Raw genomic sequence first — 134,709 nt, forward strand, 5'->3', positions numbered from 1 at the left:
AACCTACTTCATCAAGGCCGATATCAGCAGTTGATAGCTTACTTTTAATAAAATAGTTCTTTAACACAAATACCAGCTCAAAACTGATTTATCAAAGGAAACCTACTTCATCAAGGCCGATATCAGCAGTTGATAGCTTACTTTTAATAAAATAGTTCTTTAACACAAATACCAGCTCAAAACTGATTTATCAAAGGAAACCTACTTCATCAAGGCCGATATCAGCAGTTGATAGCTTACTTTTAATAAAATAGTTCTTTAACACAAATACCAGCTCAAAACTGATTTATCAAAGGAAACCTACTTCATCAAGGCCGATATCAGCAGTTGATAGCTTACTTTTAATAAAATAGTTCTTTAACACAAATACCAGCTCAAAACTGATTTATCAAAGGAAACCTACTTCATCAAGGCCGATATCAGCAGTTGATAGCTTACTTTTAATAAAATACTTCTTTAACACAAATACCAGCTCAAAACTGATTTATCAAAGGAAACCTATTTTAATCAAGGCCGATATCAGCAGTTGATAGCTTACTTTTAATAAAATAGTTCTTTAACACAAATATCAGCTTAAATAAATTATCAAGGGAACTTTTTTTATTATGTTTTTATTAGAGAAAGCAAAATAATAATAATAATAATAATAATAATCATCACAGAGAATCGCAACAATAGCTCGAAATATATAAAAGGAAACCTACATCATCATCAAGGCTGATATCAGCAGTAGATAGCTTACACATATAATAAAATGTTTTTTTAACACCAATATCAGCTTAACTAATTTGTCAAAGGAAACCTACTTCATCAAGGCCGATATCAGCAGTAGATAGCTTACTTATAATCAAATAGTTCTTTCACAATATTCTACTGCAACAACAGTTATTGATGTTGAAGATTTTATTCTTATGAACATGGACGAGGGAAAGGTAACTGGTGCCATATTTCTTGACCTTAAGAAAGCCTTTGACACTGTCAATCACAGTCTTCTTCTTAATAAGCTCAAGAAGTTTGGCATCAGGGACAATGAACTCAACTGGTTCAAATCGTATCTCATAAGTAGAATGCAGTCAGTAAAAGTAGGCAGTTCTTTATCAGATTTAAAACCAATTAACATTGGAATTCCACAAGGGTCTATATTAGGTCCTTTATTATTTTTTATTTTTGTACATGATCTGCCTGATTGTGTTATATGTAAAACAGTAATGTATGCTGATGATACTTCATTGCTTGTTAGCTCATCAGATCCTTTATGTCTTCAAAACAGTCTAAATTTTAACATGTGTAAAATTGCCAGCTGGTTTAAAAAGAACCACCTCACTTTGAATATCAGCAAAACTAAATTGATGCTTTTGGTACCCCTCAAAATCTTAGTAAGTACCAAAATATTTCTTTAATTTATGAGGGTGTGACTATTGAGAGAGTTGACAACTTCAAATATCTTGGAATTATTTTTGATAGTCACATGACTTGGTCACATCATATAGATTTAATTGCTTCCAACGTCTCTAAACGTTGTGGTGTTATTCGTCGCGTGAAATATTATCTTCCAAATTATATTCTCAAAAAACTTGCTGATTCTCTTGTCATGCCACATTTTGATTATTGCAGTCATGTTTGGTCCAACTGTTCACTTACTCTGTCAAGTAAGTTACAAATTCTCTTGAACAACCTTGCTAGAATTATTCTTTCTGCTGATATCAGAACTAATATTGATTCAATGATGTCTTCTCTCAAGTGGCTTAAACTAGATAAAAGGTGGAATAATCATATTCTTATTATGTTATTTAAATGCCTTACTGGCAGAGCTCCTGATTATCTTTGTTCCAAATTTTCATTTACCAAATCCACTCATGATCATGTCACAAGAGGTACTTCCTCCAATTCACTTGTTGTTCCTCAATTTAACAATAACTCTGGTAAGAGATTGTTTCAGGCGAGAGCAGCAAATCTGTGGAATAGTTCTGTTGATGTTGACACTCGCACTAATTATATTTCCTTGAGCTTAAGTGAATTTAAATCAAGAGCTCTCACAATCCACACTGTTCATTGATTTTCATATTTTTCATGATTCTTGTAATTTTTTATAATATGGTATTGCATATTTTTCTTGTAATACTTGTGTAATAAATGTATTTAAGTGAATTACACCTGTACATGTATGTCACAGGGCCTCCAAGAATAGCAGTGCTTTTACACTGAAGGAGCTACCCTGTATAAAGAAAGTTGAAATAAATAAATAAAACACAAATATCAGCTCAAAACTGATTTATCAAAGGAAACCTACTTCATCAAGGCCGATATCAGCAGTTGATAGCTTACTTTTAATAAAATAGGACTTTAACACAAATATCAGTTTAACTGATTCATCAGAGGAAACCTACTTCATCAAGGCCGATGTCAGCAGTAGATAGCTTACTTATAATCAAATAGTTCTTTAACATAAATATCAGCTTAACTAAATTAACAAAAGAAACCTACTTCATCAAGGCCGATATCAGCAGTAGATAGCTTACTTATAATAAAATAGTTCTTTAACACAAATATCAGCTTAATTAATTTATCAAAGGGAACCTACTTCATCAAGGCCGATATCAGCAGTAGATAGCTTAAAATAGTTCTTTAACATAAATATCAGCTTAACTAAATTAACAAAGGAAACCTACTTCATCAAGGCTGATATCAGCAGTAGATAGCTTACACATATAATAAAATGTTTTTTTAACACCAATATCAGCTTAACTAATTTGTCAAAGGAAACCTACTTCATCAAGGCCGATATCAGCAGTAGATAGCTTACTTATAATAAAACAGTTCTTTAACACAAATATCAACGTAACCAAATTATCAAATTAAACCTACTTCATCAAGGCCAATATCAGCAGTAGATAGCTTACTTATTAATAAAATAGTTAACACAAATATCAGCTTAACTAAAATATCTAAGGAACCTACTTCATCAAGGCCGATATCAGCAGTTGATAGCTTACTTTTAATAAAATAGTTCTTTAACACAAATATCAGCTTAAATAAACTATCAAGAGAAAGCAAAATAATAATAATAATAATCACAGAGAATCACAACAATAGCTGCAAAAATATATAAAAGGAAACCTACATCATCAAGGCCGATATCAGCAGTAGATAGCTTACACATATAATAAAATGGTTTTTGTCTCGCCTGAACTTTGTTCAGGATGGGACTTAGTAATCACTATTTCTGTCTGTCCGTGCGTGTGGGGGTGTGTGTGTGCGTTTGTAAATGCCTCCAACTGTGTGTGTGGGTATGGGGGTGTGGATGTATGTGTGTCCGTCCGGAGCTGTATCTGGGGAACCGTAAGACTTACGGCGACGCTACTTGGTGGGAGGAAGGGTATCCAAGTTTGCTCCGTAACCGTATGTTTTCGGTGAAAAATATGCAAATTAACATAGCTAATTTGCAGTGTTGGAGGACTCGGGACTCGGACTCGAGTCCGGACTCGAGTCCTTTTTTCAAGGACTCGGACTCGGACTTGGACTCGGTAGCTAAGGACTTGGACGGACTCGGACTCGGACCCCAAGGACTCGGGGACTCGGCTCCGAGTCCTCCTCGAGTCCGGCAAAATAGGGTCTTTTAGGTCTTTTATTTTTTGTTCATTGTAAACTTCCACTTGATCAATGATCACATCACATGATTAATTTAAGTAATTTTGCATGCAAATAAATTCAGTTTGTAAATAAATGTACAACCAAAAAGCAAGATTGCTTTCAGTTATAGGCCTATCTTTAATCAAATGGATTTTAATCATGATCTTTTGTTTTAACATGACTGCTTTGTTAGATGCAAATCTAGAATGTACATGAATAATAAGGCACTCAAGTTAAATTTTGGTACGGGTGTCCGGCCCCAAACTTTGGGAACTAAGAACTGATTTGGGGGCAAAATAGGGGCTTGATGAACTGACATTTCAACATGTTTGTGGAGGTCTGTGAACTAAAATTGGGCGAAATTATATGGAGCTAACAAATTAAAAATGTTTCCAAATTTGAGCTGAAGATCTACAATTTTCAGAGTGTTAGGCGTAATGAACTGGAGCATGATGCAAATGTGGATCTTAAGGAACTGCAGGAGAGTCTGGAAAAGGGACTCTTGACCGCCGCACATACCCGTACCACCTTTACACGGGGGATGGGTCCCCCTGATCGATGGCAAAATTTAAAAAAGTAGTAAAAATGGCTTGTGCCCCCCCCATCAGACCTGGTCCCCCCATATGATGACCCACGCTACACCACTGCCTTTACCTGTTAGTGATCCCCCATCCCCGAAATAATACTGCATAGGCATACAGCCAGATCCAACACCCCTTCGTTTGGCACCTGAAGTTTGGCAGTGACGTCATATTGCATCTTTTGCCTCTTTAAAACACAAGCCAAAAAGTTAACTGCGAGTCTGTGATACTCTGTTTCCAAGGTATGGTATGCTACCAAAGGGGCTGAGCAAAAATTATGAGCATGGGGGGAAGGTAAAATTGGGGGTAAGAATTTTTCTGGCCTATCGAAAGGGAGGGTGGAACCAATTTTTGGCAAACCGAGAGGTGGAACAAACAATTTTTGGCACATATGGGGCACCTTTAAAAGAAAACGCTCTAAAACGCTTATAGAAAACAGTACGTTTACATATGCAAATTTTCCTGCTCACTGCGCTCGCATTATATATCTAAACCATTTAAGATTTGTAAATTGGGATCCCAAAAAATGGCATGGGCAAAGGGGGGTGCAAAGATTTATGGCAGGCTGGGGGAGCAATTTTTGGCAGGCCGTGAGGGGATAAGCATTTTTTTTTGCAATTTCACCACCTCCCCAGGCTCCGCATAATTATTGCACAGCCCCAAAACAATTCTAGGCATGCTAGGTGGGACAAGCAAAATATGTATTTACAAGAAAATAATATAGAACTAAAACTCTGGTTAAGTATAAGCCTACGTTGATAAAGTATTGGTGAAAACCTCGTGGCTTGAATTTGATACATAAGGACTCGGACTCGGACTCGAACATTGAGGACTCGGACTCGGACATCAGAAATTGGCAGGGACTCGGACTCGGACTTGGACTCGGATGACGAGGACTCGACTACAACACTGCTAATTTGCATAATTTATGCGCAAATCAGCGCAAATTGACAGCGGAGTTTGTGGACAGACTATCTCAAGATCCGTCGTAACGAAACCTGGTGGCAGCTATGATACACATCTGCTGATCACCTGATTAGTTTTTCGGCGAAAAGTATGCGCATTTAGTTGTTAATTTGCATAATTTATGCGGAACGATTCTACAAATATGGTTGGAAATCTGAAGAAATCCGTCTTGTGGAGCTGTATCTGGGGGATTCGTAAGATCCCTAACTAAGCCCTATGATGATGAAACGTGGTAGGGGGTAGTATGACCAGAGGATCTCAACCCGATTCGATTTTCAGCGCAAAACATGGTAATTAAGTACCTAATTTGCATAATTTATGCATAAAATGCAAAAACCTATTTTCTCGGAGACTATGGGTCGCACGTTCTTCAAACTTGGTGGGTGGGTGCATCTTCACCCCAGACAGAACAAGTTTGTATTGGTTAGTGCGTCAAGGTCACCCAAGGTCATCCAGGGGTCATCTGAGGTCAAATGACTAAAAACTGTCGTATGGGCACGAAACTTGGTGGGTACGGTCAACATAATGTGGTAGGGGTAGTATGACCAGAGGATGCACACTAGTACCCCCCCCCCATGTGGCCCCTCCCACACACTCAAAGTTGAGGGGGGGTCAAAATTTAATGAAATATTGTTTTTATATTGCGCATTACATATATCAATTTCGGTCATGTAGGCCAAGTCATTAGGCCAAAAAAAGACTTTGAAGAATGTCTCTCATGTACAAAAGTATAGGAAACTGAACATTTAAAACCACCTTTTTAGGGTGAAGGAAGCATTTTTTCAAAAAAATGTCTAAAACATGTTTTTATGTCAAAAATAGTCTATCATACAATGTAGTCTTCATGCACACTAGCCCCCCCCCGCCATGTGGCCCCTCCCACACACTCGAAGTTGGGGGGGGGGGGGCAAAAATTTAATGAAATATTTTTTTTATATTGCGCATTATATATATCAATTTCGGTCATGTAGGCCAAGTTATTAGGCCAAAAAAATACTTTGAAGAATGTCTCTCATGTACAAAAGGATAGGAAACTGAACATTTAAAACCACCTTTTTAGGGTGAAGGAAGCATTTTTCAAAAAATTTCTAAAACGGGTTTTTATGTCAAAAATGTCTCTGTTGGGGTGCTACATCGAGTGAAATGTTCGGAAAATTATTTCGGGGTCATCTGAGGTCACCCAGGGGTCATCTGAGGTCAAATTACTCAAAACTGTCGTATGGGCATGAAACTTGGTGGGTACAATCAACATTTAGAGTCAAATGTTCGGAAGATTATTTCGGGGTCATCCGAGGTCACCCAAGGGTCATCTAAGGTCAAATTACTAAAACTGTCGTATGGGCATGAAACTTGGTGGGTACAGTCAACATTTAGAGTAAAATGTTCGGAAGATTATTTCAGGGTCATCCGAGGTCACCCAGGGGTCATCTGAGGTCAAATTACTAAAACTGTCGTATGGGCATGAAACTTGGTGGGTACAGTCAACATTTAGAGTCAAATGTTCGGAAGATTATTTCAGGGTCATCCGAGGTCACCCAGGGGTCATCTAAGGTCAAATTACTAAAAACTGTCGTATGGGCATGAAACTTGGTGGGTACAGTCAACATTTAGAGTAAAATGTTCGGAAGATTATTTCGGGGTCATCCGAGGTCACCCAGGGGTCAAATTACTAAAAACTGTCGTACGGGCATGAAACTTGGTGGGTACAGTCAACATTTAGAGTCAAATGTTCGGAAGATTATTTCGGGGTCATCCGAGGTCACCCAGGGGTCATCTGAGGTCAAATTACTAAAAACCGTCGTATGGGCATGATACTTGGTGGGTACAGTCAACATTTGGAGTAAAATTTTCGGAAGGTTATTTCAGGTTCATCCGAGGTCACCCAAGGGTCATCTGAGGTCAAATTACTAAAACTGTCATATGGGCATGAAACTTGGTGGGTACAGTCAACATTTAGAGTCAAAGTTTCGGAAGGTAATTTCAGGGTCATCCAAGGTCACACAGGGGTCATCTGAGGTCACATTACTAAAAACTGTCATATGGGCATGAAACTTGGTGGGTACAGTCAACATTTAGAGTCAAAGTTTCGGAAGGTAATTTAGGGGTCATCCAAGGTCACCCAGGGGTCATCTGAGGTCAAATTACTAAAAACCCGTATGGGCATGACACTTAGTGGTTACAGTCAACATTAAGAGTCAAATTTTGGAAGGGCACTTCAGGGGTCACCCAGGGGTCATCTGAGGTCAAATTACTAAAACTGTCGTATGGGCATGAAACTTGGTGGGTACAGTCAACATTTAGAGCCAAATTTTTGGAAGGTCATTTTGGGTCATCCAAGGTCACCCAGGGGTCATCTGAGGTCAAATTACTAAAACTGTCATATGGGCATGAAACTTGGTGGGTACAGTCAACATTTAGAGCCAAATTTTTGCAAAGTCATTTCAGGGTCATCCAAGGTCACACAGGGGTCATCTGAGGTCACATTACTAAAAACTGTCATATGGGCATGAAACTTGGTGGGTACAGTCAACATTTAGAGTCAAAGTTTCGGAAGGTAATTTAGGGGTCATCCAAGGTCACCCAGGGGTCATCTGAGGTCAAATTACTAAAAACTGTCGTATGGGCATGACACTTAGTGGTTACAGTCAACATTAAGAGTCAAATTTTGGAAGGGCACTTCAGGGTCACCCAGGGTCATCTGAGGTCAAATTACTAAAAACTGTCGTATGGGCATGAAACTTGGTGGGTACAGTCAACATTTAGAGCCAAATTTTTGGAAGGTCATTTTTGGGTCATCCAAGGTCACCCAGGGGTCATCTGAGGTCAAATTACTTGAAACTGTTATATGGGCATGAAACTTGGTGGGTACAGTCAACATTTAGAGTCATGTTTTTTGGAAAGTCATTTCGGGGTCATCCAAGGTCATCCATGGGCATGACACCTGGTGGTTACAGTCAACATTTGGAGTAAAATTTTCGGAAGGTTATTTCGGGTTCATCCGAGGTCACCCAAAAGGGTCATCTGAGGTCAAATTACTAAAACTGTCATATGGGCATGAAACTTGGTGGGTACAGTCAACATTTAGAGTCAAAGTTTCGGAAGGTAATTTCAGGGTCATCCAAGGTCACACAGGGTCATCTGAGGTCACATTACTAAAACTGTCATATGGGCATGAAACTTGGTGGGTACAGTCAACATTTAGAGTCAAAGTTTCGGAAGGTAATTTAGGGGTCATCCAAGGTCACCCAGGGGTCATCTGAGGTCAAATTACTAAAAACGGTCGTATGGGCATGACACTTAGTGGTTACAGTCAACATTAAGAGTCAAATTTTGGAAGGGCACTTCAGGGGTCACCCAGGGGTCATCTGAGGTCAAATTACTAAAACTGTCGTATGGGCATGAAACTTGGTGGGTACAGTCAACATTTAGAGCCAAATTTTTGGAAGGTCATTTTTGGGTCATCCAAGGTCACCCAGGGGTCATCTGAGGTCAAATTACTTGAAACTGTTATATGGGCATGAAACTTGGTGGGTACAGTCAACATTTAGAGTCATGTTTTTTGGAAAGTCATTTCAGGGTCATCCAAGGTCATCCATGGGCATAACACCTGGTGGTTACAGTCAACATTTAAAGTCAAATTTTTGGAAGGTCATTTCAGGGACATCTGAGGTCACCCATGGGTCATCTGTGGTCAAATATCTAAAAACTGTCACAGGGGCATGAACATGGGTACAGTCATCATTTAGAGCCAAATTTTTGGACAGTCATTGCAAGGTCATCTGAGGTCACTCAGAGGTCATCTGAAGTCAAATGACTAAAAACTGTTGTATGGGCATGACATTCCAATATCTGTGATGACATGTACAGTCAACATTTAGAGCCCAATTTTTGGAAGGTCATTTTGGGGTCAGTAGGGGTCATCTGAGGTCAAATTAGTAAACATTGTCGGATGGGCATGAGACTTGGTGGGTACAGTCACCATCAGCCAGGTAATTGTGCCCAGCCGAGACCCACCAAAATTTAGGGATCAAAGGTCAAATTCCAATATTGGTCCAATCAAGCTCAAATTGAACAGGCAATCGACATGGGTTGTTGCAGGTTCATTTACTTCTACCAAAAGTAATTGTAAAAGCAGGCGATCGCGAAAGCAGGCGAGACTCGTGGTTCGAGAACCGCCTTGTTAACATAAATATCAGCTTAACTAATTTGTCAAAGGAAACCTACTTCATCAAGGTCGATATCAGCAGTAGATAGCTTACTTTTAAGAGAATAGTTCTTTAACACAAATGTCAGCTTAACTAAATTATCAAAGGAAACCTACTTCATTCAGGCCGATGTCAGCAGTAGATAGCTTACTTATTAATAAAATAGTTAACACAAATATCAGCTTAATAATTTATCAAAGGGAACCTACTTCATCAAGGCCGATGTCAGCAGTAGATAGCTTACTTATTATAAAATAGTTCTTTAACACAAATATCAGCTTAATTAATTTATCAAAGGGAACCCACTTCATCAAGGCCGATATCAGCAGTAGATAGCTTATAATAAAATAGTTCTTTAACATAAATATCAGCTTAACTAAATTAACAAAGGAAACCTACTTCATCAAGGCCGATATCAGCAGTAGATAGCTTACTTATAATCAAATAGTTCTTTAACACAAATATCAGCTCAAAACTTATTTATTAAAGGAAACCTACTTCATCAAGGCCGATATCAGCAGTTGATAGCTTACTTTTAATAAAATAGTTCTTTAACACAAATATCAGTTTAACTGATTCATCAAAGGAAACCTACTTCATCAAGGCCGATGTCAGCAGTAGATAGCTTACTTATAATCAAATAGTTCTTTAACATAAATATCAGCTTAACTAAATTAACAAAAGAAACCTACTTCATCAAGGCCGATATCAGCAGTAGATAGCTTACTTATAATAAAATAGTTCTTTAACACAAATATCAGCTTAATTAATTTATCAAAGGGAACCTACTTCATCAAGGCCGATATCAGCAGTAGATAGCTTAAAATAGTTCTTTAATATAAATATCAGCTTAACTAAATTAACAAAGGAAACCTACTTCATCAAGGCCGATATCAGCAGTAGATAGCTTACTTATAAACAAATAGTTCTTTAACACAAATATCAGCTCAAAACTGATTTATCAAAGGAAACCTACTTCATCAAGGCCGATATCAGCAGTTGATAGCTTACTTTTAATAAAATAGTTCTTTAACACAAATATCAGTTCAACTGATTCATCAGAGGAAACCTACTTCATCAAGGCCGATGTCAGCAGTAGATAGCTTACTTATAATCAAATAGTTCTTTAACATAAATATCAGCTTAACTAAATTAACAAAAGACACCTACTTCATCAAGGCCGATATCAGCAGTAGATAGCTTACTTATAATAAAATAGTTCTTTAACACAAATATCAGCTTAATCAATTTATCAAAGGGAACCTACAGACTTGACATTTAATATGGAATACTTTTTCGCCAAATTCCAAGACTGGTCTGGTAGAGGTCTGCATAAGCGGCACGGGCTAAATATTAATTGGGGTGTGTCGGAAGATGGTGTTAAATAATTGTTTGACAGAAAATGTGCTTTCCATTGGTTGACATTATGGCGCTCATAATGTAGAGAATTAGCCTAAAATGGCGGATATAAGGAGACTGAATTTTATCTTTGTTGGGGTAAAATTTCGGAATTTGAGCAACATTATTCTGATATTATCAAATTTATTGAGGTTTGAGGCGATTTTACTGAACCTAAATACCAATAAGTGTTCGTCAGAACTGAAATGCACCTGTCATTTACCAGTTTTGAACGTGGGAGGAGCCTTACAAAATATGGCTCTTAAAAGTGGTACGCACTCACAAAGTTTGAATGGTCCCCTGGGGCCAGATGTTATAAACGTACTGTACACAAAGAAACAGTGTGAGTTCATTGGACAACCCGGAATCCGCACAGTTGTTTTTTACCGTAAATTTATAACATTTGACCCCAGGGGACCATTTAAACTTTCTGAGTACGTACAGCTTTTAAGAGCCCTATTTTTAAGCTCCTCCCTGTTCAAAAACTTGGTACGCTGTAAGTGTATTTCAGTTGTGTTGAAAGCCAGTTGCTGACAAAGTTTAAGAAAATATCACCTCAAACTCCTATAAATTTGATAATAACAGAACCATGTTACATAAAGTCCGAAATTGTGTCCCCCACAAAGCTAAAATTCAGACTCCCTAAATCCGCCATTTTAGGCAAATTCGCTAAATTATGAGCACCGTAATGTTAACATATGGAAAGCACACTTTCTATCAAACAATTATTTTACACCATCTCCCGACACACCCCAATTAATATTTAGCCCGTGCGGTCTATGCAGACTCCGTCCAGACCAGTCTTGGAATTTTGCGAAAAAATATTCCATATTAAATGTCAAGTCTGTACTTCCATCAAGGCCGATGTCAGCAGTAGATAGCTTACTTATAATCAAATAGTTCTTTAACACAAATATCAGTTTAACTGATTCATCAGAGGAAACCTACTTCATCAAGCCCGATATCAGCAGTAGATAGCCTAGTTATAATAAAATAGTTCTTTAACACAGATATCAGCTTAATTAATTTATCAAAGGGAACCTACTTCATCAAGGCCGATATCAGCAGTAGATATAGCTTACTTATAATCAAATAGTTCTTTAACACAAATATCAGCTCAAAACTGATTTATCAAAGGAAACCTACTTCATCAAGGCCGATATCAGCAGTTGATAGCTTCGCCCTTTTCGCTTCTGCTTTAGACACCGGCAGTTCCGACCATGGTTCCGACACTTACTGTTTAAAGCAACAAGTTATACAATAACAGTGAACACGAATGGCTTCAATCGGGCCTTAATTTCACAATTTTTGGCTTGTGACTTTTTCTAACCTAAATTTTACATGTACCCCAGGCCAACACAATAGTGCCAATATGGTCCACCAAATGCGCCGTGTTACTATTCATGAGCTTTATGCGTTACATTTGAATGTTTTTACTGGTTAGGCCTATATATGAGTTTCTTATACCTAAATCCAGTTTATGCCAGTTTAAACCAGGCAAAACAAGTTAAGGCCTTTACCAGTTTTTGCCACTTTGCCAGCAAAAATCAAAATCCTGGGGACACAGTGGAGGATTTAAAAGAGTCAGAATGTGAAATGGCTGCGAAGCTGCTCCTGTGTGCGCGACGCAGGGGGTGTCTGAGAGGTGATGTGCTCCCTGGGAAGTGAGAAACCTTTCCAAAATTAAAGTAGGCCTACAGTTGAATGTTATTAATGAATGATTCAACACATTTTATGTCTCAATCAAGTCCTTAAAATGAAAATGTTTTGAATTTGATGATACATTTTAGTTAAATGCACCTTTGAGCAAAAACCCATGCCTTTAATTTCAAAATTTATGTTATAATTACAAAATAATTACACTCAGGAAATTAATTTTGTTACTTTGTTTTGAGATGAAAAAAGTGAATCAAGTAGGCCTATCACTTTTTTCAGTTTTTGTGGTAAAAACTGTTTTTGCTAAGTGGAAAAAACCGCAGTTAGAACCATGATTTTTCACGTTGGGCAAACCCTGGTGTCCCCCACACTTTTTGAATGCATAAACTATTGACACCCCCTACTGTAGTAGACCATTTTAATTTATCATCCCTCTCACCATGGAAAATCAACCAATGACCTGTTCTGATCCAACATCTAGGCCTAGCTATCCTTTTTTCTCTGGGCAGGGCAGTCACTGGGGATGTGTTGTGTTTTATGCATGGAATGGTATGAATTGTTTTATCAAAAAGGGAATGCAGAGCAGTCTACCAGCCGACGTTTCTGTTAAATAGGCCTATATTCCCCATCTAGCACGAGTTGCTTGCTGCTGTATTTTAGCGGTCTTTGACCAAGGGGGTTTTACTGGCCCCCTTTTTTTTATCATTGCAGTGGGGTATTTTTAAAATTGAACATTTTGAGATTGTTGAGTCTAATTCTTACCTCTGGGAGGAAATACCCAGGGCCTAATGTAAATTTGAATCAAATTAGGCCTAGGCTTACTTTTTGTTTGTTTTTTAATCAGCAAAGATCATTAGAATGCAAAAACAAATGATAGAGAAAGAAAAATTATTACAAAGCATATCAATAGGCCTATGACAAATGAAATCCAGCCACAAAGACAGTGCCGAGATAACCCATTAGGCTAAAGTCTGCAGAAAAGGCAAGCTTATTTCCGATGGGGTCCCAAGAAAAGATGAAACAAAGAACAAAAGAGAAACAAAAAAAAAAGCCTAAGTAAAATATCGCCCAGTTTACGTGACGAGTTTACGCAAGTCACGTATAGGCATAGAAATGCAAACCAAACGTATGCATTTCACCAAAGCGTGTACATGCCCTCGGTTTCTTGTGTAGGTATGGCCTATGGGCGTATAAAACCTCGAAAAAAATTTAGAGGATAAATATCAAACGAGTAACACTTACGTTTCGTACTGCCAATCTTCTACATTGTCCAGTCTATGAATCCCCTTAATCAAAATGTTCTTGATAGAGCAACGTTCAACATAATTTCAGACCAGAAGATGCTAAAACACGAAGCACTTTTTACAAAGCAGCCGGTTTGTGAATTGCAAAGTTTGTGAAATTGTTTCGACCGCATCACTTCGTACCGTCTGCACGAAATGTTAACCTGCACAGGAATACTTTTCAAGAAACCAACAAAAATGTAAGTAAAAGATCTTTTTCAATTTGTTGCAACAGTTATAGAATGGGTAAGAATAACTTTTAATTCAGCCCTAACAATTTTATTTATTTTAAGGTTTAGTCGATGCACTTTTTTTTTTTTTTTCAATAACACGAATATAAAGTTTCACTTTGGTGCGCCGGTAGATAATGATATGCAGCATAGCGCAGGTGCATTATGCACCTGTACCTGCCAATCAGCTGATCAATGTTTGCATACCGGGTGTAGGGTTACGTTTTGGATTAAAGTTAAAGATTTGGCCGGCGATTTGGTTTAGAATTTCGGGTGAATTATGATGAATTTATGCAGGAGCTATTTTGCCAATCACATGATTAACGGCTAGGCCTATAGGCCTACTTGTAATAAATAGTTGGAGGCCTATTCACTTGGAATTTCTTAAATTCACTAATTTTATGAAGTTGCTGAAAAACAAAACAAAACAAAAACAAAAAAATCAATGTCACAATTAAATATGTTAGAATAAATCTGTTGAACAAAAATTAGAGGAATAAAACGAGTCAGAACTACCGTAGTTGAAGTTGATAAATTGGCCTAAGTAGGCTTAGGTTATAAATAAACGAACGAATGAAAAAAAGAATGAACAGGCAAATCAATCAATCGATCAATCGATCGATCAATCGATCGATCAATCAATCGATCGATCAATCAATCGATCAATCAATCGATCAATCGATTATATATAAAAGACAATAGTTCAGGTCACCAGCTGATGTAGAGTCCCTGCAAAGCATTAAACAAGAAGTTAAATAAATCTGCTTTGGAAAGAGTTCAACGCCAGGCTGCGAGATTCTGCAAGAGGGATTACACCAGAGAACCTGGGTCTATGACCAAGATTTTGCAAGAACTCAACTGGAATACATTGGAAGAAAGAAGAACAGGGAAACGGCTTTTTCAAGATAGTCAACATTACAAGCTCATCAATGTTCAGATGGATGATACCAAGATATGGAATAGTTTGCCCGCATCCATCTGTTGTCAATTCAGCAAGTTTAGGGATATTCAAGAATAATGTTATGGAGCATAAATCACAAGAAATAGGAGTCAAAATTAATTTGCGTCCTCCAATGCGAGTGAAAGGTTGGTTTAGATGTAGCAGCTCACCGTTACCGACGAAACCACATTGAGATTGCGACTTGATTAATTCATCTGTGAGGTCAAATTTGGTCCAAAATGCTCATTTTGGCTCAAAATCCCTCCAAACGGGTTTTTGGCCCACTTCTTTTTCATTTAGCGTAACAAAAACATTATTGGGCCAAGTTTTTTTTTTTTTATTATTATTTTTTTTAAACAAGATAAAAATATATAGGAACAGTATTTTTAATTTTTTTGAATCTTGACCAACTTCTACCAAAAATGGTCAAAATATGCTCAATTTAAAAAGAAGCCTGACTTTCGCCCAAAATTTCAAAAATTTTTGATGAAGTTGGTCAAAATTCAAAAATAAAAAAAAAACAGTTCCTAGATATTTTTATCTACTTTTTAAAAATTAATTTTTAAAAAATGGCCCAATAATTTTTTTGTTACGTTGAACGAAAAAGAAGTGGCCAAAAATCGTTTTTTGAAGATTTTGGGCCAAAATGAGGAAAGTGGAATAAATGCACACAGAGCACGCAAAAATTGGATTTTTAAACGTTAAAATGGACAAATATGAGGTTAAAAACCCACATACAGGCACCAACATGGGGAGGGGGATGATTGTATGGACCATCTACCCTAGCAACTTGTGCGGGAGGGGGATTTACCCCCCCAATCTATGGGGATGCTAGGTATGTCATGGCGGGATATCATCTCTTTGTTGTTTTTGCAATTTTCAATGATGGAGACCACAATGGTGGCATAGCCAGGACTTTTTCAGAGTGGGGGCAAGGCTAATTTCCAGGGGAAAAACTGACGAAAATGGTCAAAAATGGGATAAAAATTACAAAGATGGCCTCCCACAGGGGGGGGTAAGACTTCTTACAGGGGGCATCTATGCCACTGGACCACAATGCAATTGATGTGTACCGATGTATTAGCTTACTAATTGTGCCAAGTATCACATTTACGCTGAAAATGTTCTCGTTTTTTTACATGGCTGAATAAAGGGACAATATTTGTATGATACATTGCACGCAAGTTTGAAGAAATCTGTACCCTAAACCAATAGGGTTACTCCTCCCCCTTTAAAAATCCTTTTCTTTAAATACTTTTGTACTTTGATAAGTATCACAATAACAAAAAACACAAAAATTAAAAGTCAAGTTCTAAACATTTTTGGTGGTATGGTACAGAATCGCAGCAAGAGTCATTAGATTGGGGTACCGGGCCTGATTAAGGGGGCACCAGTTGCTTTTTGGCAATTTTCAGTGATATTTTCAAAATGTTCACGTTGATTAGAGGTACATAACCCCAGTACCCATATGATGCTACTAACACCACTCTTATGTTTTAAAGGCCTTGATCTCATGACATTCCGGGGGGAGGGGGGCAAAATCAACAAATCGCTGCAAAAAGTGAAACTTTTTCTAATTTTAGTTACAAGTTGGGGGATGAAAATATGGGGGTAGGGAGGAATGTCTCCTTGCCCCACCCCGTAAAGCTGCCACAGGAAAAGGCATAGTAGTGTCTTTGCCATTCTGAATTATGTACTTTTATACTTTAGACCAACAATTTAGCAGTTATGAGGCCCGAAAGTTTCCATAATTCCAGGGTTTAAGGCCAACCTTAAAATGGGACAAAAAATTGACAATGGGGACGAAAATTTGGCTTTGCTCCCTCATACTAAAAAAACCTGGCTACGCTACTGCTAGAATTGCATGCATCCTTGGGATGGTTGGATGATCAGTGGCGTAGATTTCTTTTTAACATGGGGGGGTTCTTGATGTATAAGTGAATCCAGCACCTTTTGGTGACAAAAGAAGGTTTTGGTAATTTTGGCATATTGAAGCTAAACTGGTGAAAGATGGTACAAATGTGGAATAAATGCATACAGAGAACGCAAAAATTGGGTGTTTTCAATGTTAAAATGGACAAATATGAGGTTAAAAACCCACATACAGGCACCAACATGGGGAGGGGGATGATTGCATGAGCCATGGACCATCTACCCTAGCAACTTGTTCGGGAGGGGGATTTACCCCCCCCCCCCAAATCTATGGGGATGCTAGGTATGTCATGGCAGGATATCTTCTCTTTGTTGTTTTTGCCATTTTCAATGATGGAGACCACATGGGAGGGGGAAGGACATTTCCAGGGGGAAAAACTTTGACGAAAATGGTCAAAAATGGGATAAAAATTACAAAGATGGTGTACCAATGTATTAGCTTACTAATTGTGCGGAGTATCAAATGTACGCTGAAAATGTTCTCGTTTTTTTACATGGCTGAATAAAGGGACATTTTGTACGATACATTGCACGCAAGTTTGAAGAAATCTGTACCCTAAACCAATAGGGTTACTCCTCCCCCTTTAAAAATCCTTTTCTTTAAATACTTTTGTACTTTGATAAGTATCACAATATCAAAAAACACAAAAATTAAAAGTCAAGTTCTAAACATTTTTGGTGGTATGGTACAGAATCGCAGCAAGAGTCATTAGATTGGGGTACCGGGCCTGATTAAGGGGGCACCAGTTGCTTTTTGGCAATTTTCAGTGATATTTTCAAAATGTTCACTTTGATTGGAGGTACATAACCCCAGTACCCATACGATGCTACTAACACCACTCTTATGTTTTAAAGGCCTTGATCTCATGACATTCCGGGGAGGGGGGGGGGGGCAAAATCAACAAATTTGCTGCAAAAGTGAAACTTTTTGTAATTTTTGTTACAAGTTGGGGGATGAAAATATGGGGGGAGGGAGGAATGTCCCCTTGCCCCACCCCGTAGAGCCACCACAGGAAAAGGCATAGTGTTGAATCCAAAGAACAAACAAGATGACACAGCTGTAAACATCGGGAATGTTAACATTTATTCATTCATTCAGCAATCAGCATGTCACCAACAATTATTTATAAACAAACAATTTACACAAAAAATAAAAAGGAAGAAAGAAAAACATGAATAATTACATGATAAATACTTTACATATTTTTAAGGCATATTGAAGGAATGCTATTAGTCTTTCAAAGTACATAAAGGCATACCTTTGTTATTGGATGAACAGTATAATCTTTTTTCTTTTTTTCAAGTCATAACACTATCACTCTGAATTGTCATATTATATGGCTAGTAATAATATGTCAAAGTGTACTGCTGCTTATGTCACACACATTGGGGTGTTGGAGGGTGTGTTTGTGCGTACGTGTTTGCCGGCAAACGAGGACACACACAAGATTTTTCACCCTAAACTGTGGACTTACTTCCAACCGAGGACAGTCCTCAGTCTAAAACTGCTGCAAAAGACCTTAAATGCATGCTAAATGCATTATAGTGATATTTGCCTTAAACCGAGGACCATACATGTAAAAACTGCAGTTGATGGATAAAATTCCGTTTCGTATTATACACACAAAAAATCCGCCATTTTAGTCCATGGTTAGGCGATGAAAACATGATACACACATCCTCGGTTAGATAGCAATACACACTGTCCTCGGTTGGTGGCAAACACACAGGGGTGTGTGGGGGTGGGGGTGTGTTTGTGTGGGGGTGGGGTGTTTGTATGTGGGCATGTTGGGTGTGTGTGGGGTGTGTGTGTTTGTAAACACCAGCAAATGAGGACACACATTAATAATCTATATATGTGTAACAGCAGATATAAAGGAACCACAGGTGTCCACAGTTCCTGGACGTGTTACTAATCGAAAATGGTATAAAAACACGTTGTAAACAGCAGGTGTCTGCACTTGGATTATTAAAAACGTTAAAAAGTCTATGGTGAGCCAAATAAAACTCGAATGTATGTGTCCTCTGTTCAATAGTGGAAATTCCAAGCGGTGTTTTGATGTCCACATTTGCTGCTGTTTACAAATAGGGGTGTTGGGGTGTGTGTGTGTGTGGCGGAGGGTAGTTGTTCAAACTTAAACATGAGGATAAGAGTATGCAACCCCTCTGGATTGTGAGTCTGACTTAAGTTTTAAAATGTGTATGACATTTTTAGTTATATATTGTGCTTTTTAAGAAAGCATTTCCAAATTGCTAAAACACAAAAACAGACAATGCATTGTTCTTTTGACTTGTTTGACTTTTTGACATATTAACATTATTTTTCCCCTTCATTCAAACAATTTCAGTTTCTCAAAACTTCTACAGAAGTCAATATAGTGAGATGTATGATAGAACTAGTATTATCTGTAAAAATATTATAAATAAATTAATGTGGCAAAACTTAATTTTCCCAATCACACCTCCGGCATAAAATGTTACATTTTCAATTTTATGCTGTAAACTTGAAATAATTGTATAATCCCTACTACAGGTTCAAATATGTGACCCATTCTGACAAAACCAGGAACAAGTTGCATTTTTGACATTTCATGATTTGAATAAAAATGTAAGCACTGAGACAATAAGATTGTGCTATGATACTAAAATTATATACATAGCATCAATACTTTTTAAGACATGGATAATTTTGCCGGGTAATTTTGAAAATGATACTTTGATATTTTTACAAAATTGCTAGTCTGAGTAATTTGCTAATTAGTTTCCTGCCTTACTCAGGATTTAATAGGGATTATCATAGTTAAACTGTCAACTATTGATTAAATAAACCTCTTTTTAATAAGTACTTTCAAAGATTTGAAAGTCCACTCAGTCCCAAGGTCAAATACCATGAAATTAAGAATTCCAAAATTTAATTTTTTTATGGGAATGTCATCTTTAAAGGCCCATAACTCAAAAACATGCCTGGCGATTTGTTCCGGGTTTTGTTGGAGCTGGTCACATATTTGGCTCCCACATCAAAGTGAAGTATCTGCTATGTTATTAACTTGCAGATACAACATTTTGCCTTTGTGAGCAGACGACATATTGTAAAGCCCCTTTTTTTGTCATGGAGCAATAGTATGCTTATCCCATTGGTACTCAGCATATTTAGATCCAACCATTTTTTAAAAAAGTTACTCAATGTTTTCATTAAAAATCAAATCTTTCTATAGTGGGAATTTCAATTGAATGAACACAGCTTTCAACAACTGTACTTGATCCAACCACGATCGTATACCGCATATTTTGAACTACAATGCGAGCGCACAACCTTGGATACAATTCTAACCAATCACATGTGCGCTGGCATGTTTGCATTCACTTCCACGTTACGCACACACAGTCGCCATACATCGCGCAGTGTACGCAAAAAATTGTCACGCTATGTCAGGCTGTGTTAATTCATTCGAAATTTCCTGTATAGGTATTTGAATTTAACATTTAAAAATGTTGCACAGAATGTGCGATCACTCAAAGTAATCACAATAGATATCTACATATTGTCGGGATTTCAGCGTAGTGTTGAATACCAAATGGTTATAAACGGTCTCTATATAACCTGTAGAATTGACAACATCGCCCTCAGTCGTCACCATAGTACAGAGGGGTGCGGACACAGGCAGACATTTATAGTTGTCATTAGCTTATTATGAATGATATTTCACAATCCTGTTTCAACATACATGTTTCAATTCATTTCATAATTATATTAAAAGTCAATATAGATTTTAACAAAATTCAAAGTCACCCCATATAAAGTAGAAAAACGATCTCTTCAATATGCATTTGAACAAGGTAACATAGTGTTTTGATATACACTGTAAGGTCCCTTATTCCAGACCAGCTGATTATAGGCATATAGAATGCCCACTAAATAGTCCTTTTAAAACAAAAAACACAAGTGAAAACATAATAAAATGTTAATGACGGTGAATTACTACAGAAACCAATTACAGTGTAAGGACTGAAACAACTCACCCCTACCAGAGGGGGGAGGTACCTAAACTACTATCATATTTATAATTGTGATCCAGCACAATAAAGTATGCAAACATTGACATTGTAAAATATGCTTTCTAATCATTTGGTTTTTAAAAAAATTCTCAGCCCCATCTTTGTGTACAAAAACAAAACAAGTACAATGAATCAGCCAGGTTAGTGGTGGAAGATTGATAGGATTGGTAGCAAGACTGATTAGGCTATTCCATTTAAAATCCACACTACCCCTGTAGAAGATTTTGGAAATATCTTCCACAGGAGGAGTATGAATATCAAATGGAATGAACACATTAGTAGCTCCGTTTGTAACTCACCCTCCCTCAGTGGAAGATTCAGATTGAATCTTTCTCAGAGGGTGTATGAAATTCAAATGGAGCTGCCTGATGTGTTCATTCCATTTGAAATTAATACTCCCCCTGTGGAAGATATTTCCAAAATCTTCCACAGGGGGAGTGTAGATTTTAAATGGATTAGCCCATTTAAAGCACACAAAAGGTATATTAGTGGGTTCTAATTAAGCCATTTCCCCATTTTTCCTCATTTTTACTAACAATGTAGTTGATTTCAACTGTAAGAAAATACGCTCTGTGAAAACCACTTTTACATCAATTTCATAATATAAACACTCTTTATTTAATGAGTTTACTTGAAAGAGAAAATTTTGAACAAAAATGCTACATTCAGGTTTTATTTATGGCCATTTGTTTTTTGTTCAAAAATAAAAATTCTGGAATTTCAACGATTTTGTTGCTGTAAGCATACCAACCAGGGAGAGGGGGCTCTGGGCCAAAGTAGACAAAAATATGTGACCTTTGACCTTTGGTATATTGATTTCTCAGAAAAAAGAAAAAAACCCTAATTTTGACATTTATTTGTCAAGTAGAAGATATAAAATTTGAAAACCTGTTTTAATACTGCTGAATGTAACCTTTTTGTTCTGTAAGTGGATTTTCTCTGGGAAGTAACCATAACAAACATATCAACCTCAACTGAAGTTTGGAAGATCATTTTCTCACACAAGTTTCATACAAATGATATATTATTTTCGATTAAACTAAAAGCATATAATGTAGTGTGATGGCATCATGGTAAATTATATGTATTTCAACATTATAATAATGGGCTGATCCACCTGAAATTCATACACCCTCTTATGGAAGACATGGCCGTAATCTCCCATTTGGAAATCTACACCCCCTGTATGGGAGATTAAGGCCATGTCTTCCATAGGGGTAATATGCATTTCAACTGGTATAGTCCAACGAATACATTTCTTTGATATCTCTATTACATTAATTTTATGAATATTCATAGCTGTTTATAATTGCATTTAAAATATGTTTGAATTATTTGGTCCTTAGTGCTACTTAAATCAATAGAATCCTTGGTCCAGTATGATCAATCTATAAGAGTACAATATTTTGTGACATAGATTATTAAAAGAACCAATTATGGACCATACATTTACAAAGTGCCGCCCCATCCAATTGAAATCTATACAGCCCCTATCAAGCCTTAAAATAAGCGGACTGGAACCAGGAATTATTTGTTTTTGAAAGTTCCTCTTGGCTCACTGGGATTTTGCAAAACCAGGAGCAATTTCCGAAAAAACAGGAGCAATTTTCAAAAGGTAAATCCTTTCCTGCATATGCAATACAGCATACCAGCACTATACCAGCTCCATCAAGTGTAAAACTGGCACCAGGAGCAATTTGTTTAAGAACATTGCTCCTGGTTCATGTGAAAGACAGCCAGGAGCAATTTGTGGCTTTACGAGGGCAAATTTGCTCCCAGGACCCAGCGCCTGCCAGTGCCCCAGGGCGCCTGCTTATTTCAAGGCTTACCCCCTATGGAAGACATGACCATAATCTTCCACACAGGGAGTGGGGAATTTCAAATGGAGTTACCTGAATATTTGAAATCTACACCCCTGTGTGGGAGATTAAGGTCATGTCTTTCACAGGGGGTGTATGGATGTGAACTAGAATGTTCTGCTTGGATTGAGTTTGACTGTAATGAGAGAGCACTGCCATCTTACACAGTGGGTGTGTGGATTTCAAACAGAATAGCCAAAAACAAATAGCCAGCAACATGAGAGCACTAATACATTGCCCAATTCCCGGGCCCAATTATTCCTATCAAGAATTCAACAAGGTGATTCATTTACTTAACAGCCTCATAAATTATGCAAATTATGAGTGAAAATACTCCAAAGATTCATTATACATATCATTATGATTTTTGGCAGAATGCCAAACAACAGTTAATACCATAATACCTATATAACGCATAAGAGATAGGCAATTCACCAAGCATGAGTATTGATCAAGGCAAAAACACGTGTTCACTGTGAACAAAATTGGTAATGTCGCCCTCTGTTGATGGGATAAAACAAACAAGACGGTTTATACCTTGATTGTATTGGGCAATATGCAGGAATCATAATGATATTTCAGTTCACATTTTATCCTCTTTCATGGCACACACAGGCATTAATCTCGACATACTGTACAAGCAATCACTTTTGCATTTGAAATGGGATTTTGCAAACAAAAAAATTTTATTTTTGACTTGCATGCACCTTTCAAGTTAAAATGCTAATTACTTGAAAAAAGAAAGATGTTTGGTTATTATAGAAATGAACAAAGTGAATACAGGGTTGCCAAAAGATTTCAGCCCGAATCGCGGGTCAAATAATCGAAAAGTCGCCCAATTGGGCTACCAAATTGCGGGTTTGGCAACCCTGAGTGAATATCAATCGGCAAAAGTAACAGCTCATACAGTATTATAATTAAAACAAAAGAATACAATAATCCATTGTATTGTCGCTGTTCTGTCAAAACCTCTTAACTACAATAGCTGCTAGGTGTTAAATAAGTACAATATTTGTTACAATATTTCTTATATTGTAGCTTCAAGAACCATGGTCAATCCAACACAACAAATAACCTTACAGTTAGAACATTGCAGGCACAACTTCTTTTCTTGATTTTTGTTTACTTGTAACAAAATTTTAATGGTAGTACTGACTAGATTTCTGGTTTCAGTTTCAATCCTCAAGTACTCATGCTTCTACTAGCAAACCAAGCCCCAAACATAAGAAATCAGGTATTTTCCCCCGGTGGGGGGTTCTCAAGTTTGGTTTTGGTAGGGACGTGCCGCTGAGAATTTGAAAGTGGACCCATAAATATACCAATTTTTCAAGAAATTTGGACCCATTGATATACCAAAAGTTAAAATTTTTGGCCGAATTTAACCCAAATTGTCTTAGTTTTTGAAAATTTTCCCAAAATTTTGGGAAAATTTTGGGAAAATTTTGGCTAGATTAAGGAAAAATTGGGCTATTTTCCGAAAAAATTGAGAAAATTTTGAAAAAAAGGACCCATTTATATACCAAAATAGGCTTTGAAAAAGGGGTCATTGATATACCTAAAGGCTGAAAATGCTACCCATATTTGCGGCACGTCCCACATCATTTGTACTGAGTACCCCCCGGATTTTTCCCTGCATTTCTTTACCTTTCGTTACAACTCAATTCATCCCAACAAAAGTATAAACTTGTATATTATACTAAAGTTAATATTCATTTCCAAACTTATTCATCATACAAAACTGGAAATTTCATGCTGAAACTATGTCAGGAGGGCATATGGGTGGGATATGGGGCTGGCACATGATCAACCAAAATAGCCCACCCCCATCACCACCAAATCAAATGGGCTAATTTTGCTTGCATGACTTGTTATGACTGGCTATACCACTATACTCTTAAAAAAGGTTCAAAAGGTTCTTGAGCTATCATGTATGTTGAACCTTAAATGGTTCTATGCAGAACCAATAACAGGTTCTACAAAGGCCAGAAAAAACATTTTAGACTTCTGTCACTTTTCAAGAACCCATTTCTCTTAACGGTTCTACATCATAAATAGGACAGCTTACAGTCAAGTGCAAATTTCCCTGGGACACTTGTTCATATTTTGCCCCCTCTGTTCAATAAAACCGGTCATATGAAGTTCACCATATGATATTTTATTTGTATAGTTTCCAACCTATTTGAATCCTCCCTCCCCACCAACCAATGTTGGAGCAAAAATATAGGCCATTTAAAAAATGAGGCGTTTGGTATACAACATTGAATAAGGGGTGCGGGGAGGGTCATTGAACTATAAAGTGTCCCAGCAAATTTGCACTTGATTGTAGACCCTTTTTTAAAAGGAGTGATTACCAGACCTGCCACCTACCGAAGTCAAAAAGAGGGACATTGAGACCAGAACCTTGTACATGTACACAAACGAGGTACTGATAAATTCAATGACTTGAGGTGTGCAATACTTTCAGAATTCAGAGAAGGTTTTGCTGGTCTGAATTTATCACAATAGACTTAAAGAGAATGCTATAGCAAATTTTAAAGTGACATTTTCATCATTTTCTGCTGTTCTTACATTTAAATTTGCCATCACTGAAATTTTAAGAAAGCAGGACTGTCCCTCTTTTTCACTTTGGTAAACTCCAAATGAGGAACAGTCCCTCAAAATGAGGGACAGTTGGCAGGTCTGGATTACTGTTTATAGTACTCCAATTGTGAAAGACTTTCATTCCCCACATAATTTAATTAGCCCATGACAATATTTCTTTTCTTCAAATTGATAGACATGCGGCATAACCTTTTATAGAGAACATAATGAATCCTGGTTATCAAGCCAAAAAATTGTTGTGTTGCCCTAAATCGACCGACCATAAGTCCTGAAAAATCAGGGTCACAATTTTTTTTTGAATGATGATTTTTTACAGATTTGTTCAAGAAATCAATGTTTTTCACTTAAAATTAATATCTTATTGAAAGACTAGTCTTAAATTGAGTATATAACATGTCTAACAACTATCCAGAAGTCAAAATTGACAAATGTCCCCTAATTGAAGAAGCATTATTTAATATTTGAGGGGATTTTTAAAAACTGAAGGTTTCTTATTTTTCCCACTTGAGGGCAACACAACAATATTTTTTTTTTTTTTTTTTGGGCCTTATGAAGCACTTTATTTGAAAAAATCATTGTCAGTAGCAATCAAAGCACCAAAAATGAAATATCTTGATACAAAACTACTCCCTCGTGAGTTGGAGCCCTTCTGCATCAAAATGTCTACTTGTCAAAACAAGCGCATAACATCGCTGTAATGACAAAACCTTGTATCTCTCCAGGGGTCGCATTTAAGGAGTTTGCACGTCCAGGGACTCCTTATTTTTTGATTTTGGTCATTTTGGACTCCTTAAATCACAAGTTGAAAGTGACCAAAGGGTCCGATAAAAACTGTATGGACTCCGTAGTTTTATGATGCACGGAGGCGTAAATCAGTATAAGAATCGTCGATCAAAAGTAAAAAAATAAAAAGATCAGTAAATTTCCCAAATCACCATACGCCAACGACACTAATAATTTCACTGGAATATTTGAAAAGTTCCAAAGTTTAGAATTTCGGACAGGTCGACTCCTTAAATTCTCATTGGACCCCTTAAATGTTGGTTTTGCATGTACCAAAGGGTCCATAAAAATTAAATGGGACCCGTTGATTTTTTGTGCTCGCGCTACCCCTGTATCTCTCTCGTATCACTCTTTTTGGTGAAATTGAGATTTTGTACTGATTTTGTAGCAAGCAAATCAGGTTTTACACTGGCAAAACCTTGTTTGTCTATCTGCAACAATAAATCCACAGTCAACTTATTTTCACAATTTAAGTGACAAAACCTCGTATCTAATATAATAGATAAGATATAATACGTAGTTATGAGGTTTTGTCATTACACATTTCAGCCAGTATCGAAAGGAATGTTATTCGTATTGTGCAAATACCTTTTATCTCCAAACATCAAAACCATGAAACTCCATTTTTGTGTCTTTCTTTTAATTTGGAGTTATTATAGCAAAGCGCATATAAAACACCATTTCTTGATAAAGAAAGGCAGTCATTATGGCACGCCACACCGGACAAAAAACGGCGAGACTTAAAAAATGACGTCCAGTTTAAAAAATGACGCCGAGAATGAAAAAAATGACGTCGAGAATGAAATGATAACGTCGAGTTTTAAAATACGACGTTGAGCTCAAAACGATGACGTTGAGTTTGTAAAACCAACGTCGAGTTTGTAACGCCGAGTTTCTTCGGCGTCCAGATTTTTTTTCGCGTCCAGATTTTTTTCCGCGTCGAGAAGCGCCCTCTATAGTTTCTGATTGGCCATGTTGACATGGTCCAAATAGCTAGTCATTTTCAATATCTGCAATGGCGGAAATAAAAGAATATGGTGAGTGTGGCAAATCTTATGAGTGAGATTCAGAGGACAGACATTGATTCCGAGGTTAATTCCGTGGAAAGACTAGGAAGAATATGGTAGAAGAGCATTTGTGTAATTAAGTTACGACCTTTCTAGCTGTATACTTGCCATAGTCAGTTCAATGGAATGACTCTTATGTTGTGTGAAATTTAAATAACCAGCATAACATGATATACAAGGTGTACCAGAAATACCCTGGTGAATGAATTTGGACATAAGTCAAGAAATAGGCATCGGAAAAAAAATGTAAAAAGCGGCGTTTAGCTCATTGTATTGTGCATCATATTATTATAATATTATTATGTACATAAATTAAATTTGATTCGGTTGACTGTTTGTGAAGAAATGAGCGATTAGGGCCTACATAATCATGATAATGCCCGCATCAATGCAATTTCCGCGGGGAAGTGACGCGTATGTAGGGCCATTAAGACTTTTTATATTTATCACCAAATGCCCCTTACTGTGAAAGTGTCAGCCCTACACCTATATCCATTTCATATTGAAGTGCCCCCCCCCCCGCTTTTTCATACTGCTCACCCCTTCCTTATAAAGATTGTGTATCTTATTAAATTTAGTCCTCTTATAATCCAACGGTGTTATGTTAATCCTGCTTTAAGCAGTCGCGTGGAAGCATTAACATCTAGGGGGGCGCTAGTAGGGGACGAGCATTCGGTTTCGCTGATGTGACTTTTTGTGCGCATTTAAAATATTTCAATTTTGGACTATTTTAGCCCTAGATGAGCGTGCGTTTTGCTATTTGATGGGTCATCAGCACACCTTAAGCGCGCATAATTGTGTAATTTTACCCATTTGGGCCCAAAAAGGTGCTAAAAGGAAGATGCACATGGGAATTATTACTCTGTTTCTTCTATTATAATTTTTAGGGGGACGTGTTCAATGTGTTCTAGCCAATTTACAGTGTAATTGTTGATACTGTGCAATGATTTGTTTAAAACTTTTGCATTCATTATTCAGGACAATATTTAAAGTAACATTTTGTCCGAAAACTTTGATTTCTGCAACAAACTTATTGAACAGATTAAACTTATTAACAGATTATTTAAAGAACGAAAAGAATTTTACCAAAATATAAAGCCCGGCCATTGACATGTACTTTGTTTGAATTTTTGATATTGGCAACCTTAATGATAATAATAAGTTTATATTCATTATGAGCGATAATGAGAATGATGCCATCACTGATCTTGCTAATTTCATTCATTCTGCTTAAAAAAAGCGTTCTTTAAACATGTTAAATAATGATAGTTAATTTCTCATGTTCATAATAATATGTTGTATTCTCTATGTTCGATCCTGTATTTTCATTTAATGTCTAGTTTGACTTATACCTGCTTTGTTTGGGTGATTGTCTATAAAATGCTGATTCTGATTGAACTTTCTTTCAAACTTGAAATGAAGTGATTGATTCATGCGTTATGTAATCGCTAATTTATTCGCAATCATTCAACCGATTCAAGTAAAATCATCGTATTATAATGGGCTATACGCTGTTTTTTAAATATTTGGATTCTGATGCCTATTTCTCAACTTAGGTCCAGTTGTTTAAGGGACACCCTGTACACTCCCCAGAGCCAATTGGTCAAACATGAATTATCACTCAAATTATTGTAACAGGTAGGCCTATAAATGTCATGTTTTGTCTTATGTTGCCTCCATACCCAATGTGTCTTTGTTAACCCATTTTGACCCTACCTGCTACCCATACCTAACATTACATCACTGACCTTGCCCATTTCCTGTCCTATCCTTGCAATTTGACCTGATAACCATGGTAACCCACCCCATACTATGTGCTTTTTCATGTGCTAGGCAGTTCTGCACTGACCTCCACCAAGTCAAGACCATGCTGGATTCAACCATAGATAAGGAGACACTATCACTATCATGGACTTAAACAAACACGCATAGCACTTACCTACAATGAAACATGAACAATATACTGCCAATAATCACAGCTCAAGTACTATCTTTATCATTGTTGTTTCTTTCAAATATGAATAATATTAGTAAATAATCAATAAATTGCATGGTTTATAATAATTACTAGTATTGAGATATAATATATACAGAAAGACTATAGAGCGCGCTTCTCGGCGCGAAAAAATCTGGACGCGAAAAAAATCTGGGCGCGAAAAAAACTCGGCCCGTGACAAACTCGGCGTTGGTTTTACAATCTCAACGTCATCGTTTTGAACTCAACGTTGTATTTTAAAACTCGACGTTACTATTTCATTCTCGACGTTATCATTTCATTCTCGACGTTGTTTTTTATTCTCGACGTTAATTTTTTTTATTCTCGGCGTCATTTTTTAAACTGGACGTCATTTTTTAAGTCTCGCCGTTTTTTGTCTTGTCTCGCGTGCCATAAGTCATTGGTGCTAAAATTTAAAGACAGCAACGTTTTATTGCCCTCCTGAACAGTTCACTTTTTTAAGATACAAGGTTTTGTCATTACAGCGATGATAAGGTCTAGCATCTTGTTATTATTTAGATGCCATGTATCATCATGTTCACCTGGTCTTGCATAAAAGAATTGGTTGAACAGGTGGTATTTTGCAGGATGAGACTTGCAATGGTAGGCCTTGGGTAGGTCTTGGAGTCTGTAGTCATGTGGCATCAGGGGTGATCCATCTAAGACTTGGTTATCTTTGTGTATCCAAGATGGCAGCCTCACAGAGTCCAACAGGATGTCACCAAAACTGCAATGCTCCTAGCGTGATATGTTAATATCAAACTATAGTAAAATATTCATTTGAATAAACACAGCTGCCAACAGCTGTACATGATCTGACTACGACCTTATTTCAAAATACAACATGACGCATGACTTTGCTACTTAATGAAAATACACCCAATCACGAGTGAGTTGGGTTCAGTTCGGTGTTATACGCATTATGCAACACACAGGCGTTCATCACACAGTGTATATGGACAATCATCATGCTGTTGGCATCTATGTTCATTCAAATGAGATTTCTACTATAGCCCATGTTATGACAAATTTAATTTTAATTTACTTAAAAGTATGTTACATACTAGTACATGGAAGCTGTCATTGAGCATACCATTTAGTCTGCAGTAAGAAGGCATCCATAAAAAGCTGAATCATGATTCCATAAATTCTATATTTTGTTCAAATTTAAGTGGCCCTAAATTAATTTGTTCTTATTACTGCAAGTATCAATTAAGTTCAATTTTATGCTTGTGTAAATTCACAAAAGTAGCTAAAAGTGTACGCCAGTCACACATTACACAAAGTATATTAAGTAAATGAAGAATTGAACTTTTGTTCACAACACATAAAGTTTCTCACCTGAATTTTTTGGTTGTTAAGACTACAACCTTCTTCAGCAGAATGATCCAGTTCGTTGATTGATTTGACGACTCTTGACTTGTGACGACAGAACTTATTGCGGACTCTTGCTAAATTGTAGCACCCTGTCCTTATTCAAAGAAGGCTGACTGGCTAAGATATCTCAGCACATACACATAGAGTCTCCAAGACACCACATGGACCTAGAGCAAGTGCAGATCCTCTACAGAGAACCACAGTACGGTATTTCGAAAGAGGCATCAAAGAGGCCATTAACATCTGGGTTAACCAACCCCGGGAACCAACCTTCTTTGAATAAGGATAAGGGGGAGCGATAAAATTTAGCAAAAGTCTACGATTCAGTTCTGACGTCACAAGTCTAGAGTCGTTAAATTAATCAACAAACTCGATCATTCTACTAAAGAAGGTTATAGTCGTAACAAATGCTCAAACAAAAGTTAAATTCTTCATTTATTTGATTACCAACACAGATGATCTTTCATGATAACATATATTCAGTGTATATTAATCCAAGATGTTATGATTCTTGCTACTTACACAATATCCAGACCAATGTGACAAAAAGAGTCTAGATTTAAAGGTCTTTCTTTTATAGTACAGTTAATAATGCCCATCTTGCCCACTAGTAATGGCATTGCCTAGGCAAGAGTAAAGTCCACATTTGAAGTCTTTCTGCATTCCATACAAGAGAAGCTTCCACCTGAGCCGCATAAAAAAGACACAATGTAATATATACAAGTGACATGTTGTCCATAGTTTTTAGTCTTCCTGCAATGGGCTATTCAAGTTGAAATCCATACCTATGGAAGACACACCCTTAATCTTCCACACACGGAGTGCAGTGGCGTAGCGTCATAGGGGCATGTGCCCCCCCATTAATCTGAAATTTAAAAAAATCCCATAGGAAAATTGCCGAAAAATGGCTTGTGCCCCCCAATCAGACCCGGTGCCCCCAATCATGGCCGGAGTCCCCCCCCACTGTGATGACCCATGCTACGCCACTGACGGAGTGTATAAATTTCAAATGGGGTTACCATTTGATATCTACACCCTTTGTGTGGAAGATCAAGGTCATGTATAAGAGGTGTATGGTTTTCAACTGGAATAGCCCAACTCACATTATCTGTCTGGTCCACTAAGAATAACACAAGGTAATAAATAGACATGATTGACACATTATATCCATATGTATCCTACATAGAAGCATCTACTAGGTCCATGACGAATGGTAATAGACAAATTGTCTCAAATTTGATGTCTGTCTGTATATCACAGTCCATATGGTCCAATAAAAATGACCAACATAATTGACATGAGTGACTCATTATGTGGGCAGTTCCACTATTTCTGTATTCCACATTGGAAGGGTGTCCATCTGGTCCACAAAAAAGATACAAACATAACTGACACATTTTGTCTCTGGTCATCAAGTCTCTGGACATTGTTCAAGGAACCATTATCCATCTGGTTCACGTGAAATAAGTTTACAGACATGACTGACATATCGTGTCCACAGTTTGTAGTTTTCCTGCATTTTACATTGAAATAGCATCCAACTGGTCTAATACACTGAAGAAACGTCCATCTGGTCTACTAAATATGACACTTAAGCACCAAAATAGGTGTTTTTTATTTCTCTGACACATTCTCCTGTGCTTATTTGGTCCACCAACAATGACACATGGTAATAAATATGACTAACAGATTGCGTCCATGGTTAAGTCTTTCTGCATTCTACATTGAAGTATAAGCGTCCACTTAGTCCACCAAAAATGACACAATTAAAACATTTTTAAACATAGGTGACACATATGTGTCCGCAGTATCAATTCTCTCTGCATTATTCATTGTAGATTATTCAATCTAGTCCACAAAAAAGTACAGTACACAAAGTAATAGACATCAGTGACACAATGAGTCAAAAGTTTTTGCAGTTCTACATGGAAGTAGTGTCAATTCGGTCCACTAAAAATGACACAAGAAATAGACATATGAGTGACACACTGCAACCATAGTTTAAAGTCTTTCTGTAATCAACATAGAAGTAGCGTCATTCTGGTCTAGTAAATATGACACAATTAAGCTAACACGTAACGACACACTTTGTCCACAGTTAACGCGTCTATCTGTATTCTACATAGAAGTAGCGTCATTCTGGTCCAGCAAAAATGACACAATTAAGATATCAGACTAAAGTTACACATTTTGTTCACAGTATAAAGTCTTTATGTATTCTACATTAAAGCAGTATCTACCTGGTCCACCAAATATGACACAAGGTAATAGACACAAGTGACACATTGTGTCCAGTCCACAGCTTAAAGTCTTTCTGTTCTATGTGTTCTACCAAAAATAACACCGTAGGTAATCGACGTAAGTGACACATTGTGTCCACAGTATGATGTCTTTCTGTAGTTTGTTACCAATTTATTGTCCATCATCAAAAATGACACCGTAGGTAATCGACACATTGTGTCCATAGTTTGATGTCTTTCTGTAGTTTGTCACCAATGTAGTGTCAACTGACCCACCAAAAATGACACAAGGTAATAGAAACAAGTGACACATTGTGTCCACAGTTTGAAGTCTTTCTGAAGTTCGTCACCAATGTGGTATCCATCCGGTCCACTAGAATTGACACAAGGTAATACTATAGATATGAATGACACTTTGTCCACAGTATGAAGTCTTTCTGAAGTTCATCACCGATGTGGTATCCATCTGGCCCACTAGAATTAACACAAGGTAATAGACATGCGTCCATGGTGATACATGTGTCCACAGTTTGAAGTCTTTCTGTAGTTCGTCACCAACGTAGTGTCCATCTAGTCCACCAAAAATGACACAAGGTAATATAAATAAGTGACCCATTGTGTCCACAGTATGATGTCTTTCTGTAGTTCGTCACCAACGTAGTGTCCTTCCATATGACACAAGGTAATAGACATTTTGTGTCCACAGTTTGAAGTCTTTCTCTAGTTCGTCACCAACGTAGTGTCCATCCACATGACACAAGGTAATAGACATTTTGTGTCCACAGTTTGAAGTCTTTCTCCAGTTTGTCACCGATGTGGTGTCCACTTGAAATGACATGTAATGTTGAGTCGGATATGCCACAGTACAGTTACACTTGAGTGTCCTTCTGCATTGGTATAGTGTCCATTTGGTCAAGTATAAAAGACACTGTATGTCTCCTGATAAGTTCTAAATGACTTTCCAGCATTTTGTTTTTCTCTTTCATACTTGTTACTTCTGATTTCAACTTCTGATTTTCGGATGCTAACATATCTCGATCCTGAACAGAAATAAGATAAAGAAACAAAAATACAATAAACGAGTTAGACAATTGGCCAACACCATGAAACGTTTTTATATGTTTTCTGCAATAATGATCAATAATTTGATTGGAATAGGATGACAAACATTTACAATTTGCAGTGGATTTTGATTGATACCGTCTGTCCGTATAACTTCAACCCTATCCCCCGATGTCAAAAAGAAATATACGTCACTGTCTACTTGTTTATTTGAGTGGCAATATTTTGCATCATCAGGCCAGCAGCTGATCACCTAGCCACTCTTAACTGAAGTCTAGTTGATCAAATTAAAGCCAAAAATTTACTTCATTAAGACTGCTTGTCTTATTTAAGGACCTAGTACTGTATGTTTCAAGTGCCTTGTCCTTTGCTGGATTTTAATTAGGCCTAATACTTGTTAGGCCATCTTCATTAAATCCTGTGTCTCAAAGCTTGTGAGAAATTGAAAACCTAATGCGGAATGCGGTGTTTTTTACTGTATTTTTTTTTATTTTAATTTTTTTTATGTGTCAGTACAGGATTTCGGACAAGCATTTTTTGTGCAAAAAATATCCAATGTTGCAAATATTGGAATAGCAGACAAAAAAGTCACTGCTACAAACTATTATTCTTCTCTTTTATTATTTTCGTGTCCAAAGTTTGTGAAAAAATCAAAAACTTGAAATCAAATCCGAATTTTGAGTTTTATTTTCGCCTTTTTGTTTTAAAAAAATAAAAAGAGTTAAAAAAATGAATTTCTTGATTTTCATAGAGGACTATGCGCACGATTTTATTAACACGCACGGCAGCTTTGAGACACAGGATTTAATTAAGATGGCCTTGCATGTGACTAAACATGAGGCTGTTGCACTCTTGGAACCAACTGGAGACATCTCTTTGTGATTAGAATACTGTAAAGCATGAAATGTTCGTGTGCATTAAAAATTTCATGAATTTCGTATGTGCAGTTGATCCGCAAAATTTTTTTGAGTGCAAATAGTTTTTCTTCCTACTATTAGGCCTTAAAGGCAATGTAAAAATTTTCAAAATGTCATGTGGCAGGAACATGGGTTCTTTCAAAAACGTGAAATTTAATAGCGTGAAAATATTATGCTTTACAGTATTTCAAATAAACTCATGTACATTTTAATGAATGTAAGAGGTTGTTGATTTCAAATATATTTACAAAGAGTTCAGCAATTTAAGTTGTACAATCCAATATTTGAGATATGATGATTTTGACCTTTTGATAACAATTAAAGATCCATGTCAGTGCAAAAATTATGTATGTCAATAACAACCATATAATTTGGACCAAAATAATTAGGAAATTCACAGATTTTCACCGGTGGGGTCACTCAAGTTGAGTTACTGACCGCATGGTCGTTACCAATATCGCGGAAAAAGGGTCAATTTGAGGGGATGTCCATGGACAAAATTGTCTGTGAAAATTGGTAAATCAGGGGGAAAAACCTGTCCTCAAAATGGTTAAAAAGGGTCGCAAATTTGGTTGACTTTTACCACATGCACATAGAAAAGGTTAAAAGGTACTCACTCATTGATAGTCACAAAGGCATGTACTTTAATGATTCTGTGACACCCTATTATGTTGTCCCATTTAAAGATGTTATGGAAAAAAATTAGTGAATGTGTGTTGAAGCATTATCCTTGAAATGTAAAATAGGGGCAAGTTTGCAAATGTGTCCTTGGAATTGTATAAATAGGGGTATTTCAAGGCACCATTTTGTTCCTGTTTTGGGGTAAAAAAGGGTGTAAATTTTCATGAAATGTCCTTGTACGTAATTAAATGCGAAAGGGGGTATTTCAAACTTTTGGTAACGGTCATAGCCCAGTAGTAAGGTGGCAGCACCAGAATGTGTATTTTGTGGGGGTGGAAAGATGCCAAAAAAATTAATGTGAAATTTTACTAAATTTTTCACAATTTCAATGATTTTTTTTTTCAACTTGAGGTCAGGGCAGGGCCGTAGCAAGCGGGATGGCCGGGGATGCCATGGCTGCCCCACTTTTTGAGAAATTTGTTATGTTTTTCTTTGTATCTTTATTTCAATATGGGCATAGATTTGTAATTTGGCCGCCCCATATTTGTGATGGCCGCTGCACATTTTTCGACCTTGCTACGGCCCTGGGTCAGGGCAGGGGCAAAAGCCCAAGTTTGTGACTGCGACTGTTTTTAGGAGGAGAAGAAGAAGAAGTATATAAACTTACGTCTCTTAACCTTACCCTTTGAGCTAACATCAACCTGTTTTTAAGTTTCTCCGCCTGGCCTCCTACAGCCTGTCCACATCCAGCTGCTGCCAGCTCTGAATTACTTCGAAACACACTGGAATCACTCTCACAACAGCTGCTGCGATCACCAAAACTACTTGAGCTTTCGTTGCTAAGTTCACTAAGCCGGCGCCCACTGGCGCAGATGATACCCCATTGTCATCACTGATGCTCTCTTTGTCGGACCCAGGTGGTGAGCTAGTGCTGGACGTTGTTTGTGTGGACTGTTGTTTTCTGCGTGCTTTCTGACGCATAGATATCCTTCGTTTGTCCTCCCATGTTACATTTAATGATGAGAAGCCTGAGGCTGTTATATATACAAAAAACAATGAACGATGAGGCTAATTAGTGGGTTAGGTTGGGGGTATTCATTAGTACTGTCACAGACAATTATTATTTCTTGTGAATCTAACTGGGGATTGATGATATTAGAAAAGTAACGACACTGAAACACAAAATATAAAAAATAAAAAGTACAGTAAGTCAGTCAGAATATCTTACCAGAAGGTGTCAAAATACACAGAAATAAATTCTGCTTCCAACGCATTTTACAGATTTGTAATACAATCGCCCATTTTTGAATAATGTCCATTTAAGGGATCTGGAATGAGCGTTTTGAGCGTTTCGACAGTATTTTTGTGGGACATGAGAGCACATCAGACATATCGAATTGCATTCTGAATACGAAGAATGTCTTTCTGATATCAAATAATTTTCATTTTTGAAATTCACGATATAATACAAATTTTATGACAAATTATTCAAATATGATATTTTTCACATTTTTGATATATAACAGTCCTCGAAGTAAATTTTATAAATCTAATGATATATTCTTAAAGTGTATGTAGCTGGGAAGAAAAGCCGACGATCAATTGAAAATTTTGACCTTTCATATTGAAGATATGGATTTTTTTCCCAAAACGACCTAATTTTTTTTTGGTGTTTTGGGAAAAAAAATCCATATCTTCAATAAAAAGTCAAAATTTTCAATTGATCGTCGGGTTTTTCAGCCCACTTACATACACTTTAAGTATAAATCATCAGATTTATAAAGTTTACTTCGAAATACTGTTAAATATAAAAAAAAATCAATTTTTAATGATTTGCCATAAAATGTGTATTATATTGCGAATTTCAAAAAATCAAAATTATTTGTTATCAGAAGGACATTCTTTGTATTCAGAATGCAATTCGATATGTTATGTGCTCTAATGTCCCACAATAAATACTGTCCAAACGTTCATACCCCACCCCTTAAGGGGTTAGTTACTTTTTTTGAGATGTTTACATTGAAAGTGCTGAAACTTGAATGTTCAATTTTGAGTGCTTTGCTGCGAGTGATATTTAGTGTCTATGGCAAGTGGAAAATCGCTCACTAGAAATAGAGTTTGGTTGAGCGGTGGAGAGGGAGAGCGATTGCTCGCCTCAAACGGCAAGACCTGCGGATTAAGACTTCTCCAGCTGTACTTTGTTTATTTATGTTGTGAAATTGACCGCTGAGCTTACCTGAACTAGAAGATGCAGTACCATTTGTTTGTTCCGTAGGTGTCTCATTGAATCCCTGATGACTATGTGTCTGACCATTCATACTCATACTGCCTTGACTACTAACAGAACCTCTCACACTATCCATTGTATTTCTTCTTTGTACCACACTACGTGTCTTCTTCCGACACTCCACTACCACTCTATCCTTACAATGTTTGTGCGCATTGATGCCGCATTGTTTACATTTGACTCCCTGTTTGATCAGTCCCCATAATAGTCCTGTACAATGCACACAAAATGTGGGGCTGAAATAGGTGTGGACGCTGAAACTGTGCTTGAAGCCGGTGCTAAGAGCTTGACTGTGTGCTCTTACAAAGTATGTCTTCATTTCCGCTTTGCTGATCAATCCATCACTGAAAATTTAACAAACAAATTATAAAAAGTGGGTAATGGTGAATCCACGGACGAGGACACAAACACATCAAGGATCAATAAATGATACAAGAGGATACCTTGAATAAGAACAACAGGAAAGAAAAAAAGCAAGGTACACCAACTTGATGTGGGGAAACAAGTAAAATGCAGACTAGACAGTATGCAGGGGGACAAAAACAGCAAATGTAGGCAGAAGAAGTAGGCAAAGTTCGATAGCCAAAAATTACCAGTTCCAAGGCCCACAGAAGTAAGTGCTGAACCTGCAAAAACAACAAGGATCAATGGTAATACAAAACTGCACTAGAACAAGTGATGAAAATCATTGTGCATATAAACAGACACGCTAAACCAAACATCCAGAGTAGGCACAAAACAGGCAAAGTTCAATGGCCAAAAATTGCCAATTCCAGAGCCCACAAAAGTGTCAGGAAAACAGTACACTGGAAGTGATGAAAATCACTGTGTACATAGCAGTCAAACACTAAACAGACAAAAAAAATGACGTTTCGAGCAGATAAACTGCTCTTCTTCAGGGACAGACAACAAAATATAAAGCAAACAACAAGAACTACATGCTGTAGTTTAAAAACAAATTCAAGTCAAAAATTGAAGGCAAGTTCAAATTGAAATAAGTAGCAAACAAAGACAGCAAACTCAAGAGCAAAATAAGTAGTGTCTTCACTCATTGAGAGCAAATTCACTACAAATTATACATCTTATGTGAATATATATTCAACATCAGCAAGATCCTCCAAAAGCAGTTCAAATGATTGACATCCCAGCGAACACAAAATGTTTTTGTAACATATTCCATTTGAAATCCATACACCCTATGGAAGACATGACCTTAATCTTCCACACAGGGGTGTAGATTTCAAATGGAGTCCTAATTCAGGTAGCCCCATTTTGAATTTACACTCCCTGTGTGGAATTGAAGATTAAGGTCATGTCTTCCATAGGGGGCATACAATGTAAGAGATAGAAGACTATAAAGACTGTATAATAGAAAATAAATAGAGAGGAGAGGAATGAGAGGAGAGGAGAACACAGGACAGGAGAGAAGAATGAGAAGAGTATAATAGAGAGCAGAGATGATAAAAAGGGATAAAATGGACATAAAAGTATTAAAAAGGAAAGAATATACAAGAGAGAAGAAAAACAAGCAAATAAAATATGGCATAATCATTAGTTAATCATTACATGACAATGAGCTGATGATACCTGGAAATTTTGAATGAATAGTAAAAAAAAATTGAAGTATGTGAAACTAACCTGTCAGCATCTAAGACACAGAAAGAATCCATGAATGGGAAGTTGCTAGCTATACCCTGGAATTCATTATATGTAATGTAACCATCCTTGTCTGTATCATAGTTCTTGAATACAGCCTGTAAACGAAAGAATATATGACAACAAGTTGAGAATAAAGATATAATTTAAATATATACCCATAGCTCACACCTTTTGTGAGAGGGGGTGCGTCGGCATTGAATAACACAATTCAAATACTCATAGCTGACACATGTCCTGTGCTAGTACCTGTGTCAGCATTGAATGACACATTTCAAATACTCATAGCTGACACATAATTATTATACAAATATGAAGGATCTGGTGGAATCTATTGATCCCCAATGTGAACTAGAGACTGTGTGATTGTATGATAATACTTGTGCCCGTATTGGGGTACTCCTTCATGTAATTATACACAAAATTAGGGTTAGGGTTAGTTTAGGGTTAGGATTAGGGTTAGGATTAGGATTAGGGTTAGGGTTAGGATTAGGGTTAGGGTTAGGATTAGCTTACATGTACACGAAATAATTACATGAAGGATCGACCCAGTATTGAATAACACAGTTGATATACTCATCTATCACATACAGCTGACACATAGTATCCGGATTGAACTTTGATGCTTAATTTGTGTTAGTATCTATATCTTTATTGAATGACACAATACTTACCTCTACCATAGCTGACACATGTTTTGTAATAGTATCTGTGTCGGGATTGACTGACACACCTTGTGCCCATTCAGCAAATACAGCTGGCTTGGTGGGTGTTGGGGGCTGGAAGGAAAACAACAAAACAAATGTGATATTAGTTTCAAAATGTTAAACTAACAGAGTTTGTAACTCACTCAATGGTTGAAAATTGCATTGGGGACAATTTGTTTCAGTAGTAAGATAATATTCATATTCTTGGGGGAAACTAACCTAGTACCTACTGACAATATTTACACTAAGCAGCTACAATCCAGGAAAAAAATAGTTGGCACACTTGCACTGAACAATGGAAATGTGTGCCCTATCAAAATTGGAGAGGCGAGTGAAACATGCATGTGAAGTACAGACAGACTCCCCCTATCTCACCCTTCCCCACTCCCCATCTTTCAATGTTGGAGGGTCTCACGGACCTGTTGATAACATGGCTTGGTCCAACATTGAATTGGGGGAGCGGGGGAAGAGATATACCAAAAGACAGGCAAAGTGTGCCAACCTTTTTTTCCTGGATTGTAGCTAGCTCTTTTAGGTATGATGATGACAGCTGATGACCAAGTGAGGTCTTGACACAATGTTGGGATAAATTCAAACAGACTGCATTCTATGGTAAATGAACCCTATTGGACTGACACACATTGGAACCAAAAATGTACCTGCAGCATTGATATCAGCCTTCAACCATGTAGCACCTGTTGTATATTGTTGCCACAATGTATTACAAACATTAACAGAAAGCAAACAAGCATGCAGTTAAAATCAAAATTTGCTGGGCATATGGTGAAATAATGCAGAGGTAGTCTATATTCGTCATCATAGCGAATACGTCATACCTTAGTGTAAATACCAGCTTATGTTTGGTTTGCACACCTGTTATCAACCCAGTGACATTGTGTTGTGATAATTTTGATTGTGGTTCTGAACACAGAGAGCATGAATGAGTTGACCTGGCAATGGTTGATTTAGCTGTCACACTACGACGGTAAATACTCTAGTCTAAACCGTTTGGATGAATGATACCTGTATACTATCCATTAGGTTTCATGGACCAGAAATAAATGCTAGAATGTACTTACTGTACTGCTTGAATTTCTTGGTTCTCTGGCTAATGAAAGCTCGTAAATTTCATCTTCCGTGTATTGCAGGTCCAGAGATGCCTAGAGTATCAAAGACAATGGTAATAAAAGAGTTTTTGTTATAGTTAATGCTCTGCATGCTAGCCATAGGCTTCAACATAAAAAGTCCAAGTTTTCAGGTATTTTATCAAAATATCAAAAGTTATTTTAAGAACCACTGAACCAATAGTAGGCTTGTTTGTACTCATTTTAATGCATTTTTCATGCTGCTTCCAAATATGGTCATTAAAATTTTGAAACTTGTCGTCTGCAGTCGACACCCGCGTGAAGAGAATTAAACTCTGGCTGCCAAAGAGTTTTTGTTATAGTTAAACTCTGGCTGCCTTAAATGCCCATTCAGAGATTTGCTCATCCTGAGTATCGTAAAAAATCTTTTTGTACTTTCTCTGGGATCACTGAATGGGCTTTTTTCTAATTACACCTTATGTACATTTGATTTGTTATGCTATGCAGAGATGCCTACTGGATGTGATCTTTGCCATATTATGGTCTAGTGAGATCACTTTAAATCCTTGAAGGGGTCCAGAGGTGGTCCCCCGGACATGATCCCAACTCCTGAGGCATGGGGTCCACAAGGTGGTCCCCCGGACACGAACCCAACTCCTGAGGCATGGGGTCCAAAGGTGATTAACTCATGGCATATCTAAAAAAGACTTGCAATATATGGAACATTTTCAAATTTATGCTGATGAATTCTGCTTTGTTTTATAGTACCTGCAAATCTTGGTTATTGAAAATAAACCCATGTTAATAAAATCTTTACTGCAATATGCATATCTACCATGTAGTGAATTTCACCAACTAAACATTAATGATGAATGGGAAAAATGAAATACAAAAAAAAACTAAAAAAAACCCCATTAATGATGAATTGTCTAGACTCATTAAAATTATTAATTAGTCTGGGAAAATTTCTGCATCTGTAACACTAGGATCCACAACATGCTCATCTATCAGGACACAGTTCTTTAACTCCTATTCATATGTACATTCATTGAATGACCTTTTGAAAATTTGGGTACAAAAACTCATACTCTGCAACTTGAGGTCAAATTTTGCACTATGGTTGTTTTATTGAGGTTATTGAACTATGCCATTGTGGATGAGGCCATTGTGATCCATAGTGTAACATGACTTGATCTGGTACAATTAATTGAGTTATAATTAAAGCAGCACTTTAATTATTGTACTGGTTAGCATATGGGTTCCGAGTTGCACTATGTGTTGACGATAACTCAACAGATTGTAGCAGACTATAATAAATCACTACGCTTTTTTTTATCTTCCACTGAGAAAGGGCGAGTTTCAAATGGAGCTCTCAATGTTTTCATTTCATTTGAAATTCATATACTCCCCTTGTGGAAGATAGTTCCAAAATCTTCAACAGGGTAGTGTGGATTTTAAATGGAATAGCCCAATTTTGCCATCTGGTTCTAGTGAATTCCACTACAACATGACAATGCAAATTTCAAACCTACATCAAAATGAAATAAAGAGTAAAAAAATTGTTTCAAGATTAATTATATACAATCCTGTGACAAAATACATTTAATTTAAATTATTTAATTTAAAAGGGCATTTCGTGATCCACAGCCTCATCTCCCCACTTTTCTCAAAAAAGGTTGAGATTTTTATACCACTGGAAACCTCTGGCTACATAATGTTTATGTACCAAATATTTTTTGCAGATTAATTCATTTAGCAAAAATATCGTCAAATTTGAATTTCGTTCTGGTATACCAGATAATTGATCATATAAAAATATTAATTTTATTGTTTTAATAACCTCAAGGCCAATTATTCAAACCTCACAACAGATTTGTGGCAAATTACATTATGCATTATTTTTCGATGTTAAATTTCTTTGTATTTTTTTAATTTTTTTTTATTATGGAAATAAAGATTCATAAAGATTCATTGTGAAAAAGGAAAAAAAAGAGAGCTTTTCCAGATCTCAAATATTTGACAGCATATTTGAATCAAGTGCTTAAGACTGAGAAACAAAAAGGTATTGGGCTATTCCATTTAAAATCCACACTACCCCTGTGGAAGATTTTGAAAATATCTTCACAGAGGGAGTATGAATTTCAAATGGAATTAACACACCATTAGCAGCTCCATTTGAAACTCACCTTCCCTCATTGCAAGATTCATATTGAATCTTTCTCAGAGGGTGTATAAAATTCAAATGGAGCTGCCTAATGTGTTCATTCCATTTGATATTCATACTCCATCTGTGAAAGATATTTCAAAATATTTCCACAGGGGGAATGTGGGTTTTAAATGGAATGGCACATTGGTAAGTCTCTTTCATGCATCTATCGCTTCATGGCTTTGGGTCTGATTGCAACAAAGCTTCAAAAACAAACTTTTGGTACATTGTATCTACCCTGAGCTGAAGTCCACTGGCTTCAATTGCTGGCTTCATATACCTACCCTGAGCATATTGACCAAGTCCATATTGGCTTCAATTGCTGGCTTCATATTCTGCAGCTGCATTAACTCTTGGAATGTCACAGATAATTGAGCCATCTTCCTCAAGTTGATAGCACCTTCGTCTACTGTGTCTGATAACGCTGTATTCAACAGGATCAAATCCTTCAGATGCACACCTGCAAGGAGCAAAAGTTGACAACAAATATGTACAAATTAATTGAAAAACAGTGTGATGAACCTACAGTACTTGTATCTTTAGCTTTAACCTGCATACACACATGCCCTGTTGCTAACAAGCACACCCCACCCACTCACCCACACAACACACACCCACACCACTCACCCCCACATACAAGTGCACCCCTACACACACAGCCATTCATCATGGTATAAATCCAGGATGACAAAAGTATTAACAAAAGAAACACTTTTACAAATTTAATCCTGAGTTCAAACATTAAATATTTTTCTGAAGAGCTGTAATTATAATTTAGAATCTGTCTGTTTGGGAAACTCCCTATCTACAATGATGGGCAGACAGCTGACATTACAGGGCCTAGATTTTGTGCACGATTCAATGAAAGAAATTGAATCTCGCAAAAAATATTACGAGAATCATTAAGAGAATCAATTCAGTTAGTCTCACTACTGGGCTATTCCATTTAAAATCCACACTACCCCTGTGGAAGATTTTAGAAATATCTGAGAGAGTATGAATTTCGAATGGAATGAACACAATTAGCAGCTCCACTTGAAACTCACTCTTCCTCAGAGGATGTATGAAATTCAAAAGGAGCTGCCTAATGTGCTCATTCCATTTAAAATTCATACTCCCCCTATAGCAGATATTTCCAAAATCTTCCACAGGGGTGGTGTGGATTTTTAATGAAATAGCCCAATACGAGGAGGCCTATGTCCTATAATTACACACAGTACATTTGAACTGGGAAGTCTAACAATAAAACTATTATTTCCAAACTTATTTTCACCCCAGAGAAAATGTGGGTCACAATGATAAATCGATAAAATGGTATTAGCATTTAATTCATAGTAGCGTTGAAACTTAATTAAGCTGTGAGACATGCAGGTACATATTTGCATATATGCATATATAGATGAGTCAATTTAAGTACCAATGTTTTTGCTTGCTAGTGACTCTAAACACCTTTCTGAAAACACATCCAAAATGGGCAAAAAAGGACAAGGGAAAAATGTTAATTTGCATATGGCCGCTAATGCAGGCAATTTGATAGTCTCGGTCCCAGCCGATTTGTGCTCCTTCGTCACTAAACAAACCGTCTGGCGACAACCTCATAGTACGTCTTTTCTGATTGGCTGAACATCAACGCCATAAATACTGGCGTTAAATTTTGCTGTCAAGCAATGCTGGGCTTCTCGCATGCAGTGGTTGATGGACAGCTATCTTGGTTACATAAATCCACACAATGTATTGAGTGCAGCGCTGCAAATCAGCGTACATGAAAGCGATATCGGATGATCGGCGCCTCAGTGGCTGCTATTAGCTAGCGTACATTTTTCATTTGCGGTATCTACAAAGACTACAAATAGTGTCACTTACACAAGTCACGTCCTATAGCCAATTGAAAACAGTTTTATTTGGAAATCCATTAACCAATCAGTGATTGTCATTTCAGGGTTGTCGCCAGACGGTTTGTTTAGTGACGGAGGAACACAAACCGGCTGGGACCGAGACAAGCAATTTGAGACCACTTTGAGCGCAATCAGAGCATTTTTTATTTTTTTTTACCTTTGTACATAATTTTACCTTTATGCTACTTTTTCTGAATCCTAATAATGAGAGGAATACAATTAGATGATTTTCATTCATATTCCCCCAATTTCAAAATTTGAGGCCTGCATTGGTGGCCATTTTGGAAATATGCAAATTAACATTTTTCCCCTGTGCCCTTTTTGGATGTTGTTCAGGAGGGTGTTTAGAGTCACTAGCAAGCAAAAACATTGGTGTTCCATTTTTGTCTAGCTCATATGTAAATTAACTCATCTAATAAATTCTATTTACTTTGAACGAGGAATATGTTTTGTTAGCACTGTAGATTCGTCTTTTCATTATGAGTAAAACTCCATCTTCTTCACAGGAAAATTGCTGAATCAACAAACGTTATTGAGATTTTTTGATTGCTTTCTTAGCAGACTAAACAACTTCATTTTTATATTGTATATTATTAAAAAAACATAGCAAAACATTTCAGAAGGTCAATTCCATTCTCTAAAGCTTTAATAACTACACCTAAGCATGATAAAAATATTTTTATAAAATAAATCAAAAATCTAATCAGAGTAAGTCAGTAATTTGGTATTTCTAAAACTTTTACCACGGACCAACAAAATCAGTAAATATTTCTGAAGTTGATAAATTGGGAAAATACCCTTAACTAATTTTCATTTCAGAAATACTGACAATAATATAAAGAAAACTGAACAGATACATCTATCTTGGAGATTCTGTTCCTTAACCGAGGCGCCCTATTTAGCATTAGCTTTTGATATTTAGTTATTTTCCACCCGGGTGAGAAATCAGTAAAATAATGAAATATCCAAAGCTAACATTAAATAGGGTGCCTCCGCCTAATGCACAGAATTCCTTATGTCTTGGCATAAAGACTAAAGATTGCTATCGGTTGACATGAAAATGCATAGCATCGCCTAGCTTATTTAGCATAGGGGGTAGTTACTACATTAGTAAATATTCCAATTTACTTTTAACCCTCAATACACCAGTCTTCCAAAAAAAAAAATCCTTTAAAAATGGAATGGGGCGCCCAATGGGAGCTTTGATGTGATGTGCTGAAATCCGGAGGGGGGGGGCACTCCCACTTTGGAGGTAACGCATATGTAGGGCTATTAAGACCCCCCTTTTCACCATTGCTGTCACCCAAAGACCCCAGACCCCTTTACCAGCACATGCTAAAAAAAACACCAAAAGTTGCCAAAGAATAATAGAGAGAGACGCTTACCTCTGTATTGTGTGATATCACAAGTAGTCCAACATGAGCGTTATAAAAAGACACAAAAGAGAAAGATAACAATGAAAAGTATGCATGTAAATATGATTAGGCTTACTCGTATATCATCTTAAAGGAAGGTGCATTGGGCTATTCTATTTAAAATCCACATACCCCTGTGGAAGATTTAGCTGAAGCCTTCCACAGAGGGAGTATGAGTTTTGAATAGAGTAGACAATTGGGTAACTTCCATTTGAAATACTCACTCCAGTTGTGGAAGATATAAGTAAAGCCATAATAGTACAGGGGGAGTATGGGTTTCAAAATGATTAATCATGACCAATTACATTTGAAAAACATGCTCCCCTGTGGAAGATATTTCCAAAATCTTCCACAGGGGTAGTGTGGATTTCAACTGGAATAGCCCATTTACAGATCAATACATTTATTCCATTAAGAATATGGGGCCCATGAGTATAGCCACAAATTATTTTGAAGAAGGACTGATTTTGAAGAAAGCAGGCCTTTAGCAACAAAAAATGATGTTCCTTTTTTGGCAATTATGTCAACTTAAAAATAAATCAACAAATTTGTTCTCAAACTAGCAAAGCCTCACACATTTTGATAAAGTAAGAAAATTTATCACACATTCACACAACAGACCAGTACTTTGGCTTGCAGAATGAACTTAGTTGGGTGGAGGATTACTTTCTAACACCATTTGGAAAGAGATCCTTGTTTTTCGCATTCTGAGATCAGATTTTCATATTATTGGCATTATCAGCCCATGACTGCCTTTGGAAAGGTTTGTACTTTGCAGAGGAAATACAACTCCTATGGAAGACATGACCTTAATCTTTCACACAGGGAGTGTGAATTTCAAATGGGGTTCCCTGAATGGGCGTATGTCACTACCAAACTTCAGGTGACCCAAAGAATAGTAATTTTTATATGGTCGTAGGTACACATGCAGATACGGCAGTTCACAAGCCAAAGCAGTTTAAGTGGACATGATATTTTATTGGTTCAAAAATATGAATGCACTTGAAATGAAAAGTGAAAGCTACAACAAAGCTGCACTTTCGAGGTGTTGTGTAAAAAACACATTAAAGAATTTCTTAGAATTGAGTTAAAATAGCATTTGGTTGTCATGGTGCTATTTTATGCTTTGTGTACACAAACAGTGATGCCAACGCCGCGCCTTAGGCGCACAATTGGGCTACTTGGCGATCACTTGCCGCTACTCAAAAAAGCATGCCGCTACTTGTCTAAAATTGGGCTACTTTTGCCAGTCTCAGGCAGCGGCAGTAATTTGATGTATTTTCCTTTCAATTTAGCCGATTTATAAAGGTTTTGAGTCTTTGAAGCGCCAAATTGAAATTACAATGGATTTTGTGACCATTTATTGATCGGTCAGTAACTTCCCAGTAAGTACCGGAAGTTTTAAAGTCAAGTGTTTTTCCGCCCAATTGGGTGTTTTATGCGTTCTAAATTGGGTAAATCCGCCCAAATATCCGGTATTAGGCGCTTTTTGAAGCTTACAAAATTGGGCTACTTGAGACTCCTTTACCGCGGCCTGGCGAATCAATGCGCCGCGCCTTGACGCTGAAAAGTTTTGGCAACACTGTACACAAAGTGATTTATAGCCCTGGTTTCTAGGAGCTTAACAAGCTCATTTAACAGACAATGAACAATATTTACTGTAAATACACAGAAATGTTTAAAAAACCACTCTCAGCAATATATAGTGCAAGCATGGTGCAAGTTCATGCAAAAATTAATATCAATCACAAATGTCAAACCTAAGTGCTTTACATACTTTGTCAATCAAGACAATAGTTATATAGCTGGGTGTGTTAGCATTGAATAGTATATACAACTATTGACTGCTATGAGGGGCATGGTTAAAATTATAGGCATTAGGTGATCTCAAAACCAGGCTATGACCTGAGGTACAGCCCAGAGTCATAGCATGATTTTGAGATAACTGCGGGCCTATAATTTTACCCATGTCCCGAATATAAAGCAGTTAATATTTGTTTTATATACCGAATAAATGTACATGGATGCTGCGATTGCGCATGTGCGTAGACGCACACTGGTCAATAGTTTGTTTCCATGACCGGGCATAGTTCATTTTGAGGGCATAGCAAATTTAATGACTGCACTTTTAACCAATCAGATGACAGGAATCAATACATGAGGTATATAATGTGTAGTATGTCTGTTTCAAAAACAGATGGACATGCTACCATGTTCAAGTGGCAGTAGGACTGCTCAAAGCCAATGCTTTGCCATCCTTAAAATCAGCGGCGGATCAGGGGCATAGGGGTGAGCTCCTGGTGAACTTGTACTATGCAAAATCAGCATATTTCAGCAAGTTTAGCCTCCTAGTAATTAATGTGAACATTATTTGAATCTGTGTGCTGTGAAACTGAGCTATATACACCCGATTTGCTGCCATCCACCTAAATGTATATTGAGTACTAGTTTATTCTGGGGATGGCAACAGCTAGATCACCTACACTGGGGGTTTGGCAATAATTAATGTACAGAGAGCAGCCTGGTACAATCATTTCCAAGGCACACAGTGCAGTATAAACGATTTAATATATTGTTGCGGTACCAATAATGGGATTAAAACAATGAAATGTGCACTTACAGAATAGGGATCTTGAAACCTCTTGCCTCTTGAAGTGCTTTTCTGTAGTTACTGAAATTGCTCCCTGAAGACAGTAACTCTGTCATGTCCATAATGGTCTGAAACAAGTGAGCAAAAGTAATACAATCATAAACTAATTAAGACAGTGGCAAGTCACAGTGTTGAGATAGACAGATATTGAGATGGAGAGAGAGAGAGAGAGAGAGAGAGAGAGGGAGAGAGATAGTGAAAGACAGACAGAGACAAAGGTATTTACAGAGAAACAAATAAACACAAAATAACATCAGATAAAAGCAGTTTTATATTGAAATATGATTAAAGGGATCCCTGCCTAAGTCTAACCTGCATAGTTAGACCAGGTCTATCTGTAGACTTAGTCCAACTTGTTTTGTGCATACGGACTTTGCTCTGAATAGCCCTGTATATAGTCATAATATATATAAGTCTTCTACCATACTGAATTGTAATGCATGGGTACCAATGTATATTACCTTCAGTAGTTATTTGGAAAAGTCTGAAATCAAATGATAATTTGTGTCTGTAAGCTTGAGAATTACAAAGGAGTGTGTGTAGTGTTTAGGGCACAGTAGGCTAATCCATGTAAAATCCAAACTACCCCTGTGCAGTGGAAGATTTTGGAAATATCTTCCCCAGGTGGAGTATTAATTTCAAATTGAATGAACATCAAAGGCACCTCTATTTGAATTTCATACACCCTCTGAGAAAGATTCAACCTGAATCCTCCACAGAGAAGGGTGAGTTTCAGATGGAACATGTGTTCATTCTATTTGAAATTCATACAGGGGTAGTGTGGATTTTAAATGGAATAGCTGATTTTTAGTCAGAATTTGATACTAAGTATGCACTTAATATTGAGGAATAATGGGAATATGGTGAAATAATATGAAGTAGTCCATGAGAGACATATAAACATGACATAATCCGGAATAATCTCTTTGGTCCAGCCACTAGACTTACCTTCTGTGTATCTGATGAAACATGGGAAAGTGTGTGTCGGAGTCTAGCCAGTGAACTGTGACTTAATCCTCCAATCACGGCCATCAAGGTGTTGTAATTATGCAAACGTTTTAACCTCTGTAACAGTAACACAAACAAATAATTATAAACTTAAAGGGGCATTTCATGATCCACAGCCTCATCCCCCCCACTTTTCCCAAAAAAAGTTGAGATTTTTACACCACTGGATACCTCTGACTACATAATGTTTATGTACCAAATATTTCTTGCAGATTAATTAGTTTAGCAAAAATATCGCCAAATTTGAATTTCGTTCTGGTGCACCAGAGCGAAATTACAACTACATTGTCTATGGAGCAGTGTAATACACATAATCATGCATAACTTCATAAGCAAAAATCGGAATCAACTGAAATTTTGGAAATAAGCTTTTTTTCGTGGATATCTACTGAAAAATGTCATAAAAAGAGGATGCTAGGATCACGAAATCCTCCTTTAATATCAATATTATAAACTAAATAATTCTAAACTTAATATTAAGTGACCTTGCACAAAAAGTCAAACAAAAGCAATATCTTAAAGACACTTAACCTAAATTACCAAATAAAGGTGAAAAATTATGTTTATTATATATAATTCCCGTCCATCATGCCACTGTTTATCCATTTCCTCTACAGGGAGGATAGCAATTTATTTCTTGCATTTACGGACCTTGCTACTATGGGTTACTTGTGGGGAGAAGATAAGTTTAAGTGACCGCTTATATGTTCGAATTGCAACCAGCCTAATCACAAAGCTCCCTTGGCCAAGTGGTTAAGGCACATGTCTTGTAAACCTGAGGTCATGGGTTCGATTCCCAGGCAGGATCACTTTTTCTACTTGTCTCCTTTATTATTTGCGACGGCGAGCCTGGTGAAAAATTATGTTTATTATAAAGGTGGACAAGTAGCCCACACAGGAAAGACCTGGCTACTACACTCCAAATTTGCCTCATTTCTCGGTGTGTTCCTGTTTTTCAAAGAAGCAATACTAAAAAATAAAAAAAATGTAGATATTTATATAGCGCTTTATGCCGTAAACAGCCTCAAAGCGCTTTACATTTATTCCGCCGTTATTAGAATATGTCGGAACCATGTTTGCAGCCTACAAGTGGCGCAGGGTTCATCAGTACAACGACTGTGACTACCCCTAACAGCTTCCCATTGGACCTGGGTGGGGTGAGGCAAGCGAGGCAAAGCGCCTTGACCAAGGGCGCAACACGGTGGTGGGACGGGGAATCGAACCCACGCACGTCGAGCAAGCTCTCAGATTATGAGTCCAAGGCCGTAACCACTGAGCCACCGTGCCCTCATACTAGGCAACATATTAGCCAGTTTAGCCTGCCTAAAATTTACCACTTAGATAATCTCTTTAGACAGAATTGTGCTCGTTTTCAAAAATGCATTGTCTTCATACTTAGCAATATGCAATTAAAGATGTAATAAAGTAACAAAATGCACTTTAAATTTTTGAAAGTTTTGCGAAATGCTAATGAATTTCACACACATTAAAACTGCATTGATTGATTTGATTTGCAAAGTAGATAATGGTGTCTCTAACGGACAAGGTACAAAACACACCAAGGATCTTTTGTCTACTATCCCTGTGGTTTTGGATTTTTACTAATGCAGTGTCAGTGTACACCACCATGGTTTCTTGTCTTTGTCTTGTTCCTCACACCAAGTTGGTATACCTGGCTCGAATTCTTCTGATTTGACTTGATTATGCAAAAGTGACAAAACAAATCAAATAGATTCAATTTACTTCATTTAAAAAGAGCATTGAAAAACACTGAGCTGATAAAAACCTGGATAAGTCAAGAAAGTCCTGTTCCAGGCAGCTTATTCCCAATGAGGGCAAAAGGTTTGCAAAAATAATTTTTGAAGGTAAAAATGGGATGGAAACCAATGGTGCCCTTCCAGTTGGAATCCATACACCCTCTATGGAGGACATGACCTCAAGCTCCCACAAAGGGAGTGTACACTTCAACTAGAGTCACCAATTCAGGTAATCCCATTTGAAATTCATACTCACTGTGTGAAAGATTAAGGTCATGCCTTCCATAAGGGATATAATGGAAATCAACTGGAATAGCACATTACCTTTGCAACTTCCACAAACTTTGTGATAACTTCTGCTCGTTGCTTTGGTGTGTGTCTGCTGAGTACCATGCACTGAATCCAGAGTGACAGGCCGTTAAAAAGACCGATTGAACGCTCCAATTTTAAGTTGTCTTTCAACTGACCTGAACGTGCATAATTCTTAAAATCGGAAAACTAAAAGAAAAGACAGATTTTTTTACATGGTCAAATTATGGTTTTTGATATTACTGATAATTTGTAAAGGCAGTGAATAGATGCACATTTTTTACTATTTAGTCCTATTTTGCTGAGATTTGTTCTTACCTTATAGCATGTGCGGTATAAACTATGGCTGTACCAGTGAAATTTATAACCCACATTGCAACATTATGTATCCCAATAAATAGATATAACTACAATTTGTCAGGTCAGTGCAAGGAAATTGTAAGTGAAATTTTGGGCAAAATTGAGTAATTAATGGATTATGAAAATATTAATCAAGGGTGTCACTAATCATTGATGTCACTACCGACATGGGGGAAATGCCCCCAGTCAGAACTCTTGCCCCCTGTTGTCTCCCCCCAGTAAAAACCCAAAATTACGAAAATTTCCACTTTTTACTGCAATTTTGTGCAAAATTTATTGATTTTGTCCCCCTGAAATTCACTTTGCCCCCTCAATGCCCCCCCCCCGACAAAAAATTCCTGGCGCCACCACTGACTACCGACCCAAAAACAAATGTTTTCAAGAAAAATTGTGTATTTAAACTTTTAATTGGTGCATTTATGGGTCATTTTAAATCATCTTGCTATTTCACAAAGCACCGTTGTTGCACTGGCATATTCCGTATGGTTCCTTTAATTAAGATAAAATCCTTTCAGGTACAATCATGTTTAATGTAATATTTGTTGCAAAACAGCGCTAAATTCCTGTTTTGGGCTGTTTTTTGCTCAAAAGGGCAAATCCTGTTTAGGGTATGTTTTGAAAATCTCTGGTCATGCATGTGTACACAATGAAACTTGAGTGCTCCCCGGATTATAAGTATCAAGATCTGGATTTACGATTATATTGAGGATCACAATCACTGCATGTGTCTCTAGGAATTTCCCTCACTACTTACATTGAGTCTTCTGAATATCTTGTACTCCAGGAATGTGAGATGATCAGCTAACTCTTTAGGCTCTAGATGGTTGAAGACTAAGGAAACTTTACGATTGGTTCTCATGGTTGGGTTACGTACTGAGACGACCCGCATCCAGTCGTAAGACGGCCTGGCAAGTAGAAAACAAAGATACAAACACAAAATAAGACTAAATAGGTACACATACACATTGTGTTTAAACCTCCCCCTTTTTCGTTAAAGAAAACACAAAATGTACGAAACAATACACTCTGTAAAGAAAATACAATATTAAATTCTGACTTAACATGCTTACCTTACTCAAAATCAAAATGCTATAATTAGGATGCTTTCTGCCCAACACAATAGGACAAAACAAGCACTTTTCATTTTGCAATTGAAAAAGTATACATGTTCTTGGATTTTGCAACAAAAAAAAGAAGTTTTCTACAAGCATACGTATCCAATACTGTTGAGAGAGACATGACTGGCCATTACCATATTTCGTCAAATAGTCGCCCCCCCTCAAACAAACGCCCCCCACCACTTTTTTCAACCAAGATGTTTCAAAATGCCGATATTTCCATGCTATCTTGTGTAGTAAGCTTACCAAGTTGCGCACAGGGTCCACCCACCTTGACTATACTACTGAACTGCATGGCTGATTCCAATGTGACGGGCTGTTCCATTTAAAATCCATACACCACCTCATATCCCACACAGGGGGTGTAGGTTTCAAATGGAATCACCCATACTGGATTTGAAATTCACACTCCCTGTTTGGAAGATTAAGGTCATGTCTTCCATAGGGGGTGTATGGATTTCAACTGGAATAACCCATTTTGGAGCAGAGCGACACTGAATGGGCGACTCCATTTGAAATCTACACTCCTTGTTTGGAAGATTAAGGTCATGTCTTGTAGAGGGGGTGTATGGATTTCAACTGGAATAACCCATTTTGGAGCAGAATGGGTGACTCCATTTGAAATTCACACTCCCTGTTTGGAAGATTAAGGTCATGTCTTCCATAGGGGGTGTATGGATTTCAACTGGAATGACCCATTGACGAGTAGAAACAAATTAAAAGAAGGTAGGTGGGCGTTACAAGGATTCAAATGCCTCCAGCAAGCCGGTTTAACTCTCCAACCGGTGAAAGAGCTCTTGTCCGTGAGCGAGTCAGGGACTTAATGAAGGCTAAATCAAATGTCAGCTATATGTATTTTGTATAACAAACAGCAGGATTATGACTTTGAATAGTGTTTCATTGCGATAATATTTCGTTGTTTTTTTGTGTAAAAATAAAGTAACCATGTCAAATATGCAAGGGCGTCAATCCGAAGTTGATTGTGGGGGAACATAACATTTGTGAGATATGATCCGGAAGTGGGTACCTCATCACGCTTGCGCAACGTAGGGGGGGGGGGGTGTCTGAAGGGGATATGCCCTCCTCAGTCATTGGAAAATTTTACAAAATGAGCCGCCAAATGAAGGCATTTGGTGGACACTTTTTACACTATTATTGTGTAAATTCTAGTTGGAAAAACTTTGTCAGGAGGAGGGATAAAGATAAAAAATTGGGCAGGGAGCTTTTTATATTCAGGCTCGATTTTGCTGGGATGCGCGCGAAAATTTTGATACTATTTGAAGTTAAAGTTGATACACATTGAGGTCATTTCCCGCGAAGCATGCAAAAAATTGATATTTAACACTACAAGCTCAGCAGGGAGTTTGCAAGGCTAGAATATGTACAAAATAGGCTGATTTTCCAGGCAAAGCAGTGGTTTTAATAGTGAGCTTTAGTGAGCTCTGGTTGGGTTAGGTTTAATCCATGGGTTCAGATGACAAGTTTCAAATTTTCTTTAAAAATTAAGAAAACTAGGCGGTTACCCGTATTTGGCGGTTCTCGGCTGTCGCGATTACCTGGCTGATGGTGACTGTACTCACCAACTTTTATGCCCATAGGACAGTTTTTACTAATTTGACCTCAGATGACCCCTTGTGACCTCGAAATGATCTTCCAAAATTTGGCTATAAATGTTGACTGTACCCACCACGTTTCATGCCCAAACGGCAGTTTTTAGTAATCTGACCCTGCATGACCGCAAAAAGACCGTCCAAAAATTTGCCTCTAAAAGTTGACTTTACCCACCAACTTTCATGCCCATATGACATTTTTTACTAATTTGACCTCAGATGACTCCTGGATGACCCCGGATGATCCCAAAATGACCGTCCAAAAATTTGACTCTAAAAGTTGACTGTACCCACCAAGTTTCATGCCCATACGATAGTTTTTACTAATTTGACCTGAGATGACCCCTGGATGACCTTGGGTGATCTTGGCCCACTAACTGAAACAAACTTGTTCTGCCTGAGGTCCAGATGCACCCATCCACCAAGTTTGAAGAACGTGCGACCCCCAGCCACCCAGAAAATAGGCGGAAAACAGTTTTTACTAATTTGACCTCAGATGACCCCTGGGTGACCTTGACCCACTAATCAATACAAACTTGTTCTGTCCTAGGTCAAGATGCACCTACCCACCAAGTTTCATGCCCATATGACAGTTTTTACTAATTTTACCCCTAGATGACCTCTGGTGACCTTGACCCACTAACCAATACAAACTTGTTCTGTCCCGGGTCAAGATGCACCCATCCGTCAAGTTTGAGGAACGTGCGACCCCCAGTCTCCGAGAAAAACAGTTTTTACTAATTTGACCCCTGGATGACCTTGGGTGACCTTGACCCACTAACCAATATAAACTCGTTCTTCCTCATACCAAGCGGCACCCACCCACCAAGTTTGAGGAACGGGCGACCCCCAGTCTCCGAGAAAAGAGGCGGACAGACAGACAAACAGACAAACAGACGGACAGATGTACAGATTCTGGTGAATTATAGTAAGATGTCAGAAACATACATTTTCATGTCCATATTTGGAATCAATATGAAAAATGTATTAAAATGAGTACAAACAAGCCTAGTATTGGTTGTGGGTCTTGCGATAGCTCTTGATATTTTGAGAAAATAATCTCAAAACTTAAGACTTTTTATGTTGAAGCCTATGACTAGCAGTAGCACACAGAGCATTAAGTGGCAAACAATCTATGCATGGCAATTATACCTGCATGTGTGTGTGGTCATGTAACAATATTTCATTAGCAAATTTGTAATACAATTTCCAAATGAGATAAATGAGTTAATTCATGTGTAAAAGATAAGTATATTGGTTGGGTTTCAGTTCCAAGAAAAATGGATATATCCAGGGGCGGATCCAGGAATTTTCAATAGAGGGGGCGCTGAGCCACAGCCACCGCTGCGGCTCGGCGTCCACACAAAGTCAGACGCCACCCTGCAAAAATACACATAGTCAGACGCCGATCTGCCAATAATAGAGGGGGCGCGCGCCGGGTGCTCCCCCTCTAAATCCGCCCCTGATATCAACGAGAAAGCTACTTATAAGTTGCTGGAAAATTTCATGCAGTAAATCTCTGATTTATATTGTCTGCCTCCTGTGTGGGAATTAGATAATCCACATGGGGTCTGAGGTTCGAATCCCGGGAGTACCAAGTGACTTCTTTGTTCATCTTCTCTCCTTTTTTGTTTCTTCTTTCCCTTCCGATAGTAGAAAAACCATGGGCATGGTTAGGGTTAAAGTGATACTTGGAGAATAACCTTTTTCCTTTATCAAATTTGGTATATGTGACGTGATCAATGGGAATGAGTCACATGTCAACCCCGGTCGAAAATGAGTTTTACATACATTTCTAAAGAGGACATTTAGAGCTTTCTGAAACTGAAAACCCCATGTTGATACGACTTTTCTTTGCAAAGTTACATCAATTTATCAATCGCTGAAAACAATATAAAACAAAAGAATTTTAACACTTTCTTTGCCAATATCTCAAAATCAATATTAGCGACATCCGACTCATTTCCCTTGATGATGTCACATATGGCTATGTAATTTTTTTCCAAATTTCCCCCTAATGTGAGTGTGCATCATTGTAGGCAAACATCTGAAAAATTGTGTATCATTGTACAGGCAAAATTCCAAACATTTCTGCTTGAAAAAAAAAAAAAAATGGCCAGGTTTAGCATCGGATCCCATCTTCTTGGACAATTGGTATGGTGATGGGTCCACTTTTAGATCCTTGGATGTATCTTCTTACCCAAACCAAACCCTGGGAACCAAACTTGCGCATCCCCAGGGTTTAATTCCTTGCAGATTTTTCACTCAGACAGCGGAAGTTCGGAAAAATGAGGTCTTAAAGTGTAATGCGTTTTAACAGCCAAATGTGTGCTATATGTTGATACAGTATACACTAACCTGAATTAAATCCCATTGTCAAACAAATCAGTACGTCACCGCACATTTTCTCATTACAAATTCACCCAACACTCCGTTTTTTTCCCGGTTTCATAAGATGAGGGATTTGTTTGACAGGCATGTATTATTCATTTATTCATTTTGGACGTCAAACATTGCAAGTTGAAATGCACATAAACTAACCAAACAAATGCTAGGGAAAACTGCTATGTTACTCTCAAGGAGCTAGGTCTGGATACAAAATACATGATGAAAATTAAACTCATAAATAGGTCTTTTTAATATAAACTGAGCTCAAAAGAAACTTATAATTTTTTACAACTTGTGAATCACAAGGTCATATCTTAAAATACTGTCAATCAAAATGAACCAAAATTACACACAGGATTACCTTAATACTCTACTCAAAACACATGTCAGTAACCAAGCAGTTGTCCAACTGACACAACAGCAAAATGCACTGTCATGGGACAGCTTCCTGGACTTCCTCCACTTTCACAGCCCAACATTTGACACCCAGCACAAAAAATCTGTGAGAATGCACACAAGATCCTTGCACAGATGATAAAACGGTGCTGCTTTCTGCTTTTCATACACTTTTTTCATGAAACAGGGCTGGGCTGTGAATGTGGTCCAGGGAGCTGTTCCATGTCAGTGCATTTTGCTGTTGTGTCAGTTGATAACTGCTTGGTTACTGACATGTGTTAAGAGTAAGTATTGAAATAAACATGTGTGTAATTTTGTTCAATTTGATGGACAGGATTTCAAGATATGACCTTGTGAAAAATTATAAGTTTCTTTTTGAAACTCAGTTATATTAAGTTTCCAGTCAGCTGCTGTTGAATTACTGAAACCCACTCTCTTATTTCTGCACGATCAAATTTAAAGCATTACTGTAATATTATTGATTAAGGAGCACGGTGGCCGAGCAGAATGGGCTGTGACTCATAATCGGAAGGTTGAGGGTTCGAGCCCTGGTGACGCCATCGTGTTGTGCCTTTGAGTAAGGCACTTTATCTCAATTACTCCTCTCCACCCAGGTGTATGAATGGGTTCTCTTTGTGTAAATAATTTGAACTTTATGTTCATTTGTTACAATATTTTGCGACCTTCTTTAATTATAAGCGATAATGGCTCATGCGATGGAAACCTGGCTAAGAACTGCAGTAATACATTATCATGGGAATGTGGAGATTCTGTAATTCTGGAGTACAGCACCCCATGGTAAAAATGCTACATCATAGATAAGATAAAACAGGGCCGTAGCAAGGTCGAAAAATGTGGGGCGGCCATCACAAACATGGGGCAGCCAAATTACAATCTATGCCCATATTGAATTAAAGATACAAAGAAAAACATAACAAATTTCTCCAAAAGTGGGGCGGCCATGCCATCCCGGCCGCCCCGCTTGCTACGGCCCTGAGATAAAAGACTGGTTAATTGAATATGTTAATATACTTACACATTGGAAATGTCAACAACATTCTTCAGCTTGGTATTGCCTTCTGCTTGTATGATCCCTTGTAATTCACACATGACTTCCGATAAACCTTTGTCCAGATCAAAATGCATAGGCAAATTGAGTATCCAGTATCTAGAGTAGAAGAGAATGGAAACAGGAGTTTGTTGGATGTTACTAAACTGGCCTCAAAAAGAAACTTATGATTTTTCACAAGGTCATATCTTAAAATCCTCTCCATAAAATGAACAAAAATTGCACACAGGATTACTTCAATACTCTACTCTAAACACATGTCAGTAACCAAGCAGTTGTCCAACTGACACAACAGCAAAATGCACTGACATGGAACACCTTTCTGGACCAAAATTCACATCCCAACAGATTTCTTTTGTTGGGTTGTGAATTTTGGTCCAGGAAGGTGTTCCATGTCAGTGCATTTTGCCATTGTGTCAGTTGGACAACTGCTTGGTTACTGACCTGTGTTTAGAGTAGAGTATTGAAGTAATCCTGTGTGCAATTTAATTTTTATGGAGAGGATTTTAAGATATGATCTTGTAAAACATTTAAGTTTCTTTTTGAGGCCAGTTTAGAAAGGCAATGATTTCCATACACCATGACCGAATGTCCATCTACTCAAAACCACTCCTGTGATTGTGTGAAGCTTCATGAATGAATGCATGCGTTTGTAAAACTTGTGAAACAGGGATACATTTTTCGTCCCATCCCAATAAACTGGGGATACGCCTGCAAACAGGGATATCCTTTATTCTCTTACTATGCAAATGGGGGCTATATAACCCCCCTAAAGGGCACTAAAGTGGGGATGAGATCCCCTATTGCATATCAGAATTGATGAGATGAATAAACATATCTGATTCCATACCATCTAACTGGGGATACACACATATGATTTTTCCCGGCAAAGTGGGGACATATCCACACATGCATATAGCAACAAACAAAGTTGCGTTAGGATAGTCCCAGACGGATGCCCCCAATGTACATGTTTTACAAGTAGGGGTGAGTATGAATGAGCAGGCGCAACTTGCGCAAGGGGCGAAAGCGTATGGAAATCACCCCTCTTTCATATCATGTTGTCACAAACAGCGGTAGCGCTAGAATAAAGTGCTCCAGAGTCCGCAAGAACCCCCAAACTTGCAGAAAATCTGAAAATAGGGGGTCCGTAGTAGAGTTTGGTGAGTTAGAGTTGCACAAATGCAGCATGAATAGTATGTCTGTTGTAGCGCTAGATCATAAATAGTTTCGAAAGAAATTCTATATTTGCTTAAATAATAGAATTTAAAAGTTTCTGCATTATTTTATAGCATTTTTATGATAAAATTCTAGAAAAAATTCAGTTAGCTGAACCTAAAAAATGGGAGTCATTGGGTGTGACTTTAAAAAAGCGGGTCATTGGGTATATTTGACTTCAAAAACGGGGCCTAATAACAGCATCATACCCATCTCTTCTGAAGTTGAGCGCCCCCCTCAGCAATACACTTTAATGTAAATCAAAAGAAGTGTTAAAGGTAAAACTTACCTGAGTGCATGGCATACTCTTTGTTTATAGTGATTGATGTAGCATCCTTCATTTTCTTCTGTATGTAAACAAGACTCTACTGTGCATTCAGAATCTTCTAATTGTTGGTATCTGTTTAATAACACATGTTAAGGATAGTATATATCTCTATAGAGAATTGTATACCATTTCATATCAAGATCAGAAAAGTTTGGAAAACAGGCGCTATTTATCCAGTAAGCTAGGGGGTAAAAATGAAATGTCATGAATTACGGTACCCTTTTGTGCCAAAATACAGCTTATTTACCCAATGTGAACATGGGTTCATCAGTTTAATTTTTTTCCTAGCATATTGAGTTAACACCTCAGCTACTTGGTTTTTCACAATAAGATACTAATGGAAAGAAATGATAAAATGTTTGTCATTTTTCGTCAGTTAAATTTTTTTACAGAACGTTTTGTTTATGCATCACCTCTTACACAAGACATACCACCACGCACTGGATTGCTGATTGAGTAGCCTGGGCAAAAGTACCTCTCTTATCCATAACTGACCGTCAAAAGGTCATAATTGTTTATGATGCCTGTTACACATTGGAACTTCGCATTGTACATGATGCTGAAGAGGTGCTTTTATGCGTGTGTGATAGGGGAAATTATTTAACGCTTTGGGTTTTATCTGAATTACTCAGTATGAAAAGGTCTATTACACACCAATCAGATAAAAACTAAGATCATGTTATATCACTTTCCTCTAGGTTCTCGATGATTACATATAAGCTTGTTTTTGTCCATTTTCATTGCATTTAATAAATAATTTACCAAATTGTATATACTGTAACTTCCTTTTTAGCGGAGAGGGTATTATCAGGGGAAGAAAAAAAAAAAAAAAAGAGATCACACAATTATACACAGACTGCATAAGTATCTTGTTATTTCTGACTGTTGCATGCATATTCTATTGTATTTCATCTTAGGTTTATTGGTTAGTACACAGTCACAATGCCATTAGGTAACTTGTATGGTAATGAACATGTGCATGACCAGAGATTTTCAAAACATGCTCTAAACAGGATTCGCTATTTTGAGCCAAAAACACCTTTGGTTAAAAATGCAAACAATATTTCACTATAGGTACTCTTTTTTGACGGAAACGTGTAAACCCCAAAACTGAGTAAGGTTTTCGCATTTTGTTTCCCAAAATAATTACGAGCAATATTATGAGCATGATGAACAATTGAATATCATCGTTTGATTCATAAATACAGAACATAATTTCGCAAATGTACAGTCCAACCTCTCTTATCCGGCCATGATGGGCCCAAGCATTGTCCGGATAAGTGAAAAATCCGGATAAGTGAATTACATGTAATTCTGCATTGACTGTCGCTGAAATGGTGACAACAAAAGATTGTTTAAACATGGTGTAAACACTAAAATATGGCTTTAGAGTACTTTTTGCAATGATAGATGTCATTCTAAGCATTCAGAGCATGGAATTACCTGTGGTAAATCATTAAAAACATATTTCTCTGTGAAGATTTCACAGCCGGATAACAGAGAGATCCATATAAAAGAGGTCCGGATAAGAGAGGTTGGACTGTATTTTGAAAAATGTCCCCTTTTTGTGTATTTCTTGACTCTTCATTTTGTACTTCATATGCTTGGATTATTTTCTTTTTGAGGCCAGTTACATAATCATATATTTTTTATGATCTCCATGTGTATATTTCATTGTTTCAATACCTTGCTTCTGTTTGTTTGAATAGGCTATACATAATATTTGATCAACTTTCCTTGTTAAAAAGGGTGCAAACACATAATACCACTGACTTATGTAATTACATCTTTTTTTATAACCAGGTAAGTTTAGCAAATATTATCTTGTGTATAGCCTATTCAAACAAACAGAAGCAAACTATTGAAACAATGAAATATACATATCCTGACTACATTGGCACAACTTTTTTTTGCATAATCATGGGGACACATATCTCACAGGTATACAGGTGTAAACCCCCCAACAATCTAGTACATCCCCCTAAAACTTGTAACAGAACATTGATTTTACTACTATTATTTTGTTAAATGAAATCAGTATTCTACATTCTGCCTCAATGCCACATTTGTAATTTTGAAGTAAAAATGCTCAATTCTTCAACTTAGTTTAGCTTGATTAAAAAATCTAAGTGCACATTGGGCTATGCCAGTTGAAATCCATACACCTCTTATGGACGATATGATCTTAATAGCTCTTAATCTCCCATAAATAGCTCTCAATCACACCGGGGATGCAAATTTCAAATGGGGTTACCTGAATGGGTGACTCGCTTTGAAATACACCCCTTGTGTGGGAGATTAAGGACATGTCTTCCATATTAAGGGTGTATGGATGTCAACTGGAATAGCCCATCTTCGAAGGCAACTGCTTTGTTTTGATGTGATGGGTCACATATCTTACCCTTCCCATAATCCTTTGCAACATGATGCATCACCTCATTTCATCAAATGATACTCCCATATTACTTTGTACAGGTTCCCTTCATTTTTATTTTGAGACAAGACAGGTTATACCGGGGTACTCAGTACAAATGACCATACGGGGCGTGCATAAATATGGGTAGCATTTTCGCCTTTTGGTATATCAATGACCCCTTTTTTCAAAGCCTATTTTAGTATATGAATGGGTCCTTTTTTCAAAATTTTCTCAATTTTTTCGGAAAATAGCCCAATTTTTCTATAATCTAGCCAAAATTGTAAAAAAATTCCCAACATTTTGGGAAAATTTGTAAAAACTAAGACAATTTGGGTTAAATTCGGCCAAAAATTTTGACTTTTGGTATATCAATGGGTCCAAATTTCTTGAAAATTGGTATATTTATGGGTCCACTTTCAAATTCTCAGCGCACGTCCCTACCAAAACCAAACTTGAGTACCCCCAGGGTTATACATGGGTTGAAAGTCTAAAAAGAAAGATCTAGATGTGCTGTTCATTGAGGTTCGTCACTATCGACCCATGTTGCACTATAGCATTCGGTACAGGAAATTAAAATGGGAGAAATGCATTATGGGAGGGTGGGTCACATATCCAAACCAATTCACATGAGGGTTGGTCAAGTAAACATGATGGAAATATATGCAATACAGAACGGATGAAGTGGATCAACAGCTTTGCCTAGCCGACTTTAAGCTATATCCTTTAACGACTCTAAACAAAATAATTTATTATTCTTAAAAAACAGAAGCGCATAGAAAAAGTATTGAAATTTTGTTCTTACAAAGCTTAGAAACCTATTCAATTAACCTTCCCAAAGCTTCAACACAGTATAATGTCATTCTTGATGAAGATGATACTGTCGGTCGGCATGATGTCACTTGCGATAGATTGCTTCATGGCCATTTTGAGATAACCGCATTTAAAGTTTTTGAAACTTTTACCCATTTATCATACATTACCTCGATTAAAATGTCCCCCTCTTTTGAATAGATATGCAAAAATAAAGTTACTATATTATGCATAAAATACATTGATATTAACCAATTAATAATTGTAATTAGTCATTAAACTTCTACGCCAATAATTATGTTAAATTTGTGAAGGATTCTCCATTCAAAATTGACATGTTACTATGTTGAATTCATATCCGTATGCTGAAATAGTGGCGTACGTCACATATTTACAACATAGTGGCGTATGTCACTTATTTACGACATAGTAGCGTATGTCACTGATACACTACTATATCATACTCAACATGGGGAATGTTGTACACAATTCTCCCACTGAGTGAGATTCCCCAAATCTAATTAGTAATAATACCTCATTACTGACATGCTTGTCTTAAAGTTTGGTAGAATGTAGAGCTTAATACCAGGCCCGTAGCCAGGGGGGGTGCGACGCACTAAAAAAATTGGGGTTTACAAAAAAAGGTCAAAATTTGGGGAAGGAAGTCCACTTTTCACAAAATTGCCCCCGGAAAACAGTCCACTTTATCCAAATCGGCACCCCCACAAAAAATCCTGGCACGGGCCTGCTTAATATAATAGATTATGAAACTTAACTTATCTCATTTTGTCAAAAATAACTGATATGCAGGAATGTCATCCGAGCGATGGTACCATATAGGCCTATACACTATCATACTTCAGTGCACCTAGACCAAATAATAGTTAGGCCTATATGCTAGTAGTAGAGTTTGCACCCTGGTTGTCACATGATCAAAATATGACTAAACAATTGCTGCCAAGTTCTAGTGCAAAATTTTGATAATCGTGAGAAAAGCAGCATATGTTGAAAGAACATAGATAATGTTGTCTGGTTTTATTTCATATAATAGTGGCAATTGGGTAATTAACATAAAACATTTAGATTATGAATCATGTTCAAATCAGGTATACTGCACTTAATATATGATTTTATATTAAGTACATCTGTTGTTTCATCCAACCACTTAATTATGACACAATCCAGCCAGACCAAAGTCAGCAACTAATGAAATTGAGATATGGGCAGAAATAATGAGCAAAAAAAACCCAATAAAAACAAAAATGTAAAAAAGAAAAATCCTGGCATCGCCATTACACAAAAGTAGAATCTGATTTTTTTTTTTTTTCATTTTTCATTTCAAAACCTTTTCAGCAGCTGATCTGAACTCTTCAAAAAGAGATTAACAAAAACACACTAACCATAGGCTTAGGAACCAAGGGGGGGGGCCTGGGGGCTTAGCCCCCTCAATAATTTTGGTGTGGGGCTCAAATACCCTTCAGCCCCCAATAATTCCAGGTGAAGTGAAAAAATGTCATCACACACAAACCAAGAAAAATGGGTGGTTCGACATATATTTTTACAAAATTGTCTGACTCCGAGGGGACCCCCCTCGGGCATCCCTATTAGAATGGGTCCTCAACAAATGTTCATATTCTCAGCCCCCTAATCTTGATAATCTTCCTGATCCAATGCCAACCAATCACACACTGGCAAAGGTACATTTAATGAGCATGTGGCGTAGTATACCTATTCACACCTGGGGTTCACACTAATTATTTTCTGCTTTGCTAGCTCTTGATGCAGCGTAAAAGGTCTGAAAGGTCTATGCAAAATAGCTGTTGTTATTTGCTGGTAGGTAAACAGGGCATTTTAATGAGTGTGATAAAAGAATAATGACTATAATAAATATAATGATTTTTGCCATTAAATATTGAGACCCATAAAGCAAATAAATTTATTAATGATTATGTTAAATACTATTAAACTAACATTGGGTCAAATTATATGTTGTTGAGATAAGAAAATTCTTTTTTTTTTTCAGCGTTTCCAAATTTTGGCTAAAGAGTATAACCAGCTCAGTTCCTCGGGCAGCCAAGCACTAGTTCCAGCGGGTACCGGTCATGGCACTGGGTCCAGGGCTAGCTAAAGCGCATCAGCATCCCATCTTCAAAGCATACATACAGAATTTGCTAGATGAATGTGTTAATGCATTTTTGGCAATTTTACAGTGTCATTTCTGATACACATTCTTTTATAATCCAATAATGAAAGTATATACATTTTGCAATAATCTTAATATGAATTTAGGAATACAATGTTATGCATATAAAATGCACAAATCAATGTTACTTAGAATCCACATGTTTTAGCTTTATTTGGTATTGAGGATGATCTAAAATAAAGAGTTAACATCAAACCTTTTTGAGGATATTCCAATTTTGAAATATGAGAAATTTACATTCAATTTGTCTCAATATATTAACAGCAAACTGCTACAATCAGCGAAATAAATATTGGCACTGAATATGAGGGATGCATGTATGTTATGAATTTGAAGTAGAGACTCTGTCCTGTATCTCACCCTTTCCCACTCCCAATCTGTCAATGTTGGAGGGTCTCACAGACCTGATGACAACATGGTTTTTTCCAACATTAAATTGGGGGGAGTGGGGCAGCTGGGCAGAGATTCACTAAAAGTGTGCCAACACATTTCCCCCTGATTGTAGATAAACACTGCACAGTAATGGTAGGATATTTTCACAGTGTTATTTGTGACTGACTGTGGCTCACTCATAGGGGCGTAGCCAGCTTTTTTGGTCGGGGAGGGGGCAAAATAAAAAAAAATGGGGGGGGCACTGACGAAAAAATTCCCGGTTGCATTATTTTGACCTGGTTTTAACTGGATTGTACATATAAAGTTTTTGAAAAAAAGCTATCATTTATTGGGACAATGTGCGCATATAGCGCACCAATATTTTGTATTTTACCACATATATTGGAAGCCCATAATCGGGGTGAAAATGGCTTTACTGTAACAATGTGTATGGGTAGCAAAAAATATGGTATTTTACACTATTTTGGCCCATGAGCAGGGTTAAGTTTGGTGGGAAACAGGCTATTTGCCCCTTTTCTTTTCCTTTGCCTTCCCGATTTTCTTTCATTTTTTGTCAGAGGGGTGCTTTTCTCTTTCATTTTGTGTCAGGTGGGGGGGGGGGGCATGCCGCCCCCTACCCAAGCAGATCCTGTTGTTATTGTTGCTTGGCTGTTTCATGCTGTTGTTGTTTTCTGTGGTTCATAAGTCTCCCCTAAGGTTAAAATATTTCTCAAAATGCACTCAACAACTTAAAATGTGCATAACAAATCTGAATTAAACTTGTTTTTCATCAAAAGTTGTTTACTGGTACTATAGTAAGGAATTTCATTAGAACAAAACCAAATATTTTACTCACTATTGACAGTTTTGCCTACTTCTGGTCAGACGTATCCTGACTGTACAGGGTATATTTACAGCCAGGAGAGGATCATACACATGACTTAGGTATAGGGCCCCCTCGTCTCTGTTCATGATGTTGGTTCCTCTTCTCCTGATCAATAAAGATTTGTGTAAGTGTATGATTATTTCACAATTAAAATAAAATAAAATATTTGGATTTGTTCAAATGAAATATCTACAAACCTGATGAATCTATTCAGCCATTTGGTACTATATGATAAGTTGTTATATGATAAGTTGTTTTCTCATATGTGATATACTTTTGTGTTAAATTACGAACAGCAGAAGTTCCTCCTGATGAATATCATGCCTTTGATTTAAAATTACCCTCATGTGCAGTTTTCAAAAGTTGGGGGCACTGATCTTGATTTCCCTGACTGTTCAAAACTTTTCATCTTAATTAGCTTGTCGGCGTAATATCTAATTTTCACACCCCCTGATTGGGTTCATTTCACCAACTGACTGAAAAGAGTGTGGGGAAACACGGCCCCATGCCCCCCCCCCTTTGCACAAGCCACTGCTCATGTGCTTACCCCTAATAAACAAACACTTTTGATTTGGGCAGGGTTGTGTAATTTTGATACCTGATTCCAAGATTGTTGCTCAAAGCTAACACAATCATGCAAAATTAAGGCTCTGAGTTAAGTGGTATAGGGTATATTTTTGTCAAAAAAATAGAAGAAAATGCCCACTTTTATATCAAAATTGAAGAAAAGGTGTCCATTGTTACAGCAGAGGCTCAAAAATGTTTGTTGCACATCCCTCATATGGTCATCTGTATTGAGCAGTTCCCCCTTACCACTTACAGACAACCTGATCAAGCAGTCCTGGGTAAGAGGTCAATCACAGCTGCCCTCTGTGTAAAATGCCCCTTACGGGATGCTGGCCAACCGGATATAAGATTTTGATGCCTTTTTAGTCCATTTTGGACAATTTTCATCAAATTTTACCCCCTTGAAAATTGTCTTGCCCCCTTGCTTCCCTTTGCAACCAACTGAAAATAACAAATGTAAATGAAGTACTCTTGTAAAGGATACAGTTGTAAGAATTGTATAGCTAATTCATGTGATGTCATAAACCATTTATGCATTAGGAAAAGTACTCTTGGGTAGGTAGCGTCATCAATCAGTTGTCCATCTTCATCTGAAAAAAAAAGAAACAAATAAAAAAAAACTTTATTAAAACATAAGATATATATATGGGGTTCAAAGGTATAACTGACATAATTTTTAAGGATTTGAATTTCCTTCAAGGGATCGGATAGCAATGTTTGCCTGGGATGTTTGCACAGTATTTTTTGTGGGACATGAGATCACATCAGACACATCATATTGCTCCCAGGTCCCACAAAAAATACTGTGCAAACATTGTTATCTGATTCCTTAAACTTGTGATATCAAACATCATTTGCATCTATGTGGAAACAAATTAGAGAATTTGCAACGTAAAAAGTTATTAATTTTGATTTTTGTTGTAATTAAGTTCTGCTAGTTTCTAGTATGCCAGCCTATGGTTGTTAAGTACCACATGTTTAGTAATAAAATTATGTTAAAGGCCCATGATTCAGCGATTCACTGAAGCAGAGCACCCTAAAATTCATCAAAATTTGCATAGACGGGCTGGTGAAGTATAATAGCAAATTGAATGCTCATTGAGTGCCAGAAATAGGTAAGTGTAATAGCTGCCATGTGTAGATGAGTACAATATACTGTGTGTAAATTGCCAAATGTTCACAGGGCAACTATTACACTTCATCATTGCATCATGATTTTATGAATATCACTTGGGTATTTTGTTTTTTAAAGGGGCTTTTCACTGTGGAGCCTCACTATACATTTGAACATAATAATGATAATAAAAAAAGAAAGATCTTGTAAGTAGGCCTACTCTCAGTCATCATCAGGGTTTGTTTTTACAAACATAATTCAAATTCCCAGGGTCATTATCATACTGTAAAAGTGGTAATTTTCGTGTGCGTAATTTTTCACGCTTTGCCGATTTTGAACTTCATTGCTTGTTTTTAATTTTGCAATTTTGAGTTTTCTTGCATAGACCTATACATTAAAAGAACATATGTGACCCATCACATCGAAACACGGCAGTTGTCGTCAAAAATGAACTTGTAGGTTTCTTTACCAGACTAAAGGACAGCTTTTAAGCTTTAAAATGACACCTCTTCCATTGATGTCGTATGTTGAATGGTGATTTTATGTGACAAATAGGATTCAAATTGCTTATTATTTTCTTTATTTTTCGGGGCACATTTTCTTTATTATCTTTAAATGTGGGTTTCCGACAACTGCCGTGTTTCGATGTGATGGGTCACATATTAGCATGTTTTCATTTTTGCAGTAGCTGTGTTGTGCACGAAAAGCGTGAAAATGAATGAACCGCGAAAATTTCCACTGTAACAGTAGAGCATCTCTAGAACCCATAAAACAACCGTCAGTCTGCAATTCTGATTTGCGTAGTGGGACGGACTGGCTGACTGGCCTGGGCATTTTACACAGATCCCAATTTCTGACTATGAAATGAAGAAAAATGCAAATTCTATGCCTTGGCAAAAATTCAGGGGGATTCCCATTAATTTTACACTTGTACGTCAATGCTGGGATTTACATTTTTACTGGTCAGTATTACGGCTCAGTTTTGGAGACAATTATTGCTCTTTTTTGAATATAGATATACAACTGAGTATTTTGCCGCCTATCACTCCATCTATCTACAAAATGGAAATTTGACCCGAATCATCTTGCTGTTTAAAAGCAGGATGGTCTTTAGAAGTCTAAGGCTACAAATGCATTTTTTTATGTCAAGCATAACAAGGCATTAACAGCTGAGATCAAGGAGATATCCAGGTGGTGGTCGCCGTGCATTCTCTAAATTCAGTAAATTTCCATCGTCAACCATGTAATTGAATGGGATTATTTTGAAATTTTAAAACGCTTGAAATATCACAAACAAATAGGCCTATGTTAATAAATAATATAAATACAAGCTAAAACCGTTGGGGTTCGATAATGAACCCCACAAAACTAACCGAGTATATGGAAAATGCCATACGACCGGGCGGTTTCACAAGTTGCTGGCTCGATCATGCCACTCGCCGCCTGGAGATAGCGCTTACAAATCTTTGGCCAGGCACAAGTGATCTGATGAACGAAGGGGGTCGCCGTAGATAGCTGGTCGGGGCTATTTTTACAGGACGGTCAAGTGTAGCCAACAATCGGGCTTGTTGTAACCCTGATCGGAACCGACTGTAACAAGGTCTTTTATCATGGATCATCTGCCCCGCCTTTGAGTGGATAAGATTTTTTATTTTATTTTTTTAAAGTATATAAGCATCATTGGTGGGATGGGGTGTGTAGGTTAGATATTGGGCTATTCCATTTAAAATCCACACTACCCCTGTGGAAGATTTTGGAAATATCTGCCACAGGGGGGAGTATGAATTTCAAATGGAATGAGCACATTAGGCAGTTCCATTTGAATTTCATACACCCTCTGAGAAAGATTCAACCTGAATCTTCAACTGGGAGGATATGTTTCAAATGGAGCTGCCTAAAGTGTTTGTTCCATCTGAAATTTATACTCCCCCTGTGGAAGATTTTAGAATCCCCCTGTGGAAGGTATTTCCAAAATCTTCCACAGGGTAGTGTGGATTTTAACTGGAATAGCTCATTGGTATGGTTTCCCAACCCCACATCTATTAAAGTTAGCATATAGCATCAATAATGCTAATTATCTGTGTTTTATTAACAAGTTTTGAAAATATACATTTTTTTTGTGTGTGAAAAATGTCTAATTTAACATCCAAAACAAAATGCATTATATGTATTTCCTTTAAATGACATTTCTTAAAGTGGCATTTCGTGATACACAGCCTCATCCTCCCACTTTTCTCAAAATTTTTGAGAACTTGCTGCCAAATATTTTTATACCACAGGAAAGCTCTGGCTACATAATGTTTATGTCCCAAAAATTTCTTGTAGATTAATTTGTTTAGCAAAAATATTGTGAATTATGTTCTGGTGATTAACAGAATGAAATTACAACACAGCTGCATATGGAGCAGTCTATTGCATATAATCATGCATAATTGCAAACCCAACATCGGAATCAACTAAAATTTAGGGAATCAGCTGTTTTTGTGGATATCTACTGAAAAATGTCATAAAAAGTGGTTGCTAGAATCACAAAATACCCCTAAGTACTTGTGGCAATAATTATGTTGAATGTGATAGTACTGAGGTATAGTCAAATGAAGGGACCACTTTTTATGCTAAACTGTTCAAAATAGGGGGGCGAGGTCCACTTTTTGCATACGTACTTACTTACTATATGTGTGCCTGGATCTATAGATTTGTGAGGTTTCTCTAACAATGTGATTGAGAAAGGTTGCTTGCCTTTCTCTTTACTTTATAACCACAAAATCTATATACTTCCACTTAAACAGAATCCAAATTGCTTGAAAAATAAACATTGAATTTCTGAAAACAAATTATTATATATATATGATTTGATTCAAGATTTCGTCATCATTTTCTGCGAAAGACAAATCACGTAAGTGGTAACCCACTTTAATGCGTATTATTCAGTGTAACTGTGTACATATATTCAATTCAATAGTGATTCAATAGGGTGAATCTACTAGTTCATCAGATTACTGCGCACTCCTCGGCCAGCCAGGATATGGCAAGCCAGCTTTCGTAGAATAGATTCTAGCTAGGCTATGTATATTTTATACACCTGTGTATGGTGTAATTATTGAGCAGGAGTTACCAAGCAAGGCCGCTAGCCAGATATTCATTATAGGGTAGGCAGGCAATATTATTGGGAACTTGATTTTGCATGGCTTAGTATGATATCTTTCTTGAAATTTACCGTTAATAAAATTTGAGCAATTTATATGATTAAATTGATCAAAGGGCCAAAACATTATAGTTGTGTTAGGCCCCCCAAAAAAACAAGTTTGTTTCCTGTAACGTGCACGCATTACGTTTTTGACGGCTTATTTTGCGCATTAGAATTTTTTTTTACTTTTCAAATAAAAAAAACCCCAAAAATGGAAAAATCACAAAAAAAAAAATATAAAACACTACTGGGGTAAACATTTAAACATTACACACCAAACAAGCATAGTGAAAAACTATTGAGAAAACATCACACATTTTTAATACCTTTTTTAATCTGCAGGTTGAAAGGGGATCAGAGATATTTTTGAATATGAAGAAATATGATATTTGTGTGTGTGTGTCGGAGAGACCCACTGTAAATCCCCATTCCAATTTGCAGCAAAAAAAATGCATTTCGCATTTGACTTTTTTGACCTGCTACAGGAAATAAACATGTTTTTTTTTGGCTTTAGGCAACTAAAAAGCCCTGGTCTACAGGCAGTCATACTCTCCAAGTAGGGTATATCAGTTGGGATTTGTATTTTTTATTTATTATTTTCTAGATGAGACCTAAAAATTACAGATAGTTTGAAAAATTAATCCACTTCTGCCAAAAACCGAGTCTGTTTTTACTTGAATACAGCTATAAAAACAAATCCCCCCAATGCAAGATTTGGGTTAGTCAGGCCCTTTGAACATGTTTGTTTTCATGTCGCCTATAACCTTCATCCACAACAAGTTTCTAACAAAAATGCCCATAAATAAAATAAAATTACAGGATTAGAATTTCTTTGCCTTAACGGCAATTTAGCATAAATCTTTTATTTAGTTGTTCACAGCTAACAACTGATTACGGAATTCCAAGATTCACACAGCTTAAAATAAACCCCCCTGTGGGTCTTGTAAATGAAGTGGCAGCACTGGGGGGATGCCACCAGTCAGAACTCTTGCCCCCAGTTGCCCCACCCCAACAAAAATGTGTTAATTTTGCCCCCCCTGAAATTCACTTTTCCCCATACACCCGAAAAAATCCTGGTGCTGCCACTGGACTGGGTTAATGTTAATGGCTCTATACCCAAATATGAACTGACTATGTAGAGTATGGTTTCTGAATTTGGCAATATTGGGTGCACACATGAATTGAAGTCTTAGGTAACTACTTTTAATCTATACGAGTGAATATTCACACATAGTGGTAGATAAAATCTTTTTAAAACTTTTTATCTATTTGAAGGAATATTCAGTGATCCCAACAGAAGGGTAATTATATTTTAATTGTTTATAAATAATTGTCTAAATGTGAAAGATAAGTCATTAGTTTTGAAATGAAAAATTTGGCAAAAAGCAAAGAAAACAGAAGTATTGACAAAGTTGAAGCCCCATTCAAATACATTGTACATGTAGCTAATTTCTCTAGGTTAATGGAAGGGGTATGAACGTTTGGACAGTATTTATTGTGGGACATGAGAGCACATCAGACATATCGAATTGCATTCTGAATACGAAGAATGTCGTTCTGATATCAAATAATTTGGATTTTTTGAAATTCGCAATGTAGTACACATTTTATGGCAAATGATTAAAAATTGATATTTTTGATATTTAACAGTACTTTCAAGTAAACTTTATAAATCTGATGATTTATACTTAAAGTGTATGTAGGTGGGATGAAAAGCCGACGATCAATTGAAAATTTTGACCTTTACATTGAAGATATGGATTTTTTCCCAAAACACCTATAAAAATTAGGTCTTTTGGGGAAAAAAAATCCATATCTTCTATACGAAAGGTCAAAGTTTTTAATTGATCATCGGCTTTCCTCCCAGCTACATACACTTTAAGAATATATCATTAGATTTATAAAATTTACTTTGAGGACTGTTATATATCAAAAATGTGAAAAATATCAAATTTTAATAATTTGTCATAAAATTTGTATTATATCGTGAATTTCAAAAATGGAAATTATTTGAATCAGAAAGACATTCTTCGTATTCAGAATGCAATTCGATATGTCTGAATGTGCTCTCATGTCCCACAAAAAATACTGTCGAAACACTCAAAATGCTCATTCCAGATCCCTTAAGTAGAGAAATTACAGATTCATGTATTGTATGTCTCATTTTGTCTTTAATACTGAGCTATGTTAGCCCTGGATATTAGCACATCTATGACACTAACAAAAGTGCCAAAATCTGAATTTGGATGACTTACGCTTCTCCGGGTTAGCAAATACCTGAATAGGCTTTTAAATGCCCGATCCCATCACTCTAATCCTAACTACACATGCTCATGGAAAACTCTGCGAACAAAGGGTCATTAAATTAATAGATTTTGCACATTTCTTTTTTTGCGACATCCAGGAAAACCTTCTTAAATAAATTACAAAATTTTTGAAATTCTCAAAAGGGGTATTTTGTCCTGCTCCATCTGCTCGTTAGAAAGCATGCAGTAATTATACAATCTTGGTTTTAATCAAGCAAGTTAATTTTGTATCAACATTTCCTCTGCAGATAATATTACTTTATGTTTTGTTTTAACAAGGTGATACATTAAGAATAATTGAGGGTATTTTAGGCCCAAAATATTTGATTTTATAATAAAAACACACACAAAACACAAAAATGGGAGTGTTTTCAATTCCTTTTGACAAGCACATATGTATCAGGTAGTTTGATAATGATAGGACTGGGGTTATGTAAATTTATTTTTTTCTTTATTAGATCATTTTCATCATGATATTTGCCATATGCACATACAGTTACACACGTTAAACTGTTTCAATAATTCAAACACATTATTGACAAACTTTAATGTGTGTTGGTCTTGTAAATCAGTGGATGTATCCTTAAGGGTATACGAGGTATTGTTGGTCGAAGCAGCCAAAAAAGGTGATTTTCATTATCTGAATCAATATATTATTGAAAAATAACACTTTGGTATTTTGCAAAAGTTCATTCTACAAATCATATACTTTGAAAACTTGCTTAATTTATTGTTGTTAATGAGTTATGTACGTTTTACAAAAGTGTTGTTGTTTCAGCCCTCTTTACAACATAACTCAAGAACCACAGGACCTACAAACATATATCTATGATATTTGAATTCTTCTACATGCTCGCTATGAATTGAGCAATACAATTTTTGCTAAAGCTCACTACAATTCGCAAGATGCTGTGAACTACTTTTTTTTCTGCTGCTTCGACCAACAATACATCGTATAACCTTAACCAAACCTATTTCTATCTCATTGCTTTGAGGTAAGCTTACATTGAAGAATTATGTAACCTATGATTATTAGTATCAAAACATGCAGTCACATATGAAGATGACTACAGAACATAATGTATGGAGTACGTCACTGTTTCGTATTGATCTACCGCATCAATGCATTGCAATAGAAGAGTCATCAACAGTTATACATTCAGCCAGCCAGCCAGTCGGGTCTAGTATAGGTTTCTCCCTCCTCCTTCCTCTCTCTCAAATTTTGGCTGTTCCATTTAAAATCCACACTACCCCTGTGGAAGATTTTGGAAATATCTTCCACACAAGGAGTATGAATTTCAAATGGAATTAGCACATTAACCACTTCTTTTTGTAACTCAGCCTCCCTCTGTGGAAGATTCAGGTTGAATCTACAGAGGGTGTATGAAATTCAAATAGAGCTGCTTAATGTGCTAATTCCATTTGAAATTCATACACCCCATATGGAAGATATTTTCAAAATCTTCAACAGGGGTAGTATAGATTTTAAATGGAAGAACCCGTAATACACGTGAATAGGGCACTTGTTATATATGTCCCTGTTGTATCAACAAATCAAGATGTGTCTGTCTATGTATCCTATAACATATAGCCTGTTATTTCTTTTCTATAATGTATGCCGGCCAGCACCATATTGAAATGAAGAACCGCATCATCAGTATAAATGGTGATGATTTGAGGAAGCCAGATTGAGCCTCTAAGGCATGTCTTATACCACTCATTGCATCCGTAATATCACGGTCTCAATGAAATTTGAGCCAAATTTTGATGACCTCTGTGATTAAAAATCTCATGCGTAATCAGCATTTATGGTCACTGTGGCAAGCTGAATTTTGTTCTGAAGTGAGGACTCAATCATTAGACCCAACCTGACTTACAATTATATCTTGTGTCAAATCGTGTTAATGCCAAAAGTCCCTTTTTTGAGCAATCTAGCAGTATCTTTCATAAAGGCTATCCATGTAGTTAGCCATAACTTCTTAGCTAGAAATTCCAGGCCACTCCCTATTCCAACGGTCTGCTATTTCCACAATCCAATTTGTTTTGAGGATCTGATTCTGTTTTCAGAATGGCTGCCCATCAATGTATGAGAAGAGAATGGCTTCATTTTTCATAGCGGACATTCAGAATATCAGACTTTCAGAGTATTATTAAATAAATCTTCGGCATGGTAGCCTGTGACAGATATTTGGCTATTCCGGTTGAAATCCCTACACCCCCTATGGAAGACAGGACCTTAGTCTCCCACACAGGGAGTGTAGAAATCAAATTGAGCTATTCATTCAGGTAACTCAAAATGAAATGCACACCGTGAAAGACTAAGGTCCTGTCTTCCATAGGGGTGTATGGATTTCAACTGGAATAGCCCTTCAACATGTGAGTGACCATACACTATGGCCTCATCCCAATGACATAGTTCAATAACCTCAATTAAACAATCATAGTGCAAAATTTGACCTCAAGTTGCAGAGTATGAGTTTTTGTACCCAAATTTTCAAAGGTCATTCAATGAATGTACAAATGTATTGGGGTTAAAAACTGTGCCCTGATAGATGAGCATGTTGTAGATCCTTGTGATACTTGAACTCTGAACATATTATATTCAAATGCATGTATTACATGCATATCTTGAATGAATTGAGAGGACTTACCAAAGCAATTAACACAGATCTCAGCAAGTTTAGGCTTGGGTGCTGATTTCAGTGCTAATCCTGGGATGCAGACTTTCTCATCGTCCCCATTGTCCGAGGTTGATGTCAACTTCCTCCTCCGAGGACTGGTGGAGGAATCAGAAGTCATTTCTGTTGGAAAGAAAATAAAAAAAGAAGGAAGAATTGATTAAAACAGAAGGAATAATAACTCTATTATGTTCATGGCCATTTTCAAATTGTTACTATCTACATGTATATCATTAAAAGTACTCACAGTCATGGGTGTTAATCCGGGGAGGGTGAGCGGAGGATGTGTTCCCCCCCACCTTTAACAAAATGACCCATTTTTTGTTCTTTTCAGCCACTCACAATTCTAGCCGATTGCCCTCCCCCACATTTCAAGCTAGATTGGCGCTAATGCGCACAGTAACAACAACAGCAAAAACCACCACTTTTAATGCACAAACCTATTCTCAACACTAAGCACGGAACCCTGTACAAAGTATTAAATGAGAGTGTCATTTGATGTAATGAGGTGACGTATCATGTTGCAAAGGATTCTGGGAAGGGTAAGATATCTTTTCTCAAAAGTAGTGTTCTCCCCCCCTTTTTTATTTGTATTTTAATACTTTCTATAGCACATGAAAACAACATATCAGGTATCTTATAGTATACCCAATTTCAAAAGGCCTTTGCTGGTTTCTGTACCCTCAAAATGGGCAACAATTAAAAAAAAAAGCAATATAAAATTAATCTACTTCAAATCACTAATGTCCCAACACCTGGGGCTCACTATATCCCACAGTACACTTTGAAATAAGTCACGTCTTCCATACAGGTGATACACTTTGATTTTCTCCACATAATTAATTTTTCCATGAAATTCACATTTAAAAATGATAAAAATACATGCCCTTTTACTTGTTTACGGCCATTTTGCTCAATAAGTAGAAATATCTGCCTTGATCAAGTTGTTTTGATATTTTCATTGGTCAAGATGTTTTGATATTTTCTTCTTATATATACAAGCTGCAACACTGTTCCCATGAACTGTAAATAACCCCCCTGATTTTATTTTTCTGAAACTATCCTAAATTCCCACAAAACAAGGTGAGTTTCTCCTCCAAAATATGCTATTTTTAGCAAGATTCTAGCAAAATTGATAATTATACTATTGTTTTCCACGCATATCTTTAAGTCTAGTGACACCTAACGAATCTCTGTCTATGTGGAAAGCATTAAGATATACACACGCATAGCCAGTAAACTTGTTGACGTCACTCCTAATTCTTGGATGCACACGCTTCTTGTTTTCAGGCTCATTCCCTTGAAATTACACACCAATTTAGTGATCAATGGCTTTCAAATGTCTGATATCACAAAAAGTATGCCATAGGGAAAATATCAAAAATATGCTGCTCAGTCGTACAAGTAAACTGTCCATGATGGTAGGTTTCTATTTCTGTAACATATGTGAAGAATCTAAAAGGAGTAGTTTATTTACCAAGCACAATAAAATTTAAGTTCAAAGGCTAATACGGTGTGTACAACATTGAAAAACAACATACTGTTCCTGAAATATGAATATTTTCATGCTGAAAAAGGACAGAATTTGAACTCTTGCTTTTAGCCATAATTGGAAACTTATTTACCTGCTTATTTTGAGACACACATATCAATTTCAAATAATTTCAATCTCTAACTATACTATATGACCAGCTTGTAATTATAGGCGGGACTTATAACAATAAGAGACCGGTCGACTGCATATCCGTCAGTACACGCTTTTCAATACGGAATAAATGCTAACCTCTCGTGACATCATCCAAGCAGCAAAGTTCATTTCCCATTGAAAAGCGTGTAAAACGAATATGCAGTTTACCGTTCTGATCAGGTATATTGCTGATAGCAATTATTAGGCAAACGTGATGCATGCTGGGAATGAAAAGGGCTGAAGCCCCCGCACTTTGTTAAAAATCATGTAAAATTAGCCGTTTTTTGGCCATTTTAACCATTAAACCCCGCATAACTCTGAAAGACCCTCTGAGCCCCCGCAGGAAAAGATCCTGGATACGTAGGTGAAGTATCATTGAAAACAATGTTTTTGCTGTCAATTAGAACAATATCGGTAAATTATTGAAAGCATAATGTGCTTTAAATAGACACTGACAATAGTAATTCACTTACCCATACATCATAATGAAAACAATTTTATTCTTATCATGATTTGCAAATCAAATGTGTGATGTGACATACTGGGCTACTTCAGTTGAAATCCATATACCCCCCACTCGAAGACATGACCATAATCTCCCCCACAGAGGGAGTTGATTTCAAATGGAATCACCCATTTAGGAAATCCCTTTTGAAAATTCACATTCTCTGTGTGGGAGATTATGGTAATGTCCCGGGGGTACTCAAGTTTGGTTTTGGTAGGGATGTGCCGCTGAGAATGTGAAAGTGGACCCATAAATATACCAATTTTTCAAGAAATTTGGACCCATTGATATACCAAAAGTCAAAATTTTCGGCCAAATTTAACCCAAATTGTCTTAGTTTTTACAAATTTTCCCCAAATTGTGGGGAAATTTTGGCTAGATTAAGGAAAAATTTGGCTATTTCCCGAAAAAATTGAGGAAATTGTGAAAAACAGAACCCATTCATATACCAAAATAGGCTTTGAAAAAGGGGTCATTGATATACCAAAAGGCTGAAAACGCTACCCATATTTATGCACGTCCCCCGTATGGTCATTTGTACTGAGTACCCCCGGTAATGTATTCCATAAGGGGTGTATGGATTTCAACTGTAATAGTCCATTGTCATGTTAGGTTATATAATAATTTGACGTGAAGCATTAGAACTGAGTGAAACCATAGATCGTGTTTTTTGACGATCTATGGCGAAACCTGCAAATATTCAAACCTAGATATAGCAATGTAAAATATCTTGTATTTTATTTGTACACATCAATAAAAACAAACAAAAAGCACACTCCACATTCATAAATACACCCCCAAACATACGCCTCCGCATTCATAAATACACCCCGACATCCCCCCCGACATACATACACTTATAGTAGTTATTTCATGAATTCAGCTACAACCACAAAATTTATAACAAATATATTAAATAATGGATTGCAAGAACGGGGCAGGAATGAGCACTACTAAATTAACAATATGCTAAATGGGCTATTCCATTTAAAATCCACACTACCCATGTGGAAGATTTAGCTAAAGTCATCCACAAAGGGAGTATGAGTATTGAATAGAATAGAAAATTGTGTAACTTTCATTTGAAATACTCATTCCAGTAGTGGAAGATATAGGTAATGCCATAACACAGAGGGAGTATAGGTTTCAAAATGATAACCCTGATTAGTTACATTTGAGAAATATACTCCCCCTGTGGAAGATATTTCCGAAATTTTCCACAGGGGTAGTGTGGATTTTAAATAGCCCAATGTTTCTTTCGCTTCAAAATGTGACAATATCTTAACACAAAAATATTGGCATAACCAGTATATTCCCACCCCTCAGAAACCCGGGGGGGGGGGGGTACTTTGGTTTTGGTAGGGACGTGCCGCTGAGAATTTGAAAGTGGACCCATAAATATACCAATTTTTCAAGAAATTTGGACCCATTGATATACCAAAAGTCAAAATTTTCAGCGAATTTAACGAAATTGTCTTAGTTTTTACAAATTTTTGACATTTTTGGCTAGATTAAGGAAAAATTGGGCTATTTTCCGAAAAAATTGAGAAAACTTTGAAAAAAGGACCCATTCATATACCAAAATAGGCTTTGAAAAAGGGGTCATTGAGTACCCCCGGGTCAGAAGCACACCTGTTAATGTACAATTTAATTCAGATGAGCATTTAAACAAAGGGTATTGCAAAAAGTGGTAAAACTACCTTAATTTCTTGTTACTATGGTAAATCTATCATCTAAAAAAGTTCAATAGCACAAAATTTGAGACACAATACAAATGTGACGTCAATTCGCTATAAATACCGATCACATTATCATGAAGTTTCCAAAGGTCACCCACAAACAACGCACCCAGCATACACTCATCAATGACCAATCAGGGAACATCTAACCCTATACCACAATTCATTGCAACAATTATTTAAAAGCAGGTTATTAAGTATGAAAAAAAAAAGAAATACATCTTCTATACCCGGGGGGGGGGGGCACTCAACTTCAATTTTGGTAGGGGTGGGCGGGGCGGAGCGCCGAACTTGGGAACTAAGAACTGATTTTTGGGCAAAATAGGGGCTTGAAGAACTGAAATTTGGGCCAAATTATAGGCTGTTGAGCTAAACATTTCTAAATTTTTTCCAAATTTAAGCTTAAAGAGCTACAATTGTCAGAGTTTGAGGCTCAAAGAACTGGAGCAGATTCAAATGTGGGGCTTAAGGAACTGCCGGAGAGCCTGAACAGGGACCCTTGACCGCCGCACATACCCGTACCACCTTAACATGTGAGTGCCCCCCCCCCGGCTTCTATATAGCTTTCTTCTGGGAAAATTGGGTGTAACTTTTGATTCCCCCGAAGTAAAATTGCCATTTTAGTTCAAATCCATACACCCCCTGTGGAATACATAACACAGGGCATGTAGATTTCAAATGGCGCTACACATTCATGTTTTCTTTTAGTTTAAAAGTGTGTGCAAGTAAAGTCAAAATACTAGGTATAGGTTGGGGCTTTGCTGTTCTTTCACACATCTTTTAACATAAATGCACCAAAATTGTGAGATTTTTGGTGCATTTTCCCATAATTATTCAAAATACACTCAAACGTGGATGTGTGCTTTTCTGTTTTTTCTTCTTTTTTTCTTTCTTATTTTTGCAAAAGAAAATTAGGACAGATTTACTGGGGGTTCTTAGTTGAATGTTGTCTCCAATGCATGATGGGTAATTGGTTATACTTATACTAGCTACAAAACAATATCAATTGCTTATCTTCCCTTTCACTTCACAAATTCAATATAGAAGTCAGTGCCAAAAGTGTGTAAGTGCAATAGCTGCTATGTGTCAATGAGTACCATATACTGTGTGTAAATTGCCAAATGTTCATAGGGCAGCTATTGCACTTACCCCCTTCTGGTACTGAGAAGTCAATATTTGTGTTTACAATACACATGTAAAAACTCCCACATATGCATGCTGATATCAAATTTTGCTCTAGTGCATCGGTGATCGAGAATTTTTTTTGCGAGAATCCATTAAGCTAAATGACTAAAAAGCTTTAGGGGCTGTAGATGAATATGATGGTGCACATTCATCGTAAATAAATTGCACTAACTATTGTACTTCTTTTAGTTCACTTGAGTGAGGTTGCAGCGTGTTAGCATGCACGTATCCCCCGCTACGTATTCATGCGTCCAAACTCAGGCAAATACAACCCAATATAGTATTACTTAAGCTAGATACGTTCCATTTATCAAAGCACTTCAAGTTAAATTTTGTAAGTAATACATAACAACACCATTGCCATTACCATTTTTACAGATTTCATTTCGCATTTAGGCTATCTCTGTAATAGTGCTCGTCTAGCAGGTATAGCAGCTATCTATACATATAATTGTAATATATCTTTGTTTGATTAACACATATGGCTTAGCTACCTCTAACACATGTGTTTCAATTCCCAGGTCTCTCAAATCATAAAACTGGGGAAATTTACAAGACTACATTTATTTTCACGCTGTTTTTTCAAGCAGTTATTGTAAAAACAACAACATGTAACTATAATTTCCTGTTGTGCATGAAACCTTTGTAGGTAAGCTTAAAAGTGCTAATTAGAAAACAAAAGAAACATTTCAAATAGGCAAAATATGACAAATAAAATGTACACAAATTTTACTTTTACAATAATTCAGCCAATAGCAATGAAGTTGAACAAACTACTGCATGCGCTTCATTTTCATGTGCAATGATGTTAAATTATGCATTAAAATGTTGATAAATGTGTTAAAATTGCAAATGGATTATAATAATACTGATAAGCACATAATGCACCATTTAGATGATCCAAGGTGTAGACTACACCCTATTCCAGAAAAATGCAGCACTCATTTTTTTGGGTTAAATGATATTATCAAGTTCTGCCAAATGAAACATAGCTCAATCCAAATCATTCATTTAGTCCTAACTGGAGATAAAAGAAAAAGTTCACTATTTTACTAATTTCTTGAAAAAAGAGCCAAAAACATGCATTTTGGCATGTTTTTTGACAATCGAGTCACAAAAATCACAGGCATTCAAAATCTTGAGTATATGCCGAAATTTTGCTCTAATTTTCACATTTTTGTGTTACTTTAATTAAATGGTTGGTTATAAGAATGAAACAGGTCTTTTCTAAAAATTAAAATGCATAAACTGAATTAGTCTTAGTACAAGTCTTTGGGCTTGATTGCCACAGCATATGAAAAACACCCTAAAAACACATGTTTTTGACCCTTATTTCCAAAAAAGTCCCAAATATTGAAATTTGACTTATATTGCTAGTTAGGAATAACTCAAGGATTTGGATTTAACTATGTTTCATTTCGTCACCCTCATAACCAAAGGGCCTAAGTCATTATTACATGTTTCTCATTTGGAATTTTGATTTTATGAGTAATAAACCCATGATTAATAAAATTTCCAGCTGCATTCTTCATGAACTTGTGGAATATATCTCTTTTGATGTAATAATGACTTAGGCCCTTTGGTTATGAGGGTGACGAGTTAGTAAAGCAGGATAATATTTTTTTAATCCCCCAAAAATAGTTCTGTATTTTTCTGGAATAGGGAGTAAGATGTAGAATAAACACATTAGAATTATGAGCAGAAAACTAATGATTGGCATTAATTGATAACATAGCAGTGGGTTCATGTTATTATTATATTGAGTAGTTCAGTACAAAAAACAAAAAGAACAAACTACGAAAATAGCTGAAAATTAAAGGCCCATTCAGTGATTTGCTCATCCGGATGATCGTAAAAATCATCAAAATGCAGATTTTGGTACCTTTGTCATTGTCATAGATGTGCTAACATAGCCTGCGAGTGGTTCAGCTGAAAGCCGTGTATTTAAGACAAAATAAGACATTTTACATGAATCTGTAATTTAGATACTGACAGTATCTAAATTAGCTACATGTATTTGAATGGGGCTTCAACTTCGTCAGTACTGCTGTTTTCTTAGTTTTTTGCCAAATTTGTCATTTCAAAAATACCAAATGACAATTTGAATGACTTATCTGCACTTTTAAGCAATTTATAAACAATTTTAATTTTTTTACACTTGCGCTGGGATCACTGAATGGGTCTTTAAGCTACAAAGTTATCAATATAATTCCCCTTCCTCTGAAAACAAGTCACCAGTCTTTTACATCCGAATCATTTTTCCTCCATAAAATATGTGCTGATTTGACCAAAATATTGTACTTTTAAAATTGTACACAATAAATCTGTTGTGTATGGTGCTTTGTGGTGCACAATACCCTTTTGAACAAGAATTTCAATAAGGATATGCAATGCATCGAGCAAACAAAAATCAAAACCTTGCACATTATGTTACACCATCTCAGGAAATGTAGTGATTTTAATAATTTCTAAGAACATATGACATGTCTGAAGCACTGTGTCACATTGAGATATCGCCAGGCTGCACGTAGGCACAAGTGAGCACGCGGGCAGGCACACAGGCACCCTATCCCTTATAAGTTATACAATAGTATAATGATAATAGATACCCTGGATAACGGGCTGTTGCAATTGAAATCCATACACCCCCTATGGAAGACATTACCTTAATCTCCCACACAGGGGGTGTAGATTTCAAATGGAGTCACCCATTCAGGTAGCCTGTTTGAAATGCATACCCACTGTATGGGAGATTAAGGTCATGTCTTCCACAGGGAGTGGGTGAATTTCAACTGTAACAGCGCAATGTGTGCGTTGTAGAAAGGAATGAGAAATGACACTATGTACCTAGAAGTTATCGTGCACAAAACGATCTTGACATTTTCCAAGGGGAAGGTAGGATTAGCGTTTTTTGGTGCCATTGATGTTCTTGTTTGCATCAGATGTTAAATATTGGATGTAATTATGAAATTGTCTGAGGGTCGGATGGCAATTTATTAAGCTGGAATTGCAATTCAAGAAATACACAGGTTCTGAAAGTAACCCTATAAAATCAGACCAGAAACATGTTTTACCATGATCTGAGACCATTATGCCCTTATATGGATTGCTGTTACCTTAATCCATGCAATCATTTAATGTTGCATGCATGACTAACCTAAAACCATGTGCAATTAATGTTTACGTAGACATTAGTAAACAGACTTGTATACAAAATGAGCAAATTTATAATTGGTTTTAGAGTCCATTTTGAATGATTATAATACAACTGCGACATGAGTCATTCCTCCAGTCTAATGGTCCATAAAAATGAAAAATTAAATAAGGATTTATTGCATGCAGTATAATCACCAGAAATCACAGTGCTATTACATTATCTTGTTTCTGCAGTTAACAATCATATAATAATCTAAATAAAAAAATTGAGAATAATTTATCTGTCTAAATGTATTGTGATTGAAAATAGCATTGTAATAACATTACACATAGTCATACAATCTTATTTTTACTATACACATTGATAATACATGTGATGAAATCAGGCATGAATACGCTCACACAGGAATCATGAAAATGGATTTGGAGTACGGCCAAAGTAAACATACGGGATTGTTTGTTTATATCATTCAAGGGACACTATCTCAGCACACAAAAAAATTAAAATTTGTGGTGGTTTTCATCAAAATGATACGTTTACAATGTGTAAATTAATTATTATTAATGATTTGTGTATTGCAAGAGGGTTCACATAAAACACGGTCAATATTTGACTGATTTTGCATGCACATATTGCAAGTGTTCTAATTATGTACTGAAAACAAAATGGCACCAGTTGATAGCTGGAAGTCTGGAACTCAAAAGAGCTTTATGTGAGAACTATGTGTTAGCAATGAGATGGAATAAATTACCATAATTGTCATGGAATCAATCCTTTGTCTTATTAAAATATTCAATAAAAATATGTCAGTATGATATTTGAAAAACCAACACCATTTTAATGGAATAAACAATTTACATCATATCACCAATTCTACTAGAAAATAGCTCTCATCATGAGCACCTAACAAACAAACAAAACAAACAATTGCAAATTCATCATGTATGATAAATGATTACATCTTATAAGCTATGTTAACAAGAATAAAAATAAGCCAAGAATAAGAGGCACATTTATTAGGTCAAATATGCATAATATTGATATGATCACATTCATCTGATGCTATCTACAGTAGATAGCAGTATACTAATGTGTTGAATGCTTATATAGCATCATATTTTATATATTATGTGTGACTAATGCATAATGCTAATATGGTCCCATATCTTTATTTTACAAATTTGGCTAAAATATATCAAAAACCAAAGTAAAATTGCACAATACATACACACACACACATACATATGACCACACATATAGGCATGCTGATATAGTCACATTAATCTGATGCTATCTACAGTAGATATCACTCATCATAGCAGTATACTAATATGCTGAATGCTCATTATAGTCACACACATTACCACACATACAGGCATGCTGACACGGTCACATTAATCTTATGCTATCTACAGTAGATAGCAGTATACTATTATGCTGAATGCTCAGACCATCCATACAGGCATGCTGATATGGTCACATTTATCTGATGTTATCTACAGTAGATAGCAGTATACTAATATGCTGAATGCTCATATAGTCACACACATTACCATACATACTACAGGCTTGCTGATATAGTCACATTAATCTGATGCTATCTACAGTAGATAGCAGTATACTAATATGCTGAATGCTCATATAGTCACACACATTACCATACATACAGGCTTGCTGATATGGTTACATTTATCTGATGCTATCTACAGTAGATAGCTGATATGCTGAATGCTCATATAGTCATACATATGACCATATATACAGGCTTGCTGATATGCATTATCTGATGCTATCTACAGTAGACAGCAGTATATTAATATGCTGAATGCTCATAGTCACACACATTACCATACATACAGGCTTGCTGATTATGGTCACATTTATCTGATGCTATCTACAGTAGATAGCAGTATACTAATATGCTGAATGCTCATATAGTCACACACATTACCATACATACAGGCATGCTGATATAGTCACATTAATCTTATGCTATCTACAGTAGATAGCAGCATACTAATTTTATGCTGAATGCTCATTATAGTCACATCACACATTACCATACATACAGGCATGCTGATATACTTGATGCTATCTACAGTAGATAGTAGTATACTAATATGCTGAATGCTCATATAGTCATACATATGACCAGCCATACAGGCTTGCTGATATGCATTATCTGATGCTATCTACAGTAGACAGCAGTATATTAATAATGCTCAATGCTCATATAGTCACACACATTACCATACATACAGGCTTGCTGATATAGTCACATTAATCTTATGCTATCTACAGTAGATAGCAGTATACTAATATGCTGAATGCTCATATAGTCACACCCATTACCATACATACAGGCTTGCTGATATGGTTACATTTATCTGATGCTATCTACAGTAGACAGCAGTATACTAATATACACACACATAACCATTCATACAGGCTTGCTGATATGGTCACATTAATCTTATGCTATCTACAGTAGATAGCAGTATACTAATTTTATGCTGAATGCTCATTATAGTCACATCACATTATTACCATACATACAGGCATGCTGATATACTTGATGCTATCTACAGTAGATAGCAGTATACTAATCTGCTGAATGCTCATATAGTCACACACATTACCATACATACAGGCTTGCTGATATGGTTACATTTATCTGATGCTATCTTCAGTAGATAGCAGTATATTAATATGCTGAATGCTCATATAGTCACACACATTACCATACATACAGGCTTGCTGATATAGTAACATTAATCTTATGTGGGGGCTATATGGGGCTTCAACTTCATCAGTACTGCTGTTTTCTTCTTTTTTTTTGCCAAATTTGTCATTTCAAAAATAACAAATGACAATTTGAATGACTTATCCTTTACTTTTAAGCAATTTATAAACAATTTTAATTTGTTTACACTTGCGCTGGGATCACTGAATGGGTCATTAATCTGATGCTATCTACAGTAGATAACAGTATACTAATTTTATGCTGAATGCTCATTATAGTCACACACATTACCATACATACAGGCTAGGCATGCTGATATACTTGATGCTATCTACAGTAGATAGCAGTATACTAATATGCTGAATGCTCATATAGTCGCACACATTACCATACATACAGGCATGCTGATATGGTCACATTTATCTGATGCTATCTACAGTAGATAGCTGATATGCTGAATGCTCATATAGTCATACATATGACCATATATACAGGCTTGCTGATTATGGTCACATTTATCTGATGCTATCTACAGTAGATAGCAGTATTCTAATATGCTGAATGCTCATATAGTCGCACACATTACCATACATACAGGCATGCTGATATGGTCACATTTATCTGATGCTATCTACAGTAGATAGCTGATATGCTGAATGCTCATATAGTCACACACATTACCATATATACAGGCTTGCTGATATGGTCACATTTATCTGATGCTATCTACAGTAGATAGCAGTATACTAATATGCTGAATGCTCATATAGTCGCACACATTACCATACATACAGGCTTGCTGATATGGTCACATTTATCTGATGCTATCTACAGTAGATAGCAGTATACTAATTTTATGCTGAATGCTCATTATAGTCACATCACACATTGCCATACATACAGGCATGCTGATATACTTGATACTATCTACAGTAGATAGCAGTATACTAATATGCTGAATGCTCATATAGTCACACGTTTGATCATACATAAAGGCTTGCTGGTATGGTCATATTTTATCTGATGCTATCTACAGTAGATAGCAGTATACTAATTTTATGCTGAATGCTCATTATAGTCACATCACACATTACCATACATACAGGCATGCTGATATACTTGATGCTATCTACAGTAGATAGCAGTATACTAATATGCTGAATGCTCAAAAATTCACACATATGATCATACTTGCTGGTATGGTCACATTTTTTTGATGCTATCTACAGTAGATAGCAGTATAGGCCTACTAATATGCCAAATGCTCATAGTCACACATATTACCATACATATAGGCCTGCTGATATACTTGAAGCTATCTACAGTAGATAGCAGTATACTAATATGCTGAATGCTCATATAGTCATACACATGACCAGACATACATGCTTTTATACATGGAATATGGCTTTAATCATTTGCATTGTCTAGAAACATAATATCTGAAATCTATAATTAAAAGTATTTTAACATGCATTTTTTGTGTCTTTATTTTTATGGTACATAGCTGTTCCTTTATTTGTGTCCAAACTAAGATGTTAATTTTGAGTATCCAGTAAATATCATTGTTTGTAAAAAGGGGTGTTTGCTTATATATATATACAACCTTGGGGTCTTTTTGTTCAGGCTTGTCATGTGTATTTTATTCATTGCACCTTGTTGTTTTGAAGAAAACTCTAGACCTATGCAGTTTCCATTAAGAGAAACCTTTTTATTTCCATTAAAAAACACCATTTTAAACAGTTTACATTATTGAAGAGTACACACATTATCATTAAATACCCAGCAAACACTAACTATTTTTTTAAACGTTATAAATGTTTTAATATTATTTAAATGTTGGGTTTTATAAAGGTCATACAAATGTTTATAAAATGTTTTAAATGAAACATTGTTTTATAAATGCTGTCAAAATATTATTAAATAACATTATACTAGAATAGTTAGCAGCAAGTTTTCAAAAATGTTTTTAAATGTTGTTAAAACATTTTTACTTTTTATGCACACTTTATATAATGTGACTTGATCAAGGGGAATGAGTCACATGTCGACCCTGGTCGAAAATGAGTTTTGCATATGTTGCTAAAGAGGACATTTAGAGCTTTAAGAAACTGAAAACCACATGTTGATATGACTTTTCGTTACGAAGTTATGTCAATTTATCAATTGCTGAAAACAATATAAAACGAAAGAATGTTAATACTTTCTTTGCCAATATCTCAAAATCGATATTAGCGACATCAGACTCATTTCCCTTGATCGTGTCACATATATCCCCATGTAAAACGTCTTGCATTTGCTGGGAATTTTATGGAAGTCAGACTGGATTTTTCTATTCAAAAGCATGTGCAATTCAGATTGATATGTTGGATTGTTGCACTGATGACAAACTGCATATCACAAAAAAGGCATTTATAAGACCACTGCATTTGGCTGTTCCATTTAAAATCCACACTCCCACTGTGGAAGATTTTGGAAATATCTTCCACAGGGGGAGTATGAATATCAAATGGAATGAGCACATTAGGCAGCTCCATTTGAATTTCATACACCCTCTGAGAAAGATTCAACCTGAATCTTCCACGGAGGGAGGGTGAATTTCAAATGGAGCTTTCAATGTGTTTATTCCATTTGAAATTCATACTCCCCTTGTAGAATATAGTTCCAAAATCTTCCACAGGGGTAGTGTAGATTTCAACTGGAACAGCCCATTTGAAGTTTGTGTGATTTGTGACTGTTTGTTAAATAAGGTTTATTCAGCGATTTGCTCATTCGGAAAATTGTAAAGAAATAATCAAAATGAATTTTTTTGCACCTTTGTCAGCATAAGCATAGATGTGCTAACATAGCCTGCTGGTGGTTTAAGCTGAAAGCGGTGTATTAAAGACAAACTAGGACATTTTACACGAAAATGCAATTTCTCTACTTAAGTATATGATCATTATTATTTGAATGGGGCTCCAAGTTCTGTCAATATTGCTATTTTCTTTGTTTTTTACAAATATTTTCATTTGGCCAATTCTCTTTAAATTGCAAATCTTGTACAAAAAGTTACTATTTTCGCCTGTTTTGTCATATGGTTGTAAATTCAATGAACTATGATTTTGCTAAAGAGTGCTTGCAAATTGATATGAGTGAAGGGTCGTCTGCAGCAACTAATTTTGAGCAGTGAAATTTTCACTCCTTTGAACTATTGTAAAATATTATATTATCACTAAAATATAGACCTTTCTTAGCAATGTACTGCAGGAGTTCCTTGATCCCCATTGTTTAATAATTAAGTACTTTATCTCTAGTCTATGAGTTCATGATCTTGAACTCTTGTTTACATGAACATGCTCAATCTTTGACCGAATTTAAATAATTAATCATACAAATCTATAAATATAAATATATTTATCAAATAAGTCTTGAAATTATTAAAATATCAATATAACAATGATGTATTCTAGAATTGGACGTGACTGCTTGAGGTCAAAATAATATACACGCTAAGTCTATTTTCATTTTAAATATGTTGTTTGTTTCACTTGTCCTTCAAAACTGGGAATGTTATTAGCAGGAACATAATGATCTTTACATTAATTAAACAAAAAAAAAGTAAGCAAGGCATGTAAATGAGCACGCAAGGGAGTGAGAGAGAGAGGAAGAAAAGAAAGAAAGAACAAATGAGCGAAAGAAGAAAAGAAAGGAAACAAAGAAGCAAAGAAAAAAAGAAAGAGAAAGGAAGAAGGAAGGAAGAAAGGAAAGAAGGAAAGAAAGAAAAGAAAGAAAAGCAAGAAAAAAAGGAAAAAAAAGAAGGAAAAAAGAAAGAAAGAAAGAAAGAAAGAAAGAAAAAAAAGAAAGAAAAAAAAGAAAGAAAAAAAAAAAGAAAAAGAAAGAAAAAAAGAAAGAAAGAAAGAAAAAAAAAAAAAAAAAAAGAAAGAAAGAAAGAAAGAAAGAAAGGCAGTAAAAATAATAAATAAAATAATAAATCCTTGTCCGAATCAAAGAAGTACTGGCATTTATACCATACATGGCATCCACTCTCAAAGATTTGCTACTATTCTCCATCAACCCACAAATGAAAAGGTACATATTCTGTAAGCAAATGAACAAATCTTTGTAAAATAATAATAATTTTTGTAGCAAACAAGTAGGCCTATATGCACAAACATAGTTTTCACAGCAAACATTCTTAACAAGGCACCAATGTTCAAGAACCCCGACCCAGTTCAAGCTTCCAGTGTTACTAATGTGCATGCATATTTTCAAAATAATCATAACATTGTTAAAATTCATAAATTTATTGAAATAAAATTTGACATGATTCAGCTGTCCATCAGGCTATTCCATCTAAAATCCATACTCCCCTGTGGTAGATTTTGGAAATATCTTCCACAGGGAGAGGATGAATTTCAGATGGAATAAACACTTTAGGCAGCTCAATTTTAAACTTATCCTCCCTCTGTTGAAGATTCAGGTTGAATCTTTCTCAGAGGGTGTATGAAATTCAAATGGAACTGCAGTGTGCTAATTCCATTTGAAATTCATACTCCCCTGTAGACGATATTTCCAAAATCTTCCACAGGGGGAGTGTAGATTTTAAATGGGATACCCCATTCCACTCGCTGTCTATACAAAAGGTTGTGCAGCCTGACATTTACGATGTTTAGAATTTTGTTGCAAGCTAAACATTTCCTTTTAAGCATTGTCATGGAGGATTATATTCAGAGATTGTTTAATTGCGTCACTAGACTCAAGATAAACTTGCACCGCCAGCACACAATCAGTGATCAAATATGCATTTTAATGCATGCAATCTTTTCGCATGTTGATGATTACTAGTTCTAGATAAATAATTAGCTACCTGGTACCTGGATTATGAATGTCATGCAATAACATGCAAAGTTAATAATTCAATTTGAAGCAAATACTAAATGTAACATATCTACCCTATAGCATTTAATCCATTATTTTTGTCTGCGGTAAATTGCTGCTATTATGATACATGCAGTATTAAAATATTACAAGGCTAGGCCTAATTGTCAGAAGTTTGAGAAACTTAGCTTTATAAAGCTATAATCAGGGTCCATTGATTAAAAGACATACACCATATTAACATGAGTAGAGTTCATCGTATACCACAACAACTCGATAGTTAGCATATGTGCTTACTATCGAGCGCTTTTGAAAACATGAAATTGTACCAAAATCTGGCGCTTTACCAACTGATGAGCTAATGGGGTTGAGACACACATTTGCAGGTTTACTTGTTCGTATATAAATATGGGTATCGATGATTTGCTCGAAACCCTTTGCACTTTTGTGGATGGGACTCTTCATGTTTGCATGTTTTAAAAGCACTCGATAGTAAGCACATATGCTAACTATCGAATTTATACGGTATGCAGTTATATTACAAGGCTAGGTCTGATTGTCAGAAGTTTGAAAAACTTAGCTTATAAAGCTATCAGGGTCCGTTGGATTAAAATACCAACATACACCATAACATATGAGTAGAGTTCATCGTATATGCCTGCATTCGCTTCAGCACACATTAACCTAGACCCTCCCTCGAGTCCACGGATAACGACTGGTAATATAGAGGCCTAGACTATATAACATTAAAAATCAACCCAATACTTGTGGGGTGTGGGGTGTGGTCACTGAATTTTAGAGTTCAATATATGAGGTGTAATCCCGAGACAAAGTTACATTTGTCTCAGGTGTTATCAGTGTTTTGGCATCAATTTGTGATGGCGCTGTGTATTTAGAACCTGATTTAGAAGTAGTCTCGGTCCCAGCCGATTTGTGCTCCTTCGTCACTAAACAAACCGTCTGGCGACAACCTCATAGTACGTCTTTTCTGATTGGCTGAACATCAACGCCATAAATACTGGCGTTAAATTTTGCTGTCAATCAACGCTGGGCTTCGGCGCATGCAGTGGTTGATGGACAGCTATGCGGTTACATAAATCCACACAATGTACGTGAGTACGCGCTGCAAGTCGCGTACATGAAAGGCGATATCGGACGATTGGCGCCTCAGTGGCTGCTAGTTAGCTAGCGTACATTTTTCGTTTGCGGTAGGATTGCGGTATCTACAAAGATTACAAATAGTGGAGGGTCTATGGTGTTTAGTGTCACTTACACAAGTCACGTCCTATAGCCAATTGAAAACAGTTTTCCATTAACCAATCAGCGATTGTCATTTCAGGGTTGTCCCCAGACGGTTTGTTTAGTGACGGAGGAACACAAACCGGCTGGGACCGAGACAAATTTAGAAGCGGAGGGGAGGGGGGTTTACCCACAACCCTGAAAGCACACTAAATGTACACCCCAACTTCACATGATGCAATCTATTATATCAGTATAGGGAAATACATGTTGGTTTTCTCGTAAGTGGTGTGCTCTGCCAGCAGGTAGATATACAGAAATACATCATATTAGTGTCAATCAGTTTGCGTCATAAATATCAATAAATACTCTTTGATTGTTGGTAGTTTGCTACTCAATGCCTTGCTAAACTAGGAGGAAAACAATATTGCTAGCATCATCATAATTTGAAACAAAATGCAATTTTGAATCAGTTCATTTTATATTTTGGTTGTGCAAGTACATTTATAAAAAATAAATGTAAAAATGGACACTTTGGTGTTTATGTATATGGCGTATTTTATAAAATGGATGAAAATCAATTTTCACTTTATGAAATAATAATTGCGTTTGATGGCTGTGGGGGTAGACAAAAAAATCATTATTAATGTTTTGTCAGCTGGTCATAGGCTTCAACATAAAAAAAATCCAAGTTTTGAGATATTTTTCTTAAAATATCAGTAGCTTTCTTAAGAATTACTGAACTAATACTAGGCTTGTTTGTACTCATTTTAATGCATTTGTCATGCCGATTCCAAATATGGTCATGAAAATGTGCAATTCTGAAAAAATGAAACTTGTTGACACATACTTGGAAAGAGTTAATCAACATAAACTAGAATGAATGACTATGTAATGACCTAAAGTACAAAATACAAACAGTAAATATTAAAGTGGTTATTTTCGCGTGTGTAATTTTTTGCGTTTCGCCGATTTTTAACTATTTCACTTGTTTTAGAATTCACGATTTTAAGTCTTCCTGTAGACATAGATCTATACATAAAAAGAACATATTTGCATGTTTTTATTTTCGCGCAAAAAGCGCGAAAATTAATGTACCACAAAAATTTCCGCTTTTACAGTAGTTGAAAATCACACTGATGGAAATATCTTTGAAGGAACTGAAAAAAGGCAAATATAATATCAAAAATGTTTTAGTAGAAAAATGAACTCTATTGTGATCATTAAAGTTATTGATGTAAAATAAACATAAAAATATCATTTTTAGCCATTTATAGTGCATATGCCAAACTCACAAGGCCTCTAAAATATGTAGATTCAGATAAACTAATAAATAGATATACATAAATACATAAAGTGCACCAGACCAAACCAATAAAATTAATTCAGGGTCCAAGGTTCATTTAGAGAGGACATCAATATTCAATTTGACTATCATACTAGGCTGGGCATACTATGCACCAAGGCAATAACGAATGTGTTGATCCAAAGTAACATGCACATTTAAAAATAAGGAGCACCATGGCAAAGGCATGGCACCCAAGGCAAATTGTCTTAGGTGCACGGTTGGCAATGTTTTTTATTTAAAAAAAAAATTTAAAAAAAGGAGTTGGGCTAATCTATTTGAAGTCCATACCACCCCATTGGAACTTGAGATTTAGCTAAAGTCTTTCACAGAGGGAGTATGAATTTTGAATAGAACAGACAGTTGAGTTGTGGAAGGTATAGATAAAGTCATAATACAGAGGGAGTATGGGTTTCAAAGTGATTAACCCTGACCAATTACATTTGAAAAAGATACTCCCTCTGTCGAAGATATTTCCAAAATCTTCCACACGGCTAGTGTGGATTTTAAATGGAATAGCCCAATGAAGGATATTGTCTGTTATGTGCTAAACTTGATATATCAAAGGCAGTAGCGCTTCCTTGTTTTTTTTTTAAATTTCTGAAACATTTTAACCCCATGAGAACTACCTGCTGATTGGCCCAAAAGAAGTTTTCATTTTCAATTGGCCCAATCAGCAACATTGTTAGAATAATTTCACCACACAAAAAAATTGGGGTGAATTATTTGCAATGCTCCATTCTGATTGGTGATTAAAAGTGAAGATATCATGTAATTGACCAATCAGAGGCAATGTTGGATCGGCAGGTAGTGCTCAGGGGGTTAAGGCAAATGCATTGGTGACCCTGGGGGTTTCTGAATTTGGATGAGTTTGATTGTGCTCTTATTTTTATCATTGATTGTACCTTTATTGCTTACCCCAAAAAGAAAAATGTTTCTACCATGGCTGGAACCATAATCACTATGAATTCCATTAGGCGGCGGCTTATCGTTAGCTTTGGATATTTAATATTTTCTTTATTTTCCACCCGACTTAGTGGGTGAAAAATCAATAAATTAATAAAATGTCCTAAGTTGACATTAAATAGGGTGCCTTCGCCCAGTGTAGTAGCCAAGACTTTTTCAGAAGGGGGGGGGGGGGGGGGGTGGGCATGGCAAATTTTCAAGGGGGGAACTTTGATGAAAATGGTCAAAAATGGGCTAAAATTGCACAAAAAAAGGGCTCCCTTGGCTACATACGCCACTGCCTCCGCCTAATGGGGAGCCATTGATTGATCTGTTCAAAACACTCAGCTTAAATCAGTAGAACCTTGTTTACATCTTAAAATTTTTCTATTCTATGCACTTGGACAATGGCTTAATGGTGTTATCAATCAAAAATATAGTAGTTTTTGACAGTTTCAGCCATCTTTAAAAATAGATAGCTTGGATGGCTTAGATTCTGAAAACTGAATCTGAAAATAAAGCACATTTGATGAAAAAGGGTTGCAAAACTATACTTATGTTCAGGAATTTGAAATGATTTCTGTTAAAAAAGTTAAATTTACCAAAATTTTGGGAAATGGACACAACAGACAGTGAAAAAACAGTATGCCTCACATGGTGGAGGCATACAAATAAATGAGAAAGAGATGAAGAAAACAAAGGGGAAGTTATACAATTAAGAACAAATTAAAGAACAAGGGCAAACCAAAGAAATTAATGACCAAGAAAGAAAGACACATCATAAAGATAGCAATAAGAAGGATCTTAGATTAAAAAATAAATAAAGAAAATAACAGGTAAAAGAAGAAAAGAACTAAAATGACACACAGAACAAGAAAGAAAGGAAAAAAATGTGATACAAAGAATGACAAGGAAGATATAGCTGGAATCACAATCAAGAAAATCATTCAAAAGAATGGAAAAGTAAGATAATATAAGTGAAAACATTAATTTTCAACATAATATTAAAGCAAAATAGGTTTTTCATTTTTTATTTAGCAGTGGCAGCACCAGGAATTTTTTTTTTGGTGGGGGGGGCATGGTGGCCAAAGTGAATTTCAGGGGGAAAATAAATAAATTTGGCACAAAATTACCGTAAAAAGTGGAAATTGTTTGCAATTTTGGATTTTTCTGGGGGAGGGGGGCAACAGGGGGAAAGAGTTCTGACTGGGGGAGCATTTACCCCCTTGGCACCGCCACTAGTTCATAAAAATGTTAAAAGGAGCCATATAAATGATTTGGGGCACTCAGAGCAACTATTTGTGGTAAGCCTGTATATATGATCATTGATGTTTCTTCAAGTTGCCACACACCATTTTGGAAGGTTTGTTTGCAAGTGCAAGAGTTTATTATTGCATCACAATTTAGAGCCCTTATGGATGGCACTTTTCGTTAGAATGAATATACAGCAGATAAATCAAAGATATGGTGAGAAAGAAGTGTGAGAGAGAGAGAGAGAGACGAGAAAGGAGAAAAAATATGGGGAGAGAAAATGAAACTGAAAAAGAGAGGCAGAGAAAGCAAGCCATACTAAAATAGACATGTAGACAAAATTATTTTTACTCACATTCATACCCACACACACAGACATGAAATACGCATAATTGATACATCTATTTACAAGTACTACAAATCTTTACACGCTACTTGTAAGAGTCACCGCCAGTACGACAGGCAGGACATACGGCCACTGTTTGACATGCAATCGTACCTGTCACACACTTCTGGTCACACATTAATCCACGCAAGGAATCTGGCTACGCAACCTTTACACTACATGGATGGGTAGAGTGCATGGTCCTGCAGTTCACCCTTAAAGCTCAAGCCAAGTTTATAATGTCCGTACTATCTACCAGCTGTGCTTAATATCCAATTGAGTGAGAGCGAGAGAGTATTCCCACTGCTTCTGTGATGTACGCTATCTCCCATCTGTGCTAAGATCTGTGTATGCAACAGCAGTTAGCACTATCCTACCTCCCTGTACGTACGCATATGCAACAAGCAGTGAGCAGGCTGCCAATAGTTTTTGCATAGTTTCCTATTATCTAGTAACCTGGGTAATAAGTAGGCAGTCAGTCACACAGTGAGCCAGCTAGCACGCCGATCTAGGTATGCAGCCAAATCATTATGCAGAGCTGCTCCATCCATCTACACACGCGTGCACACTGCTGCAATGCCGCCGTGGCAACGATATGATTACTAGTTGCATTCACAATGAACCAATCATACACAACTATCTTGTCTGGTACTGTCACAACAGGTCTTCCTTTTTAATGACAATTGGGCTATTCCAGTTAAAATCCACACTACCCCTGTGGAAGATGTTGGAAATATCTTCCACTGGGGGAGTATGTTTTTCAAATGTAATTGGTCAGGGTTATTCATTTTGAAACCCATACTCCCCCTGCATTATGGCTTTACTTATATCTTCCACAGATGGAGTGAGTATTTCAAATGGAAGTTACCCAACTGTCTATTCTATTTGAAACTCATACTCCCTCTGTGGAGGACTTTAGCTAAATCTTCCACAGGGGGAGTGTGGATTTCAACAGGAATAACCCAATTTGTTGCAGACAGAATGCCACATCACCTCTCTCTCTAGCTCTCTGGTGTGGCCGTTATTTTATGCAAATTATTTCATCGTAATTTATGATGATAGACAATTTTCAGCGAATTTTAAGACAAATCACAATTGTTGCAACTTGTTAGGTCAATATTTAATCGTTTATTTCTTTGACTTTTAAGATAGTAGGAAATGCCAAACAAAATTGACAAGTACTGGATTCAGAAAATATTGTTCTGCTTTGAATTGCAAAAGGTTCTTGGCCAAGCTGAATGGAAGAAGCAGCTTATAGCTATATAACAGTTTTTTCCCTATAATAAGCTAGAAACAACCCCGGTTTTCAGTGAAATAGATACGGGGCTCGATTTAATGGCCATGGATTTTTCAGTGAAAAAGTCTTGAAACAGTTATATGCAAACTGAAGGAAGAAATGGATTTTGCCTAGGACAGATTATTTCTATAAAGAACTACAATGGCATCATTTCATTGAAATAGATATAGAATTGATGTCAAAATCTTTGTCCAGTGAACACATCTTGAAACAGGAAGCAGAAAAAAATTCATCATCATTAACTGGAAAATCTAAATAGTTGCTTGGCCGGTTATTTCTCAAAAGAAGATTAAAATAATTAAACAAAAAATGAAATCTAAAATTGGAAAAATTCTGCAAAATGGAAATGCAAAACCTGTTTCCCTGAAAGAAATAAGTTGACTTAATTTTATAATACTTTGTATTATAAATTTACGTAGGAAGACAAACTTTGAATGCTCTGTGTGCTGGCCATAGCCTTCAACATAAAAAGTCAAAGTTCTGAGATATTTTCTCAAAATAATATTATCAAGAGTTATCTGAAGAACCACTGAACCAATACTAGGCTTGTTTGTACTCATTTTAATGCATTTTTCATGCTGATTCCAAATATGGTAATGAAAATTTAAATTCTGAATTTTTTGAAGTTTTACATTTTTTAGAACTTGTCGTCTCCAGCTGACACCTGCGTGGAGAGAGTTAAATTCAATAACACTGACAGTATCATCACTAATAATATTAGTGATTCGTTATATCAGAAAATTTATAAAAAAAATCATCAAAAACCAGATTGTTGCATTTTTGTAAACAGAACGGATAGTAAACGGGGGCTTAAAATTGATCAAAGGTGCCATTTTCTTTTTGGCCAATTCTTCCTTTTGGTCACTTATTTGGATATGAACAAATATCTAAATGTCAATTTTATTGACTTAACATTCACTTTTAAGCAATTTTTTTATGCTTTCACTGGACAACTCTAAAAATGTGTTGTCCTTCATTTAACTCCTTGAAAGAGTTGAAATTCACTCTTTTAGAGTAGTTTTCACTCTTTTTGAGTGGTTTTAAAGTTTAAAAACTCATTTCACTCATTTTTGAGTGGTTTTATAAGTGAATCACTCTTTTGAGGAGTGAGTTTTTCACTCTTTTACATTTAGAGAGTATGTAACCCTGCCTTATAATATTTTTTATACAAAATATCCATACAAATTGCTCAAACAACCAGAACAGGTACATTCTATACTCTGAATACCTTTCTCCAATCTAAATTCAAATTTTGAGATTCTCGTTAATTTTAGCAGGAATATTCCTTGCATCATTTCCTTTCTGATAATGTATACTTTTATATACCTCTCATCATTACATTTAGAGATACAATAAAAAGCAATATCTAAATTACTGACTCAAGGAAGGTATGAGGGCACGGTGGCTCAGTGGTTACGGCCTTGGACTCATAATCTGAGAGCTTGCTTGACGTGCGTGGGTTCGAGTCCCCGTCCCGCCACCGTGTTGCGCCTTTGGACAAGGCGCTTTGTCACGCTTGCCTCACCCCACCCAGGTGCAATGGGAAGCTGTTAGGGGTAGTCACAGTCGTTGTACTGATGAAGCGCCATTTGTAGGCAGCAAACGTGGTTCCGACATATTCTAATAACGGCGGAATAAATGTAAAGCGCTTTGAGGCTGTTTACGGCATAAAGCGCTATATAAATATCTACATTTTTTTTTTTATTTTATTTTTTTTATACAGACTATAGCCAGACTGGCTTCATTTTCTTCTAGCTCCTATGCCCACTTTAGCTTTTGCTACAGTACTGTATAGCATGTAAGAAATGATAAAATCACGAAAAAATGAACCCAGCGAAAATATCCCATTGTACATTAGTTCATTTAGTACATGTATGATGTAAGTTAATACAGAATAAAAAACAACTATAACTCAACCACAAATGTGTCCGTCCATATCAAAACAATGCACTTGTCGGCTGCTACATGTGTCTCTTTTACATGATAGCTAGGAACAAATACCAGACTCATCTCAAGTGGAGGTCATTTCAAATCATCCGCAAGTCACATGGTTTAGGAATACAGAGAACATGCCATAAAAATATGACTTGGGGATGATTTGAAGTGACCTCCACTTGAGATGAGACTGTTATTTATTTCTAGCTATTATGTGAAATGAGACACATGTAGCAGCCGACAAGTGCAGTGTTTTGATATGGATGGACACAAATGTTTACCAAAAATTCAAATTTTCTGTCCTGCACATGTATTCACACACATTGATGAAAAAAAAGTGATGATTTTGAAATATCATGAATATGATGCATGAACATCTCTTCCACAGTCATATAGATTCATCTCGTTCAAAACAACTTTCACCTATCCACTGGCTGATGCCGCAATAGGTCAGATTCTACAGAGTATTTCAAATCCCTCAGCTTTCTGGAAAATATCCCTCTACAAACAAACAATGTCATTGAGTAGTTTCCTTCTTACTTCAAAATTATGAGATATTTTACTATAAAATGGAGCCAATGGGCTATTCCATTAAAAATCCACACTACCCCTGTGGAAGGTTTTGGAAATATCGTCCAGAGGGGGAGTATGTTTTTCAAATGTAATTGGTTAGGATTAATCATTTTGAAACCCATACTTCCCCTGTATTATGGCTTTACCTATATCTTCCACAACTGGAGAGAGTATTTCAAATAGAAGTTATCCAATTGTATATTCTATTTGAAACCCATACCCCCACTGTGGAAGACTTCAGCTAAATCTTCCACAGGGGTAGTGTGGACTTTAAATGGAATAGTCCAATTCTTGAATGATTCCAAAATACTTACAAAGAGGAAATAATGCAAAAAACTATTTGTACTTTTTTAATCAATAAAATATTTCCATCAATAAATAAAACAATAAATTCTATCAGAAATTGGGAGTTATGAACCGAAACCAGAAAAAAATTGCATGATGTTCTTTGCTGCACAATCAAAAAATATATTGCAACAAAGAAATATTAAAGGAAATGATTAGGGAGGCCATGGTCAAAAGGCCAATCAGGCCCTTTTTTGACACAGTAAATTACAGCCGATTAGTATTAAATGATTCACCTCATTCGAAGCGACTGTTCACAAACACTTGTTAGGGGGGCCTGATGCAAATAAAAAATTTAATCGCGAACATTTTTCGCCCCCCCCCCCTTCAGATCTCAAAAATTTCAGAGCCACCCTTTTGACATGAAAATTATGGGTCAACTCCATAGAAAAGCATAATTATAAACTCAATTTTCACGGCAAAATTTGTGGTCAATTTTTTTCAGGGCCCCCCTAGGAGGGTCAAAACTTTTAAGGCACCCCATTTTGCATCAGGCCCCCCTAACAAGTGTTTGTGAATGGTCCCTAAATATGTGGTGTGATCATTCAAAATCAGTCTGAAGTCGGATAGGATTGTAAATAGCATTTGCAAAGCAACATTTTGCAGAAGATGTTCATAAGATGTGAGTATAGTTTAAAGAGTTTCCAAAATAATAGTAAACATAAGGAAATACTTCCTTCTTTTGGCTATATGTCAAAATCGATATTTCCGACTTCCGACTGATTTTGCTTGATCACATCACATATGGAAATCAAGCATGTTTTTGTTATTATCCTCCACAAACTGTATTGTTAATGGGCAAATTAATACGACCCACGTTAATTAGTCTATGTATATAGTATCAAATAACGTTCTATAAATTATCATGAAAATTATTCAGTATCAACCTCTAAATTCCTGGAAAATCAGGAAAAACGTGGGCGTGACCAGATTAGACAAAATCAAAACAACATCATTAGAGAAAGTACGGGAGTAAATGAAATATTTCAAGAATAATTGATGAATTGGCCCTGCAAAGACTGACTACATTGCAATCAGATACACAGACAATGTAGAGAATGTATCTGTGCAACAACACCCCTAGAAAAGAAAAAGTGCAGTGATTTATAGTGCGCTACGCACAGGCACAGCGCCTAGACGTTGATCCACATGCCTCAGCACACTTTACAGGTTATCGCTGACCACTACGGCCCACATCATTCCATAAACCATTTAACAACAAATCAGGGACTTTGCTGCTTCAAGAGCGCACACCCTAGACATTCCACAAATAACTATCACAACCAGGATCAGCTCCCCGAGTTTCGTACGGGTTACAACGAGACAATTAGCAGTTAGTTCCTTGTGCAGGGGAATTTCAAGCTAACTCAATTTGTTCACGAGAGCGTACTAGGCACTGCCAGGGTTCGAACCCGCAACCTCTCGCACCATAGTCAAACGCCTTAACGATTGAGCTAACTAGAACAAACTAGAATTATGTGGTTTGTAATTAAGGTGGCTCCCACACAAAGATATGTAAATAACAAAGGTTTGTAAATACAAATAATATACAAATAAGCTCATTAATATTCAGAAATATGCAAATAATGTGACACAAAACAATGCAGCACATCAGCCCACCAATACCAAGTTAATCGGTTATTGCATTTAAGCTGCAGAGTGATTTAATATAAATGTAGGCAAAATATGCAAAATTTTTAATATTCATAAATATGCAAATAACATTTTGGCTCCAAAATGGCTGGTTTTACATGGTTTTGGCAAAAGGTAGAAAAAAATTATCCCAAAATGCACAATCTGGGTCGGTTGGGCCTGTAAAACAGTTTTATTTTTCTGTGGCCTAAAATAATATAGCAGCATTTGTAAATTGTTATCTAGGCCTAAATACCAACATTTATGCTGCAACTATGAATACACGCAAAGAAAAGCAAACACATATTCAATTTTGCATGCAATGTGCTGAAAATTTTCCAGAAATCATACCTGCCAAAATGGTCCACAATTTGTGACACTTTTTTATTTTCAGATTTTTGTCAAAAATGTTCGCATTATCTTTTTGTTTTCAACTTCTTTAATTTCTTCAGTGGCACCATATGGCACACTATTCATCCCAAATCATAAACGTAATTCTAATTTTGGCCACTTTATCACTCATTTGCGCTTACCTAGCTCAGTCGCACTATGCCGCCATGCAGTCACGTCCAAGTCTATGTTAAAAAAATCCCAGGGTCCATAATATGCCCTGCAACAGCTGATAGTGAACTCTATTACTACACTACCTACCAGTTACTACTCCATCCTGATCTAGCACCCAGTAATTGTTTTGTGTGATTTGGATGTATTCAAATATTTCTTAGAACCTTACAACACGGAGCCCCAGGCAAACAAATTACTCAACACAATACAAAACAAGGGTATTCTTTGACACTAATTACAGTGAGATTTTGATATATAACTTTAATAATTAGATCTAAAGTGATTGATCATGTATGACGATCAGCTTGTATGTACGATATTGTGTGAAACTTTAACCAGCATTTTGTTCTATGTGTTCGTTGAATGATGATGTAGACTCAAGTGATGATGTGGACTAAATGTGATTGGACATGTGCTTTTCCACTCTTGCTCAGACGACAGCCTTTTTTGCAAAAGTATAATAAAAGTCCCAAATATGACAATTTGTGAGCGCAGCCAGCAAAAAAATAAGGTTTTTAATGCCTTTTGGGTCAAAGTCCACTTTTCACAAAATTGCCCCCCCCCCCCGTGGAAAAAAAAGATCTAGTTTTTCAAAATCAGCACCCACAAAAAATCATGTGTACGGGCCTGTGTGAAGTTACTAAGCTACCTCTGAGGTAGCTTAGAGTTAGCACAGATCTGAACAAGTATCATGTTAACATACACAAAGCTTAACACAAAAGATTTACCACTGAGATATCTCTGTGGTAGCACCCCTAGGGGAAGCGCATAAACACAAAGTGATCGCTGCAGCTAATACAGAGTACTTAGGGCGCACCATTAGATTTCAGGGGGGCATGGGAGTTTTTGAAAAAAAAAACTTTGCCCACTAGTGAGGAAAAAAAAAAAACAACTTTGCCCACTAGTGAGAAAAAAAATAAAATTTTGCCTCACTGATGAGTAAAAAAAAAAATTTCCCCACCCAACTTTGTATACAAATTTACATTAAAATTGAAAAAAAAATACTTCGCCGCCGAAGGCGGCAAAAAAAAAAAATTTGGCGGAAAAAAAAAAAAAAAAAAAAAATTCTGCTCTTGTAGGCGAAAAAAAAAATTCTGCCTGACCCAAACTCCCATGCCCCCCTGAGAATCTAACGGTTAAGTCCCTTAGGTAATGACTGTGTGGAGGGACCGTGTGGACAAGTATCAGTGATAACCCCATGAGAACTACCTGCTGAGTGGCCAAAAAGAAGTTTCCATTATTAATTGGACCAATCAGTAACATTGTTAGAATAATTTCACCAAACAAAAAAATTGGGGTGAATTATTTGCAAAGCTCCATTCTGATTGGTGATTAAAGTTAAGATATCATGTAATTGACCAATCAGAGGTAATGTTAGATCGGCATGTACTGCTCAGGGGGTTAAATGATGACCTCATATGGGGATAAGCCCCAGTCTGAACACGGATCCTGAAATCCTATAATACATTATCTTATGATATGAAATTGGTTATTTTTTTAAAACCTGATATTTGTACTTAGGCCTATAAAAAAAAAAAAAAATCAGCCTGTTTGTCAAGTCAACAGAGCAAAATATGTCATATTCACCCGTAGAACTCTACCGTATGTTAAAAGGGCATTTCATGATCCACAGCCTCATCCACCCACTTTTCTAAAAAAAAGTTGAGATTTTTATACCACTGGATACCTCTGGCTACATGTTTATGTATCACATTTTTTTTGCAGATTGATTCGTTTTGGCAAAAATATCGCGAAATTTGAATTTTGTTCTGTAATACATGGTATACCAGAACAAAATTACAACAGTGGCCTATGAAGCAGTGTAATACACATAACCATGCATAACTCGCAAACGCAAAATCGGAATGAACTGAAAATTTAGGAATAAGCTTTTTTCATGGATATCTACTGAAAAATGTCATAAAAAGAGGATGTTAGGATCACGAAATCCTACTTTAAATGGACAAAATAGCCAGTTGGGGTGTCTTTCACTTGTTATTTCGGTTTAAAATGTACAGAACCTGTTCCTAAGAGTTTTGTTTGTTTTTTGTTTGTTAGTAGAATTACACTTACAAATGTGCAATATGTATTCAATTTCATTCACACAAGAGTTAGGACAAGGACACAGGAAAAAACAAAGGACATGAAAAGATACAACTATTATTATGATAATGAGTTGTCTTGTAAATTGATTAATAAATCGGGTCAGGCATATTTGTTTTGTGGTTAGTGACTTCATCTCAAATGTCGTCGAGTTGCAGTACACAAAAATCAATTATCTCCATTTTTGGTTGTTTTCAATTCAATTTGCTATGCGCAGGGGCTTCAGATTGCTGAGATGCATTTTTGGAGATAAAGTGCGAATTGTCTAAAAATAGGACGTTTGGATGAAAACAAGATGAAACTTTACAAGACAGAAGTGAAATTTAAGTGCTGTTTAAAATGTGAACTTCCACAGTACCTGTATTATGTTTACTCTGCTTCAGGTTCAGATATTAGTCAATTTTTATTTTCCTTCTCTACTGAAAAAGGTTAAAACTAGAATTATGCGGTTCCTAATTAAGGTACCCCCCTCCAGATGTGTAAATAACAAAGGTTTGTAAATGAAAATAAGCTCATTAATATTCATAAATATGCAAATAACATGACACAAAACTACACAGCACAGCAGGCCACTATACTATCACAATACCAAGTTTGAAGTTATTGTGTTTAAGCTGCAGAGTGGACTAATGAAAATGTAGGCAAAATATGAAAATGAGCTCATTAATAATATTCATAAATATGCAAATAACATGACACAAAAATAGACAGCACACCAGGCCACCATATCCAGTCCCCATACCAAGTTTGAAGTTGATCAGTCTTTGCGATTAAGCTGCAGAGTGGATTAATGAAAATGTAGGCAAAATATGCAAATGAGCTCTTTAATATTCATACATATGCAAATAACATGACACAAAATTATACAGCACATCAGGCCACCATACTATCTATCACAATACCAAGTTTGAAGTTGATAGCAGCCAGCCACACAGACAGACAACCAACCATTTGGATGATAACATAAGCCCCACACATGTGTGGGGGCAGAAAAAAATCAACCCGAACATGCTCCTTTTACTTTTAGTATCATTTGTTTATTATTATTACTTTCTCATATTTCAACATGTTTTGCCATTCAATGTTTACTGTATGATGCAAAATTCCATTCAAATTGGATGATTATCAGTGAAACAAACATTCCATTCAAATTGGATGATTATCAGTGAAACAAGCATTCCATTCAAATTGAATGATTATCAGTGAAACAAACATTCCATTCAAATTGAATGATTATCAGTGGTGGCACCAGATTCTTTCCCACAGAAGGGGGATATGAAGTTTGTATACCCAAAATATTGGAATATTATTGCTGCTTTTGATGATTAGGGGGGACAAATTCAATTTGTCCTTTGTTGGGGGTGCACCGCAACCGCCTTGTGGCACCATCACTGCACTGATGATTATTTCCAGCCTACAACAATAAAATACAAACAAAATTGATGCATTCTTTTGGCTAAATTTCGAAATAGATTTTTTTCTGACATAAAATACTGATTATGTTTGATTGCATCACACAAAAATGAAAAAAAAGAAGAGAACTTTTTAGAATATATGATTCTCATCTGGGAACACCATCACAAAGGACAAAAAGGACACTGTCTACAGGCGCGTATCCAGGAATTCGTAGACCGGGGGGCGCAAATTAGATCCTTGTGAAATATAACATGGCCGCGAAGTGGACATCCCGGAGCGCTTGCGCGACGCAGGGGGGGTGTCTGAGGAGGGATGTGCCCCCTCAGAAGTGAGAAACTTTTACAAAATGAAGACCTTATTGAAGGCATTTGGTGGACCATTTTGGCACTATTATTGTGTAAAATTCCCCCCCCCCCCCGAGATCAGAAGTTGGGAAATTTTGCAAAATGAAGGTCTAATGGTAATCCCCCTTAACATTTTTTTGGTATGTTGATCGTCCCTTTCTCCTCTTCTTTCCTCCACTCTCTCCTCTCTCTCTCTTTCCCCTTCTCTCTCCTCTTTCCCCATTTTTTTACCCGGGGGGCGCGCGCCCCCTTCGCCCCTCCCCTGGATACGCGCCTGGTCTACAACATCTGATGCACATTTCAAGACGGATTGGTGCTAATGATTACCTGGCAAGAAGCCTTTTGATGGCAAGAAGCCTTTTGATGGCAAGAAGCCTTTTGATGGCAAGAAAGGCAAGAATTCTTTTAAATTTAGGCCCTATTATTTGAGTGTGCACAACATTTTACAGGCTTCTGCTTCTAGTTGTGCCTCCTCCAGTTATTTTGTTATCATGTTTTGTTATTTGTATGTTTTAATTTTGATGGAAATAAATATGATTGATTGATGATTGATGATGCTAATTTATAATAGATGCTAATATGCAAATTCGCATAATAGAAAAATATATCCTTAGGGTATAGTAATAATTGGCCTGTTCAGACGATCACTTGTAAAGTCACTTGTAAGTACGATAATTTACCAGTAAGTCCTGTGTGGACACATACTCGCTTGTAGCGTAATTTAATTGCTGGCTTGCATGTAAGTTAAATTCGAAAGTAGGCTACCGCCTATAAACACACCTAATGATATACTGTCAAATAATCTTGATCTATACCATCTTTCAATTACAAAACTATCCACTTCTTTTTAACATCTGCCATGTCTGCATGGGATCTAGCATTAATTTAGCCAAAGCTCAACAGGTCAGGATTTCCCCCATCAACACATTTGTAGCTTTATCTGAAAATTGGACGCAGATTTTTACCATGTTTTACCAGTTTATGTGTAACATATATAAATGACATGTAAAAGCTATCAAAATGGATTAAATTATATACCTACAATTGTCAACTTATACTATGATCAGCTCGTAATAGGCAAGAAATATTTGGTTATTGTTACTGCACAAGTCAAGAAAGTCCCAACTTACACCCGAGTAAATTCACAAAAGCTCTTGTCATTCATGCAATACGCAAAGCGCAGTTTCCGTAGGTGCTGCACCCAGCTGTGTGTACGCCATTCTATATCAATCCACGATGTTATGAGTCCCGCCTATTACCATGATTACGAGCTGAGAGTATAGTCATCATAGGTAAGCAATTATTAGGGGGTGGAGATTAAAAATAAAAATTGACTAAGCAACAGACAGGTGTCATATAATATCAGGGAGTGGCACTGATGAGGTCAAAATAAATAATGAGACTTAATTAAAGTGACGACTTTATGGCTACACCACCATCATATTGTATAGGTTATATGTGAACCATCGCATCGAAATAGCCATGTCTGAAACCCATGTTATAAAGAAAATAGGTAAGAAAAAATAATGAATGATATTAGTAAAGGACTCTTGAATCTTGGTTGTGTTCCCATGTCCTACTTATTTCATGACTTTTCACCAAAGTCTTGGAAGGGTCGACAATTTGTTGCATAATTATGCTGTGGGATTCTTCAAAATAACATGGTTTTGAGTAGCTTTGAATAAAATTTTGATAACAACAACATTTATTTCTACAACAGTCTGGTAAGAATACTATCCATTAGCCGGAGGGTGCCGTATTGGACATTTAGTTATTTTCTTTATTTTCCACCCGACTTACCCGGGTGAAGAATAAAGAAAATAATCAAATATCCAAAGCTAACGCTAAATACAGCGCCTCCGCCTAAATATACACTGCAAACCTGCTGAGTCCAAGAATTCAATCATTCTACAACTATTGGATACACAGGGCTGAATTTACCTTTTTGGGGGCCCTGGGCCAGGTCAAAATTTGGAAGCCCCAACTCATTATGTTGCAATCATGTGGCTATTAGAGACAGAGAACGATAGGGATGGTCCCCCTGCATGGAACACTTGAAGACAGCAAAAAAATAAAAATAAAAATGTGAGAAAGCTATTGTTTTAATCGCCCGGGTAATCACCCTTTCATGAGTGTGTATCTGAGAGGGATGGGCATGACATCCTGATTGACAACCAAGCACATAACCAGGATTTATTTGGGGGGGGCTGATTTTGAAAAAGTGGACTTTTTTTTTTACTAGGGGGTGGCGGATTTTGAAAAAGTGGACTTTTTTTTACTAGGGGGGTGGCGGATTTTGAAAATTTGGACCTTTTTTGACCAAAAGGCATAAGAAACCCCAATTTTTCCGCTTGCTACACTCGCATAAAATGGGGGGGCATCCACACCAGCCACCTTAGTTACAGGCCTGTTGACAACAATTATGCTTTGGACTAATAATTAGTTATGGTTGGAACATACCATGTTTTCTTTCAGTATACTACCACGCTCTATCAAAATCCAAATTAATTTAGAATCCAATTACTCATCTGTAAGCAGAAGTAACTTGCTATGATTGGCTAATTCCCTGATGATGCTAACTTCATTATGCATAAGTTGTGCGCAAGTTTGATTGGCACCATCCTTACCCTTGCTTTTCATTTCTTTTCTTCATTTCTCATTATAAAAAGGGCTTATGGCTTTTATAAAAAGGTTTGTGACTGTAAGAAGCAAGAAATATTAAAATATTGCAATTATTGATATTTGCTGTGTCATAATTTTTGTTGTGATTAATATTCTAGGTCAAATTTACTCTCGGTAAATTGTGTCAGTTTTGATTTTCAATTAATGAGCACTGGTAATTACAGTCTGCAAAATCATGGGCTATTCCACTTGAAACCCATACACCCCCTATATGAAGACATCACCTTAATCTCCCACACAGGGAGAGTAGATTTCAAATGGAAACACCCATTCAGGTAACCCCACTTGAAATTCACATTCCCTGTGTGGAAGATTAAGGGCATATGTCTTCTAGAAGGGGTGTAAGGATTTCAACTGGAATAGCCCAATGGACAACTGATTAGTGTATTTACTTTGAATCCATCAAACCATGTATAAGATTTTAATTCTGTCAGAATTATAACAGCTTTACCGCATTTACATGGTCCAACTGACAATTCTATTCTGTGTGACAGCTTCTTCACACCCCTGGGAGGGGATATGTATGGGTATTGTATTCATTCATTCCACATGATTTGTATAGCTCTTTTTCTCTAGATGAATCAAAGTTTTTGATGTCTATTTTCTTATGTATTTTGTTGTTTTTTACTCCATATTTGTACCTTTATCTCAGTTTCGAATTTGCCGCCTTTGGCCCCCATGGAACAGATCATGAATATGTGTTTACCTTGTGTTTAGTTTGGTGTTTAGGTGTCCTATAAATGAAAAATTAAACACATTGCAGTGTTTATAAAGTGTTACAGAAACCCTAAACTATTGGATTTACAGTGTACGTAATTAAACCAATCCTACCAAACTTAACATTCATGCATGTCAACACGTTATTGCTTTGGTTTGTATACCTCATTAAGTCAATATCCCCCCCCCCAAAAAAAATTAATCGTCACAGTTTCCAACATTTCAAAGAAAAGATAATCCCTTGATTAGAGGACATCAGAATCCAATCGCTTCCCCCAGGACAGGTGATGTCTGTACTTATACCAGTTTCAAACTTTTTGCCGTTTGCCGCTGAGCGGCATGACGCTTCATCATGCCGCTTGCACTTGTCTGCAAGCGGAGCGGCACACTGCTGAGCAGCAGCGGCATGACTCTGAAAGCCACTCTTGCTGCTCAGCACCGCTCCAAAATCGTATTTTGTTCTCATACGTCAGAGCGCTACCGCTCCGAGTTGGCTTGAAAAAAAATTCAACAACTCCCAGCAGTGCTGTCGCCGCGGCAAAGTGGTGGAGCGATCGATATATCGGCTTGCCGCTGGTCACCGCTAGCATTTTTGGTGCAACTGCGCAGTGAAGCAAAATTATCTTCAAGCGGCAGGAAAGTATGAAACCAACATTAGATGGGCCAGTTACAGGTTAACACCCTACATTTTTCCAGACTGACTGCAAGCTACTGTACATGTACAAGCTCGTATGACTCTCTGTACACAAGACAGGTGGCTTAATGTCCCCTCCAAAGGATGAAACCCTCCCAAGGTTCATCTTACCCACTGTTATACATATCATGTGACTATTCTGAGATATACACCTTATCACTTCCAAAATTGGACTCCAAATTTACATACGACAATAGTTTTCAACACATTTTGTAACTGATCATCATTCCCACCAATCATTCTCATGATTCTATTGGCTTTACGCACAGCGCAAAATGCACCTCAAAAGGCACGCACATACCTGTACATTACTAAATCCTCCCCCAAATAGAATGCATGTGCTGCATAAACCAGGTCTATGCTGTAAAAACATGGCTTTACATCCTTATAAACCACGACGTAAAAAATGATAAAATGCACACATTTTTGTTAATTAATCAGATATCTTTATTTCAATTGCCCTATGTTAACAAAAATGTCAATAACATTAACATTTGCATGATACACACATCAAGCCTAACTAGGATGCATTTAATTTGTATTTCATATCCAATTTGTAAAACAACACGAAGTCAAAAATTTGACACAGAGACCTACATATTTTATATCCACCACACTGTGCAGTAATAAATACCTTTGGTCCATTTTAATTATAAGAGATACACAAAAAGTAGTTTTAAGTGGGAATTAAACAGCGGGTATTGTTGACTTACTTTTAGTATTATGTGCACCTAGCTCTGTGGTAGCAAGCGGCGCTCTTGCTCTGGAAGCACCAGCCGGGCGCCGCACACCCGGATCATCGTCCGCAGATGATTGTCTCTGTTGCAGCCTCACCGGCCTCCGCGGGCCCGGTAGAGGTGCCATCCTGAAAAACAAGCCAAAATCAAGGAATCAAACATTGCAAGTATGTAGTACACTCTTGAACTTGATGTGAATGATATGCTTGCTATTATCACATGCTGGTGCAATCAGCAAATAAAGTAAGTTATGTTTAACCATATCTTGTACAGTCAAATGGTCCAATTTGTCATAAATTACCATAATTAAGTGAAAGAGTTTTTGTAATTATATAATTTTATTTTAGCATGAATAATATATTAGCATGAATAATAAAATTAAGAAAATTACAAACAAGCAGTGAGTTTGGTTCAGTGATTTTTAAAATAAGCTTTGGAATTTTGTATCCTTCTTTGAAATTTTGTGTTATTCTTTGAAACTTTTGTGTTATTCTTTGAAAATGTTGTATAATTCTTTGAAAGCTTATATTTGAAATTTTGTATTCTTTTAAAATATTGTATAATTCTTTGAAATTTTGTACAATTGTTTGAAATTGTGTTTAATTGTTGAAATTGTGTATAATTCTGTGAAATTTTATATAATTCTTTGAAATATTGCATAATTGTTTGAAATCGTGTTATTGTTTGAAATTATGTATAATTCTGTGAAATTTTGTATAATTCTCTGAAATTTTGTATAATTCTCTGAAATGTTTTTGTTTATACAATTGTTTGAAAGTTTGTATAATTCTTTGAAATTTGGCATATTAAAAGTTTATGACAATAACAAACATGGCTTTTCATTACTGTCAATTATTTAGGATCTACAGCATACTCATCTGTCAGTACAAAGTTCTTACCCCAATATGCTTACACATTGATGTAAATGGACACTTGAATGCATTGGGTACACAAACTCATACCCCCCAACACGAGGTCAACTTTTGAGCTATTATATTGAATAGAGATTTTTGAACTATGCCACTGCAAGTGAGAGCATTTTCGACTCATAGTGATCTATCATACTGAGTGTGTATATGCGGCGGCACTTAAGAAATGCAACATAATAAAACAGTGATTGACACAAGTATGAGATACCTCTTACTGGTAAAAATGTGACCCAAACTGATCTGAACTGTGAGGTAAATCATTTGAATCATCAAAGAGTGATTATGGATGACAGAAAATGTGTTACAAAACATGCAAAGCTATAGCCCAGCTCTGTGTGATATGGAACTGAGACAAATACCAGGGATTGCTGTGCTCGAAATCTTGTCAAAATACTACGCACTAAAGCGTATTGTAACAATTAAGGGGGTACTACACCCCTCGATAAAATTGTGTCTGTTTTTGCATTTTTCTCAAAAACTAAGAACACACTGGTAACAAAAGTGATGTATATTATAGGGGCAAGGAATCCAATTACTACAATGGAATTTCAGTGACCCAAGACAAGCGATTCATATTTATGATAAGAAATAAGGTACCGCTAGGATGTACCTCATTTCCTATCATATACTGAACCGCTTGTCTTGATCGAGTCACTGAAATTTCAGTGTAGTAATTGGATTCCTTGCCCCAATAATATACATAACTTTTGTTACCAGTGTGTTATTATTTTTGAGAAAAATGCAAAAGTTGTCACAAATTTACCACAGGGGTGCAGTACCCCCTTAAGAGCCTTGTTTTTTAAGAAATAAATACAAAATCGATGGTAACATTCATTCTGTACATTTTGACCCCGAGTCACTGAATTGATAAAAGGTAACATTTTATAAACGACAAATCAAGTTATAGACCACTTGACATGTGAAATCATTGCCCGGCAGTATGTGCACAAATTATGGCAATTTCCACTGTTCTTTGCCCTGCAGTGTGCGTACGCATCATAATTTGCTCAGAGCACATGCATTTTAAATCGCCCACTACATTTCATATAGTATAAGAAAGCCATTGAACAGTGTAGCTGTTCATTCAAGCATATAAATAGACCAGTCCCTCGCCTTTGTTGATAAACAATGATGTCAAGTGGCCTTATAGCCCTATGCCGTTCTACAAAGTGCTTTCCCGCCTCATTTGAATGGGCTCACTGTGGCATGACAGTTACAGAAACTTTTTGTGCTCTGTTCATCACTGGCATGCTTTTTTTACCTTTTCTTAATTGAATGGATGTCGAATGGATGCCAATTGAAGGAATTAAAGGCCTATTCAGAGATTTTCTTTACTAAATATTTTGTCTCATTGCACCACCAATTGATCAACAATTATATATATAGGCCAATTTGATCACAACATTTTATGTTTATTGCACCAAACATGTGAATAACCCACTCTGAAGCTAGCACCGTACCATGCTGAATTCGACAGGCTTGTTCCTCGATACAGAAAAAAATTAAAATTTAAAAGTACTTATATTCTCGGATGTTTTTTTAATACATTCTTACTGCAAATAATTCAATCAGCTTTTTTTGTTTTCATTCTAATGAAATATGATATTGGTAAATTCTCTAACTATTTGATAAACAGTGAAGGCGGTGAACCAATTGATTGAAGGCGGTGAACCAACATTAATTATTATGCTTGATACAAGCCCAGGGGGTACTGAAGTTTGGTTTTGGTAGGGACGTGCCGCTGAGATTTTGGAAGTAGACCCATAAATATACCAATTTTTCAAGAAATTTGGACCCATTGATATACCAAAAGTCAAAATTTTCGGTCGAATTTACCCAAAATTGTTTTAGTTTTTACAAATTTTCCCAAAATGTTGGGAAAATTTTGAAAATTTTGGCTAGATTAAGGAAAAATTGGGCTGTTTTCCGAAAAATTTTTGAAAAAAGGACCCATTCATATACCAAAATAGACTTTGAAAAAAGAGTCATTGATATACCAGAAGGCTGAAAATGCTACCCATGTTTGCAGCACGTCCCCGTTTGGTCATTTGTACTGAGTACCCCCCCCCCCCGATACAAGACTGACGTGTGGAATTAAGATTACATCATACGTGCACCATTTGTTATTTTTTGTTCTTGGTGGAGGGGAATTTCCCCCTTTTCCTCCACAATATTAACTTTTAAGTAACAGAAGTTGAATTAATCTCCTTAGATATTTGATTTATTCATTACGCATAATTAATGGTAATAATAGCTGCAAGTAGAACACAATTTGTTATCTATGAATTACAGGGAATAAAGTTGTGAAAAAAAAAAAATACATGTTATCTATGATTTACATTCCAAAAATATACCATAACCTATATTTCAACATTACAGAATTAACACCCAAATATTTTCTCATGGTATATATTGAGCTGAGACAGTTATAAGTTGTGTGAATATATCAGTTTCACTCAAAAACCCCGGCTGGTTAAGGGTTGGGGTATGAACGTTTGGACAGTATTTATTGTGGGACATTAGAGCACATCAGACATATCGAATTGCATTCTGAATACGAAGAATGTCCTTCTGATATCAAATAATTTTGATTTTTGAAATTGCAATGTAATACACATTTTTTGGCAAATGATTAAAATTTGATATTTTTGATATTTAACAGTACTCGGTAAACTTTATAAATCTGATGATTTATACTTAAAGTGTATGTAGGTGGGATGAAAAGTTAACGATCAATTGAAAATTTTGACCTTTCGTATTGAAGATATGGATTTTTTCCCAAAACAAATTTTAGGTCTTTTGGGGAAAAAATCCATATCTTCAATATGAAAGGTCAAAAGTTTCAATTGATCATCGGCTTTTCCTCCCAGCTACATACACTTTAAGAATATGTCATTAGATTTATAAAATTTACTTCAAGACTGTTATATATCAAAATGTGAAAATTATCATTAAATAATTTGTCATAAAATTTGTATTATATCGTTAATTTCAAAAAATGAAAATTATTTGATATCAGAAAGACATTCTTCATATTCAGAATGCAGTCGATATGTCTGATGTGCTCTCATGTCCCAAAAAAAAAAAATACTGTCGAAACGCTCATTCCAGGTCCCTTAAGAAAAACCTAAAAAGCACATGAATGCAGACCCAAAACGGACTGAAAATAAATAAAAATGTGGGAATTTGGACTTGCAAAAAACTTGAATTCAGACTAAAGCCCGAAAAGTGGCATCTCTCAAAAGTGGTGCGAGTAGTATTTCTAGTGTTTGAGCGTAGGCTACACTCCCCCTTTCAAGGCTCTGGAGCAATATTATCTAAATTATCTATTCAGATAATACATTATTGTTTAGTGTGCAGGTTTATATAATGGCTTGGAAGGGTACATAGTTTGTGAATATATAAATGCATGGGAGAAGAATACATAATGGTGAATAGAACTGGGCACTAGAAGCATATACAAGGATAAGTCGAGGATAAGCCGATATGATTGACAAAATTATCCAGGCAAGAACTGTTTAAGAATATAGGTCATATATATCCATCCAATTGCACAGGCCCGTACGCAGGATTTCATTTGGGGGGGGGCCGATTTTGAAAAGTGGACTTTTTTCCAAGGGGGGCAATTTTTTGAAAAGTGGACTTTCTTCCCAAAATTTGGACCTTTTTTGTTCCAAAAAGCGTAAAAAACTTGAGGGGGATGCAATTGCAATACATGCAATATGTTTTGTTTGTGAGGATATTACATCCCAGCAAGGTGTTTAGTAGCTTTTAGTGGATGGGTGTGTCCCACATTGAGGGTGGGTGCAAGAATAGGCTTTCCAAGCCCCAGTGGCACAGCTAGGGGTTGTGATGCCCTGGGTCAAGGATACAAAATGGTTGTGCCCCAAACCTGTGAATGTATCGGGGACACCCCATCAGTCCAAAACACCGTCAATCCGAACGCCCGTCAGTCTGAAAACCCCGATGTACCAACGGAAACATTACTTTGCTCGGAAACTATGCATTGTTGACCCAAAATATTTTTGCACAGATCATTCAACAATCTATTTTATTTTATATCATTTCATTAATTTGATATTTTTTTGTCTTAACTTTCAATAAAATTTTGATTCTTAACTTTTTTACCAAACTAGATTATTGAATTATTGAATTTGGATGATTTTGCCTAATGCCAGTACTTTAAAACATAAAAGTAAATTAAAAAATTGATATCCAGAACCTATACATTTTCACAAATAAATTTGTCGGTCGCAACACATAGTGGCGTACGTGAAGGACAAAATACGTTTCCGAGCAAAACGTTTTTGAAGGATATGCTACTAGTAACGGTTTCGATACTTCTCCACTGTTATCTATCAGTGGTCCGATTCCATTTGAAATTGAAGTTTAAGGTTCAAACTATTAAACTGTATCTTTAATAGTTAAAAAGGAATAATTATTATAGGATAATAGCCAGCTCTAATCCTATACGCCACTATGTGAAACGGAAAATTTGGAAAATCACTCTACGCCACTAGGTGTTGCGACCGACGAATTATCTTTATACATTTAATTTTCTTCTGAACTTTTTATGTTATTGAGATAAATATCAATATTTAGGGAAAAATACAATAGTGTTATGCCTTAAAATCTTCAGATTGTAGTATGTTTCCCAACCCTTAAACTGTCGCAGTTCCTTTCATAGTGACTTAGGGGAAGTGGCCTTTAAGCACAAAAAGTGGCACATACTTAATACTGTGTTGTTTGCATTAAACACCCCAAATGCTACCTTCAATTTTTCAATGAAAAATTGACAAAAATGCCATCAGTCATGTCAGTGACGAATTCTAAATTACATGGACAAAACCTCAAACTTCCATTCAGTCCATTGCCTAATTATGGAAGAATGACACTAATTTCATCAGATTCTCTTTGATGATGCACTTACGGATGTAATTTTGTTGAATTTACTGCCAAAATATCATGTTCCACACGGTTGGTTCTGTGTGCGCCGCTATCTTGGATTTGAACCCGAAAGTGAGCGATTCTCACCACTGATTTTGAAACTTTTTTCACTGAAAATTCACTTCTAATAATTGCCCTCATTTGAAAAAAAATGCAACACCCCCAGGTGCTTATTACAAACAATACGGTAATATATACCTCTTAATTAGTTTCTGACAGTATGTCTCTGCTTCACTGGTATTGGATTTTCAATGTTTTACGGCTGTAATGGTGAAATCCATTTAAAATCCACACTCCCCCTGTGGAAGATTTTAGAAATGTCTTCCATAATGGGAGTATGAATTTCAAATAGAATCAGCACATTAACCAATTCTATTTGAAACTCATACTCCCTCTTTGAAAGATTCAGGTTGAATCTTTCTTAAAGGGTGTATGCGATTCAAATAGAGCTGCCTAATGTGTTCATTCTATTTGAAATTCATACTCCCCCATGAAAGATATTTCCAAAATCTTCTGGGGGAGTGGATTTTAACTGGGACAGCCCAATAAGGTATATAGGATCATGTCCCTGGATCAAGCATACGTATACCTGCAATAAGCAACTCTAGACTTAATTACTTTGAAAATCAAAACTATGTACATAAAACAGCTGCATTAGTTGAGTGCTGTATATTAATGGTAAAAGTGAAAGTCCCTTAATGAGTGTGATCTTTCAGACTGGGTAGTGGAGAGAAATAAAACCCATCATTATAATTGGCTATTATTAACCATGCATTGCAGTAGTAGCGAAAATGAAAAGACAAACGTCGTGGCACTACGTCATACTGTAATTAGGAATGTGCACTTTTGCATCAATTCATTACATTTTCTGATGTGTAATATGTTTTAGTGTGTCAAATTAGATCATCATCTTTATTTTCATTTCACTGAAATGTAATATTGATCAATTTTTGTGTAAATATTCGAAATATTTTCGTAGCCATGGGACTATGTCATACTGTATATAGTTGCAATTTGGAATATGCATATGCTTCAATTCACTGTTCACGTCAAATCGGACTTGATGATTTTTTAATACATTCTTACTGCAAATAATTTAATCAACATATTTGTTTTCATTCTAATGAAATATGATATTGGTAAATTGTCTAACTATTTTGTAAACAACTGATTGAAGGTGGTGAACCAACGTTAATTATTACGCTAGATACAAGACTGACGTGTGAAATTTAAGATTACATCATGCGGTGCACCACTGACTGACCGGAACACTTGCAGTAACGGTCAAACACACTGGACCAGCTTGAGATGCTTGCTTCCACGAATGTAAGAAATATTAAATTAAGCTGCTATTCAAAGGAAGATGAAATTTTCAGCCCTACTAATTGGTACTTTGAAATTAACAATGTACGTAAATAGTCACATGACTCCCACGTAACATCCCAATTGCGACTATAAATATCAATTCATACAAATATTAATATTTCTTCAAAAAACAAAAAATAAACTAAAAAGTACTGTTTCTCCTATTATTTCTAATAGGACAATTATAAATAATTTATCAAAGATTTAAACTTACCTTGTTGTTACCGTGAAATGCTTCAGCCTTTTCGCCGAATCTAGCCCCTGATTATTCAATGCAAATATGAAGACATGTGATAACGATTGGGTGCAGATGATTCCGCAGATGACGATGCAGTCAGTATAGGTGGGATGACATAAGAATTGACGAGATGATGAGGACGGATGACAAAACCTTTTCCTCTTGTTACTCACTGGCCATCAGCAGTGAGCGACTCACTAAACAGTGTGTACTTACTCCTTGCTTCAGGCCTTACCCATTTATGTGCTTATTGATGCTCATGAGCTACGCACTTCTTGTAAACAAGCATCTAATCCAAACACTGAGCTGCACAGTCAAGTCACGAGCATGTTGATAACCAATTTTGTAGTATGCATTTAAGAAATACCGATTGAAATCCACTAAGAAGATTTAAGATTGTTATGAGGGAGCTCTTTAAAGCATGTGTGCGTAAGGCTGGCTGTTGAACGTACGCATCATGCAACGTCAGTCAAGCGTTAGGATGCCAATTCCCAGGTCAGCCGGCCACTTCATAACACACACTGCCTGGATGACTGCAAGTTTTACACTACGATGATTATGACGACGTGCAGCTATAGAGTTGTCTCCTTGCTTGGTTGCACTGCTTGCAGCCAAGCTCAGTCAGTGCCTAGCTCTCTCCCTCTCCGACTCTATAGCATTCTTTCCCCTAGATATATTACGACATTTTCGAACTGACAGACAGTCACTTAAAGACTCCTGTTTGGTTTAGCTTTACAATATATTAAACTCTAGGCAAGCTGTATACTGTAGTATAACGACGCTGCTGTCCCAGAGCACTCTGCATACACACAGTGCGTAATCATGCCATGCAATATGCACACATTTTAAAATTAATTTGCATGTTTTAATTGCATTGTGTAGTAATTTAGAAAAAATCATTTATAAAACACAGCCAGCTTTTATAGCTTCATTCATTTGCAATTTCATAACAAATATAATTTGACATGCTTGTGAAACAAATTATGCAAATGAGTTGGAATGTATGCATGATTAATTGGGAAAGAAAAACATGTAATTTCAAATATCCTACAAAATGTGCACAATATTTTGCTCCAATTGTTTAGGTATTTTAAATTGTTATCCTTCCAAATAAAACTGCAAATAATTTTGAATTTGAGCAAAATAACACTGTCTGGAAAACAGAACCAAAGCATAGCAAACAGTGGCGTAGCATGGGTCATCATATGGGGGGGGGCATTGACTATGATTGGGGGGGCACAAGCCGTTTTTTGGCCATTTTCCTAGGGGATTTTCTAAATTTTTGCAATCGATTTAGGGGCATGTGCCCCTATGATGCTACGCCACTGACAGCAAAGTAGATGTAAATTAATAGTTGAATTTTGTCATCTACTGTAATGCACAAAAAAAATGTCCATTCTGGTTTCTACTCTGTGGAAAGAAAGCACACAACTTGAGACAGTAGCCTCTGTGTGTTATCCATGTGTTATATACGCGCGTTCGAAGGCGATGCATGCATCTGTAGCGCGCGATACGGCGCGAGGTGACAGCACCCTACAGATACACCGTCTTTGATCACGTTTAATGCCCAGGTTTAACGTTTGTATATCAAACATGATGCTACTGTTTCGAGGAAGCCAAAATTATGGACATGTAGATTACAGTGAGATTTATTCTGTGATTTTTTGTTAATCATCTTACTCTAAGGATACAACTGACACATTTTTAGCTGATGCACTGTCAGGCCCGTAACCAGGATTTATTGGGGGTGGGGGTGCTGGGCTGCTTTTGAAAAAGTGGACTTTTTTTCAAAATTTGGACCTTTTTGGACTAGGGGGAGGGCTGATTTTGAAAAATTGCACTTTTTTTCAAAAATTTGGACCAAAAAGGCCTACGCTCGCAAATGGGACTTTTTGGGTCAAAAAAAGGGGACTTTTTGGGCCTTTGGCAATAGGGGGGGGGGGATCTGCCCTCCAGTCCCCCTGGTTATGGGCCTGGGCACTGTTATTTACAATTACTTGAAAAAACAAAAAAAATATTTGAGGAGGGGCACTAATACCATTAAATACGGTACATGCACCCCACCCCCTGCACCTCGCATGATATTTTGCTTTTCTCACCATTTCTCACAAACTTAATTTATAGTTTTTGTTCTTGGAGGGAGGGGAAATTCCCCCATTTTCCCCACAATATTTATAAATATAATTATTCAAATCACTACTTCTGTGTATAAGTTAGTTATCCCCATCAAATGAGCATTGTGCAGAAAATTAATTTCAACGGTTGGGGTTGATGACCTAACCGTAAACGCAGCAGAATCTTTATAAAAATAGATGCAAATTAACAAACAAATGCATAAACATTCATTGGCAAGTCATCTTATTGCTAGCTAGCTGTGGTCAAATTAATCCCCACAAAGAGAAATGTCTTTCAGAACCGCTCTAAGGTCAAGGATATTTTCTGTGATCCACGATGACGATGATAATTCTTCAATTCACAGAAAGCACATATGACGCAAGCAAACAAGGATTGGTTGTCGCTCAATTGATTTGTTCATATAGTGTGTCTTGTCTCAAGTTGAGAGTAACGCCAGGTTGGATTTCGCAATGGCAGATTCTGATTGATGCGTTTACGCAGTTGCGGTGCTGGCATCGGGACAAATCGCGCTTCTACATGTGTTTATATGCCCTGCAGGATTAGGTTAACAATAGGTCTTCAAATGTTTGAAGGCCTATGGGTTAATGCACACGCTTCAAATCTGTCACTGCGAAATTCAACATGGCATTTCTCTCAATTTGAGATTTGAGACAGAATATAGAAAGAACACAAATAGTAAGGAAAGTGGTATTTGCAAATTTTTGATACCATACATATCTGATGTGGGCAAGTTATGATGAAAGAATTCACAAAAGCTAATGTACAAAACAAAGCAAAACAAAAGAAAACCCCAAGAGTAAGAACAAAGCACCTATTGTTTATTTTCTTTTGTTCTATGCTTTTGTTCTTCCCATTTATGTTTGACCTATTTTATAGGAGAGCATAATTCTTTTATCTATTTTATGTTCCTTTATTCAATCAACATTTTCATTTTGATGATTTGTGTCATAACCATAGAAAAGATAGGAGGAGGTCCTAAATATGTCAGTGACCAGGGTCAAATTTTGAATGACTCCCCTACCCCACCTCGGGTTGAAATTTTTATGACCTGAATTGAGGGGGGAGGGGGCATGGGGGGCAGGCATTATAACAGTACTTCCCCCCAGTAAAATCAACAAATTACAAAAATTTCCACTTTTGAGGCAATTTTGTTTTTGCACCCCCCCCCCCAAATCCTGATGCTGCCACTGATATCAACTTGAAGTACGCTTTTTGAGTATTAACTGTGTGATTAAGGTTTCTTTTTTTTCCAATTTTTGATACCCTTTTAGAGATATGGGTGATATATAACTCTCTGAATACAAGTGCCACCCCTGGATTTCATGACCATTTTCCATGGGTGTATAGCCAGGGTATATAAAGAGATTTCCACATTATTGTGGCAACTGTCTTCATGTAAATAGTTTATAATACACAATATAATTTGCAACTCTTTAAGGGATCTGGAATGAGCATTTTGAGCATTTCGACAGTATTTCTTGTGAGACATGAGAGCACATCAGACATATCAATTGCATTCTGAATACGAAGAATGTCTTTCTGATATCAAATAATTTTCATTTTTGAAATTACGATATAATACAAATTTTATGACAAATTATTAAAATTTGATATTTTTCACATTTTTGATATATAACAGTCCTCAAGTAAATTTTATAAATCTAATGATATATTCTTAAAGTGTATGTAGTTGGGAGGAAAGTCGATGATCAATTGAAAATTTTGACCTTTCATATTGAAGATATGGATTTTTTCCCAAAAAGACCTAATTTTTGTTGGTGTTTTGGGAAAAAATCCATATCTTCAATAATTTAAAAAGGTCAAAATTTTCAATTGATCGCTGGCTTTTCATCCCACCTATACATGCACTTTAAGTATAAATCATCAGATTTATAAAGTTTACTTCAAGTACTGTTAAATATCAAAAATATCAATTTTTAATCATTTGCCATAAAATGTGTATTACATTGCGAATTTCACAAAATCAAAATTATTTGATATCAGAAGGACATTCTTCGTATTCAGAATGCAATTCGATATGTCTGATGTGCTCTAATATCCCACAATAAATACTGTCCAAACGTTCATACACCATCCCTTAAGACCAAAGCATTAAAAAAATGAAAACATAAGCATTGGCTTTAACACTTGCGATGATATCTTGCACTTCTATTACAGTCCATGTTTTCGGTGGCCATGTATTATGAAAATCATTTGTGTAAAATGACTACATGTAGCCCTGAATTTCAAAACTGGACACGGCTCCCAGCTTAGCCCATTTTTTTCTTTCATTCCAAGCTAGGTCCCAACATGCCAAGTGTGCTCATCTTTATAATCTTGGAAGTATTAATTTCATAATTGTCTGGAATCACCAGGTCTTTTCTCTGAAAATTTTCCACTTTACACTCAATTCTACTATACTTATTCTAGTTAATGCTCTGTGTGCTATCCATAAGCTTCAACATAAAAAGCGTAAATTTTGGGATATTTTCTCAAAATATCAAGAGCTATCTCAAGAACCACTGAACCAATACCGGGCTTGTTTGTACTCATTTTAATGCATTTTTCATACTGATTCCAAATATGGTCATGAAAATTTACAATGTTAAAATTTTTGAATTTTGAATTTTTAAAAAAACTTGTCGTCTGCAGTCGACACTCGCGTGGAGAGAGTTAACACACAAGTTATCAGCAAACACTGGTGATTTCTGACCTCTTCTGAGTACTAAAAATAAATAATGTCATTGATATCGAATCTGATAACTTGGAAAATCTTCATCAATTCCTAATAAATGCCGATTAGTATGAATTTTTCTCAAAAATACTAAAATAAGTAGAGGCTTTTGTTGACATTGAATAGAAAGAAAAGGAGATTTGAACAAGTAATGTCTAATTTTGTTCAAGTTGGATTCAGTGTAAATATCAATTGGTTAAAATTTGTGTTAATTGGTAAATAATTCATATATCCTGGAAGGAATATTACAGACAAAAGAGCTATGCCGGAGTGGGCTGTTAAAATTGGAATTAAGTCTATGATGAATCTTTGTACTAATTAATGGTTTGTGGTTTGTATTGACCCTTTCTTTATTTAATTTTCTGGTTTACATAATTGTACTGTTACTGTTGTATCCTGTTACTGCTGTATACTGCTTTTACTTATAAATTTGCATATTTTACCATTACTGTTGTGTACTAGCTTATACTGCTTTTACTTATATAATTTTTTTTATTACTCTCTCCACGCAGGTGTCAACTGCTGCAGATAACAAGTTTCAGAATTTTAAATTTTCATGACCATATTAGGAATCAGCATAAAATGTCTTAAAATGAGTAAAAACAAGCCTAGTATTGGTTCACTGGTTCTTAAGATAGCTTTGATATTTTGAAAAGCCTACGGCTAGCATGCAGAGCCCGGGAGGGGGCACTCAACTTTAGAAATGACGGGTATGTAACTACTGGCGTCGCGAGGGGTCAATCCGCACAAAACATTGTTTATTAAAAAAGGGGGGTTATTGGGTACAAACAAAATAAAAAAGGAGGTCATTGGGTATAATATTTTGAAAAAATGAGGTCACTGGGTATAAAAGTTTTTAAAAAAGGGCTTAGGCCTATTGGGTAAAAAAGTTTGAAAAAGAAATGGAGCAAATTCCTATTTGTTATTCCAAATTTCCCAAATTTACAGTACAAATTCGCTGAAATAAGAGAATTTTAAAGTTTCCGCATTATTTTGTGGCATTTTGATGATACAATTCTAGAAAAAAAAGGGGTCATTAGGTAGTTGCCCCTAAAAAAGGGGGGTCATCCAGTCATCTGGTATGACTTTAAAAAAAAGGGGGTCATCGGGTATGTTCAACTTAAAGAAAGGGGGCCTATTGACATGCAGGCACATGATACCGTCACTTCTAAAGTTGTGTGCCCCCTGGAGCAGAGCACTAAGTATGCAGATGTGTGCAAAAATATAACAAAATTAAATTTATACACTAACGACACAAACTATATTAACTTTTGAATTATTGGCCTACAATTGTTCACTATTCATAAGAGTGAAGAACAAATACTGCTAAATTCTAATCAAATTTTCAAAGATTTGCAGAAAAAGAAATTATAGGCACCTGTCAAAACCACATATTAATTAATTACAGGGGTGTAAGAGGGAGGCCACAGACCAAAAAACGAGGAAAATCACTAAAAACAGCGTAAAATCAGGGTAAAAACACCAAATATGGCCTGAAAATAAAAGAAAAATGCGTAAATTTTGGCAACAAAAAAAGAGGAAATCAGCTGAAAAGAGGAACTCTCACATCCCTGTAATTAGTACTGTTCCTGCAATCAGCATGATCAGTACACATACTTGTTGTCTCTTATGTACTTGTATTGAGTATTCTCAACGTAAAATATATACCCATAGTTGTTCCCTATTCCTTTTAACACAGCATTTACTCGACGCATAAAAAACATATTCTTCATGAGAAACAAAGTATCGCACATTCCACAAGAAATTGAGTTAAATTTGCTACATGCTGAGTGGCCATATCTAGGTCTGCACGATAGAAAACTGAAGATGAGAAAAAATAAGAAGTGGATAACAGATTCTGTGACCTTGTTGGTTTCCATGAATTACGTTGTATTGTCTTTATCCAATTGTACACAGCATGGTGATGGATGTGAATTGTGGGAATTTTATGCAGAATGAACAATTAGGACAAATTGTCATGATTTTTCTATTGTTTTGTTTGTCTGCACATTAAGTGCACCTTTCCATCATCTGTGAATGTGAATAAGGCCACATTTGCAGATTTTATGAGGTTGGTCCACTGAAATTTTTACAATCTTCTGATTTTGATTTCATCATGTCATGTGTGATGCATTCAAAATTTAATATGAAAAAAACTAAATAAATGAAAGTTGCCACAACATGTTTGTTTTGACCAAAAAAAAATACACATTTGTGAAAATGATTGTCAGATATATTGGGTCTAATAGATAATTTACTCACACCTGTAGGTATCACTAGGATCCACAACATGCTCATCTATCAAAGCACAGTTCTTTAATCCCAATACATTTGCACATTCATTGAATGACCTTAGAAAATTAGGGTACAAAAACTCATATTCTGAAACTTGAAGTCAAATTTTGCACTATGATTGTTTAATTGAGGTTATTGGACTATGCCATTGGGATGAGGCCATTGTGGTCCATAGTGTATGTTGATCTCTACAACAGGTTTGGGTTATATGTGTGAATATTGTGTTGTTGCAACCTTTCTAATGCCATGCTAGATAAAAATACAATATTCTACATTTTCAGGGAAGACCCTCATAAAAACATCCATTTATAGTCATATTTCATTGTCATTTCAGGTAAAAGTGGAGACCTTTTTCTTTAACATTATTTTTATTCCACAAAAATTGCATTTACGGTTCCCAAGAAACTGTGAAGCATCTTGCGCAATCAAATATATTATTTATGTATTTTATTGTTTTTCAAGCAGTGACATTTCAAGTGGCAATACATAATAAAGCAAATTTATAAGCTTTTTAAAACATTGTAATCAAGTGCTTGCTTTTTTGACATGTAATAAATTTCATCTAATTTTCATAATTGAATACCTGAGTGGAAGAAGGGCCCAACTCCATCAAAACTGTTTTTGAGATATTAAGAAAAACTTATGATATTTGGAAAAGTTTTATAGACAGAATGTTTTCATCTTCAGGGAACTTTAATGCATGAACATACAATATTACATACTTTAAAAATTATATATGATGTATCCATGGCAATGGTACAGGTCTTAATACGAGATGGAGTTGGGCCCTTCTTCCACTAATATACTGCAAGTGCCAGATGTGTTCTAAATAGCTACAGAAATGTGGTAAATATCCATAAATTGCACAAGTAGAAGCATGTATTAATATGTTAGTAAGAAAGTTTATTGTAGTAAAAAGCAGATTTCATGGATGAACAGAATTCCTCTTTAACCCAATATTTGTGGAAGAAGGGCCCAACTCCATGGAGTTGGGCCTTTCTTCCATGAAAACCATGTACGTGGAAGACTATTTAAAGAGCAAATTTTGGCTCACTGATCTTTCACACAAAAGGAAGAACAGTCTGCGGGCAATAAAATGCTGGGTCTAACTCATTTTTGTAAAAAATTGGGAGTTGGGCCCTTCTTCCACTCAGGTATTCAATTATAAGGGCTTTTAGTTTTATCATGTTATTTCTTCACTGACGAACAAATCAGTGCTGCTTATTAGATCTTATTAGACAAGAATTCTGGCAATAATTCAAAAAGGAAGTGTTCACCTTTTGAAGCCGGTCATACAAGAACTAATTAATATTGACACACATTCTCTTTCTACCCACCATGTGTGTAGTCAACCCAGTCTTGTGTACAATAACAAATTATGCTTCAAATTAAGCATATCTTAAGCTTCCTTAATTCATGGTAGAGACAAGGAAGCCCCATTTAGCCCACACCTTACTTAACCACAAAAGGCAGGTCCACAGGGAGAGCTTTTTGCTTAAGCAACACGATTCTTGAGCAAAAACTTGGGGAAATCTGCTGTGTGAATGCTCTCAAGGATTCCAATCCCTAAGTTTGCACCCAAGAATTTTAGTGGATTTCATGATTTCTCCAAGCAGGGCCGTAGCAAGGTTGAAAAATGTGGGGCGGCCATCACAAATGTGGGGCGGCCAAAATACAAATATACGCCAATATTGAAATAAAGATATAAAGAAAAACATAACACATTTCTCAAAAAGTGGGGCGGCCATGGCATCCCCGGCCGCCCCGCTTGCTACGGCCCTGTCTCCAAGTGATGTTCGAGCATCCAAGCGATGCTCGAGTGGTACTGTCGTGCGAACGGTGCATTTTGCGATTCTCGAGTGCTGAGCTTAACCTATGACCTTGGTTTAATTATATTCAATATCGTTCAATTTGGCGCAATACTAAATAGGTTACAGCTAACAGTAAAGTTTAGCTTCCGGTTGTAATTCCGACGATGACAACATCAAAAATTGACTTAGGAATGGCAATAATCGAGCACGTCAATCCTCAAAAATGCTATGATCGTCTGGACACGACACTGTGGTTTCAACTGCTGCATTCAAAATATTAAGCATAAGAAATTTAATAAGCTCATCACATAGTATTAAGTTTGTATACTTTTTAAAGTGCTTCAATGTAAATTTTTAAAATTATGGTGTGTGGTTACATATTGTTGTTGTTCATTGTTGTTATTCCAGAATGTAACTTTTACTACTATGTTTTTAAATAACATGTTATGAAAATTTTCCTGGAAACTGTTCCAATACAAACACGCCTTGCTCAATTCAATTAATTATAAGAAAGGCTGGAATATATTACATTTGTATTGTTTAATTAAATATGTCCTCGAAGAGCAAAATGACAACAATGTTGCCAAAGTTGTTTTTGAGTTATGATTTGATTTGAGAGGTCAGAGCCAAAAGGCCCTAAGTACAAAAGCGCCATTTAATATATAAGAACCACAAGATCTATGAAAATATAAATTCAATCATTGGCTTCTTGCATTCAATTCCTATGGGGGTGGGGTGGGGGGGGGGGGGGCAAATGCCCCAGTCAGAACTCTTGCCCCCTGTTCCCCCCCCCAAAAAAAACCCCCAAATTATGAAAATTTCCACTTTTTGTGGTAATTGTGCGCAAAATTTGTTGATTTTGCCCTCCCTGAAATTCACTTTGCCCCCTAATGCCCCCCCCCCCCGAAAAAAATTTCCTGGCGCCGCCAGTGTTTGTTCAGTTCAATGGTGTGGCTTGTGGCAAAACTTGTGGCTCCTACCACCCCACACACCTTCATAGGTCTATAAGTTACATATATTTCTCTATGGTTCTCTTATCTCCCCACAGTCCCCTACTCAAATGACACCAAGACAAACAGTGTAGCGGCGTAGCTGGGATTTTTTCCGGGGGGGCAAGCCTGTATGGGCGGGGCCCAAATCCACCAAATTCCCTGCACTTGGGGGCAAGTGCCCTGGGCGCAATAGGGGGGCGTCATATTGACCAATTCAGCATCGCTTCTGCACACTCCAAGCGATAAAGTCAACATTTTTACGCACATTTCAGCACAAAATCATATACCGGTAAGAGATCATTTAAGACCAATATTCAACTTCATTATAACCAAAATTAACTAGTGGTAGACCCTATTTGTCCAAATTTTTACGCGCTCCATGCGCAATTGTTTCAAGATGGGAGCGCCATTATGTATCCTTAGGCTGCGATCACATAGAAGTATCACGATATTAAGCTATCGATTAACTCTCACTTGATCAGGCTGAGTTCACATATGAGTATACTATGTGAACTCAGCCTGATCGAATGAGCGTTAATCGTATAGCGAATACCGTATACTTCTATGTGATCGCAGCCTTATAGCCCTGGGTGGCATAACCCCTAGCTACGCCACTGAAGACAAAGGACAAGATACAGGAAATCAAAGCAGCTTGGATACTAATCCTATCAAGTTAACTCATCTCTGAGTTGACAGATGTTAACTTTAGTCTCAATTATAAGTGTCAAATGAACACTAATTGACAATGTGTAATTGGGAACAACTGTGTATAGCTTACATACTGACTGATTATGCACTGAAAGCAAGACATGGCCGACTTCATGCATGCATAAATGCATAGATGCACAGACACGATATCTAAACAACTAAACACCATCATTAATTAGCACATTTAGTGGGCTTATATTGATTCAGGACTGAATGAATTAACATTCACAGACACAAACAGGTACTGTTTTCATTCCAATAAGCACCCAGGGTGCTTTACAAAGTCATTTTAGGTGGGCGCTTATTTTTTATCTGGTTTACCTAATTCGAAAGGGTCGTTTATTAGAGACAAATTTACCTACATTATAATAGGGTTCTGAGATGTTCTATTAGCTTTTCTGATGCAGTAAATGTATTGCAAGTTTCACAGGACTTCCAATCCTCAAGCTATTTCACTGTATCAACTTCTATCAGTCACTTCAACATCGATTATACCCTTTAGCAAATTGAAAATACCCTGGGTGGGCGCTTATTCTGTATGGGCGCATATTGGAATGAATATGGTATATAAACTGGCCACAAAAAGAAACTTATAATTTTTCACAAGGTCATATCTTAAAATCCTCTTCATAAAAATGAACAAAAATTGCACACAGGATTACTTCAATACTCTACACTAAACCCTGGTCAGTAACCAAACAGTTGTCCAACTGACACAACAGCAAAATGCACTGACATGGAACACCTTCCTGGACCAAATTCACAGCCCAACAGATTCCCTTTAAACTCTAAACCCTGGTCAGTAACCAAACAGTTGTCCAACTGACACAACAGCAAAATGCACTGACATGGAACACCTTCCTGGACCAAATTCACAGCCCAACACAATCCCTTTTCCAATACTAAAATACTTGCTTAGGCGATGAAAAAAACACACCCTGTTTTACAGGCCCGGCCGACCCAGATTTTGCATTTTGGGATAATTTTTTTTTACTTTTTCTAAAATTATGTAAAATCAGCCATTTTTGGGCCAAAATTTATTGATTTTGACTGAAAATATTTGAAAAAAACGCTGAGCCAAATTTTCAAGTTTTCAGTGACATTTTAGGGTAATTTTAGCCTCCAGAAAAAAAGTCCATTTCAAAAGTCTACTTGAAAAGTCCATCCGCCTGTAAAACAGTGTATTTTTCAGCCACCTTAGGGTTGGAAAACAGCCGTGTAGTACTTGCTTTGGATCCATTTTACACCAATGAAATATACTTGGTTTGAGTCCTTGTATGCGTGTGATACACAACTTGAAATACAGGTGCACCCCTGATGGCTTTTCCTCACACAAAAATGTCCCCACACTCACCCCACAAACCCCTCACCCCCACATACCCTTCACCCAACCCAATCACATACACACACTTCTATGGACAATTATTCTTACATATACCTGTAGCATCAGTGTGGTTGAAATTGGGAATTGTCAATAAGCCAATGAAGAAATAAAGATAAAAAATAATCAGCAAAATTCCAGTACAAGATGTTTTTATGCAAACGGCACAGTTCACCGCATTGGAAATGTACAGTAGCCTCCTCGTATTTATCTCCATTTTCCCCCCATAATGCATTGCAAGTATGCCGAAATCTGGAATTGCGAACCGGCTGATTGAGTACTCCCCCATGACCACACTGCCTAGCATAATATCTTTTCAATTAAATGCAACTCAGTTTTGTATTTCACAAGTTGTTCAATATTTTTTTTAACAATTAGAATGCCTCAGGAAATCATCAATAGTAAAGATTCATCAAAAACTAAGGTTCTTTTTAGGTTCCATAACATACTACAAAGTAAATTTGGGGGTAAATTGCCAAATTGTATGCATCTATTCATGGCTTTTGGACAATGATTAAAAAAATGTTCTAAGGGCCCAATAACCCCAATTTTGCATTTTTGTTTGTTTTTTAGCTGATGTGTGAAATTAAAACCAGTTGTTTTTGGGCCGCAATCTTTTCGTTTAGATTTTTCAAGCTTTCTGTGATTTTTTAGGGTCCTGACTGCAATTAATTTACTTGGTAATTGCTAATTAGGGGGCACTAATTAGTGTGAGTATGAGCTTTGAAAGCTAGCGATCATAAAAGAGCAATAGCATATAATATGAAAATATCAAAAATTAATAATTTTATTAAAAAAATTAACACATTAGGCAGCAATAAAACATATATCATGTTTTGAGACTGAACTCTTAACTCTCTACACATGATGGATGTTGATTGCAGATGATAAGTTAAAAAAAATATATATAATGTACATTTTCAGAATTGTAAATTTTTAAGACTATATTTGGAATCAGCATGAAAAATACATTCAAATAAGTACAAACAAGCCTTGCATTGGCTCAGTGGTTCTTAAGATAGCTCTTGATATTTTGAGAAAATATCTCCAAACTTGGGACATTTTACGTTGAAGCTGATGGCATTAATAATACTGGGAGATCACATTGATCACATCCAATCAATTTGGTTTCACTGAAACAAAAGATAGCAGCAATGATTACATCCTCTCTTGAACTAAATGGCCAATTTCCCATCAAATGTCAATTGATTTGCCAAGAGGGATATTCAATTTGATGAGCCAACCTGATTTGCTTTGTCCACTGATAGTGGGTGTGCACTTTTCAGTTTCTTCCTATACACTTCAGCTATATACATGTATTAGGTTAGTAATGACCAAAGTAACATTTACAAAATGTTGTTGTGAAAGTGTTTCCAATGAGAGACAGCAAAAAAAAAAGTTGGTTGTAGTAGCCTCGAAACCAGAAACCAAACCAGTAGCTATATGCTCTCAGTCTGTCAGGCAATACAACATATAATGTTGCTTTTTGACATAAGAAGTATGATGTGTAAAAATGAAACTCATGTTCACTTCCGGAATAATGTGAAAGAAAAAGTCCTAGAAAAAGTTGAATTATATTAAACTATTAATAGGTTTAAAATTGACCTGTACCTTGAGTCGCTTTGAGTTTGGTAGCGAGGTCACTGTGTGTTTAAGTTTGTGCAGCCTTAAAAAGTGCGCACCATTCTCTGA

The 134,709-nt window shown here is 36.4% G+C and overlaps 1 protein-coding gene across 1 annotated transcript; it reads right to left on the reverse strand.

The window, feature by feature from the left end:
- Nucleotides 1–33,211: 33,211 nt before the first annotated feature.
- On the reverse strand, nt 33,212–121,667 carry LOC140153547 (ras guanyl-releasing protein 3-like). The gene is given in 19 exon segments (XM_072176326.1): nt 33,212–33,840; nt 36,083–36,282; nt 36,285–36,434; nt 37,637–38,031; nt 39,326–39,441; nt 40,018–40,122; nt 41,130–41,210; nt 43,626–43,801; nt 48,339–48,340; nt 49,272–49,369; nt 50,250–50,366; nt 52,391–52,564; nt 53,490–53,640; nt 59,284–59,415; nt 60,824–60,934; nt 68,601–68,706; nt 77,375–77,524; nt 113,458–113,609; nt 120,937–121,667. Coding segments are annotated over 18 exon segments (2,586 nt in total). The 5' UTR covers nt 113,609; nt 120,937–121,667; the 3' UTR covers nt 33,212–33,669.
- Between the last annotated feature and the right edge of the window lie 13,042 nt (nt 121,668–134,709).

This window comes from Amphiura filiformis, chromosome 5 (genome assembly GCF_039555335.1).
Source record: "Amphiura filiformis chromosome 5, Afil_fr2py, whole genome shotgun sequence".
In the NCBI taxonomy this organism is placed as follows: Eukaryota; Metazoa; Echinodermata; class Ophiuroidea; order Amphilepidida; family Amphiuridae; genus Amphiura; species Amphiura filiformis.